We start from the raw sequence: 144,179 nt of genomic DNA on the forward strand, positions 1-144,179 counted from the left end.
CCTCATAGTGAATCATTCTGTTTTAATAACATTTAGAAAAGCAGCCTATAACCTGGTGTGACTGCATGCCAGTAATGATTCATTTATTCTCTTAAGATAATAAAACATTTTAATTATCATATATTATTCCCCCAGGTTATAACAGAGATGTAGTATTCACTGCACAACTGTCTGTAGATTTCTTCCACAAACATTTACAATAGTGAAGGTGAATGTCACAGTGCTTAACAGCACCTTTTTCAGATAGAAATCAATTTTGTGAGAGGCAAAATTCACAACTTCCATTGATTTCAATACAAATTAAATATTCATCTTTTCACAGAATTGCATGTAATAAGTGGGTATGTGACATCTCACAGATGCTCTGTTATTAGTCTTTGAATACTAACACTGAATTGCTCTAAAATACATTTTAAGCATTGACAGCATGAATTTAAAGTTTTCTCTGCAAAAATAAAAGGCCTTCAAACATTCCCTTTTTCTGTAATCCCAGCAGCTGATAGTGTAATTAAATTGATTTATTGATGCACCTCTAATCATACTGATTTTCCTCAGTTTTACTGACCACAGTGGTATGATGTCCTTTGTGCACAGCTCTCTGTCTTTTGATAATTTCTCTTCCTTTTCTCTTAAATATGTGATTGTTAGCATCAATTTTGCTTGCCCTTTCCCATTTGTCTATAGAGTGAGTCACACTTACAGAGGATTTTTCCAACATTCCTCTAGATGCTTATGCCAAGACTGCAAGTAGAGAGGATCCACAAAATAATTTTACTTTCTTCCCTTGAGACAGATACATGAGACACTCTAATCTTCCCTTCTGCAGTAATATATAACTTAAGGCTATATTATATTGTGCATTTTTCCCACTATCCAGTGACATGAATAATTTGTAGCACAATCAGAATGCCATGGCACAAACTTTGAAATGAGTCCATGATGCTTGCCATGCCTATCTAATTAATCTTGGACATCCTCCTATGACTTTAGAATAAATTGCTCAGCTAATGATACCTTTTTATGGGCAAACCTTTATTGTCATTTACAAAGAACTCCATATATTTTTTAAAAAATAAATATCACCCACCTTAATTTTATTTTAAACAATGTGCAAACCTGTAAGCATCCTGACTCACATTGTCTTGATACTCCAGCTACAGATCCTGAAAATGAGCCATTAACATAACAAGTCTGAAAAAATCCACAGTTTTCATCATTTGGCATAGTTGCCAAAGAAGCTAACAAAAAAAAAAAAAGAACTATTTGAATTCCATCCTGCCAGAATGCTAATGGCAATTAGTGCATCTATTAACAGTTGGTTCGTTTCCATGCATTGAGTCTTCCTTGTGTACACAAATATGGATAGATGAACTAACTGGCCCAGAAACTTGGAGAAAACCAAAACAGGTTTTTTAGATCACCTCAGACCAATTTGTTGAGGTGCAATGCTTTGAATTATATTTGGAAACAGTTGAGCATTACTTATATCCAGAGAATTCAAGGGTAAGTCTCCTCTTTTATTCAAGCAATATTATCAGCTATATTTACCTAACCAGTGAAACTCTCTCCTGCTGTTTCCATGCCAGAAAGGAGAACAAAACTGTCCTGTGTTTCAACATTGAGGACTCTTTCACACAGCTATGCAGAGGCCTGTGTCATGTTAAACAATTATCCCCACTCTACCTGTGGGTTATTTGCTTTTGTGAGCCTGCAGATGAAATGTTTGTCTGTTTCAGAATATGGTTCTAAGGTATTAGGAAGATGTGAGGTAAATACCAGTTTTACACATACCCCTGAGACTTTTCTAAGCAAGGTATTTATATTGGACCCACTGGGAGCGGAGCACTGCTGCAACTCAAGCACACTTCTGAAGCATAAAGTCTTTCTTCTAATTGTACCAATTCACTTGATATCAACCAACCTTGATAGAATTACATAACTGGATTTTTGCTAGGTTAGCTACTGATAGAAAAAAGTAACATAAACTCTATTTCTCATCCATTTCCTTCCCTATACTCCCACTTTCTTTCACTCATACATTATAGGTGTATGCCCGTATCATGTAGGTAAAGTAATTTATTATTTTGTACAAACAATACATTCACGTTTACTCTACAGCAGTGTAGGCTCTGAAAACTTTTGTACATCTGTTGTAAAAGCTGCCTGCATGCTTCAGATGGGAAACACAACAGTCTTGTTCCTGTGTTTCTAGAGTCAATCTCCAGTGTCACAGTTTGTTTATAACCCAGACAGGGTCATGCCAGCAGCTAAGGTAACTTTCCACCTAATTCCCCATATGTTGTCACCATCTCTGCTGCTTATGAGGCTGCTTCATTTTTTTGAAAGTGAGCTGCGTTGACTTTCTAATCTGTGTAAACGAGAGAAAAAAAAAGGAGCTGCAGAAGAATTCTATCCCTTGCTCTTTTTACAGATGTATAAATCAAGTCACAAATAGCCAATATCATTTTTATGACATTTTACAGCAGAACCTTCTTACATAAAAAAGCACAAAGCTCTTGCACCAATTAAAAAAAAAGAAAAAAAGAAAAAGCTAGTAATTTTAAGCTGAAAGTAATTTGACACCTAGTGAGAAGCATATTGGACTAAATAGTAAAAACAAGCTCTCAATAGCATATCAACCTTCATGACACTGTGTTTTATTGAAAGTATTTTTTGCTTTATATATTCTGCTTCAATTTTAAAAGTGGATGATTACTATAGAGGAGACACACAAGTTCAGAAGCACTAATGATTCATGCAACTTTCAGTCCATCAGTAGCTATCTTGCTCTATAATGTGCCTTTAAAAAACACTTCTTTTATTTCATTTCATGTAGAAATGGTGAATACTCTCCTGCAGAACACCTACTGACAAAAAAAAGGAATGCGTTGTACCAGACTGCAAAATAATTTGGATCTTCTTGACCACTGAACTAGTATGTCCTGTATGGTAGGAAAGAAATTAATCATTCTGATAATTGTTAAACATAGAATCATAGAACCATGAAATCATAGAATGGTTTGGGTTGGAAGGAACCTTGAAGATCATCTATTTCCAACTCCTCTGCTGTGTGCAGGAACACCTTCTGCTCAACCAGGCTGCTCAGAACTTGTCCAGCCTGGCCTTGAACACTTCCAGGGAAGGGACATCCCCAGCTTCTCTGGGCAGCCTGTTCCAATGCCTTTCCTCACAGCAAAGAATTTCTCCCTAATGGCTTAATCTAATCCTAGTCTCAGTTTGAAGACATTACTTCCTGTTGTATCTTCACAAGCCTTTGTGAACAGTTCCAGATTTCTTATAGTCCTCCTTTAGGTACTGAAAATCTGCAATATGGAAGCACCTGGAAGCCTTCTCTTGTCCAGGTTTAACAATCTCAATTCTCTCAGCCTTTCCTCATGGGAGAGTTTTTCTACCCCTGTGATCATCTTGGTGTCCCTCCTCTGGACTCTCTCCAGCAGCTCCATGTCCTTGCTGTGCTGGCACCCCAGAGCTGGTGCAGCCCTGCAGGTGGGGTCTCAGCAGAGCAGAGCAGAGGGGCAGAATCCCCTCCCTGCCCTGCTGCCCACGCTGCTCTGGATGCAGCCCAGGACACCTTTGGCTCTCTGGGCTGGCAGTGCCCATGGCTGGGTCATGCCCAGCCTCTCACCCAGCAGCACCCCCAAGTCCTGCTGGGCAGGGCTGCTCTGATCTGTCCATCCCCAGCCTGTGCTGGTACTGGGGGCTGCCCTGACCCAGGTGCAGCACCAGCACTCAATCTTGTTAAACCTCATGAGGTCTGCATGTGTCCATTTCTCAAGATCCCTCTGGATGCCTTATTTCTGACAAAGTTATAGTGAGGTCTTAAACAGAGTTGTGTAGTACCTGCTGGTGTGGCTGAGCACTCAGTCATACAGACAGCATTACTGGAGCCAAGAAAACTCCTCCCAGGAATCAGCCCTCACACAGCTGAATGAAGACTCTTTATCTGGCTCAGGGGTATTAGAATTGTTTCTATTTTCTCTTTTGTTTGAGATTGGAATAAGCTGTCTCGTGTTTATTCTAAATCTGTTCCCTGTCTGAGGAGAAATGTCCTTCCAAGAAGATGATGTCATTTATTATTTGCATGTGATTTATTGCATTTATGTCAGGTTATTGTACGATTATCTTGGGAACACTGCAAAATTTCTACACACAGTTACATTTCAGTGGTGTACTGTATCAATAATTAATTAACTAAATGACAACAAGATATATATATTTTCCCTCAAAATATGTGCTCTATTCCACCAGTTTTAAGTCTCTTCATTTTCCTTCAGAAAAAGGAGACGGGCTGGGAGGAGGATAAGAAAACAAAGCATTCAATAACTGATCCTAGAGCAGACTTGTAATCCTGCTTGCCTTCCTGCCTCAAGTCTATTATTCTGGAAGCTCTTTGGAGCTAGAAGTTCTTTTTCTATAACATAATTGATCACTGGTGAAAAAGCAGAGCTGGGATCTGAGTTAGAGACTCTAGAAGCCCCTTTTCCTCTCGCAAGAAAGGCTGCAGTGGGAAAGCTGGAATTCTCTAAACTGAATCTGAAGCCAGAAAGGTTCATCACTCACTTGTGAAATAGCTTTTATGTTCAAGAGGAAATGTAAGAAAAATAAATACAGTTATACTTCTTAAATTAATTCTTTAAACTTTGAAATCATACAGTAAGAGGAAGGTACACTGTGACATTAGCTATTCTATTCTTCAAATTAATAAGGCTAAATAATAAAATTAGATATAAAAATAAGAAAATTAGATGAGGATTGCCCTTGTTTTATTGTTTATTGCCAAGGAAATGCAAATTCCAAGCAAAATTTAAATGCTGTTCTCATCCCATGGAGTCCAAATATATTCAAGTAATAAAGATGATTAATAAAAATGCAAGTCAAAATAAGGATAAATTAAACTGTAAATCATTAAATAGTAATGAAAAACAATAATGAAATCAAATCAAGCCTATTTGCCTAAGTCAGTACTAGCTAAAAATGTATCTGAGTGTGCTCTGCCAAATTCTAATTAAATCACATCGTGTGCTACTCTCTACATTTGTCTTCTCTGTTTACAATGTATCAAGCTATATGGGTTAAAAAGAGAAAAATATAAGCTTGAACTTATAATTTATTAGCCTTCAGTTAGCACTGGAAATGCAATGTTCAGTTAGTGCTTCAGGGGGATTAACAGCAATGAGGATCGATTACTGACAATGTGGTTGTACAAAGAACAAAAATGACTGCCAGCATTTCATAAACTCAGCAATTCCTGTGTACAACTACTAGGCAAGTTTAACAGGGGTGTTTTCTTGCATAAAAATTGCTTTACTTTACATATATAAAGCATTACAATTTTACAAGCTTCTCCATTAGACCTTTGGACTTCAGCTGAGCACTTGGCATGAACAGGATGAATATCTTTTGGTAAATTACAGTATAGCAAAAGGAATGCCTTCTAGTTGCTGAAATGTTTTCTTTCTAGAGTATCAGACATGCACCTACATAATACTGTTATCCCTCTATTTGGCAGAACTTCTGGGTCCATTCTGTTTACAAGCCTCATTCCTGTTTCACTGAAATTAATTTGTGCTAAGGATGACTTTAACAACATAAAGTTATGAAAATTATTTCAGTAATCCTTTTCCTAATTTCCCCCTTCCCCCCATATTCAATATATATAGCTTTTACTATTAAACACTTTTGTATCAAAACTGTGTTAGCAAGTTTACTTTTGCCTTTACCATGGTCCTGTCATGTTCCTGTAAAAAAGGACCTCCTTTTTTACCAAGGTCCTCTATTATGAGTTTCTAGATATACACTACCAGACCCCTTGGAAGCTGAAACTTGAGTCAATATTATGCTAATTTAAAGTTTCTTGTAGTCTGCCCTAATCAGAGTTGTGAATTAGCATGTCAGAGTAACATGCCTGAGCTGTTCTCCTCTCATATCATTTAGATTCTGATACCCAAATATATGACAAAGTTATTTCACTATTTGACAATAATGAATTAACACCTGGACATTGGGTGTGACTCCTTCCCTGTCCTCTGTGCTCCCCTGACTTGGAGCTGTTTCACTTTGTATAAATATTGGATAGTTCAGGGAGGCAAGCCTTCCAAGTCTCATTTCACAGTCAAAGAATTCCTGTGCAATATGGGATGGCATGTTATAGGTACAGCTGAGGATTCCACAAGATATTTCAGTGCCTTGGAGTCCTACCTACAAATTTAGTCATTGCTCCTCCCACTGCTGTCAGAAAGTGTTCTGGGCTTGGATGGAAGTTTTATTGTTGGGGTTTTTTTTGGGGGGGTTGTTTGTTTGTTTGTTTGTGGCTATTTTGGTTTGTTTTGGTTTGTTTTTTCCCAAGGCTGATATGTGTCCAGGTAAAGTTTCTGTTTTTATGAAACATCCCTTTTCAGGAAAGAAAGAAAGAAAAAAAAAAATCTGGATCATCTCTCATAAACATCTTCCTAAAACCCCATTCCTTTTGCAACAGTTCGGTCTTTGTTATCTTCTTGTAGATGCTCTATTCTGAAGCTTCTTATCTCTAAGTGGCTCCATAGAACACAAGTGTCTCCTGTGAGATTGCTGTAACAATGTCTCCTTTCTCTCAGGCTGGCGCTGGGCCAGTCCAGCTTCTTAGTTCAGCAATTCCTGTTCCAGTATAATAAGTAAGATAAGCCGCTATCAGTCTCCTTACAGCAAAGTCTTTGCAAATTCCCTTACTTTGGAAGGACTCCATCTCCTTGCTGTCTCACATAAACTTATAGAGACTAGTTTGGCTAAAAAATATTCCCCAAGCACACATTGCATGGCACACTACACAAAAACACTGCCTGTTTACAAACATTGTAATTAGAGATAATGACAAGAAAAGCCATGTTCCAGAAATGCACATATGCAAGTGTACATTTAACACACTTCATCATTTAGGAATTAATTCTTTCTAAGTTAGTACAAGGGATCTTAAATTCTCTGTCTTTGTATGGACACAAAAATATTGCAGCTCTTTCCTATATAAAGGAGGTCATTCAGATCTGCTGTTACCCTCACCATGCAGCAATAGGTCCTCATGTATCAAAGCCCCACACCTTGAGCAAAATCTACCAGGACAAAGCAGTGGGATGATTTCTTATGCAAGTTCCAGCACACACTATGTCTGTCAGGAAACAGTATCTGATGATGAATATATGTTCATTATAACATAAATACATATAAATAAATAATATAAATACATTAACTCTTATTGACCTGATGGATACAGTCAGATGAAAAAGTTGGTTTTGGCATAGGGGACATGGTTATGGTCTAAAACAGAAGTAGCAAACTCCACAGGGTGGATAAAAGTGTTCGGTAACTGTGAAGCAGAAGGGGATGTTTGGAAGAGGTGAGAAGGTAACTAACCCCTGTGTTTAGAAGAAGTAGAAACAGGTATTTATCACATCTAGATCACTGAAAGATTGATTGTGGGAAAATTACAGTAGGAGGTAAAATCAGTGTCTTGATGGATTCCTTGATTTTAATATCTCCTAGACATATTTTAAAAGTAAGCCTGGACTTCAACCAGACTTCCTCCACTAGAAACTGATTTGTTATGGTGACAATTGTTTGCTTTAGTGAGTGTATCGGGGTGCATAACCAAACCAGGTTTGCCTCCACGTGTTCCATGAAGGTATGTGGTGTACTGAATACCGAGTATGTATTTTCACTGACAGAGGAAATTAATTATGTGAGGAAAAAGGCATGCAAAGGAGACTGGGAATATCATATATTTCCCACAGTCACCTTCTGGTTAACTCCACAGAAGGTGGTGCTAGTGGGAGATTGAGTTCTTCCTCTTTTCATGTATTTCTTTACTCAGTATTCTCTTGTTTGAATTTAAAGTTGTTTAGAGCTCCTACTGTTTGTAGAAACAGCTCTTATTTTGTTAAATTTAAAATAAAAGAAAAAAGACAAGTCTTATTTCCAATTAAAACTTTTGTTCAAAGTAAAGAAATTCTTCTTAAATGCAAGTATATTAAATCTATAGAGTGTATGCCTCAGAAACACGATGTATCACAATCACAGACTTCACTGGAATGATCATTCCAAAGTCCTTGGGTTTAGAACCAAACTTAAAAGAAAGATTCTAATGGAAAAGCAGCGTGTATGATAATTTTTTTCTTTTCCAGCTGTGCTAGTGACAATTCTTCAGTCATTTGAAACAATTTTGCCTGACAGGATTCTCATTTTTGCAAATGTACGGTATGTTTGGGATGAACTCTGCAGGTCTTGTGCCCCTCTCTGCTGAACAGAGCAGGAGGATCCATGCAGCAGGATTATCTTCTTTCTGCAGGTCCACCTTCATGGTCTGGTTTGGCACAGTCAAGGTCTTGACGAAAAATTTAGTGGGAATTAAGATGATTGGAGTGGGGCAAGACAGCAGTGTCCATACAAGATTGTGGCCATCCTTTATAGACTGTGGTGAGTAAAAAACATGAAAAGATAAGACTTAATTGTTACATAAACCAATATCCAAAATGACATTAAGTGAAAAGGAAAAACTGGATAGATGCATAAGACAGTAATACTGGTTTTCATCCATAAATTCTTATAATACTGCATTGAATTTTTTTAATTTATCTTTCCTCACTGCCTTTAACTCTGCCAAATGCTTCCTTTGACTGCACGTTTGCGTTATAAATGTTCTATGGTAAAAGTCAGTTACTTTCTATTTTCACAACTGAGCTTTACCCTGTGATACAGAAAATGGCTAGTTATTTTTGGAACAGACCTGGCTGCTACTGCAAGGGGGAACAGATTAACTTCTGAGATTTTATCCAGTGGAAATCTTTTCACAGGCACAGCTCCAACTAGAGCAAAGATGTGTCAGCCCCTGACTGTCCCCAGTCCTAATCCAAAGCTGAGAGGCTAATTCTGATAGTGGTTCACTGATTTACAGTATCCAAACCAATAGCATGGCAGGAAAAATGCTGCAACTACACTATGCACAGCATCCATAAAAGAGAAACACAATTTGCTATTTAAAGTATGCTCAAACATTTTTATCGGAAGACCATTTTACCAAGAAGCTCCATGGTAGATTACACTACAGCACAATAAATAAGACAATTTGCTCTACATGCATCATAAATGTGATATAAAATATCTTCAAACCTCTTTTTACAAAGACTCACTGATGTAACACAGCTTGGATGGCTGATAATACAGTGCAAAGATGCAGAGTAAAGGTCTGTGAAGCTACGGCCTCAGTATCCCCTGCTTGTCTGGTGTTAGCAACAACCACAAAACCTTAATGAAAGTCATAAGGGCACTTGAAACCCCCATTATTTTAGTAGAAACTTTACTGAGGCATAAATATTAACACAAGTTTATATATATATATATATATATATATATATATATATATATATATATATATATAAAAGACTGTAGAATGTGTGAACAAGGATTTCCCATGAGGATCTTGGTTATCCAGTGTTCTTTTACACAGTCTTGAACAGCAAGTTTGTATTTTAAATTCAAATTTTTGATGCTGTGAATTTATGTGCTTATAGATATATACATTATGGGACAAAAAAAAATGCTTTCCACAGAAGTGTTTGATGTTATTTTATTTGCTAGATCCTCAGGGAAGGCTATTTCAAAACAGTGCTGTTTTCAATAAAACATCAAAGCTTTTACATTCCATCAAAATCACTCTCTTATTGAAAAGCTGTAATAGCTTGGTTAAAGTTTATGCAAATGTGTGTATATACCTTGAAGCACACAAAAAACTCACAAGTATCAGCTTGTAGTCCCAGATGTTATATACTACATTACAAAATCCAAGTCAGAGTCACCTTCTTTATCCTATTATTCTTCATCTGTAAATGTTGCAAACTAAACAAGTTTTCCCATTTTTACAAATCTAAATTTAGGTCTAAATTATTTGAGTGTATTTTTTTCTTCAGTTTTATGATCTAATCTACAGCATTGTCTGCTGGGACAAATCATTTTTCAAAGTCAAAAAGAAGCTAGTGCAGTATTTCTTTTCTAAGACGAATTCTTTTTTTCCAAATAAATGCCAAGGATATATAGTTAAATATGAACATTTTGCAGAGGTGAGGTGTGGTTTGTTTCCATAGGACATTTCTCTAAGTATATAACCTATAAAACATTGATTAAATGTCTATAACTAAACATAGACCAGAAAACTCTACTCATTCAGGTACTTCTTTGCCAGGATGGTAAGTCATGCTGAGTTGAGGTGAACATCTATACCTGATCTAAGTACTTCTTTTATAGATGCTCAAATGAGGAACAAATTACGATTACCATATTCCCATAGCTACACCTCATTAATTGATAAAGACTATAATAATATATTTTATTCTATTTCTCAAATTAGCATATTAATCAGAAGATTTCTCATTTAGTAGAAAATTCATCCACAGCCCACAAGCCCACTCCAGCTGGGCCTCAACTCAGTGAGATGAACCAATAGCCATTTCGTTCTGCTTAAAGGTGAAGTTAAACTTTTTCTATGTGTTATAATCTTACTAACATTTTGTCAGTGACTGTGCATTTATGTTTTAAAAGGTCAGTTCTTAGGATTCTTTTTCAAAATGTTTTTGTGAGACGATTTGGTGTAGTCTTGTAGATCAATCCTGAATTCAAGGGAGGATATTATCAAGATAGTGAATATATTTATTTACATGGAAAATTTAATCCTAATAAGCAGCTGCTTATGCTAGAAATGTCATCTATGGCTTCCTTTCTTCCATCCTGATATGACTGCAATGCTGATCTTCATTTGACAACTAATACATACAGAGTCACCATTTTGTCAAATACCTGGATATACTCAGTAGGGAAATCCCCCTGGAACTTTTACCTGATTTCTGCAAAAACAAGATACTTTTAAACCTGCTATCTCCATCCTGTAAAATTCAGATAGCTGATCTGGGTACCAGCTGTTTCTTTTCAATGAGACTGCCATTTTGGATACAGTTTCCTATAGTTCGATAAAACCACCAAATACTCGCTGCCACGATGGGCCGTTAGAGACCCATCAGTCAGTGATTCATGTCTGCTAGCTATTTTAGAAATCTAAAAATCTAAAATTAAAAAAAAATAGGATTAAAAAATAAATAAAAAGCTTTCCTAATCTGCTTCCAGAAAAAAGAAAAAATTTGGTAAAAAGATGCGCTGAAATTTCATAGAAGTCACATAAAGATGGAGCAAAGGACTGTGACTTGACTAAAACCAATACTGCAATATAGCAAAAAAACCCATTTTTTTACTCAGGAGTGAGATATTTAAGTAGTGGGAGGAGTTGAGAAAAAGTTTATAAATTTCATAAATTGTCCCTAAGCATTTCAGGTTGTGGCAGTACATGTGGCTATAATGTATGTATGTATGTATGTATATATGTAAGCATACAAACTGTTGGTTTCCCCTGTCCCCAGCAGGCCTGATCCAAATAATCACATAATTGTGTCTGGTAACATGCTGCCAGTTCTGTCTACATAGAGCCATTAGAGGACATGAGGGAATCTGATATTTTATATAAGCATTTCTCAAGCTATTTTTATCTCATTTAGTCATCTCAGAGAAATTCAGCTGTTCACATCTCCTGCTTATTAGCTTCAACACAAAGCTGCACTGACACAAATATATGGGTAATGTACCTAAAAAAAAATGTAGCTCAAAGTATTGCCTTTTCCAATTCTCATCTCTTCCATGCACCTCAAGGGAAACACTTGGGAACACTGATGTCCCAAGCTTTGAAAAGATCATTTGAATGAAGCTGGTACCATGCACCTCCTGACACATACTAAAAAGCAGATTACTTCTCCAAACAGCTACCTGCTATTTATTTTTAATCATTAGCAAATAAGGTTTCAAAGGAAGCTTTTCAGTAGGCACAAACCAGTTATGGACATCTTTCATCTTGTTCTTGAAAGAGTAGGTGTTTATCATCCTGACTGCCTTAGAAAAAAAAAAACAAACAGACAAGCAAATAAATAAAAAGTAGAACCCCAAATCTCAGAATTGGAATAAATATATTTAATCAACCTTTCTACTGGACCAGATCCAATCATTTTATAAGGGTTTTTTTGTAGGCAGTAAATTGATTTTAAAACCGCTGCTCTAGAGTGATAGCAAATCAATATTTTAAGAATAGATTTTTATTACATTTGAGCTACATCAAGATAAGAATAGAGATAGTAGTTATAACCTAGTTCTTTCTGAATGGACTAATCTGAGTGACTACCTAATAAAAAATGGTAAATAGAGATTCCAGTTTGCAATAGATTCCATATGTAAATTTTTGTCTTACATAACATGCTCAAACTAAGGAGAAAGAAGATCACAGTTAAAAAAAATATCAGCACAATCTGATGTGGTATCTGTGTGGTATCAATTCATGTGAGGGAACATTTCTCTTTCATTTCTTTACACAGCTATGCAAACCTATCTACAAAACAATATGCTTTCAACAGGGATCTAAAATAGGTAATTTTTTTGTGGCTAAAATTCTTGTGGAATTTAAAGAGCACTTACGTCATGTATGATCTCTTCAGGAGCTAAGATGGGTTTAAATAGTTGTGTTTTGTGAAATCCTATATATTATGTATACAATATATAATCACCGTATTTTAATCTTCACATATATATAAAATAGCAACATCATCCTTGTTCATTTGATGGGATTATTTAATATTGAGAATAAAAAGTCATCAATTACTATGCAGTTCTTTGTTTTTCAAAATAGATTTGACTAAACTCTCAGGTAAATTTGTTTAGTAAAGTAGACTTTACTAAATAAATAATATATAAAATCTTCAAGCAGCTCAGAAGGGATCCAAAAATCCTTATAAAATATTTTTTACTGGAGAAATGATTTAGAACGCTTAGCTGTGAGGCTGTTCAGTTATCTGAAAAGTCACTTTTCCTTCTGATAGCATTAATTGCTTGAGGGCTGTGATAGATAGGGAGAAGTCTGATTGTTAAAATTTAACTGCAAGAGAGCAGGAACATTACATCTGCCAAGGAGCTAATGAGTAGCTGAATGATCAGAAAAGGCAGCACTGACATTCATGCAATAAAACCAGAGGAGATGAAGTCGAATTATGAATCCTTCAGAGTAAATATCTTATTTTCCCCAGTGTATTAGAGCTAGCAATTAAACAACTGGTATTTCCAATATTAGATTTTATCTTTGACCATATGGTACAGCTTACAGAAGTAATTTGGGCAGAACCTGATGTGGGTTTTTTATGTGCTTACTAAGTTTTTTCATGGTACAAGCAGATGCCAACATTAGAAACTTATCACTGGGTACTATTAGAGTAGGTACATTAGCTAGACATTAAAAAAATGAGCCAGTCCATATTTTCCTCAGTGAATAAACATGCAATTCAAACTGCTTTAAATTCATAGGTCTAAACCACTGGCCTTTATATATGATGCTAATAAAGGATATATGTCTGAGCCTGTAGTTTTACCCAAAACTTCTCATACAATCTGAAGAGTGGAAACATGTTGATTATATGATTTGTAGGCAGATGAACAACAGCTCAGGTGGAAAAGCAAGAAGCTGCTTTCAGAGAGAAGGACATTTCAGCCCTGCCTGAGACACACTGCTGTGTAATGCTGGCAGAAGTATGAATGAGTTGTTGCATAGGGTGATGCCAAAAGAGGATCTATAGTTGGATCAGAAAAAAAAAAAAATCACTGAAGTTTGCTTCAAGATAACATGACTTTCACTACCTTATAACTAGCAATTACCAGTTTTTCTGAAAAAGCAAAGCAAAGCAGATGTTGGATGTTGTAGGTTGGAAATGTTTGCAGCACTTCCTTTGGTGCTGCTGCATGCAGTCGTGCTCACTCCCGGTCACAGGGAGATTAACTCGGAATAGCTGATGCAGCCACTGCCTCCTCTGCCTCCCCCAGAGTCCCCCCAAACCTCCAGCAGGTTGCCTGAAGTGCTGATTTCTGTAGCTGCTGATGCTGAGGTTTGATGGACTGTGTTCAGTGAGCAACAGGAGTCGTTCTCTTCTGTTCAGAAAAACTGAGATAGTGCTTTGGCTTTCTGTGCCCCCTAGGAAGGACTTGGGAAAATGCCTGCCTATGTCACTGGCTCCCTTTGCTCACTGAACACAGTCCATCAAACCTCAGCACCAGCAGCTACAGAAATCAACACTTCAGGCAATGACTGTGGGGAAGCAGGGACTGCCTCACTCACAGCACTCCAACCCTTAATGCCACCAGGCTTTCTTCTGTGCTCAGCTCCACTTCTTCTGTGCTGGCTGTGCATCCACCTGCGCTCGGCTGGGAGCAGCACGAGGGAGCAGGCAGCAAGCAGGCACACTGCTGCAGAGCTGGAGGGTGGCAGGAGGGGCTGCCTGCTAATTCCTTACTGCTGGACCAGTGATGAGTGCTGGTTTGCCCCCACGGTTAAGGTGCCAGCTGAGCATCCATAACTGCAGCAGTAATTATTAGTTTTGCAGTAGCATCAAATGTTCAGTTGACATTGTTCTAATGTGAGAGGAAATAACACCTGGGAGGCAAAGATCTTCATTGCATTAACTGGATGCCATTTTGCAATCCCTTGTTATGACAGCTGGCAAAACAGCCCTTTCTTTGGGACATGGTATTAGAGGGTTATATACTAAATTCGGTGTCATTTTGTTATGGTACTTCTAGTGGGTAGATTTAGGATATAAAGGGATAATTGTCGGAGAGAGTTTTAACATACACTGCTCATTTAAAATCTAAATGAAAGATACAATTTTCCATCAAACAAAAAGCATCAACCATAATTTAGAAAATCCTTCCCTTTTATTACAAACTAAATGACCTAATCTGTGTGTAAGCCAAGAAATTTTATAGCTGTTTCTCTTCATGCAGGTCATAAATGTCCTGTTTATATAAGCCGATTATGGAGGTGTTTCTATAAAAATGGCATCAAAATCTTTTAAAAAGACACTGGAAATCTGGAATGTTATACTACAAATCAGTCTTGATTCCCATTAAAAATAAAAAAGTTACATTGGGAAAACCAGAGAAAATTAATAAACTCTGACTCAAAAGTATTAGCCACACAAACTAACATAAAGCAAAAAATTACCCTGTGTCAGCCAACGTGTAAAGATATTCATCTGCATGCCCTTGGCAAATTCAAAGTACTTTAGATTGGCCAGGTTCTTTGTAACTGAAAGCCAAGGTAACTGAAATTACCTGACATTTTCTGTAGGCTAAATAAGGCAGTCCTGCTGAGTCTGAGTTAAGAGCAATGGTTCCTTAGGAGAGTCAGGTAATTCTACAACCTAATTTCTATTTCTAAAATTAGATACTCCTTTTTGGAGTGCACAGAGGATGTGTGTATGCATTTGCAGGTGGATTTTTTTGTTACCTTTTTTGTTTCTCATCTTTAAGTCTGTATTCTTTACTCAGAATACTCAACCCTAAGAGCTGAAAGAATTTAATTTTTTCCAGTTTGCTTTCTCTTTCCAGCTGCATTTGATTACTATCTCCTATGCCAAAAACATTTGTTGCTCCATTGCATCCTCAAACAAAGGTCTTAAGACTTTTTCAGCATCTTATATGGCTGGCTTGCTTCTCAAGAGAACTAGGTTACACATACAAGTTACCAATGACAGGAGCTCTGTGCAAGTGCACAGAATTCGCTGGGATAATTGGGCATAGAAGCCCTTTGTACAAATGAGAACTAGAATTTGCTACAGTCACCCTAGCAACACAGAAATGGTGATTCAGACATGCTATAGTCTTTGTTAATTTCCATGAAGGCAACACTTTCCAAACAACCTCTTTTATATCAACAATTATAAAAGGAGGGTAAACTTCATGTACCAATATTAATTGAAAAACATCTCTAGTCCCCAATTCAGAAGTTTGCATTAGAATAATTAGTGTCAGGTGAATTGAGCTAAAGGAAGAGTGCAGTTTGCCCTAGTCTGAGCAATGAGGTTAATCTAGGCCATCTCCCTTCCAACATCAGCAATTTTGTAATTCTCTTAATCTGATAGTGAAATATCTGCCCTGCCATTAAAGTCCTGAAATGCTTCTGAAAGGTGCCAGCTGACAGCAGTTCTTAAGCAGAGACTCGCAGCTAGGCTTATTAGCGCTTAGTATTTTCTTGTAGCCGTGGTTATCCTAACTAATCAAGCAGCCTGGGCTCTCCAAAACACAGCACTTTTCAACAGTCATAATGAACAAATCCTAGAAAGAACTGCATTGCATTGCAGAAAACATTTTTTTTGCCACTGGAGACAAGCTAACAAAAGAAATGCAGTGGGTTGACCCTCTCTGAGCTCCAGGTGTTCCCCAAAGCTGCTCTATCTCTCCCCTTCCCAGCTGGGCAAGGGAGAGGAAATATAATGAAAGGCTCAGAATTTCTCTTCCTCATAAGTGTAGGGAGAGAACACTCATCAGTTGCTTTCAGAGGTAGAAAAGACTCAACTTGGGGAAATTAGTTTTATTACCAATCAAATCTGAGTAGGATAATGAGAGATAAAATCCAAAATTTAAAACACTTTCCTCCCACCCCTCCCTTCTTCTCAAGCTTTACTTTCTTTTCATGTTCTCTATCTCCTCCTCACCCAGAGGAACAGGAGGACAAGAATGGGGTTTATGGTCAGCTCATCACACATTGTCTCTGCTGCTGCTTCCTCCACAGCGGGAGGACTTCACACTCTTCCTCTTCTCCAGTAGGAGAGGTCATGAAGGTCCCTCCCACAGGAGACAGTTCTCCATGAACTTCTGCAGTTCTTCACATGGACTACAGTGCTTCACAGACTGCTCCAGCTGGGAACCTTTGCTGTGGTTCACTCCTTCAGGAACAGACTGTGAAGTGTGGGTCCCCCAGAGGGTCACAAGTCTTGCCAGCTAAGCTGCTCCAACATGGGCTCCTCTGCATGGGACAACATGGCCTGCCAGGAGCCTGGTAAAGCACAAGGGTCACAGACATCTGCTCCAGTGTGGGGTCCTCCGTGGGCTGCAGGTGGATCTCTGTTCCATCATGGATGTCCATGGGCTGCAGGAGCTACTGGTCCTCTGACCTCAGCTTTCTCAGCATTTGCAGGCAATGTTGAAAGTAGACCCAAACTGAAACAGAAAAATAAAGGCATCATTTTCTTGATTCAGTTCATTCTACAGGGGTTATGCATTCTCCTCCCTTTTTGTTTTCCTGAGTTCCTTTACAACCTTTACAAGTTTGGGCTGGAGGAAATAGGAGAAGAATGGTTTCTAGTGTTATTTCCTGTAGATAAAATTCATATCTAAAATGTGAGACAGATGGAAATGGTGAACTCTAAAACATTGATTGATGAGCTTAAGCATGGAGCAGGTTAGGTGTTTTGGATGGAACCACTGAATTTCATACTAAATAATGTTTTAGGCATATTATTTAATGCGGTATGAAAGTACAACATAATTACCTTGCTATCTATGCCATCACTTGGGAGATGACTGAGCTGAAAGCCCTTTAGAATGGTACAGCTGAGGCTGGATTTCACAATGCAGCTCTGAGGAGCTACAAGGCAGGAGTCACACAAAAATCCTTCCTTGCTGAGCCAAACAGGATCTCACCCTGAGACAGGTGAGCATGGAGATTCTCCCCAGCAATCCCCACATCACCTGCTCAAAGCTGGTTCCCATAAAAGCTTCAGTGAATGGCTGGTACCTCATTTCCTTAAACAGAAGTCAGTAGAAACTTCATGTCTGGGGTTTTGATAATCACTCCAAGGCACTCACAATGCAAAGCCCAAACCAGAAACTTGATCTGAAGTGCAACTCCTTTCAGGGAGGAGATGACCCTAGCTACTGTCATCTTGAACAGTGTATAAAATGAAATATGTTTTCCACTGAAAATAACTGAAGTACTTAAAAATCCCTGCAATGTCTTTTCAAGCTTAATGAGTCTTCACTCTGCACTTACTTTTAACATTTCTTTCCCTTGAAGAACAAAGTTATAAGACAATGGTTTAATGCACTGTACATATTTACATGCAATATCCCTCTAGTATTGTAAGCTATCTTGCTCTACTTCATCTATATTTTTTCAACAGCACAACAATATTCAGAGCCCCTATCTACATATTTCCATCAGTCCATTGTTCATTAAGTCACAAATATGTAAAGTTTTGATCAGCTTTGAAACAAAACCAGGGATATTTTGAGCTAATTTTCCTTCAAGATTGCCATTGACAAACCAGGTGGCTGCACAAACAAGTGAGAAACTCACTTTTGTTTTACCAGTCAATGATATCTTGCCCTGTTCTCATTTTTATTAACTCTAATGGTGGAAAAGACGTAGTATTACTGAATTAAAACACAGGTGGACAATTTAAACACGATGGTAAGCATATCTATAGTGGAATAGATCTTATTTTGTACACCTTAGGAAGAAAATCAATCTGGTGATATTAATTCCACATGCTTACTCCTAAGGGTTTAGGACAGAGTGACCACTGCAGCATGGACTAGACAAATCAGCCACATTTGGACTATTTGTTCAAAGAATAGAAGTAGCTCAGTGCAAACTCATCTATCCTGTTTCTCCAACACATTTTTCAGCTTATATTTATCTATATTCTCTCATGTCTGTATCAATACCAATACTGGTGTTAAACAGTTTAGTTAGTGATAGGTATATGCTCAATCATGTGTTATAGAATAAATAGTAGGGATAAGACTTTTCTAGTTTAAGTGAAATAGTGACTGCAGTGTAGATATAGACAGAGCTGAACTCTTCATCAAGAACCACAAAGGACCGCTGGGGCAGGGGTTTTAACTTGAACAAAGAATGAAAGATTAATTGATGTGCTCTGCTCTAACTCAGTATTTAAGCCCATGTTGTGAAATAATTTTATGCTTCAATTTCCAGGATGGAACAAAGGCCATACAAGTGAACTATGTGCTAACACAGAGCTATGACAAAACATCTGTGGCAAAATGTGGGGCAAGGAAAATTAAACAAGTCCATTTGTGTTATGCCACAGGGAATAAACATTGACACAAGACTGCAGAAAGAGAAAAGGATGTTTGTAACAGTGAAATATAATCGCTTCCCAAAGATGAAATTCTGCTTTTGTTTGCAAAAGTCAGGTGGGATTCCCTTTCATATAAATGAGAACAAACGATTTCTTAATGAGCATTTTGTCTTCATTCCTAATGCATCTCAGGTGAGCCCTGATCTTGCCAAGTACATAATTTGTCACCACAAATCTGCGGATATTCTGATTTCCTTGGGTGATGAGCAGCATTCTGGATGAATGTATTCATATGAATATGCTAGTGTAATACATCATAAGAGTGCCATTGGCACCAATAAGATTTACTATTCAGAGAGCAACGCTGGCCAGCAGATCAGTGGGGAACACTGTATATTTTATTTGTGTTAACTATAAAACTTGACAAGGAAAGAGAATATTTTTCATTAAGAAGGAAAATTAAAGACATATAAAACGAGCTGCAAATTCTACTAAGTTTTGTCAACTTCTGGGAAAAGTTTTGCATTATTTCTGATTTTTAGGAAAGTATACGAGAAGAGGTAAACTATAAAGTGTTATTACAGTAAGAAATGGATATCAATTCATAAAGTATGATGAAGATAGCAACCCATTTTATTTGCAGCAATGATAGAGTGAGATAAATGTGAAAAAGGAATAATACTATAATTTAAAAATAATAGAACCATTTTGTGTTTTGGCATTTAAATATCTTACACTAGGACTATATGTCAGATTTGATGGAATGGATATATCGCTATGAGCAAAGACAATCCACAGGCAAATTAATTTTCCTTTAATGCAGATGGGCACAAGTGCCCTATTATTGAGAGAAAATTTGATGACCTCACTTTAGACTTAATGCGATATTCCAGAAAATTTGGTTAGGTGAAGCCATCCTCATTTTAGAGTGTGGACATTTGTAATGAGCAATTAAATAGTAGTTAAATAGTGATTAAAATAAAGCAGGGGCAAAAGTAAGCCAAAGAATCTTAAAATATTTTTGTAGTGAAAACCTGGAAAAAAAAATTGCAAAGTCCTTTTCCTTGGGTGCAGACACCTAAGCACCTTCATCACACAGTACTATTCAGAAAGCAGGGACCACATAAAACAATCTCTAGTTTTATGTCTACAGTGCCCTCTATCTCCCTACTCTGCTGGCTCCTGCTACTAATTAAAGGTTCTTCTCTGTAACCAAATGAACAGCAATGAAAAAGTGACAAGAAGCACTGCCTGTAAACAGGTGTCATGAATGGAGAAAAACAAGTACAGGAACTGAAATGCTGCTACAGTCTGAGCTGTTAAAGGCTGCATGTTTCACCAGAGGCACTATTTAAGTGTGTATAAAACTGAGTTTCCCCCAAATAATATATTACAGTCGCTGTTAGCTTTCACTTCTTAATTAAAGGTGGGGAGGGTATAACTGATGAGGAAAGTATCACCACCTGCAAAAACCATCTTTCACTTTTCACGTCTGCTAAATCTGTCAGGACACCCTTCTGAAGACATTTCCAGATTTCTGTGTGCTGTATTTCAAGTGTGAGGCCTGTAAGCCCCACATCTCCTGGTAATGCAATGCCATATTCCAGTAAATCTCTGTGCTGCACTAGGCATTCATCAGTAAACACAATGTCTTGGGCCCTTGCTGGCAATTCCTTTAGGGAGCCTGAGCACATGGCACAGAAATCAACTTCAGAACAGAGCAGAGCTTTTGTGTCAAGGGCAATGCAGTACTCACTGGAATGGATTCAAAACAAGACATGTTCTGCACATTTGATAAGGTGTACATTTGGCCTTCTTCTCACTCCAGTTTATGTCAGTAATGTGTATTTAAAAATCTTCCTACAGGCATGGACAAAGATCTGACAGACACAGTCAAGAGCAAAACTTAACACCTGAATAAATTCATCCAAGGTTCATTAATTCTAAAAGCAAAACCAGAATTCCAAGAATGGGAAATATGGATCAAAACCTCCAGTTTTGTAATCTAATTCCACTGCACAAAGGTTTGCTTTCAGACTTGTGTCAGATATTTCACAGAGCTCTGCTTTCTACTGGGAGCACTTATATTGTATGATTTCCTGGCCCTCAGATAAGTTATCTTCTACTTGTTTTAGCAAAGCTGTGATATCCACAGCATGTCAAAAGAAATGAGCAATACATAAGAGGACATGAGAGTATTTCTTTAACAGGTGATTACTTCTTTTGAGTTCTGAAAACATAAGGAATTGAAATATTTTTCTTTTGAAATTTAGAGAATTCATCTTTTAGTACTGCATTAATGCTCTGCTATTTGTTAATTACAAGCTTATAGAAGTGAAGGAAAAACTCATTTATAGACTTACAGCATAAAATGGGAATATAGAAGGGTGAAGGAGAAAATAAAGATCTGTCATTACTAGTATATCTTATACTAACAGTACTAATAGTATAAATAGGCATATATAGAACAGTCTTTGTAAATATTCTCTCACATCTTTGATACTCTGAGAGACAAGCATGTATTTGTAAAGATCTTTCATTTAAAAGGAATATATAAGATCTACCAAACTGCATGCTTAAAGCCCACATACCACACTGTCTGGTGTAACACACAGAGGAGAGCTGGGCCACACAAAAACCCATCAAAGGTGCTTCCACAATAAAGAACATGAAAATGTCATACTTTCCACAAAAGGACCAGCAGTTTTGTCACTATATGTTTTCATCTTCTTGACATATTTTTTACAGTAAATTTGTCTATTAAATAGATGCAGATGGATAAGTTTTCACAAGAACTTAATAATAACATTAAGTTCTTGTGAAAAATTATGAAATCAGATAAGTTTACTGACATCAGGAATGGCTTCTCTGAACCATTTGCTTTAATGTCCTGCCACAGATTTATCTCATAAATTCTCACCCTACTGGAAAAGGCTGGCTTAAAATTTTTCACTGAAATGCATTTTAATAAACATTGTTTCTTTCATTTAGGCCAGAACCTAAAAGAAACTGTGTCTTTTATGAAAAGTCACACAGAAGATTTAGAATTTTATTTCAAATGTAATTTTGGGGGTATTCTTTTTAGACCATGCTATATATTTATTTCTCACATGGACATAATAATTTTTCTGCTGGATTCTTACAAGTATTTTGAAGGTGACTGCTGGTCAGTTCAGCTTTCAAAACCTTTTCTGTAGAACACCATATATCTCCTGTTGTTTACAGAGAAACAGTTTGCCATACAAAAGAAAAAAGCCAGTTAAATATAAGGATGGAAGCCAATCCTACCACACACAGAAAAACAATTCCTAACCCTTCCCTTGCACTGCATGTGGTGAATGGAATAGGAATACACCATGGGATAAACAGCTCGCTCTCATCGATCTGTTGTTAAAAGCTCAATACCTAAACAAATCATTCCAGGAGTAGAAATTCTTAAGTTTGGTTTTATATGAGTTTTGCCTGCATTCCTTAATGTCTGACAAAATGCAAGTTCTTGAAGCTCTCCTGTGACTGGAATGTCCATAGTATCTCTCTCCAAGGGAATGTTTTGTTTCTAGTAGCTCAATTGATCTCACTCTGTGGGGTCCCCAATGGTACAGATCCAATTTGACTCTTCTTCCTCTTCTCAGCAGCCTGTTTTCTTGCAGCTTGGTGGAATTTAGTATCACTGAGCCCTCTACACCTCTGTCCAGACATTTGTTTTAATGTAGCTGGTAGGCTCAGGGAGACATAGAATGACAGATTGGCAGATACCAAGAGGTACAGCGCCATCTCATAGACCTAATTTCCCTTGGAAGTCAAGCCAATGTGGAAAAAATTCAGCTGCACGTTCATAGTAACATTTAATACTAAGAAATTCTAGCCTCTGCTATTGTGACTTTACTTTTCAGACCTATTTCACAGGAGCCATATCTAAAAGGAATGTTTTATATCCTAATTGCTGTAGACAAAGCAACAGTAATTTTTACCTTAATAAAGTTTTAATTATAATCATTTTTATCAAGACTGGGAGTGCTCACATATAAAATACCTTTTTTTTTATATTCCTTTTTATAAAAGCTAACTCACAATTAAATAGAAGTTGTTCTTTTAAGTTTTCTTTTTTATTATTTTTTACCTGCTGTGTGTTACACATATATTGTATGAGGACAGTCTGTTACTTTTAGCTGTCTCCCCACACAGTAGATTTATATCCCATTATGGATATGAGGACTACACTACCTAAACCATATCTAATAGACAGAGGCAGTACAGACCACTCCAGCTGGTTAGCTGTCCCCTTCTCAGAGGATCATTTTCTTGTGACAAGTTGCAGTCATTACTGCATCATATAGAAGATAGGGTTTAACATATTGGTGCTTACCAATTCAACTCAATTTTGGTACAGTAGAAAAATATTTTAACAGTGTGTTACTTCAGTTGAGTGGATAGGATTCATAGACACTAGAGAAAGTTTCTTCAATCATAATGATGAAGCCAGACCTCATAAAATACTCAGGTACCCCGTTAATAGGGCAGATGTTCTCATTTCCCTCTGGGCAGGAAGGATGAGTTAGGGAGGATCAGTTCATGATAACCTGTAAATTCATTTCTGCTGGGGCTGCAGTACTCAGATTTTCAGTTCTCAGTTCTTCACTGAGAAGCAAAATTGCAGTGTCCAAGCACCCTAACCAATGCCTCATAGGGACCAGCCAGACAAGCAGCATGCTGATCGTGGAGAAGACATACCACTGGGAAACAGGGAAAGAAAAGAGCAAGAAAATATCATCAACCCAGCCCTTTCCAGAGATAATACTACTAAATCAGGGCTGTGAGAAAACACTTACCTCTGTTTAGCACCCCAAACTTGCACAGAGACTAGGCAACTAAAAATGTCTTTGGAAGAATTCTGCAATTAAATCTCTCTCATGTTTTTCTGTAAAAAGTCTGGACTGAATAGGAGAGGATAGGTAAGAGTAGCTGGATAGTCAGTACTCCTCCTGAAAACAAGACATCTAAATTCTATGTTTTTCACTAACTGCCAAAATTAAACACATATATTAGATATCTTGACAACACATCTAGGCAAGGCATAAGATGTGGGAAAAGACACATACATTATTGGCAACTTGCATACTTGATTATGTTGTTTTAATTTAGATTATTGTGTTCCAAGATAATTATTATATTCCAAGGTAATTGATCCTTACAATGCTGCAAGGTCTTCAATGGTTAATTTGTGCTCAATGAATACTTAGTTATCTGTAATTGACGGCATGTTAACTTTGTGGGAAGAAAATCCTCTGGATTCTAATAGTCAAGAGTATCATATCTAAAATCAGAAAACATTAGTATATGATCTGGAGTCAAAATGTTAGAATGTTTGGAAGTTAAATAATTAAAAGAATTTTCTCTTTTTTTTAAGAATTGTTGAAAAGTCTTTGGCCTACATGAATTCTTTCCTCATTCCTCATCCATGCTTACAAACTATTTTCTTCCCTGAGGCTCTGTACCTATTCTGGAGAAGTAAAGATTAATGAAACTGTTCACATTTATCATTTGGTCTGGCAAAACTCCAAATGGTGGGTTTGATTTCTAGAACCAAAGTAACTCAAGGTTGTTTAGATGCAAGGATTTGAATCGATCTTTATTAGAAATGAGATTTAATAACAAGATCATTTTCCCTTTTGGACAAGCTCTCTTCACAGTGGCTTTTCCCTGCTGAAATTCAGGATGGATTTGCCTTTGGGTGTGATTTGAAACCCTCTTTCTCTGCAGCTGCATTGTTAGAGCACTTGTTCTATTTTGAAGAAAGAATGTTTCCTGCCTTTCCCATGCCTGCTTGTGAGCTAATGCTCGCAAATTTCAGTTTGACAATATTGAATATCCTGGAGGATCCACTGCATGAGGATCTGAGCATCATTTTTCTTTGCTTTGCTTCATTACATGAAACAAGCAAAGCTTTTTTGATTCAAATTATTAGCTATTAATTATATTCTTTGGAGATATACATTGATACTATTATTGAATAAAACAGCACTAGGATAATTTTTAGAAAATTAAAGCTACTAGAACCAAATTAAGGTGAAAATCATGAAGACTGATGTCTAAGACTGGGTAGATAAAAACATTTGTGGTTCTGTTCTGTTACAGCTATTGCTTCTATTTTCTGCCTTTCAGCAATGCTCTTTCCAAGGGCTTTTCTCACCTAAGTTACAAGCTATTGTAGATACACTGTATTTGGGTCAAATATAGTAAATAGAATTGCATGACCTTGTCTGTTTGCTTTGCAAATACAATAATATGCAAATATATGTTTCGTCTTGATTTTCTTTTATTTTTTTCTCAGAAATAAGATTTCTGTTGCTGAGGAAGATAATTATTACATACATTTTCATGACAGTGAAGCAACATAAAAAAAATCAATTAATTTTTCCTTTACCCTGAAAAAATACTACAGATTCCCAAGCCTCTTTGACAGAGTCCAAAAAATGCCAAACTTCCATGAGGTTTTCCTATCTATGACAATTATTAGGATAAAAAACATTTTGACCTTATACTAAGAAGAGGGTCCCAAAGAGTAGCAATATCTCCTTCCAATGAAGTCTCATGTCTCCTCCACTCTACATTTAATTTTACTTTTTACCTTAATAAATTCTTCTAGTTCTTGATTTTCCACCAATTATTTCTTTCCTTTCAGTCTTCTCATTGTCCTTTCATTTACATCACTGTTTTTCCCCCCTCTAAATTGCCTCCTAAACATTAATTATCTTAAATGTGCCCAGATTCTTATCCTTCTGAGATGTATGAGTCTGGCACAATTCACTCTTCACAAATTCCTCTGTGAGAAGGGCCCCCTGTGGATGAGTCTTTACCGCCAGAATTAAACCAGCAAAGAGGCATCCCAACCTGAAAGAAACCTCCTGTTTTGAGGAAATATTTTTCACTTAGCAGCAGTGGCTAATGGGTACTTGGTTTCTTATTCATTTCCCTCTATCCCAGCTTTTTGAAAGATCAGGCAAGATATAAAAGGCAACAAGGTTCTTGAAACTCTGTATTGCCTGTATTTATTGACACCAGGGACAGATAACATGATGTTTGGAGACCGTCTACTCCACAAATGTGCAGGAAGACACTACTTCTGTAGAATTTCAGTCAAGAGCAGGGGAAAGTCTTCCTGTCTTATCTTCATGGTACTTACCAGTGTATCCACTTAGCATAAAAGGCCAGTAGGGAAGGAGCCGAAGATGACAGCACTTGAGACAATTATGGTAACGTTGGAAAATCAAGCTTTTCAAGAGCAACTTCAAGTATTATTGAAAAAAAAAAAAAACAAACAACATTCTAGCTTTCTGAATATCCCACTTCTATGTCAGTATCATGTGTCTAAGAAAAATTATCTGTATATAGCTACAAAGAGATTACTCTTTGAAACTCTTTCCCACCCCTGAAGTTTTAAACTGAACAGCTTGTCCCTTGGGCCTTGCTTTTACACAGCTCTCTTTGAGTTTAGTGAAAATGTCATTTATGACAAAGCAGTACCTTTCTCTCTGCATTATTTCCTTGGCTTCTGTCTCTTACTGCATGAGATTTGTTTTTTTGTTCTTATCTTCCTATTCTCACCTCTCCTTTTATTTTCATCATTTTGTAGTGTCACACAAATGTAGTATCAATTTATACAGTAAGGGTTCATTATAGGTTTTACTATTTTAATTTTATTTAATTTTAAAACTAATTGTTTTAATAGTGATTAGTAATTATGTAGAACCACTGACAGAATCTACCAATCTATTGTCTCTGTTTAAAAGAAATAGGCAACTGTACTAATTATCAAACAGAAGAGCTGTAATGGTCTTGCAATGTCCCTTTTGTTAGTAAGGATTGAAATGAATGAATATGGTACAAAATTATACTAATGTATCAAATGAAAACACGCAAGGTATGAAGGAAATCACATGAATATAAATTGAAATCTCCTAAGATTTATGAGAATTTAAGCTAGAGACAGAATCAGATCAAAAGCCACAACATTATGAGAAAACAAAAATCCAGTAAGTGAAAAATCACTATTGAAATTCAATAGATATGATGCTGCCACCTGTAAAAATAAAATTTCCAACATAAGGACTGCTTGTCTCCAGCAACATCTGCAAATCACAGACACAGACACACATTGTGTGATGGCTGGACATGTGGCAAGCAGTAAGGTTTAGATTCAGTAAGAAACTTCTTCAAAGTGCTTTGTTTGCACTAAGAGTAAATTAGATGTAAAGGAACAAGATGAATTTATAGCTGCCATGAAAATCCAGAAAAGAGATGTAATTAAAAATAAGGAAAAGCATTAAAACAAGCATAAGAGTTCCTCAGGAAACACAGCCATGTGGTTTGCCACTTATCTACTCTACATCAATAATTTAGCTCATAAACTAAATAATTATCCTATAACATGTTGTTGAAATGCCATCATTGCCCTTCAACAATGAAAGACACTGTATGCTTATGGTGCCTTGTGACCCCAGCCTTATCTGATTAATTATACCTGTCACTACCTGGTTCTAAACATGTCCTATTACCTTCTCTCACTCATAATCCTCCTAATTCCCCAATCCTGACTAGACTCATGGTTATCATACCTCAAATCCCTTTTTGTGTGCCTGAAAAATCTAATTTCTCCCATTCCCTTTACTTCCTTTATCAATTTGGGCAGTAATGAGAAGGCAGGAGGGACAGCCCATTGCCCAGCTCCATCCCACTGCTGTCTTTAAGCACAGTTCTCCTTCCCTTCCTGTTCTAGTCTTGGCCAGGACAGGGTTAATTTTTTACAGAGTGAGGGGAACCTGGCCAGACCCTGATGTTTTTCAATACCATTTTATGTCACTTGCCAGGGGCAGGAGTTAGGGGCTCTCTCATTTCTCATGGAAGGCAGTGATGGGGGAACAAATTACCTGGTGTTTAACCTTCTGTGTAAAGTTTCTTTTTCTTCTACCTTTTGTTGTTAGTATTGTTGCTGTTACTGCCCATTTTATTGTTTCATTGCTGTTTCCAGTAAATTGTGCTTAGCTCAGGATTTTCACCTTTATGTGCCTCCAATTCTCAACTCCATCCCCGAAGCAGGAAAGGGAGAGGAAGGAGGGGGAGTGAGCAAGTAGCATCTGGTTTGGGAGAGTCTCGTTGGGAGAACTAAATTGAGGAGGTACCATTTCTAAACCACAACACTTCCTTTGATCTCTCTTGTAGTTGGAAGCCAATGGTATCATTCTCACCTCTAACCCCTCTTTTGAATGCAAATAGATGCTATCAGTGTGTGAGCAGGTGTTGCTTAATGCTTATGGAAAGCTTTTATATTTTTAGTTCTCCTTGGCAATTGTTTAGGAAGACATGGCTCCAGAGCTGCAGATGATATCTTATTTGGCACACAATCTTCTGTTCTGCACAGCCTGAGATGCATTTTGCCTGGAACTGAGTAGAGGAAACATCCCCAGATGACCACCAGAGACCCCAGGGAGGCCCACGAAGGCACAGTAACAAGAATTGCATGAGGTTGTGCAAGCTAAATGACTGTGTATTAGGTGGATGGCAACTCTGAATTAGGTAGGTGGGTTGATGCAAATTTCAGTGTATACATTCTTTTGCTTTTTACCCCCTAGTGTGCTTGATTTGTTGAAATACTCCACCTTGCACCCTGCACAGAATAGATGTTTCCTCTCTAAACCCAACTCTTTATCTGTGTTTAGAGAATTCCTAAGATCTGGCAACACCACTTGCAAAAAAGTCTCCCCATGTCATCCAGCTACTGAAGCCCCCCGGCAGTATCATCCTTCATCTCACATCAACACTTACGAGCTGGATCATTCAGAGCTAGCAACGGTTGGAGAGCTTCCAGTGAGGATGCTATCTTCAGAAAATATAGCTGTTAAAGTCCAAAAAATATTGGATGTACTCAAACAGTAACTTTTAAAAATGCATATAATGGAGATGAGATGGTTTCTCCCCAAATCTGCAAAACAACCTTTCAGAATATCCCATGTTCTGGGGACATTAAAGAGGCAGGAAGGCATTCCGGAAAGTTCAGGGAACTGATGCAAGTTAGAGCTGCTTGGATTTCCTCTTCTCAGTATAAGTGATGCTCAGCTTCAAACAGAAAAAAAACCCAAAAAATGAAACAACAACAAAAAAAACAACAAACCAAAAGCCCCCAAAATCACAACTTTTCTCTTTATATGGGAACGAAAAGGTGGTTTTGTTATAATTTAGAAATACTTCTCTCTCCAGTTACTAAAATTGAAGACCAGAACTTTGTAGAAGTTTTTGTGGCAAATGTATTTGTCCTGCAGAGAATGCCATAATAATAGTAGAAAGGTGTCAAGTTCTAACATGTCTTTTATCTAGTGTGTCTCAGATTTAGTATCAACAGACTAGAACACTGTTTGTCTACCTTCAGTAGACATTCTAATTTGTTTTCAGAGAAAAAGGTAGCAAAATATCTGTCTTCCAGAGGATAAAACTGAATCCAAGACCTGATTTTCAAAAGACTACATAATTTTTCTGTGGCAAAATCAGTAAAGTAGTACATATCCCCCACACAAGCTGAGCACTACAGCCATTGCTCTATGTAATTTCTGGATGAATTCACTGGAAGAATCTTCTAAATATTTCCTGCACATTTTGCACACCTTAAATGAAGGCTACTGTTTACTACAGCAGCTTCTTACCACTGTCATCTACAAAAAAATAGAAATCAAGAACTTGAATTCTAATAATTAAAGTAGTCAAATAAATCAAGAAAGGTGAAATACAGCCTTAGTAGATGAGACCTTTTTTGAGATGAGGTCTCAAGGTGTGAGATGAGATCTCAAGATGTGCATATCCCTTCTTTCTCTGTCATTCCAATTTAGTAAACCAGAATGCAGATAGCTCAATTTAGTTAAGAAGCCAATAGTTATAATGCAAAATCAAATAAACACACCAAAGGGAAATAAAAAACTCAATCCAAGAAATTACACCTCTCCTTAATTTAACTATTTTGGGTTTTTTTTCCACAGAGCTGCTCATTTGCCAAAAAAGAGAGAAAACCTGAAAAACAGTGGCAAATACTTTTGGCAAATTCTTCATTTAAATTACACAGAGGAAACAAGCACATTCTGGAAAAACAATGGGTTGAATGTAAAGGCCAGCAATATAGGAGACAATCATAACTGGCTTCTCATGGGAGAGGAAACCACAAGTGTTTCCAGAAAGCTCAGGACATTGTTGGCTGATGTCTAGTATTTGAGGAAAAGAATTCTCTTAGGATACAAAATTGTGAGGCTTGGGCAGATCTTCCTCACCAGGTATTTATCCTGGAGCAAGCGGTGGTGTTTCATGGTACTGGTCATCTTCAAGGAAAGGGTACACTTGCTTTGTAATTTCTTCTCAATTTTTGACATTTAGAAAGTATAAAAATAGGTTAGTTTTTTTTAAAAGCTAAGTGGCTTCTTTTTTCTCCTGTGAGCTGAAACTTTACATGTCTGAAATTTATCTGTGCTCTGGTTCTTTCAGAGGATGTGGAGTTTCTTATAAGAATTAGTGCATTGAAGTAAAAAAAAAAAAATGTTTTTTTTTTGGCCTTAAACACTACAAAAGTCTGCCTTCACGTACTTATAAAAAGATATTTCACTTCACATGGGAAATCTTCTACCACTGTCTAATAATAAATCGCCACTCAAATCAGTTTGAGTTACGTATGTTCGCATTAAATCCACATAAGTTAGTCTAAATGAAGTAAGAACAAAAACTGGTACTAAGCTACCTGTGCTTGTGGTGAAGGGTGGGCAATTTTGTGTAGGCAATTTCCCACAGACAGATCAACCACTGTATAGGCATTGCTGCACTTTAATTAGGCAACTTGGCTCTCAGGGAGGGCAGCATTTAGTTGCAACACACATATATGCATGCGCTAGACAAAAAAGTAGATACATTCATTTAACATCTGCAGTGCAGAAAATCTACAAAAAAATACACCACAGCATCCACAAAGGTGCACCAGTGAAGGAATGGTGGCCAGTAAGGCAGAGAAATTACCTTCAGGTGTAATGGGAGATGCTGGAATGACTAAGACCCATCTTCTCCCTTGTTCCCAATAGAAAATACGCTGACAGGTGAAGTTAGTAAGCAAACCTCTTCCTCCACTAGAAATGTATGGTTCTATTGTTGCTGCTTTTTTGACATCACCCAGGCATCCATGCTGTCATCCAGCTGGCTCTGGCAATGTTATTGCGTGGGAGACCCACAAGTCTACTTGCTCAAACACTTTATGTAAAGGTGCAGTAAAGGGAGTGTGTCCACTGAAGGGACATCGAATGTGAGTGTGTGTCACTGAGGCTCACTGCTCCCTCTGCCCACAGCCACGAAAGCAGAGGCACAGGCATCCAGCTGAGCAGTGGATGCACATCTGGAGGAGGCTCCATGGAGGGGTAAGCCCTGAGGGCGTCACTGTCTCATATGGCTTTGTCTACAGATGACACTTTGGGGCAGCTGCTAATGAAGGATGAACTTCTTTAGGGGGAACTTCATGTCAAGGTAAGTGTCATTTTACCAAAATACAAAGTGAAACTTTATACACTCTCACACCAGAGAAGGGGATTAAAATTTAGGGAGTCATTTTGTTCTGTTATAATGCCTTTTTTTGGTCTGCTACAAAGTGTGTGCACCTGTCTGCAAATAGATATTTGACTAATCTGGACAGAGGTGATTCTCTTCAGAGCCTCTTCCTTCTCATTTGCAATCTTGTCTCTAAGGGCTGCTTCTGAAACAAGAACTTATGTCCTGTAGCTCAGTATATCACATTTTTTTGCCAACAACAACAGAACTGAAAATTGCATTTACATCCAACGCTTGCCTGGATCATTTTCTACACAAGAAAGCATTAATCTTCCAGGGAGCTTTTCCATCAAATTAATGGTTGCTTTGAGAATTAAATTCCCCTTATTTTCTTCTAGAAAATCATTAGAGATTAGAGAGATGAGAGAATAAAGTGGACAAGAATCTTGCCTTTCACTTCAGCTAACAGTATGTTAGCACTGTACTTGATCATCAAAGCCCCCTAAAAGAATTTAGAGACAAAAAGCTGGGTTTCACATGAAATCTGAAGCTTTTGTGAAGAACTTGAGTGCTTTTTGATTGTGTTTTGGATCAACTTTTCTTGTATTAGTTCAAAAGTTATTGTTATGATCATCTGCAGAAAATAATGCTAAATTAATTCCATAAAATTTTATGAGTTAAATTATACAACATAGTAATGAAATGCAAATATCCTTGTTCATTAGGCTCATCCATTTCAATCGTACCTGCAGTACATTTCTCAGCGGGAACTGTTAATCATACAGCAGCATGCAGAAAAGAATATATTATATTAATTAAATAGCCACATTATGCAGCTGTGTGCAGAATTATGCCCAGAAAATTCAATGTGGCATACATTACTATTTTTAATAGATCAAGAGAATTTTCTGTTTAAGGAATTTGGGATGAATACACTTTGGTGTGTGCTACAAGTAGCAGATGAAGAACAGTTCAGTGTTTCAATGATACAGTATTCTCTGTTGCAGAAAACACCTGCATGAAATTTCACAAAACCATGATCCTTCAAAGAGGGCACATGAAACAGTCCATGCAGACCCCACTGAAAGACTGAAGCATGTACAAAGATTAGAGGGTTGGACAGACAAAAACTGATGGGCAGAATTGAGCCATCAATTTTTTCAGCCAACCCCTGCTCAAATTGATCCAACACTGAATGCAGTTTATTTGCAAAGGTCACTTGGCTAACTTACCCTTTACCCAGTGCCTTCAAGGACCTTGTGTGCTTTAGAGAGTAAGCTGCTACATGCATATTAAAAAAAACTTGTCATAAAGGCAGTGTGTGGTATGCTCACACTCACAGGAAACAAACACTGGTTATTGAAAGGTGTTTATGAAACTTTCTTCCTCCATCATTACACTATACATATCTTTAATGATGCCTCAAAGCCAGTTCCTTACCAAGATTTTGGACATGTAAGGTTAATGGAGGTTTACTTCTGAAATTAGAGGTAATGTCCCCAAAGACCCTCTTAAGAATGCTGGAATCAATGGCACAATTGAAGTAAAAGGAAGTGCACTTCAACAAACCTACTCACATTAAAATGTCAGTTTTCCTTCATGTATAAAATAGAGCACCTCACACTGTAGATTATGTGACAAAGAGGAAGGACAGGGGAAATTTATATTTTACAATCTTACCTGCTCTCAGGTTACTGACATCTTTGACTTCCCTCTAGAACACCATGATGAAAGGCCTGTTAGCCAACAATATTTGAAGAAAAAAACCACTATTTGCATTTACAGATGATCAAGGATTTCAGATTCCTTGAAGATTTGTGGCAGTGACATCAGAATACCTAGAAAATGAGCATCTAGCCCCGACAGGACATTAAGTTTTAGGCTTTTTTCAGACTCTTTACCTGATCAGTGGACACAGACTCTTCTGGGGCTGAGTAATTCTGTAAGAAAACATGCTGTAGTTCCTGTATTTGGAGGAGATGCTGAAACCTCTCTCTGACAATTCCCAGAGGGCTTTAACCAGTAACTGGTCTCACAAAATGCTGACAGCCTTACAATTCCATCTCCTCCCTCTGTGTTTCAAAACAGCAACACCTGCTGCTCCTCACACTGCACTCTAGGCTGTCTGTGGACATTCAGCATCGTCTGGTTATGCCCCAGAGGTCAGGTCCTCTGGGCTACAGAACTGGTTCTTCTTTATACCTGTTATGTCACCGGGCCATCCTTGCTCTGTGAACGTCAGGCCACGTGTGTCACTTCATTTATATGAGGTCTGTCACTCTGGCACTGGAAGGGTTTATTTTGCACCTAATTTACACTCATTTTTCCCCATTGGATGCAGAGACACACAGCTCCTGTACAGGAAGACACATAGGCATAGGTAAAAAGAAATTAAGTATGGTGTCACTGAGTCCAAGGGAACTGCATCAAGTTATTTTTAAATATATAATAGTTTCCTAAGTTATAATTAACTACATAACCATTAAGTAATTTGTGACCTTTAGAGACTTCCTGAGCAGGAATGGTGTCAGATTGGGTAGATTTTGCTCCATTTTTAAATAAATAACAAGACCAAGATGGTGCCATGTATGATACAGGGCAAAACTTTTTAAATTATTTTGAAGACACGTATTTTGTTGCTTCCTTGTATATCAAATTTACTCCTAAAGTAAATTCTAGTTTTTCACTCTTAATATACATTTTGATATGCAGTGGTTGTACTGCCTTTCACGCTGCAGTGAAGACTGCAGCCAGGATAGCCATGCCCAGTTTTTCCACTGATTTATAACTGAGTTGTAAAGCTTTGTTCTAGTTTCAAAACAAATAGAGCATTTATTTTTGAAAGCAACTGTTTAAAACACAACTTCACATATAAATGTATCAAAACTACATTGTGCCAGTTTGCTGGACTCCCTTTACAGAAAACATGTTTTTAAGAGTCTTTCCTTTCTTGAGCATTGTGTCTAGATTGATAATCATCTAAATTAATCAAGAGCTACTCAGACTTGAGGTCTGGATTCACTTGAATAAGATCGTTGTTCTGAATAATGTTAACTGCTCAACAGTTAGCAGGACAATTAATTCTATAATTCTTTGCATGCTGGCTCAACACATTGGTCCTGACAAGCCATAATGAACTCATGATGGATAGGATATCATTCAGCTCACCACTGCATGACCCATCTAATCTGACACTTGAATTCAATTCTGAATTTTAACAACAGATCCTCTAAATGAAAAGGAGAGGTTTTTTGCACACCAGTAAGTAAAGTAATGTTCTCCTATTTTCCCTAGGTTTGTCTTGACATTTGTCTATGAGGAAAACAAGGTACAGCTAAGGATTATTGCAATCACCTACTCTGAACTTCTACATAAAACTATCCATAGCATTTAGGGATGTTTCCATATCTGTAGTTAGAGCATTTGGCACGTGTTTTTCCCAGACACTGGAGGATAGCTGCTTATCTATTGTAGCAGTCAATCCATTATGATCTCCCTTATCATTTTTACCACAGCACCAAGAGCAAATAGAGCAATCACAGCAGCAGCAGGGATTGCTACAAGAGGGTGAAATTAAACTGCAGAATTCAGATGGGAAGAGAGAAACACACAGCACGATTCCCAGGAGCAGCAGCAATTTTCAGTGGAATAGCTAAGCCCCGCAAAGGACGCAAAGGGTCTGCATCTTCATGACACATAGGTTTCAGAAAACAGAAACTAACATTCTCACTTCTGAGAAAGGGACATTTGTCAAATTTTCAACTGCCTACACAAGATTAAAGCTGACCCTTTTGTTCTTATTTCCATAGTTCATAAATCAAACTCAGACAAGGAACGGATTGTCAGCAATTGAAGCCCTCAGTCATAATAAGTAAACAGATAGATAGATGATGCATAAATACATAAACACACCAAACACAACTACATTTCGCTGCAATTTTATTAAAGCTGTAAACTAGAACAACTGCCTATAATGTAGCCAGATTTATTGTTCACTCTGACATGGTCCCCAATATTGGCATGGTGTAGTGCAGGGAAGTTCTCTCCTAATGACAGAGCTGAAAGCACAGCCACTGATTGTGGTTCTCTTTCCCAGGTTCAATTAAGAAACCACTTTCTTTCTGTTCCTCTTCTTAGGGCTTTCTTCATAATCACCCTTGCAGCAGTGGACACTGAGTGCTAATAAGTCAAACACTTGTCATTTCATGTCAGTGCAAATATTGCCTCTTCACACAGGATTGTATTTTGCTTTTTTTTTTCTCATGAATGCATATCCTTTTGACATGGGAAAGAAAGGGAAAGGGAAAGGGAAAGGGAAAGGGAAAGGGAAAGGGAAAGGGAAAGGGAAAGGGAAAGGGAAAGGGAAAGGGAAAGGGAAAGGGAAAGGGAAAGGGAAAGGGAAAGGGAAAGGGAAAGGGAAAGGGAAAGGGAAAGGGAAAGGGAAAGGGAAAGGGAAAGGGAAAGGGAAAGGGAAAGGGAAAGGGAAAGGGGAAAGGAAAGGGAAAGGGGAAAGGAAAGGGAAAGGGGAAAAGGGAGGAAGAGGAAGGGAGACAGATGCTTAGTCATCACAGAGGGAGATCTTGAATGGAGTTCAAGGATATGTGCTGGCATCTGTGTTGTTCAATATACTACTAAGTAGTCTGGGAGCAGACAATGAAGAGGCAGATTTTCTGAGCTACTAATCTCGAACAGGTTATAGTAGAGCTGAAAAAGTTTCAGTAACAATCATAAGGACAGAATCAAGGACCAACTTCTGCACCAAAAATAACTAAGTAGAATAGGACTCTTTGGAGAGTAAAAGAAAAGAATGAGGGGAATAAGATAAAGTTCTTAAAGATCAGAAGTGTCATAGAGAGGGTGAATAAGGATTGATTTGCCATTAGCTCTCCCAAGAAAAGAAATGGGAATGTGAAATTAAACTATGAAGAAGGCAGTCCAGAACTAAGAAAGTTGTTCTTCATACAGTCACTTTAGCTACAGTACTGCTGGCCACAAGGTGCTGCAGAGGGCAAACATTTACAGGACTTCTAGGAGAGATTAGCAAAGCTCACAAAAGAAATACCCACTATGCTATAAATTAAAGAGAAACTACAGCTGTCTCCACAAGCCCTTGAGCTGCAAATAACTGTATGCTAGGGGAATAATTTTGGGAACCATATTTACCTTATTCTTGCACTCTTCCTCCTACATCTGCTTTTGGTCATTGTCAGAGACAGAATACTGGGTTATATGGATTTGCTAGCATTCAGGAACACACAATCATGGAATGATTATATGAAGGTGCTTTATTAAAGAGCTCTGGGCATCAGGGGTACACATATCCAAATCTGATCCCACTTGGTTTTGAGCTGAACATGTTTTTATACTCTATCGTTATATAACTCACATATTAATTATTAAACTTACATTGTTCTATTGTATACATTGATTTTACCCATGCATGGATTTCTCATGATCCCTCTCAAATCCCTAGCATAGTTTCTCATGATTCTTTATACAATAATTGTATCTAATCACATCTAACAATTATATAATTTATCATAAACTGACTACACAAGTGCAGTTTCACATGATCTTTAGCAAGCACAAGGCCTAACATTTCCCAGGGCCTACTTTTAACACTTTCCCTAGGGCTTGCCAAGCCTAATTTTCCTTCTAACTCCCCTAATTTTCTACGATTTTAAAATCTTTTACTATCGGATTGACCTCCAGGCTGACTCTTCATGGGTCCTCTGCCGTTCTCAGTTCAGCTGGGGTCAGCATATCAGCCCTGTGCAAGGTCATTATGCAGGGTATCCTATCACATCTCCTTCTTTCTGCCCTAAAAAGGCTTCTCAGATTGTAGCTGCCCTTCCATCCTTTTGAATGGTAGAATATATTGGTAACTCCAAAATGCAATAGGTAATTCCAAGAATACTGGCAAAACAAAGAGCCCTAGATTGGCACTCAGGGTTATTTTAATCTCTTCAGTGGGAAGAATGCATTGAAATGCTACGGAATTGCAGCATGGATTAGGTATTTTGCATCTTGTGCTTTTTTATATTCTTACATTAAAAAGGGTTACTTTAACCTGAATGGTTGTTGATATACCTTAAATACAGAACATTGCAAAATACTGAAGTCAGAGAAATGCATTTAATAAATAATGTCTTTTATAAGACAGAAATTTTGCTTTCATACTAGCTGGAAATTTAATATTGAATGGCATTCTGTACTCAAAGTAGGATTTTTCAGCACATACCATTTTCTATGTATACCATACAAAACTCTTTCCCTCCATAAACATTTTCCAAAGGTCAAAATCAGAGTCAGCTGGTGGTCTATTTGTTGAGTACAGTGCAATTATCACAGAAAAGCTTTGGAAGTCAGGGGAAGTAGAATATATTACTTGGGATGTTAAATAGTGAAGAAAAATAAAATATATTAAAGAATTCAAGGAAACAAATCATATTCTGTAGCCTTCACTTATGCACAGTGCAATATTTAAATGTCTATTTTTACTCCAACAATTTACATTTCAGTATACTACTTCAATACTATTTTTAGTTGTTTAGTGATAGACAATGACCATTAAAATAGCAACTGAAAACTGCAAAATCAGATTCTGTACCAATTTGCATTGCCAAACAGATCCTTGGAGATTTCCTCTTTGAAAACCACAACAGATGGGTAAATTGACAGCAAAAACCTGTAACAAACTTTAAGTCTGCATCTAATTTTCCCGTGCCAGACTCAATCCTGAATAATGTAGCTAAGAACCATGTTTACATGGTTAGAACCACACAAATGTGTAGCAGCTCTTATTCATGTCAGGGCAATAGGATATTCTATTAAAAGTACTGTATGTTTCTACTCAATATGCAGCGTGAGCTCCCCTTGGGACTGGAAATCAAAATATAAATAGAATAAATAGGCAGATTTCCAACCAACCAACCACACTAAGTTATGGAGTGAATTCTAAGTCATGTTTTTGAAACACTGATCAGAATTAGTGCTAAATAAATACTACATAACAGATTCAGAATATAGACTTAAAACTATCTCGTTCTGCGCTAGCTCCATCCTGAACTGCTTTTTCATAAATACTGTAATGAAAAGATTGCACAGATGAGCATTCAGTCTTGGGCTGTTATTGGAAAATTCACCCATTTGAAGACCTTGAACAAGAAAGTTGGCAGGATCACAACATAAAGATACAAACACAAACATTCCCCTCAGAATCCAAACTTTGAGTACCTCTAACTCTTTGCTGTGTAACCATTCATTTCTCATGGAAAATAGAAAGTATCATTTTATAAACAACTGTTCACAACATCCATGAGTGTTTGCAATTCAAACAGATGTTAAATTGCTCATAATAAGCCTGACAGTAATGAGACTGCATTTGGAAGTGTCATCATGCCTGTTAAAGTCCAGAAGACACTAAAAGTGGTGCATTACTCTGCTACAACCTACTAACTAACCCAATAGAATCTTTAGCTCAAAAATCAAAAGTGAATGGAATTAATGGTAAAGGCCCAAAGTCACAATCAGTGTCTCATTCATCTGGTGTCTGACAAAACACAAAAGCACACAACAATTAAAACCTGGTGCCATAGAAAGCTCTGGAGAGCTTTGCTGTTGGGATGGAGATCCCTTTTACATCCAAAAGAGATATAAAACATAAGATTCCATGAAATTACCTGGCTCTCTGCCAGAAAGTAAATCTATAGAGCACTTGGTGGCCCTTGCAGATCCAGCTTCTCAACTGCCAAGGATCGTTTACTGTGATTTTTTTTTTTTTTGAGGGGGAAGGTAATCCTAATTTGGAGACTCATAAATAAAATCAAAGCATTTGTAAAGAGCAGAGAAAAATGGAAAACTAACACCTCACAACTACACATATATCTATAGTTTATGTCCTCAATTTTATAGTCAATGCTTTTTAAGATACCTGTTTGCAGTGTTGTTTCCCATCCCCACAGAAAAAATAATCCAAAATTTCAAAATGCAGTACCAGCTGTAGCTAAAGTTTTGTTAACTCCCTGATTTGAGCTCTATTAAAAAATAAGAGACTTGTTCACCTCAGCTGGTAAATTTGCTGTTTGGGACAATTCTCCATAACCCAGGAGACCCAGAATCTCATCTGCTTTCTCATTAAAACATTTTATCTCTGTGTGAGAAAATTAATGGTTAGTTTGTACAAAGTGGACAACATTTGACTGTAATTAAGAGACACTTGCCACCATAATTCTCCACACAATTATCCCTAGCATTAACTACAAACAAATTTTCACACAGTCCCTCAGACATTTAGTGCTCACATTTTGAAGGTATCATTTTTATTTCAATGTACCAAAGAAGTGTAAAAAGCTCACTATTTTTTGTTAAAAAACTGTTTTATTTTCTGGTCAATCCTACTCCAGAGCTGCCATCTGCTAGTTCTTTACCAATTGCAATGTCAGTACTTTCATAGAAGGCAACCACTAATGCTAAACTGCCCCATTAACCGAAACATTCATTCAGCAACTCGATACCTTGCACATTGTGTCAGCCAGAACTTTTTTTGGATTATAAGCTATGTATCTCAAGCCACTATCTCTCAGTGAGCTATCTCATTTTTGTATCATTTGTGTTAAATGCAACCTTGAGAAAAAGAAATCTTCTAAATAGATTTGGAAGAGAAAATTTTATCAAGAACCTCATCTCAGCTATGAGAATGTGAGAAATCAAGCCATGTAAAAGAATGGAAGTAGGGCTGGTAATGAACAGAAGCACACTTTTCCCAACACTGGATATGGTTTTGCCTATTTGTAAATATGTAACAATCTTAATTTATTTTCCTTATCCTACACCCTTAGGATGTTTCACCAGCATTACACAGAAAAAAAAAAAAAATATTAGAAACAGGAAATGAATTCTCCCAAAAGAAGTCTGACACTGTTCACAGAAAGAAAAGCTCTGTGAGACAGCTCTGGCAGCGTGTTAACTTCTATGTAACCAGGCTTTTGTCCTCAGTTTTCAGAAGAGACGAGATTCTCTGCTAGCACTTCAGATGGCAACAGACCTGCTCTAAAACTTGTTGCTGATTCAATTCCTTTACTTTCACATTGTCTATTGCAGTCAAAAAGATAATATTTTCAAGGGTTATGCACAGTGTGTAGAATGTAACTTGTAGAAGATGGCAAACAGATCACAGGTGTTTTAATAGCCTGTGAGTGTAGGCCAGTGTGGAAAACAAAACAGTTCTGCGGGAGAGGCATGCTCTGACCATGGTGCACTGGAAGAACCATTAGTCTTTTAATAGGGCATTGGTTTCTCTATCTCTCCTCTCCAGTGTCATCTGAAGCATTAAGATGTGGCTAGTTAGGTGATTAATATTAGGAGGCATTCTGTCACCCCCAAGGAATAGGAAGCTTCTGGACTTATTAGAAAGGTAGGTAATAAAGTCACCACCATCAAATCTACCCTAGAAACTTAACAAGATTCCTTGATCTACTGACAATGTCACCAGACTGTAACATGACCTAGGAGTGGTCAGGGAAAGAGAAATTTAATATTTCTGCTTCTTATTATTGAAAGTACTAAGACTGAAGCTAGCATCTTAAAGCTTTTATTAAATGAATCATAATAAAAAGGGCCGGCAAAAGGATTTCTGCATATGTAAGTATGCATTCATTCAAATACTTGCCTGCAACTTCCCAGAAAGTTCATAAATCCCTCAAATATTTCTGCATTAAATCACATGCCAGCATGTACAAAGGTTCCATGTTCAGTGAGGAACACTCTGTACATCAGCCTTTAGAGTTAAAGGCAAGAGAAGAATAGTTGTGCTCTTGGCATACAAATATAGTTTGACGAGAAAGAAACAAGAACATTACAAAAAAATCCTCTCAATCAAACTCAGGTCTTTCCTACAGGATGAAATGAATTTTTTCTAAGACTCAATTATGTATTCTTTTTTAATTTTTCCCAGGTCATTACTCTTTATGTCCAAATTACAACTCTTGACAAACGAACTTTGCAGCTAGAGAGAAACATTTATTTCTTCCATAATTAGTTACAGAGTTTTTGCTGCCCATTCCTGTGCAAACACAAATTTAACTGGCTTCCTTCTTTTGCTTCCTATTTCTAATTAGCCAACGCAATATTGCCTTCCCTTTAGAAAATGAGCACTGAACAGTGTTTACTGGAAAAGGTTGGTCCTCCTTCCTGTCCCCAGTGCAGCTAATTAACCTCTTCTTGTCTTGGCCAAGGGTAGAACATACCTCACACTCATATTCTGTTGTCCAGAATCCTGTTAGGAAAGTTGAATTGATACTATAAAGTATCAAGTGTTTAGTGCATCTAGCCATCATGTAAGCTGACTGAATGCCTTTCATCTATACTGATAATGAGGTCATTTGCATCTGAGGCAAACAAAAGCAGGACAGAGAAGAATAGCAAGAAAGACAGGGTTTCTTTTGAAAGAAAGTCATCCTGACAATATCACATGTGATTGTTTGTTATACTTGTGTTATTCTCTTGACATAGCATAGTTTTTCATAACTGCTCAATCCCTTAAAGTATAATTTTAAAGGGTCTGTGCAAGCATTCTCCATTTCCCATTCACAATAGTGAATACAGGAGGTAATTCTGGCCATGATTTGCCTGCACACTTAGCTTTACACACATATATACCTACAAAGACAGTAGAACTACTCCCAAAGGCCAACTCAATCCTCATTGAAAAATGAGAAAATTCCTTCACCCCTACTGACATTGTGCTCTATATGTGAAAAAGTAAACTTATGCTTAGCATTTCTTCAAACTTCAACGGCCAAAAAAATCCCTTTACCTAAATTAAGAATTTAAGAGTAACATTATAGATATCCCTGTAAATATCAGGAATTCCATTCAGCAAACCAGCTACCCAAGATTTTTTCCACAGGTCTTTGGTTCTTAATACTTAAGCATTATCTAACAATGCCAAAAGAGAACCTTTCATTCTGATAATACAAACAGAGAGAATTCGTGGTTTAAGGGCTTTTCTGAGACTTAGAATACCAGAATTCAGAGCTAAGCTCTGCTAATGGCTTTTCTTGTGAACCAGCTTTTCTGACTCCATTGAAACTATTTGTGTGTCTAATTGGAGCTATCCTTATGGCTCAACCACCTCTTTTATGGTCCATACAGATACACTAGGCAATAGTAGACAGCACCCACAGGTGCAACAACAATGGGGATAAGCACCTAGAGGCATTATGAGCTAGTTTTACCTTTCAGAATTTTTCATCTCTACATGAAGACATTTCAGACATGTCAAATCCAAGAATTTTTTCACTTTGAAATTATGGTAAAATGTTTTTTCCAGATCTGTTGCCTTATATATTGGTGTATAATCTGTTGGTGGTTTGTTTTTTTTTTTCATTATATACAGTCCAGGAGAAAATATGTTTATTAATATGAACAACATTTAAAAGAGATAGCATCTTGACTGAGAACCACTGGAAATTTGAATGGTTGATGAGCCTAGTGCTGTATTTTATTTTTCACTGTATACCAAAAAATCTACAGTGACAATCATCCTGTTGGAAAGCTTGACCACCCTTAGTGTTTCCAAAACCACTTTCTACAGCACAGCAAGCACTATCCCTGGCTCAGTTTAAGCCTTTTATCTTTTATCACAAGGTAGGGCACCAAGCCACTGTTGCTTAGCTGATGATCTTCTAAAAGCCGCAGATTGTCTTCTTTAGAACTTCAACTTTTCTAGCATTTTTCATTTGCATATATGTAGTTTATCATAGTCATGTGTGGGAATTTTCACCTTCTATGACTGATTTACATTGTGTCTGATTCATCCTATTGCTCTAATCAATCAGCATTTCACATTCTAATCTCACAAGTGCTTGTCCTGCCCTTGTTTTTTGGGGTTTTGTTTGTTTTGTCTGAAAATTTAATAAGGGCGTTCTCTATTCTGCTGTCCAAACCTTTAATGAAAGCAACAAATAACACCTTGAGAAACTTTGCTTTGCCTCTCTTTTCAGTTTGTGGACAGCAGATAGCTACTTCAATATGGATTTTCAGCCTCTTGCTTACATATTCTACACAAGTTCACTAACCTCTCTGTAGCTCAGTTATGAAAATGCTGGACAAGAGAATCAAATTCTATTCAAAGTCAAGTTATGTGTGCAGTTTGCTTCCTTCTCCACAAAGCATGTCCCTCATTTTGTAAGAAGTTAGGTGGTTTGAAGTTCATGAATTCTAAACAGCAGAAAGACCTTATAAAATTAAATTAAGTTTTTCTAAGGCCTTGGAAATGGCCACTTGTTATAACTGAGAGAAAACTCTTGAAAATACTACCAGATATGTAAACCAAAGAATTATGTGTCCTCCTTACCTTATCTGAGTTAGATGAAGCCATCTGATCTAGATACTTAAAAGAGAACTTCAGCATGGGGACAAACTTTGATGGCTAATCTCAGCAGTTGCCATGAGTGCACCATCGATTTGGAGTTACTAAGCAAAATTTTATCAACAGACAAATGTTGTAGGTGCCTTTGTAATTTAAAAAGTATAGGTATAGACAGTAACAGTTCTACAGTCTTTTCATCACACATTTGATTATGTCTCTTTCCTAATAATCATTGAACTTTAAAATTTGAAGGCACATTGACATATCTAGAGCCATATTTTGCAATAAACTTAGAAGAAACCACCAAGTACAATCACACACTTTAAGATTCACTAGTAACAAAAATATCCTGCCCGTGGACCATTTTTTTTATTGGCAACAATGCTTGGAATTGCTGAAGTTAGTTTGAGTTGTCTTCTTCTGTCCATTGCAATTTGAAACTTTTGACTGCTCCTTTCTTTGTCCACAATGTTTTCACAGTTTATTTCTGAAACAGTCATCACTCAAAGCCAGGAGTCAGAGAGCTGGCTTCACTTTCTGTCACTTAACTGCTCAGTTTTGTACATCACCCTAAACGAGTTCTGCCAGAGCTTCTTACACATCCATTTGTCCCTGAGTGTGTGCAACTGCTCCCTCTTTGTGCATGATTCAAGCAGTCTCTGAGGCTGCCATTGCCCATTTTTCTTTATCCCAAATTGTGTAAACTCAAGTTTTATTTCTTTAGAGGTCATGGAACTGCTCGTCACCTACATCAATCAGTATTATAGGCAGAGAAATACAGTCTGCATTGTACTGTGGATACAATTTTTTGTCATTACCTGTCCCTGCAAAGAACTGCATATGAAAAGATGAAAGCAGAGATTCTGTGCAGGGTCAGACCATGGAAATATGGATGAAGTTTTGAAAAGTCTTGTTCTTAGCCTTGAATAAAAAGGATGAAATTTTAAAAAAATATTCAGTTTTGCGCTTCTATCACGTACAAGGCTAAAAACCTGCCTCCTCAGTTTTGAAAGAGTATGAAACGTGAGAAAAGTTTTTCTATTGAAAGACTCCTCAAAGTAGATTTTTAGAAGTCTGAAATTGTTAGACTTTTCTGCCTAGTAACTGTTCCTTTTCTGCTGAGTAACTGTGTGTTGCTCACACAGAGAACACTTTGTGTGCCCTATCATCCTCACTGTGAGGTGCAAACACTTTGTGACATGCTGCATTTGGATGACCACTTTAATTACTCATTTTAATAACAGACAGGCCGCTACAGTGAATAATAATAAACACCTTCCCATCTGCTGGATTTTAAAGACAAGGCATGTTGTTCCCTCCCAATATCAACTCTACACACCTGCTAATCTCTCCATTTTATTTCTTGTCTTCCGCCAAGCTAAAGAACACAGTAATTCTGTCACTAAATAGACAAGATAGGAGCAATAAGGACAGAACAACACTGCTGACAGTGGTGGTAAGAGAGAACCTATCAAAACATCAACAAGGGATGTGAGGTAAAAGAAGGCTCTAGAAATTCCTACTTGGTTCAAAGCCAACATGGTCATTTTGATTCTTTCTTCTGTCTGGTTTAATATTCAGTTGCACTTCAGCTGGATGTGAGTAATATCCCTCATTATACCAAACTTTCCAGGTACATACAACAAAATAACTTTGTCTCCAAAGGAGGTAGCTCCCTGCAGTTGCTGTCTATGTTTTTGGCAGGAATTCACTGACCTTGACTGTAACCACCTAGTAGCAAATTGATCACTGCCATAGAATTATTAATTCTTTTAAATTCATGTATTGTGGAAGTCTTATGGACTGTCAGGAAGGGATCTAAGTAAATCCATCAAGTTAAACGAGCACTGTTTACTTTGTCTATACTATAAAAATTAAGAGGACTACATATTTAAGAAAAATTGTCTCAAAAGGCCCAAAGTCCAATAATTCATGCATTAGTCAGACCAAGCAGAAGAAAGCCCATTTTAACTTTCACATATTAAAATAGGATGCAAAGTTACAATAAGAAAAAGTAATCATCTCAGTCCTTAACTCAAATCCAATAGTATGCACAAAAAAAGTAAATTTAAAATATTAAAGATTCAGATTTAAGTACAATTGTTTGTAAACCTAGAACTGTGGCTGTTATGAAGTAATGGTCTGGAGTTAGATACATGTAGCAGGATGCTTTTCTCAAAAGGTATGGGACTTAATATGATATTGATTTTTTTGGGAACAACTTTCTCTTCTCTTTCTGAGAAGATTTGTGAGCTCAGTTCTAGTGTTGTATAACAAGAATTCTGTGTCTATTCAAGCCTTTAGCTAAAGAACTATTGAGCAATAAATCAGATGTCAATCCTGATGTACAATATTGATGATTTAGATCTTCCTTCCTTCTTCCTTCAATCCACACAGGTTGTTTTTTCATAGGGTGTGGGGTTTGGGGTTTCTTTATTTCATTGGTTGTTGGGGTTTTTTATTATCCTTGCCCCATCTTCCTAAGCAAAGTAAATGACAAAAATATTTCATACAAATCCTGCAACTTAAATATTGTGCTTATGGAGTGAAGCAAAAAATCACATGAAGTGTTAATGTTGTTTGGCAAGCACAGTTTTCACTGGGCTCAACAGGATATCGTGACAATGAAGCAGTGGCAACACGAATCAGAGTTTAAAAGAATGAGATAATTTTCTATACAAAAGATAGGACATGGAACCTTTCACCTCAGGAAATAAGATTTAGATTTTTGTCCAAACAAATCACAGCCTAATAGCACATCATCTGAAAGTACTTGGACTTTGAGAGTTTGGGTAGCAGAATTGGAAATCACAGACTCAAACTAGAGGAATTCAGGCACTGAAAGAAAACATTTTCTTCTTTTCACTTTTTTCTTTCTTAAGGAAAAAATAAATCATGTTTTTTCACAGGAAGATAGCTTGGGGAAGCTGGATCATCAAACAGTGCAGAGCAAATGAGCAGAGCAAAAAGGAATCCATGAGGACTGGAAATGCCTGTCCGTAGCAGAGAGATGGAGCAGGTCTCTGTGAAAAAGCAAGATAGAGATTAGGTGGAATATTCCCTGTGGCTGTGACTTGTACAGCACTGGGGAAGCTGGGTCATGAGGAAAAAAGAGCTCTTTGCTAATGTTTGTGTGAAGTTGTGCTTGTGGCTAAATTTGCTTCCCTCTTGCCTGCCTCTGACTCTGCCTGCATCTCCAACATGGAGCTATTTCCCAGCCTAAACTACTGCTGCAGGGCGTGCATTTTTTGAGGCAATGAAATCACATCTTTGTCTCTGTATAAGAACCAAAAAGAGAAGTTATATGTGAAGCAAAAAATGAACTAATGAGAAGTTGAAAACTGAGCATCCAGTATTTAAAATAATCTCCTGAGCAGTTTTATTTAACATATTCCTCATACTGGAAGTGATTACTTTCTTCCTGTTTGTGGTCACAACCTTGTCAGTTTGGATGAAGTAAGTACTCGCTTTTTCCTCTATCCCTTTTCTACAATTAGTATCTCACTACATGAGTTTTAAAACCAGACTAAAATATCTTCTTTTCTGCGTAGACTTTGCAGCTGCTGGCTAAGAATCAGACTTCTCAAACTTGCATCTTTTTCCTAATAATTTTTCTTATGAACACATTCTTAATGAATTTCAGATTTCAAGATATTAGGTGGATGGGGGGTTGAAGTAGGCATCAACATTTGTGGGTTTCCAGGACTATTATTACCTTACAGACACTTACAAGTGAAGAAGACTGGGGAATTTCTTCTCTACAGTCATGAATTTCTGCTGAGGTTTCAACATAGCAAATGAAAATAATTGGTTTACTAATGATAGAGAAGTTAAAACAGCCTTGTATTCTTCCACATAAATAATTTTTAGTGCAGAATTATAAATTCAGTAATAAAACTAACACAATATTTTGCATTTTTAAACAGAATTTTAGTCACAAGCAGTATCAGGAAGACTCTAAGTGTCAATATTCTTTCACCTTTCAGCTTTAATGCAAAGCATAACTGACTGCTATGATGTACTAAGCAGCCCAAAGGAGGGGAGGGCCTAGGGCCATTGCTCCTTATTAGCATTTTTGTCAATGCCATCTGATGCATTTCAATGAACTTCTAACCTCTTGCTGTCAAAGAGTTTGGATATATCTGCTCCTCTAACTTTTATGCAAATTCCTGATCAATGCTAGGAATAGATTACACAGGTAAGGGGAATCTAATTTCTAGTACTCTATTGCTATCTTTTCAATACTGTTTTACGTAAGAAAAGGTGAATTATAAGGCTGAATAAATAAAAAACCAAGAGACAGTCCATGTGATTATTTTTTCCCAAAAACTTATGTAATTAAAATCCTAAATAATATTTGGTATTATTTATTAGCTCTGCCAATCTAAATACAATACTTGCTTTTAACTACACTCAAGTCAGAATTCCTGTGTGAGAGAAGATTTAGGTACTTTTTATTAAACATTAGTAGCCCTATCAATGTATACAGATATGCATCAATTGTTAATGATAATTATATTCTTCGACAGCTACAGAAAAAAACTTACAAACAGGTTTGGATTCTCATTATGGAAAAATTATCTTCACAAATCAGAGCTTCCTCTTATGTGATACATGCTCTTTTACTCATCCTGATGGCCCTTCCCTGGGCTGGCTCCAGTTTGCCCATGTTTCTTTTGTACTAGAAGGACCAGAACTTATCCCAGCACTCCAGACAGGGTACAACCAGTGCTGCCTAGACAGCACTAATCACCTTCCTCAGCCTCCTGGGCACATTGTGATGCTGTGCCACGTACATCAGCCAGTAACAGGCAACTCTGCCAAATTAGTTTTTGATGCAGCAATTTTCACCTTCTCCTTGCATAAGCAATATTTCTATTTCTGCACTTCTACAGATAGAAATAAAGTATGTTAGGTCATAAAAAAATGGAATAGCTCAGACAAATCATTTCTTCCATCTCCCACTTTTCTCCTTTAGTCACCAATATTTTTTTAAGCAACTTCTCTGAGATTCCAAGTCTGTAGCTCTCTGCTGAGTGTACAATTTTAAGCACTCAGCTGTTCACAGTTTTTCGGCTCCATGACTATAAAAAGCATATTTAGCTTTGTGAGTCATGTGGAAAGGCTTATCAGCCAAGATGCTTTATTCTTGGGAAGGTGTCTCTAAAATTAAGATTTACCAAATTGCGAACTGAAGGTTCACTTCTATGTTGCTCTAGACATGGTAATGAAATGCTGATTAGACTTTCCTGGGATTTTGAAAGTCTGGCATGTGAGACCTCCAGATAATGTACCCAGTCATGCAACTTCAAACTATTCATGAGTAATTCTATAAAATTCTGAAACTTTTAAGTTATTACCTGTTATTGTTATTTTACTTTAGGAAAACAGATTCTAGAGTATGAGTTAGCTATCGCACAAAGTTTAATCATGTTTTTCATTCTTTTTTTTTTTTTTTCCTCATCTCTTTGCTTATTTGTTTGAGGGACTTCTTATGTTTTGGTAATAATTTCCTTGCAGCAGGATTTAAAACATCTCTCATAGCTTCATAATTTTAGTTTTGAATTAAAGGGTATACTGGAGAAGCCAGAAACAAAAATGCTCAGCAATTGAGATAAAATCATTCAAAAGAGTATTCTGTAGCCATAGTAACCTTTCTTCCACAAATTTGTGCAGGAAAAAACCTAACATACTATACAGTCATGAAAGTGCATCTAATTACGATTTATTCATGTTGCCAGTGATGAGCACTTACACATAAAATGCACTGTACTGATTGTATTTGGGCTTGTTTTTAAAGTGAGAGTCTTATCGACTAATCCTAATACATTAAATATTTTTTTCTAATACAAAGTTTATACCTGTATTAGAATACATAAAATAAATCATATCACATTTATCACAGTACATATCTGTATCCTTGTAATTATTTCCTTGTAAAATGCATAAATTTTTCAGCTTAATTGTTCAGTATTATCAAGTATTAATACAGATACTTTTACTTCTTGCATAATAAATACTGATACTTTTCCTGAGCTTGCTTCTTTCAGAGTTATTCACTTTCAGCAAGGGCTGTAGAGATAGATTTAGCCTTGATTTGAAACATGATCTTATAAAGACTTATCCATATTCTTAATATCATAGACAGATTTATTAAAAAGCTGCATAGGGCATAAATTAACAAAAGATAAGGTACTTTTCCTCCAGGAAAAAATGACAATATGTAGACAAGTCTTCAAATTAAATTCAACTTTTCAGAGAATTCAACATGTTCTGTTAAAAAGGTCATTTGGAAAGGACATTGCATACTGGCAAAACAGCATTGTTTAAATAGCATGAAGAAAGATGGTGCTGCTTAATATATTATTCAAAGCACACAAGTAGTATATTTCATGGCTAAAACTTTCTAACTCATTAATAATAATATGAATTATTATTTTTTAAATTATATTGTTTGTAGGACATCATCACAGCCTAGATAGACACAGTTTAGGACTGATCTTTTCTCATCCCATGTGAACTGAGAAGTTCCAATGAAAAAATATTACAATCTCATAAGAATCAATTATATCTTTTTGAGACAAAGTTTTTCTGAACTTATCAATTGCCAGATTTTTACATTTGCCTTCCGTGTCGATTTAAGAGAAAAGCAATAAAGTTTCCTACAACATGTCCACAAACTCTACCAAAAAATTCCAAAATTGTTACAGTCTTATATGGCTTTTAGAAGGAACAAAATGCTTTGAAAATAAAAATCAGGTAAATCTTTCAAAATGGATCTGTAATTTAAACCCTGTAGGAGTATAAAACATCAAAAATCTCCAAGCATCTCAGAAATACATTATCTTCTCCTAATATGCCTAACAGGTCCTTAGGCCCACCAATTACATTTTGCACTTTAAAAAGTGCAACAGAGAGACTGTTGTGCCGTGACAATTTTCCTCCAAGAGATTGGTTAACCAGTGCTGTATCCAACTGGTTGTCCTTGGGAAAAGAAAAAAGCCTGGCCAGATTCTAGTGCCTGAGCAACTGGTAACATCCAGACTAGCCCCACACCAGAAAACAGAAGGACTGAATAAAAAAAAAGGCATAAGACAGATCTGTTGTGCTGTGAGCTTCAACCAATGACAACAATAAGAGCTTCTCTGCCATGAGCTTTGTGAAGGGTTGTGGTTAATTCACCTTTTCTCTTTTAAGAGTGAAGGGAGAACTTGGAGAGGAAAAAACAGCAAATAAGCAAGAACAGCAAATGGGTCTGAAAACACAGATAGGATTCTGGAGAGAGGCAAAATGGCAACTTTGTGTATAGCTAAGGGAAGAAAGGAAAAACCCATCACTCTGCTAAGATGGAAGATGTGTTGTGCTGAATGGTGTGCCTCCAGAGAAGAGAACCTATGCATAACCAAAACTTTGAAAAAAAATTTAAGAAACTCTGTAACACCAATGTAAGATTAAGAAGAAGGCATTCTTTATTCCCCCAGATGCACCAGGGGATATCTCCTCCAAAATATTGTGCCTTAAGAATTCCTGTTTATATATTGTTTTGAACATACATATTCACTGATTTTCCCAGAATAAACTTACATATAATTAATTTCCTGAAATCATTGACATATTTTCCCTCCCCTTTATGAGTGCATTTTTCTGTCTTGGGGGTCCCTTTGGTAGTCCCTAGTGGTCAGTCTCTCTGATGAAGTGAGTTCAAAGTGAGGCACACGACAAAGAAAATCTAGTATCACAGAAATTTTAACGAAGGAGTTAGGTCAGCAGTTGAAAGAGACTGGATCAACTTCAAAACTAATGATGAAAGCCAGACCATTCTGTGAATCAGGTCATTCAGTATGCTAGAAGACAATTCAGTGTGGGAAAAAAAATAAATAAGGTTTCAGAACACAGAAGTCATCCACCCTTGTGACAGGGATTGGAATAGCTGACGCAATCCAGATTGTGCCAGGTCATATCTATCTGCTTGCTACAGCAATGCATTGCTTTCTTCCATAAAAGGAGTCAGTGAAGGTAACACTTCCCAAAGTAAGCATAAAACTGATGACAGTAGGAATGAATGACACAAGGAGACCAATTAATGCTCAGATCAACAAGAGCTGTAGCTCTTCAGTAGGATTGCAGTACCGTAGATGTTAGGAAACCTCAAGAATGACCTGAAAGCCTACAAAGTGAAAGCCTGCAAAGATATTGCAAAAGCATTTACACCTTCATCAGATTGAGAAACAACCCATTGTTAGACAACAAATGACAGCTAATACCTTTAAACTGCACATTTACAGTCGTTCTGCATGTGCTAAATGCCAAAACAGAGCCCCACAGGAGCAGCACTGGCTCCTAGTCTGATTGTGCACAGGTAGGATGCATGAGGCATAGAGGACTGAAGCACCTGCAGTAAGGTACAAGTAAGCCTTTGGTAATTGAAATGCAGCACTGATGGTCCTTTCTAAGAACTATTAGCTACAACCTTTAACAGGAATTTTCAAGTCTTTGGTCTATTGTCTTCATGGGCCAGCTGTTCAAACCCAATTATTTGTCCATAGAACTTAGAGAATGGCAAAGAAATGCAGTAAATAGGTGAAGATTTCCAATTATTCAACACCTTCCAACTGTTCAGCTTTGTACTCTTTCTATTCTACACAAAAGTCTGTTTTCTATAAGACCATTTCATTCCAAGTCTTTCTTTAGAAGAGGTTTTAAGTAAAAGTGCTTTAGATAGCTGCAGGAAACAAGTACACAGAGCTTTCAGAAGAGGTTCAGAGAAAGCACCAGATGATTTTTTCAGTCAGTAGCTCCTTATTCTAAAGTGTCTGACAAAAAAGCTCACTGTTTATATTGGCTAAATCAAAAGCACGTAAATTTGAACTACATTCTTAACAAAATTTTAATCTGGTGTAGAAATCCTTTAATAAAGGCAGCTTTGAATTTCAACAGAAAGTAACAGAAAACTTCTTGAAAATGAATGATACAAAACACTACAACGTCTTTGAAATAATTGGATACTGTTTATTAGAAACAAAGATTTTTGCATTGGGTCTATTTGAAGAATCAAGGTGCAGTCAAATGAAGTGTTAAATAAGAAATCAACAAAGCAGTTTTGGAACTGTTATTTTGATACAATTAAATTAGGGTGTTTTATGAAGTGCTCTTGATTTAGGAAGATTCTGAGATGATACTTTTTTTCCAAAATTAAAATTTGCCTGATACCAGCATTTTTATATTTCATGTTATACTGCACACAATTATTCTAGCAGGACTTGAATGAAGCTATAAACAGGAAGAATATTGCTACACAATGCAACTGCTACCAACAGTGTCAGTGTGCCCTACAGGATGACTATACCGTTAGTAAAATGGTTTTTAAAAGGCACACATTTTCAAAAAAATTTATTTAAACTATTACCGTTAGTAAAATGGTTTTTAAAAGGCACACATTTTCAAAAAAATTTATTTAAACTATTTTTTCCTAGAATGCTTTCAGAAATCATATTTTGTTGGTTTTTTTCCATGAGAAGTTTAAAACACTTTTATTTGCTCTCTAGAAAGGGACAGACAGCAAGAGCAGCTTCCTGAGAAGTAACCATTCTGTCCTTCACTGAGCTCTGGCTGTAAATGCCACTAGAATTACTCCAGGCTCTCTCAGTAACCACATTACACATTTAATTACACATTACAAGATACTTGGAGCTTCAGAGTAAGAGTGTTAGACCATAAATATCATCTTTGAATATGATAAAGAAAAATATCTTATTTGAATATCATCTTCTGTGCCAAAGGGGATAACGCAGGTGGTATGTAAAAAATTTGAAAGTAAAATTAGAATAATCAGAGACAGTACTGACAGCTTTCTTTCACAGCACTTAAGTGCTGTGTCTAGTGAGAGAAGATTCCCCTGTCTGGCTTTTTTTGCAGTTTTTGAATTTCTGTTATATTATCATAAATAGTATCCATTTTATGAAATCGGCTCTTCATCACTTTTCTGGAGCAGTGACTGCAAAATCAGGCACTTATAACATCCATGTTGAAACAGAGGTAGGATGATAGCTTGCTTTTCATCTGCCTGAATAGCATTACATTCTGTGTCCTCATATTTAAGGGTTATCACTGTCCCTTGATGAGTTGTTTGAACCAGAGGCTGAGTGCATGCTTTCTGAGCACAAATAGAATTAGGGTGTTCTGCCTGACACACTGAGTCTTACTGCACTGTTGAAGTCACCAGTCAAAAATAAATTACTAGAAATAAGGAGACTAGTAAGAAAACAAAAATTTGTCCTGTTCTAAAATAAAAATGAAACTATTTAAAACTCGAGGAAAAAAATATATCATGATAGCAAACAAGACACTGATTCTCTAATCAGATCTAATTCAAGATCACATTCCAGTTTGGCCATGGCACAAGTCTTCTGTGATTTGGATTCAAAGAACTACTGGTCTGAACATCTCTTGTCCTTGCTCCATCCTGATTTGCAAATTGAAATACATGATTATTCTTCAGCAATTCTGCTTTATACACTTAAAAATCCCCATTTTTCTCTTCCATTTTACTGTATGCCAGTGACAACACTTATTTTCATTTCATATCAGAGCAAAAATTCTGTTTGTCCAGCTAGTGTTAAAAAGATTTTAACACCTAATACTTGTTAGAATATCCCAAATAATACATTGCAAACAGTGAAATAAAAAAGTCAAGCTAGTTATTTTACTCCATAGCAGTACTGAGACTTTCACTAAGCGCTTTTTATTAACTTTTTTCTGCATTTACATAAAAATTGGGTTTTCCCTTCTGTTTCCTGATAAATGATAAATGAGGCCTTTGATGTACCAGTATGTACATACCTAATATTGTCATTCCAAGAGGATTTGATTAGAGAAACAGAAATCCCTTTGTACTTGTGCCAGATGTTACAATGCATCAAAGCATTCTGATGCTATAAAACATATACATTACTATGTCAGGTTCTACCATCTTTCCCTACAGCAACACCAGCTCTCTACTGATGGCAAATGAGTACAGCTGAGAGAAAACTGAGGAGACAGTTTATCTCAGGAGGCAGACAGCACATGCATGTTTACCCATATGATGAGCTCTCTCTGTAGCAAAGCTTGAATTTTTGCTTTTTCAGAAGTGTTCAACTTCCTAAAATATAGACTCTGGCCAAACTGACAACAATCACTTTGTAACCTTGTGTTTGTCTTTCACACAAAGGAATGCAAGTTTCCCTCTCTCATTTTTGTTTTTTGTTTTGTTATAACTACAAAACTATTTTAAGTCAGTGCCTGAAGATTCGTGTAAAGGCATATGCTGTATTCCTCACATGTCTAACTGACAGCTACAGCTACTTAAATTTTGAGATTTTAACATATGTTACATCCAAATATTTCAACGTAATCCTAAAGTCCTAAAAGCATATATTGTTAAATCAATTTTGGCACTCAGATATCATGATCACTATTAGAGTTTAAAGGACAGTCTTTACAGGTAGACTAGGGACATTTCAGAAATTTAGAAAAAACCCCAGAAATTCAAGACTAAAAGCTTAATTTGGGGTTGGCAATTATTAAATATGTCTGAATATACATAGTGAATATAGGATACTATTCAAAGATCCTAAACTAGCAACCCATGATGACATGAACTATGGCATGAATTGAAACATGATGACAAGAACTGTTGCTTATTATTTTCCTAAGCCCTAATTGTGCACCTTGATCCACAGGACAACCTATTGCACCACGACAGATCATAGCTCAAGAGCTCCAACTAGAACATCAACCCCAAGGCCTGCCTGATGCAGTGTTTGTACAACACTTAGCATGAAGAGTCCATTGAGCTGGAAAAAATCAGCAGAAGTTATTGCCAAGGACGGACTTGATAATCAGATCTTGAAAAAGAAAAAAAAACCCTAGAAGTTTGTGCTTGTGCTGGAGTAATTCCAGTTACAGGTGAGGACTCTGTTGTGCAGAGTTAAACTGTTATTACATAATTCTTATCACTTACAAATGTAATTGAATGCATGTATGCATTACATGTATGCACACATATATGTGTGCAGTATGAATGTAATTCATATTACATATAAATGTGAAAAGTTAGAGTTCATAGCCCTGAGAGTGTGATCCAGATACAAGCCTTCCTACTGCATGAAACAGTCAGTCCCTATAACATCTTTGGTTTTAGTCATTTGAAGAGGCTGAAGTAATATGGGATCAATTTTCAGGCACTATCTGGAATTATCCTCTGGATAAGAGACATAAATTTACAAAATACAATTTTGATATCCTGTGTTTCCCTACTCTGCAATCAGTGAGTTAAATCTGTAATACTTACTTCATTTAAGAAAGGACCATAACAAAGGTTAGTCTGCAGAACATAGATATAATTTTTAAAGACTTCAAGGAGTTAAAAAAAGAAAAGTCTATTCTTATAGAGCTTTAATGATAACTTCCCTCCAGGCAGTAATTCCCTAAAGACAGTTCTTTTCAACCATACATCTCTGGGCGTAATCTCCCTGGTAAGAGCAATTCCTGAAGGGCATCATATCAAATGTTGGCTGGAAATTCAGAGAGATGGGGGTCATGCCACTATTTTAGATTACGAAAAAAGAAGTCTTTTATCTTTTCAATAAAACATCAGGATTTTCTGGCTTATATAAAACCTTTCTGCATGTTTGCTGCTCCCACTTGAAGCAAAAGTTGCTTCCCTGCAGTTGCCTTATGATTGTTAACTACTCTTTTCTTTGAAGTTGTCTTTTAAGCCCCTACTTGACTAAACCAAGAGATTGCTATGTCACCAATTAAAGTTGGTAGTCATTAGAGAGCTGGCCTTACATGTGGAGTGTTTTCAATACCTTCTAGGACACCATCAATATCCCAGTCTGCTCCTTTGAGTACAAAACCCATGGGAGGACTGCAGCCCTTGTACACAGAATGGATCAGACATTTTTGCTTTGATAATTTACAAGCATAGCCAAGAAGTTTCATGGTTTTTGTCTTGTGACAAATCACAAAAATACAATGAAGTCCTTCAGTGCAGTGGCTCCCCAGAGGCAGCTCACAAAGTACAATATTGTTCAAGAAGGCTTTAACTTTTTTCTTAATGTACAAAAAAGCCTATAGTAGTTAAAATACATAATAGCACAAACAGAAATAATAAAATGAAATCACACTCCTAGATAAGACCTCCTGTGAACAAATAACATTGAGACTTAGCAAGATTCAATAAAAATAAGTTCTATACAGATGAGAGTTAACTCTCCATTGGAGTATCTAGTGGAGATAAGAGATAGTATCCCATCTTCTTAGGATAAAAGTCATACTTGCCTAATAAGAAATGTCCTAACCAGTGAGGAATGCAGGTGAGGAGTTCCCAGAAGGGAATTGATTCATTTCTCCTAAGGTTATCTCACCAAAATCAGAGTTACTTTGTGGTTTGGGGCAGCGAACAATGTTCCTGTCATTACTGCTGTGTACCAGGGGCTATTAACACATAGGATGGGATACAATGACTGAATCTCCATCCCAGCTGAAAAGAAGCCATACAACCTTGTTAAAATATGACTATATTTGAGGTAATATATGCTGTACCTCTGAGGAACACAGTCACATTACCTAGCCTGTACAGCTAGGTCAGGATCCAGTCAGATCAAGGCAGATTAAGAATTTCACATGTTGAACAAAACAGAGATGCTAAAAATATACATCAAAAGCTAAATGACATTAATAGTCAAATCTTATTAACACACAACTGAAAGTCTTTTTTGAGATAAAATATTGGGAGGAAAGGGTTGAAACCCAAAGATTCAGTGAGGGAGGAATTTGCTCAAGCTCAAAATGACCTTGCAGCAGGGAAGGCTGAGAATGTTGGTGTGGGGAAACTCCATTGATTATGCATAGTATTGCTCATCCTCTGCCTGTTTTGAGTAGAATTCCTGTGTAGAGGAACTCTCACAGACAGGTTTGAGCCTTCTGCTGGGAGAGAGAGAGAGATCATAAAAGCACAGCCTTGTGATGAGCTGCACATGATAAAGCCTTTTGGCTTACTGGGTCAGGTAGTGCCCTGCCTGCTGCCGCCCACTAGGATGACCTAAGCCTAACACAGCCTGTGTTCCTGTGTGTGTCTCTTCTCTAGGATGAATTAAGCCTAACACAGCCTGTGTTCCTGTGTGTGTGTCTCTTCTCTAGGATGAATTAAACCTAACACAGCCTGTGTCCTTGTGTCTTTGCCACCTGGTGTTGTTAGGGAGGTAATGAAATAAATCTACTCTGCATTTCAGCTGCTCTTTGGAGGTCTCCCTAGTTACCTGTATGCATTGATTCACCCAAATACCACTACAGCCTTGTATCATTTGATAGCCCAGATGGAGCACTGTAGTTAGCAAGTGTTATCATTGAGGTCAATTGTTCATGTATATAGGAAGAGCAGATTCATTCTAAAAGGATTAAAGCTGTCAACAGCTTCACAAGAGCATAAATGTTTAGCAGTTTCCCCTGTATCCTTGGAGAAAATTACTTCTCAATTGTCTCTTTTATAATATCCTAATATCTCCACATAAAATTCCTTGTTATTTGTGATTTGCCTTTAATATGAGGAAGACTTGCAATGTAGTAGACTCTAGAATGCTTTATTTCAATGCAAAGAGTTTGGCAGCAAAAGGAATTATTTACATATCTCTGTGTCACAGGTTGGAGCATCCTGTTGTCATCAGCACACAGTTATTTGTGCAGCACAAGCACATAGGTGGGACCACCTGATCATGCCAAGTTGTTGTGAAATATAGCCTTAGCCCCCGATGATGGAAGGGAGTGCATTTCCAGAAGCGTTGCTGATAATATCAAACTGAGAGGGAGCAGCCAATATGCTGGAGGGCAGGGCTACCACTCAGAGCCACCTGGGCAGATGAGAACATGGGCTGGCAGGAACCTCATGAAGCTCAATAAAGGCAAAATATTGCATCTGGAATATAATAGTCCCATGCAATGGTACGTCTTGGCTGAAATGACCTGGAGGAACTGGAGAACAAAAACTAAGCACGAGTCAGCACTGCGCCCTCACAGCCACAAAGACAATTGTATCCTGGGCTCTGAGAACAAATCAAGGGATTATTCTTTTCTCTCTGGCATTTATGAGACCAGGTCTCCAAAGATTTTCACATCAAGTGCATCAAATCCAAGAGCATGTGACGAGTGAGGAGAGCCTGAGGGGAGCTGTGTTTATTCATTCTTAAAAATAGGAAGGCTCAAGGGAGATCATATCTCTGTCTACAGCTACCTAGTGGGAAGGTATAGAGAGGATGGAGCCAAATTCTTCTCAGAGATACATTTTGGAAGGAGGAGAGGCAATAGACATGAGATGTGATATTCCAATTTGAATAAAGGAAATAGCTTTTGCTTCGTTGTGTGCTAGGTTATTTTACCAAAGGCATTGTCAAAGATGGTTGGACTAGGGGAACTCTGGAGACCTCAATGAATCTATGACTAATAACAAGCCACCCTTGTCCAAACACTGCTAAAGACATTGTTTTCACTTTACACAACAGTTTGAGACTTCAGCCAAGACCACAGCCTGACTGTCTGCTGAACATAGAGTCCACACTAGAAACTCTTTGCTGTCTAAGAACTGCAATATCGTCCCACTAAAATCAAAGCCCATACAGGCATGACTACAACATATATCAGATTTCCAAACTCTCAGAACACTGAGAAATTGACTCACCTGTTATTTGCCTTTAAATCTCCTATTATCAAAATAATTAGAATTGAAGAAGAATTCTCGTACCACATCAAATAGTTAAACGCATTAGAAACCTGTTTCAAATTATTTCTGTTTTAGATTCAATTGCAATATCTTTTTTAATATCTTAACCTTTTAAAATATAGAAATCTGTGAACTGTAGAATATTATTATTTCATTTTAACAATATTCCACTCTCACTTTGATTGCATGGAAATATGCATTGATAATGATTCCATTTTAGGTGCCTTTAATTGGTAAAAATCAGTATCTCTCCCTCTGGGTGAAAAAAAATATTGAAGTAGCTGATACTGTTATTTCTGTCTCCCTTTAAAACAATACACAAACATATAAAATGGGAGAGAGAGAAAGCAGAAACATAAAAGATACATTTTCTCTTCCGCAAATTGTCGTCATCTCCATACTGCTGGAGAAACTTAGATCCATCACAACCTTTCCATGCTGGGCAAGCCAGACAAAGAAGTTCATCTACTGCCACACTGACTGCAATTGCAAATAGTATTGGAGTCACCTAGACTAGACCTCTCCACAAGCACCTTCTGCCTTCTCCTTTGCCTGTCCAAATACCAGGTTATGAACCTCTGCACTAATTCTCATTACAAAAAAATCTCACTGATTAAGGCCATGACTTTATCTGGGACAATCTGATTACCTACAGCCTGCCTGTAGATACCCAAAACTAATGAGGTAACAACTCCTCTCTTGTTTTGCAGTTTTTCTGCCTTGCTGACCCTGGTCATAGCTAATCCCTTAGTTACTCAGCCTTCTGCTGGGGTTTAGTGTCTCAGAGGGGCTATAGTTATACTCTATAGTTAGATATTTCTTCTGGTGAGGAATTTTGTAGCTCATGCCTCAAAGGTATTCATTCAGTAAGTTTTCCAGAACTTCTACTCTTTGAAGACAAGTTGCCAGTGGAAAGAAAAATATCTGTTAAGATTTGGTAGTGGGATTTGACAATATTGATCCAAGGTTCCTCACCTAAGAATTGGCTTCTGTCATTAGCCAGTGGGAGCAAGACAGTGTCAAGGTCTCCATGCTTTTGCACAAATAGGGCTCATGAAACAGATACTACTCAAAGCAGCAACAGTGCCACTGCTCTCAGCTTAACCAAGCACTGCACATGCCAGTTCAGCATCAGTTACCACCAGAAAAATCCCCTGACGTATGACTTCGAGCCAGTGTGATTTGAGTGCACAGGCTGGATCCTCAGAAATGGCTTGTCATTGTAGAACTTTGTATGTTGTCTGTGCACACACAGACACACTCCCACCGTGCTGCTGACTGATCCCTTAAGCAGGAAAGGGCAGCCATTTCCTTACTTTTCTTGACTGAAAAGGATTAGGCCAACTGTGGCATCCAGGTTCCTCCTCCAATCAGTTCTACATCAGTTTACTGATGGTAGGTAGAAAAGACTGAATGTATTTTCACATTCTGGGTTAGTTACAGGCAAAATACCAAAGCAACACTTTATCAAATCCTAAAACAAACCCTAGAATATATGTATATCTTTTCTGCACTTCAGAGACCATTACCGTAAAATATTCTTATCTAATGCCTCACAATATTTGCTCTAAGAAAATGAATGCATTAATTGTAATAGGTATGCAGTATAACAATGTGTCCTTGACTTTCAAAGTCATTTCTGATGACTTCTATTAAAACAGTTCATATTCTATTTAATATTTTCATTTCATTTTGCTAGCCAAGAAATTAAACTGCCTTCTTCAGAAATATCAATATGATTTAAAGGAAGTTACTTGGGTAAATAAAACCTAATGGCTATTATTAATTTCAAAATTTGCCTTTGCTACTATAGGCTTTACATTTCAAAAAATCAGTAAGAAATTGAAAAAAATTATACCTGAACTTAATAAAATAATTATGGATTTTGAAAACAAACAAACAAACAGTAAATATGCAGTGCATCAGTAGTTTCATTTCTAAGAAGGATGTACAGCAGTACAACACTTCTGAATGGGTATAATGCAACAGCTCTGTCTCTTTGGCTGTCAACAGCCCTGATTTAAAGTGTCCTCTGAAAATTCTTTTAATAGCTATTCATTTATTAAAGTATGACCTTTTCACATTTTAATAACCTGGAAATTGCATTTTTATCCATAGATAAGATGATAGATACCAGTCAAATTCCCCATGCCAGGCACAATGTATAAATGAAAGCTGCTCCAATTACCTAATTTTATATTGGGGTCATTATTGCTTCATCTTTTAAAATATCTAACAGATTGTAGCCAAAATCTATTTGACGAGAAAATGTTGATAAATCTCCACTGCATTATCAGAATTGAATTTTCAGGCTTGCTAAAGATGATAAGTATGGGGTTTTTTTTAACCCAGTTTGTGTCCATTTTAAAAAATGAAGCAAAGCATCCAGTAAGAACTGCAGAAAGAAAAAGAAACGTAAAGCAGAGTCACACTTCATGATTTACACACCCTATTCAGCACAGGTATGGCAAAGGTCCCAGAACACTGTGTGCATTTCTCAAGGCCAAAACAGAGCTAACCATTATAAGGCGAGGAAATAAATTTTTCCTCATGTGATCATTTACCCACCCTTGAAGGTCAGATGATGGAAGCACTATTTACATGAATCTAAAATATAAAATACTTTTAATTGTGATCAGTAATTGCTTGATCATATGGCTGACCACTATAACTCTGCATTTTACTCTCATTCTGGCTTTAACAACGTGGGCTTTATCTATATTTATTTATTTTTTTTTTACTTTTCATTATATAGCACATTTTGCAGGAGGCCTTGGAGATGATATTTCTGTGGCAGAACTATTATTTGTTTGAATCCACAAGAACGCTCACTGACATTTTGGCTATCTCCTGTCCATTGTTAAAATTGTCTAAAATTGTGTGTTAAAATTATTGGTGAGGTATGGGGTAAGAAAAGCTTAAGAATTCTGATTTTTTTTTTATACAAGCACATTAGAGTTTTAGACGAGCATCGTATTTACACAGAATTTCTATTAAAATAAATGGCAAAGTGCCCACAGGCTTCAGGTGGAGTAAGGATAGGCCAGCACTGAGGGTTTTCATTAATTCTTCCTTCAAGCACAAGACCCAGTGCACATCTGTTGAATAAGTGCCAATCTGAGATATATTTTGCCTTAGCATATATTCAAGAATGATCAGAACTGGTCATACCATGTGAATTTGAAGACAAAATCCTCTGAACGGCAAGTTAGATTTATAAACCAAATACTTGTTCTCCTTGTGCTTACAAACCTAGCTGACTTCACACACATAGGCAAAGCCTACGACTGAGGGTGTTTGTCTTGAGTTTTTAACCTCAGGGTTTGATGGTTTTTGAGTGGTTTTTGTTTGTTTTATTTTACAAGCCAGAAGGCAGAAATAACATTTGATGCGTCCTATTTCCTTGAAAGATGGAATTTGCCCCTTCCATGGATTTGTCTTATTGTATCTGATCACTACAATTATTCTTTGAAAGTGGCAGGACTCAAAAAAGTACCTAGAAGGAAATGAAAAAGTAATAAAATCTGAAAGGCTCGTATTGTGTTAAATGGCACAATATAAAGCTCCCTACAGGGACAACAAATGGTGCCATGTTTGTCCATTAGATACAAATGTCATTACATGATATGCTCAATATCTTTATGTCAGTAAAATAGAAAAACCTATTTTTTGAAATACCTTGGGAAAAAAAAAGTGATGGGCAGTAATTTCTTTTTTTATTTCTTTTTTTACCATCTAAAAATTAGTAAACAGGTGTACTAATTGTCCCTCCCAAACACATTTGTGGGAGAGCCTTTAGCCTAGCCCATTTTCACTTGGAGAGTTTAACACAGATTCTTTTTTTCCTCACACTCAGCAGTCATGTTAGAATACCTTTGTAACATTATTTGGCAAGTAATATTGCTGAAACCGAGAAATATAGGACTAGTAAAGAAAATACTTTATAGGAGTATTTATCTTCGTTTCTGTAAGTGTAAACAGAGACTTCCATTTAAAAACCAGAAGTTTTGGTAATTATATGTATTATATAAAAAAAATGTAAAAATGTATCATTGTTGATTTGGAAAATACAGCTGGAAGATTTCAATATGTAAGAAGACTAAGTAAACAAATCAAAATTCTTTTGAAGATGCCTAAGCTTTCAGGCAACAATATTGTTGAAGAATTGGTTTCAAGATGTTGCATGAGAAAAAATACATTCTCCTTTTAAAAATTTTTGAATGCATTTGCACATTTCTTATCAAATAATGTATTAGTGAAATCTATACATATGTCTAAAACACATTAGTCAACTTTTTTTAATAACTGGAGTTCTGAAACTGAATCACACTGCATCTTTTCTCAGTAAGGCTTCTTGGGAAAACAGAACTTTCCCTTAGGCTTTGAAAAACAAATTTCCTAGGCTTAGAAACAGCCTCTCATGCATTGTGGCATACAGATAAACACAAGACACACAACACTTAAAAACTCAATATTTTGGTGACATTTGGTGTATTTTTCAGTGCTATAAAAGACAACCTGGTGCCAGAGATGCTATATACTAACCAGATACAGCAATGCTTCCTAAAATTTCCCATGCAAACTTCCTATTATTTATAGTTTCCCTTTATTCTGTGTAGTGATTTAATAGCTACATCACGATATTTGTTTAGAATAAATCACAGAATAGTTTAAAACTATTCATTTTAAGAATAAAACTTTTTCATAGAATAAAATACTTTTAAATCACCCAGAGGAGGAACAGAAAAGTTTTAGTATTCTCAGTCTCCGCCAAATTTGTTTTCTGCTTTTGTGGCTTTCTTTAATGTGAGTGTACAGTAATGATGACGGTGGGTGTAATTAGAAATGAAATTGTGAGCTCTCAAACATCCCCAGAAGAATCAAAACCTATAAAAGAACCTGGTTTTTTGCTGTGTTTGATTGTTTTATATGTACTGTTTTATCCATCTCCAATGTATGCCCTTAGTATGAAGATTCCAGTCTTCTAAGAAAGTGTACATTTGGGATGGCTATCAGTTACATCTATAAAGAGAGTAAAGAAATTAAGTGCTCTGTATACCTTCAGGCCAATATTTTTTAAAGACTTGTCTCTATTCCATGAATGTAACATAGTCTGGTTTTCTGTGCTTGTGCTATCTAGGTAAAGAAAAATTTAAGTCTGGAGTTAAATCCAACTCTTTTATAAGGGAGCTCATAAACATAATAGGAATCTTCATAGCAGGAGTTGTGATCTTGAAAATTATAATATTATTCTCTCCTCAGCATTGTTAAAAACTTTGAAGAGTTTAAGATACAAGAAAATGCATTTCTGGCATTCCTTTTTTAATGCTGGCAAAGTCTAGTTAAAAACGTTGAACCATCTTTTAAGAGAATCCAAAGGCCAAGATGTCACTAAATGTTCTGGTTTTTCTTTCAAAGAATAATGTTTAGAGCCTTCAAAAAAAAAAATCAAAGATTTATTGCATAATTCATTGAATCTGTACGAGGCATTAGAAACAGAAAAATGAAAATTAGATTGATTCATAAAAGCAAATCTGCATGAATTTTGTTACTCTGAGTGGAATAAGGCTTGCTAGCTGTATGCAGTGAATACAGTTCAAGAAATAAATTATAAAAGTAGCAACTCGGATGAAAATGTGGGAGAAATCGTGGTTGCAGTTATGTTCTAAAAACAACTTACAGAAGCAGGCACTTGAACACAGTCTTTTTAAAAAAGTGGTAATTACAAAACTGAATCTACATTATTGCCTCTTTCAGTAGGATAATCTTGGCTGGCTAAAATAAGTAGTTGCAGCACTGCCAGCACATCCAGAAGCTGTGAGAAGTACACAGGGTCAACACCCCGTGGCAGTTAAGGTCAACCCGCCTTTCACTCACCTTGTAACAAGCGCCTCACTTGGAGTCTTAAAACCCTTTCCTCATACCAGGGTTCAGCCTCCCTTCTGCTCCCAGGTCCCAGTGAAGACCAGCAGCTAGGCCAATGTCCATCTGAGGGTTTGCACATCAAGGTGCTCTGCTGATCACAAAGTGGCTGCCTTGCCCCAAAAGACTTCTCCCACCACATCTTCTTGTGGGGCTTTTCAACTGCGCAATTCAACATGGCAAGAGTTTTGTGATCCCTTCTGGAGGATACTTTACTCCTCCCACCAATGAACCATGGTCTCTGCATACACCTCTGCTTACAGAGTATGGGCAAACATTTATTTAGAAAAGAAAAATGTTGCAGTAAAAATGTTGCATCCAACTCCTAGAGAGAAAGGAGCACCCAAGATTCATAGGGGTCCCTGATGAAAAAAGAATGGAAAAAGCCTAATGGGTCCCCCAAAAAAACCCTCAAAAAACTATACTCAAAATGGGAAATAAATACTCTCATGGGGCTTTGGGGGCTTTTGATTTTGCTTTTCACTTTTTTAAATTGCTGCAGGCTGCACTTCTAAGCAGAAATTCAGAAGGACACAGAATTACTGAGTTTAGAAGCAATCTTTGGAGATCATCTTGCTCAATTCCATAATCATCTAGAACAAGTTGCTCTCCAGGAATGTTGGCTCCAGAGCCTCTCTGGGCAACCTGTTCAAGTGTTAGTTTTACAGTAAAAATGGTTGTTTCTTCTGTTTAAAGGGAATTTCCTCCATTGTTTTTTTCCTCTTTACCTCTCTCTTCTCCTTTAACTGGATACCACTGAGGAGACTCTGGCTCTAGTTATTTTACTTTCCTCCTTCAGATATTTATATAAGTTTATAAGATCCCTTCTGAGTTCTGTAGACTAAACAATCCCAGCTCTCTCCTCATATGTCAGTCTCCACTCAAATGTCAGATGCTCCAATCTCTTAGTCATCAGGTCAGAAATAATCAAAACAGAAGCAGCTGACATAAGAGAAGAGCAGGGATCCCTGTAATACTGCCACCCACATCACATAACACAACAGCTTTGTTTTGTTCCTCAGTGTCAGCTTTGAAGACAACAAACACAGAGTGCCACCATGGGATTAGTAGTTTTTTTGAGTGGCCTTATTATGAATGAACAGTCAGACAAATTTAGAAACTTCACAGCTGTTAGGGTTCCTGCCCTGAACTAAAATATATATCTTAGAAGAATTCATTAAGTGACAGGCAATCAGAGTAGGAAACCAACGATGCAAGAGTGAACATGAGCTAAGAGAATGTGGAGAGAGGGGCCTTATGTTCTATAGGAGAGAGGCACAGTCAGTAAATGGCTGTGAAAAGATGATCTTTGCAATAACTTTCTAAATGGATGGGAGAGGACTAGACCACATTTGTCAAGCCTCAAAAGAGAGCAACACTCAGAACACAAATATTTTTGGACAAGGGTTTTAGGATAGTGAATATAAAAGTTGAAATACCTCTTTATTTCAGATGTAAAAGGCTGATATGTCAGATGGGCAAGTGGACCAAGAAAGAAGACACTCTCAAATAATGCATCTCCATGACTGTTACTATTATTAATAGGGAGTGAGAAATCAGAGAATGGAGAGGGTTTAAGGAAGACATTTAAGAGTTCTGGTTTAGGTATTCTGGGTTTATGGCTGGACACCTACAAGAGATCCCTGTCTCACAATCAGCCCAGTTTTCAGTTTAATTTGGATGACACTGAATAAGTCCAGAGTTGAGTGGTAGATCTGTGCAAATATTCAATATAGAGACTGGCACTAAAATTTGCAAAACATTTAACAGGAAATGGAAGCTGTTGCCTACAGTCCTTAGGTAACCATAATTTTGGTAAAAGTTTTACCTGATTTAAGACGTCAGGGTTGATATCTTTTTTATTTTATGTTTCCATAAATATACTTCATGTCAAATCCAGCACTGCCCTGCAATTTTTATTGAATTTTTTACCTCTGCAAAATGGACATGAAACAGTGATTTTGGCAAATACTTCACAAGGTATAAATTTAAAAAAAACATGTAGAAAGTATCATGAAATCAAAACAGTAGCTTTCTACATCCATTTTGCGGAGGTATAAATTACGAATGTAATCTGCTGCTGAATTGAACCAAGAACTAGAACTTATATATAAAAACAAGCATTTTCCTGTTCATCTTTCCTGCTCTAATAGGTTATGAAAAGAAAGGCAGTGTCCAAGAACCTTTCTGACTTTTAGATAAGTATTATATGTGAATAGGAAGGGCCGCAAACAACTAATGGGCAGGGCAGAGAACAAGCCAGGGAGGAGATGGGGTGAGAGGATGAGGAGGAGTAGGAGAGGGAAAAGCAAATGCCTGTTTAACCAGTAAGTACTTTAAAGGTTTATCCCACTAATACACGTGTGGTGTGGGTGGCAGAGCAGTGAATGGAAATGTGAGCTTCTACATTACTGAGCGGATATATTTGCAAATATCCTAGAAAGAGGTAACAAACCTCCAGAAAATATAGATCTTTACCTCCATAGCTCCGAAACTTAGTATGTTCTGCCCAATAAAGGAGTTTCTCATGTATATGAAATACAGAAACATCTTCCATGGACAAGTAGTTAAATAAAGAAATCAAAATATCTATTTACAAAAAAAATTGTGGTTCAAGGAAAGGCCTAAAAGATGGCTCATGAACCCTGTATGTATCTTCTCTGAACACATAACATAACCTGCACTGACACTCCACACAAGCCAATCCAAGATTCTTCCTGTTCAAGTGTTGCTAAGCAACATCATTACCCAGCAGCGAGGATGTGGTATGAAGAACTGCCTGGCTTTATAATCATTTGTCATCTAATCTATAAATGCTTTTCTAAAAAATAGACTAGAATTTCACAGACTTTAGTGGCTGCTAGCTGGTTTTGGGGTTGTGCTTTAGAAAAAAACTATCAGATATAATTTGGATGCTCTGTCTGCCAGACTGCCTCCATCTTACACAATTTGGTATAAAACTGTCTTCTGTTTATCTTTGCATAGTAAAATCTTTCATTATCTTCCCTTAAAATCATATGTTTTACAATGAATTCTTCATTTTGTTGAACTCTTTGTCTGCTTTGTAGGAGGAATGCCTGATAGCAAGTAAATGTTTTCAAATTAACTTCCACTAACATAGCACTTCATACATTTCAGTTGATGTCACACAGAAGTTGTGAGGATTCTAAGACACATCAGCACATGAAGAATCTGTTCATCCCGAACAAACAAACTGCCTTGCCAAGCTCTGTAACCTATTATATGCCAATTATTTCCCAAGAGTTGAAGTATGTTTGCTTTACTGAAGTGCATAGCTTTTAAGAAAATTAAAATTCCTAAAACAATTTGCATAAGGAAAATCAGATTTGCAGCCAGGGGTACTTTTACTGGATTAGTGTAGAAAGGAACAGAAGGAGCTGGACTTCATCATCTCAGTTCCAGGCAGTCCTGCATGCAAATAGATTCTCACACCTCGTGTTGCATGTGCTGTGAATCTGGACCATTCTATACAGGCTTACTCACATGGCAAACTGACAAGCAATGTGCTCAGAATAGACTGCCACTGCTTACTGTGAGGGCAGGTCAAAATCAGCCAGTCCATCTCAAAAGTTCACTCTATTCCAGATGTACAGCATGTACTCTCAACACTTTTGTTCTGCAGGTGAGCAGCAGCTGCCAGATGTATTTCTGGCATTAGGAGCACTGAACAGAGCTATTGTCCTTGTTCTGATCACTTGGTTTATGTCTACTTGCTGTGCCTGTGCTGCAGTTTGACATGCAATAGGTTCCTGCAGAGACAGAAGACACTTGCCTGTCTTTTTTTCTGGAGACCTCTGGCTGTATAACTGCTTCAAATATGTATTTATGTGTGAATATATGTTTATATAGATTATTATCAACATCTCAGCCCTTTTCCCGAGGTAATATTTTGCATTTAAATAACTATTTTAATTTCTTGCTTTTGGATATTTAAAGCTATCATCCATAAAGAGACCACATATACTGAAACCAGAGCTACCATTTTTTCTTACCTGAGATTAAAGACAATGTAGCACCACAATGTAAGTGATATCATTCTATGGCTTCTGCTTGGAGCCCTTCTATCAGACTATGAGGATGTCTTTCTATAGGTAAACCTTGCTTTTCATGATCCAAGGATGTGTGATGTGCAGGTGGATCCATATATATCCATTCTACAAGCCATATGTATCTCTTGTTTATCCTTGTCTCATATTGATAGAAGCAAATTCAGGTATGTCAGGTATCTCAACATTTTGTGCCAATCAGTGACTTGGAATTTCAGGACCATCAAGTTTCAATAAATAGGTAAATCAGAGTTTGTCCTCCCACCACCCAAGATTCAGGATCTTCCAGACGCAGCAGTTGTAAGCTGTCAGGTTCTCTCTTCTTCCCAGTAGTAGTCACTGTGTTATGTGTTCTGCAGCTCTGGGGTTTGAAAGTACCCTTCTTCTCCCTAGTATCTGTGTCCTGGAAGGCAGTGTTGTACCAGCCCCTGCTCTCAACACAATCCCCACAACAACTTCATCCAGAGGGCTGCCGTGCAGTGTTTGGCAGCTGAATGGCACAACTTGGCCACCCTGACAAATCAAACTCTTCTCTTGCAACCATTTTTTATGGGGTTTAAAGTCTGATAGGTAAAAGCACAGTCCTGAAAAAAAAAACAAAACTAAAACAAACAAAACAAACAAAACAAAAAGCCCACACAAATTCAGCTTACTCAGAAAACACAAAGTAAAACGCATTACTTCTATGGACCTACAGAATATATTGCAAATTACACTGCATGACCAACAAAAGAAGAAAAATGTGTAGAACAACTGGCTATTTTATTACCATATGCCTTAATGCTCTATTACACTATAAAATATGTGAAATAACTGAACCAGATGTTACAGGTCTGTGTGCAGATGAAAACAATATACTGGTAACATTTCTGTAGTAATACAGGAATGGTGCCAGACTACTCTGTCAGCAGTCAACCTTACTGCCTTTCACATCTCTCCACTTACTGATCTCACACTGAGTCTTGTTCCTGAGAAATCAGATTCTCATTCTTGGGGGCTTACATGTTGCTGTAACTTTTGATCCATGCTGCAAGGGTTTCAGGCTTGTGGAATTCTGTACTCTGCAGACCAGCACTTGTTTTCTATGCACAGATTGCCTTGTTATGCAAAGCTTTCAAAGTTAATAGATGCATCAGTTCAATGTCTGCAAGTGCTATGCCAACAAAGAGTTGACATCATATAAAAAGTTTAAAAAGTTTATTATGCAAAAGAGTTTGTCTACAACTCCTGTCCTGGTTGCAGAGAAGGTGGTAGAGTTTATTGTTCTTTGTGTGACTGAGTCATTTATTCTCCAGCAAGCACATCATCACTGGGACTGAAGGTTTCAGCAGGAAAATACAGGGTGCCAGACTATGAGTGAGTCATCATGCCTCGCTCTCTCCACTGAAGGGACTGCCACCATCACTTTTCCTCCAGTGTGACTACAGACCTGTGGTGCTGAAGGGACAGCTCTGAGACACGGCCGAGCCTGGAAAGGCTGGGGTGGCACGGGGTCAGCGCTGGAATGGGAGCATTTCAGAGGCAGAAGTAGCAGCTCACATAATTGCACGGGTCTGAGCTCAGTGAATTGGCTGCACAATGCCTACTCAGAGCACCTCGCTTACAGGGGCTCCTTTGTTTTCCATTGTTTTCATGCTGGGAACAGGGAAATGTTAGCTGTGGGAGATCCCCCATCATACTGCCTTTGTTTCACAAATACCACATGGGCAATGCAAGGAAACAGTCACCATACTGCCTTTTTTCCCCAGATACAATGTGACACAGGGCATGGGAATAGTCACCATATTGCCTTTGGGGAAACCACATGGATGAATCCTACAGGGAGCATCCACCATCTTGGTTTCATTCTCAGTGGAGAATACCTTTTTGTGGTTAAAACACCTTCTCCAGTTTTGTATATTTCTGATAATAATGCTGCTGTTGTTACTCTGTGTGTCTTGCTTTGGGCTTTCAGTAAATTGTTACTTCAAGTTCTAATATTGCCCCTTTTTATTTTCTCCTTCGCTTACCAAAAGTGTCAGGGAAAGGGAAGAGGCTTATTTGGAGTTTAATCCCCTGCTGATCTTAAAACCAGCACATCTACAGAATTAAAATATGACTCAAGACATCCATGATTCAGTAGAAATTCCATCAGCTATAACTGTTAGGGAAAGATCATATATCACCAGCATGCTAAATTTTTCATTATCATATGTGCTGAATAATGCCAAGCTTCTTAGAGACAAACAAAAATCCTTTCTCCCAAGGGTGGACCCAAGAGATATTCAAATTCTGATGGAGGTACCACTTCAGAAATCATCAATAGTAAGCCAGTTTCCCAAGGGGAAAGAACCTTGTGCAATGCTCATTTTGAAAAGGCCCTGCTCCAGAAAACACTTTGTCACATTTGTTCTAGGGTTCCTCCTTCCTCACCGTGATTTTTTATCCCCTTCTCCCACTTTACATGTCTGGCAGCATGTTATCACACCCGGAGAACAGCTCAGCTCTGCAAGCAGACCCACACAGGAATTCTCAGCTGCCCTTTTATTTGGACATGCCTGGAAGGACCCTACAGTTTTTACAAGAGTCAGGAATAAATATGGCAGCAAAAATACTATTCTGAGTCTTGTGCAGGTGGCACCTGAGGATTCTTGAAGAGGATTTATGAACACATTTTCCAATGCATCCCTCTTTATGCTAAGAAGACACACAGGTGGAGGTGCCACAGACCAGGCCAGCACGGTGTCTTGGCACATCTTCAGAGTCAGCAGAACCTGTTCTTAAACATGAATTAACACAGAGAAGTTCTTACCTCATGCTTCCCAAAGTTGCATGATCACTTAGATCAGAGTACAGCTGGATTTAGTGGTGTTTTGTAGAGGTATGTAGAACACTGTCTGGCAGAGCAAGGTATGGGAAAGCTCCCCAGATCCTCTTAAAAAAACAAGCTAGTCATGAGAACACTCCTGCCTGCTATCCATAAACCTCCTGTTGCATTGCTCATACAACTGGTCCAAATGCCCCCAATCACAAGTCAAATTTACAGCTTTGTCTGCCATTTCCTCACAGCCTAGGTCTTCACACTTCAGTGTGTTACACTGTGTGTGTGGTGTGAAATGTTTCTCAGATTACAAGATAGAACTCTGTAGTCCAGAATGAAGCTGCTCCCATCAGGATGGTGGCAAAAATACAGTCACTTTCATAAGCAGAGTCACAAAATCACAGACAACATCCTGATCATTTTAAGGCCCACAGAACAAGTTCCTGTGCTGCAAACAGAACTGGCAGGAATAACTGAATGTCACTGCCTGCTGGGAAGCCAGGAAAAGCTTTTTATCATGACACATGATGGAGAATGTGAGATTATGTCTTCTCAGTCTCTCTAGCCCACTCTCATTCTAGTTGTGAAGAAAAGGGAACCCTTGGGAAAGGATTTTCTTGGAGATGGGAGACACTATTTTTGGTTTTGCAGCTTTGAGAACTGTCTCAAGTAGCATCAATCAACTACAGAAAACTTAGCAACAAATTGAAAATCACTAATGGAACACTGCAGTTGATCCTCACTATTAGTAGCCAAGAATCATGCATAATGTAGCAGCTACTGCTAATTGCACAGGTACCAGATTATTTAAATACATACATTTTGCAGATATTTAAAATGCATGGCAGGACAGTATAATAAAGTGAATAGTTATCAACACTCTCTAAAGTGAATATGAGACACTGCAGATTATTTTTGGAAATGCATCAAAGCAATTCAGAATGCTATTATATCCATTCTGTTTTAAGCATGTATTATATAGTATGCCATTTTTAATGGATGAAATAGAGAATCTTTAAAGAGTGATATATAGCCCAGAAGAAGTATGATGCAAAAAGATCAGAGGAAAAAAAGGGTTTTCTCCTTTTATTTTTTCTCCTTCAGTTTACTGTCTCTGCTTTTGACAGTGCTGTAGGTGTTCAGATTAATTATTTTCTCTTCTGTAGCTAGTCAGCCTGTCAGTTCCCATTCTTGTTTCAAAGGTCATAGCAGCAAAGGAAGGTGGGGGAAAGGAAGCAAATTGAATAGGGCAAGCCCAAAATCTGACAGAACTCTTGAAGGCAATAATGAATTTACATGTTAGATTCATTTCTATTGGCAAAGACCCTATAAGTGTCAAAAAATATAAAGGAAGGTATTTTTCACTTATTTTGACTTGCCATAATAATATCACCGCATATAAATGAGTGGCAGAAACTAATTATTTTTTCAAACCCTGTACTAATGAGGAATGGATCAAGGTGTCAGTGAGTTAGTCAAATTATGGAATGAATTAGATCTCACCCTTTATGTTGCATCAAATTCTACCTGATTTAATAATGCTTTTGAAATTCTTGTCTTGCTTTGCAACCAAACAGATTTCTTGGGCATTAGGCTTTTATTTAATGAGAAGACCCTTATGACATTAATAGGAGTACATCCAAATAAAAACATGGTCTCTTGGTTGAGACCTCACTATGGGTGAACAGATTGTCTCAATTGTCTCATCTAAACACAAAAAGAAAAGTTGTTTCAAATAGAACATTGACTAAAATCATTGATATTTGAGCACTTCAGGCTACTTTCAAGCATCCTTTTAAGAACTTCATTCCCATTTATAACTCTAAAGAGACCAAGCCTTAGATGGTTCACAGATGTTCATTCTTTAAATTATTGAACACTTCTATTACATACTCAGGAGTTCCTATTGAGACAAAGTAAAAAATAAAAATCCATTTTTTTAATATTATGCATGTGTTGGATGGAAATGTAATGTTGGCTACATGTTTGAGTGGTTATAATATGATGATTAGTGAAGTGCTGTGCATAAGCATGTTACTCTACTATATTAATTCAGAACCTTATTCCTTTAAATGAACAAGATTATTTGCAGTAAAGGCACTGCTGCAAAATTAACACTGACCTAACCATCATAGCACTAACTACAGATAAATAAAGCAAAAAGGGGGACAGGTGACTTCTCAAGAAGAAATAGGCAACCAGAGTATTAGTCAAGAGTAACTAAATGGACAAAGGCTCATTGTAATCCCTAGAAAAGATAAGAATGGAAAAGAAACTGTAGCATGATAAACCAAAACAAATAAGTGAAACAGGAATAATAGGCAATGAACTTCTAAAACAAAAAAAAAAAAAAGGCAAAAAATACAATTTTCCACAAAGCACGTTTTTCACAAAAAATGTAGCAATTTCTGAATGCATTAGAACAAGGCAGCTGCTCCTTGGAGCTTCACACTGAATGAAAGAATGTAGCACATTTCATTGAGTCAATGAAACTCAATGAAATGAGTGCTGGTTTGGGCTGGGATAGAATTCATTTTATCCCTAGTAGCTGGTATACAGCTACATATTGGATCTGTGCTGAAAGTAGTGTTGATAATACAGAGATATTTAGCTACTCCTGAGCAGTGTTTACACAGAATGAAACCCTTTGCTCCTTCTCACACCACCCCGTCAATGAGCAGGTTTGGGGTGTCCAAGAAGTTGGAGGGAATCCAGATGGAGCAGCTGACCCCAACTGTCCAGAGGGGTATTCCATACAATAAGGTTTCATGTTCAGCGTATAAAACTGGGAAGAGAAGAAGGAGGAAGAAGGGGTGTTCAGAGTTCTGCAGTTTGTCTTCCCAAGTAACCACAACATGGGATGAAACACTGCTTTCCTGGGGATGGCTGAACACTTGCCTGCCCATAGGAGGTGGTGAATGAATTCCTTGTTTTTCTATGCTTGTCTGTGCGGCTTTTGCTTTACCTGTTTAGTTGTCTTTATCTCAACCCATGAGTTCTCTCATTTTTGTACTTCTGATTTACTCTCCCATCCCACCAGGGGAAACTGGGCAAGCATCAGTATTGGACTTATTGACTGAGGTTAAAACACTACAATTAGCTTTGAAAAACAGAATTTTCTCTTTAACATGGAAAAGCAGCAGTAAGCCTGTCACTTTATATCAGTTTAAGGTTTCTTTCTAAATGCTGCCAGGTACTATGGTTTTGCTGCTGAGGTGCATTTAAATAAGTAAAATGATATTCTATACCTTTATGGTAGCCTCCTGGTCCTTCTAGCATATTAGCCTTTTTGCTGAAAATCTGAGTGATTTAGATTCATCTGCTAGAGCTGAAAAAAACACCGCGAGCATTGAAAATTCTCATTCTTTAAATTCATTTTTTTTCCCTGATCCCCAGAAGACAGCCAACCTAACATTGCTTTAGCGTGACCCAAGCTGCAAAGGGCTTAGTTAGCATAATTAAAGTGTTTGCTGAAGTACTATCTATTGAGATTTAGGAGCACACTTTCTTTCTAAAACACAGATCCACCTCATGCTAGGGTAAATGAATGCAGTTACCCTAATTAAAACTAACAGTTACCTTAAACTAACAGTTAATCTTACTTTATGGCAGCTGAGGGCTTAATCTTTGAATTTAGAATTACACTTCCAAATGGGTGATATTTTCCAAGTATATTGTAATAACTCAATATTTCTTTCTCTGACCTTCTGTTAATTTCCATAGTCAAGCTTCCTTTTGTGACTCAAAGTAGTTAAAGGAAAGGATTGTCACTGAAGACTTAAAGCAGCAGAGAAAATTGAGCCAGAAATGTCACATGGAGGTGGTACTGGAAGACAGGCTTCCATCAAAGCTGCAAACAGCTCCTTCCTGCTTAAATGAACAGCCTTACCTTTATATTAGTTATTTAATGCTTGGCACAACAGTAGGTCAGCTGACATATCATCATTAACTTAAAAGTTATGTCCTCTTAAAGAAGGAAATTGCATGTTGTCAGACAACACAAGAAAACAATTTCATAGCAAGTCACATATGATCAATGACTGTGTTGTTTGTGCTAGCTCATGCACTCCCACTGACACATGCCCTCCTAAACAGAAGGCAATGCTCCGAAGACAGTACAGTACAAGTAACAGTGAAGTTGGGGCAGAATTGCCAGTCTTTCATTGTCTCTCTTAAGGGGTAGTTAGACACCAGGTATAGAACTATGACGTGAGCAAATAATCATTCTTCCTTCAGCCACAGAAATCCTAACGTGGCTGGCCATCTCCAGGCAAGTATGAAACACTGATAGATCCGCTGCAAAATATATTGTTCTTGGAAGATGGATGTTTTCAGAGTTTATCAACTTTATTTCTCAGGTACTCTGTGAGCCTAATTTCTGTAAATTCATTCCTTTTAAAAGTGAGAGGAAAATGGTTAGCACTAGCCAGTTTAACAGTACTTTAGCTGGTCTGGACAGTCATGTAACAATGCAACAATGTTGACTGTAAATCTGCTGAAACAGACGTGATCAACAGTTTCCAGAAACTTGTTGACATAATTTCTAAACTGAAGTACTTTGTGCAGTTTTGCAATTACATGAAACTGAGAGGTCGGATATTATCTAGTTTGGTTTGTGTAAAGAAATAAAGGAAATTAATTGTTTAGTGTCCCTTACTGTGCTATTTTCAGCCAGGACTTTAGTGTCATCCGGTACCACCTCACATCATTGCCGGGGACATGGGAAAGGGAATCTCTCTGGCTTCTGGTTGAAAAAACCAAATGTCAGGATTGTCCACCACTGTTCACCATCTTGGAGTCCTTAGTGAGCATTTCACATGCAAATCACCTTCTCTTTTGTATACTTTTGCTATTAGTATTATTCTCTATTCTTATCTCATTGCTGTTTCCAGTAAATTGTTATTTTCTCAAGCCATGATCTTTGCCTTTTGTGCCTCCAGTTCTGCTTTCTGGCCACCCTCACAGGGTAGGGAAAGGAGCAGAATGGAGGTGGAGAAATGGGAGCAAGCAAGCAGCAGTGTGGTTTGGAGTCTTGGTGGGAGAACTAAATTGAGGCAATAACTTGTGAAATTTCACTTAGGTACCCTGAGTTTTTAATCTACCAAAGTAAAAGAAGGCCTCAGAGCCAACTGATCCTCAAAGATAAAGAATCAAGAAAGGCCACTACCCCCATTAACAGAGGTTGCAGCCTTAGGGATAAGAGAAGAAACAGCCCATCCAGAGACTACAAAGAAAACCAGTGGAGATCAACACCCCACATGCTAATATTGCAGTTGGACCAATTCCTCCACGAATGAGTGGGAAGCTTAGAATGTAAGGGTATAGTTGCCCAGGGATCCCTCTTCAGAGTCATATCCACCAAGCTGTTCCTACCACTGTGTCACCCAAATAAATTATCTTATTGTACTTAAAGACAGAGATTTTGCTACAGGTTACTTAGGGTAGAAAAGCATCCTTAACAGTTTGCTTCTTTTAAATATGAACAGGCCTAGTGCAATCATAGACTTGGCATACCTGAAGAACAAAAATGGCTTAAATTTAAACTGAAAAGCAATTTGAATAGCACTAGGTTTGTTTGCTCAAACTAATTCAGACAAATCCTCTTACGTTTTATTCCCTATCTAGTTTATAAGAGACATTAGAGACAGGATATAATTTATGATGATGCCCCATAACTGCAAAGAGAGTATAAAAGCTGCTTGTTTAAGAGAGTCAGTCTGGAAGTCCTGAACAGCTAAAACCTTTGTACTTGAGCAGCTTAAAAGCATTGCCACAAGCCTACAGGATCACAGAGCAAAGGAAAGCAATTGCATAGGAGAGTGTTGAGAAGTGACGCTGCTAATTCTTTTTTATCTAGGTTATCGTTTTCTTCCTCTCTTGCTTTTTCCTGCTTCCTTTACTCTTTCTATCCCTTCTCCTCCCTTCCTCTCTCACTACTGATTTCATGCTCTATTTGCAAGCTTATTCTGTTTCAGCCAACCACTTAGTGTCCATCTGTGTCAAAAGGAGCAAATGAAAATGTAAACAGCCCAGTCCACATTCAGTGGCAGCACATCTTTGCTGCCAGTGGTCTGGAGAGTCTCAATCCAGTTTTGTATTGACAGATCATCTATTAATTCACACTATTTAAGAGTTCCTTGATTCCAGTACCACAGCACCACAATCACTACATTCCCTATCCCAAGGCAGCAATTAGCCCCATGTTTTGACCACTAAACAAATCAAGGGAGAAAAATAAAGCTGTAGGGCCAGAGTGACCAATCCCACATATCAGTGAGAGTGGTAATACTGAGCAGCAGATGCAGCCAATAAACACTGTTCACTCAAACTGAAATTCATTCTTGTGATATAGCCAATCAATAATGAATAGCAAACAAATTAATGAGATCCACAGTCTGTTTACAAAGCACAAACAAAAAGACTGAAACTGATCATATTAATTATTTGTAGCTAGGAGTTTCACTACATTTGGCACTGAATGATTTAAAAAGAGCTTACTATAAATGCATAAATCTCTGCTGCCCCAAGCCTGAAGGAAGTTCAACAAGTCCTGAACTACATCTTAAGCAGGTGTCTGAACCACTGACTTATCCAATATTCAGGGTTGTGTATCTCCAGTTAGTGTTTGTTATGGGAGAAATGTCAAAAGTTTCAACTGAAAGAAGGAAAAAATAAATCACGTGAAACAAGAACCTCTTTTCAATCAATTTTGTAATTACTTTTAAATTTTTATATAGGGCATTGAGATCTGTGGATAAAATATCCTGAGTAAGAATGAGGTTTGATTATTGATGCCTCCTGATGGAAGAAATGTCTTTTATTAGGATTTTTTTATGGTGAGTGGAATGACTGGGCTCATATTCAGACTATAAATTCTGGGTATTTCAACATAAGAGTGTTAAATTTAAAAAAAATGTTAATATGAATATAGCATTCCTTCTCCAAGTCTTACTACTTCCACTTTAATTATATTTAATTATATTTATATTTAAAAATATTTAGGAACCTAGTAAGATTTAGTGATCACACAAAGAGATTCCCAAGTACAGGTGCAGTACCAATGGCTCAGTTGTCATAAAACAAAAGGGTAGTGATTTCACTGATACATGTTGTGGTTAGAGTTAGGTGTGGAGAACTAAATAAAGTACCCTTTCCTGTAGAGAACAGTGATTTCTGATACCAGGGACACCATTAAATAACATTTTGAGATAGCATTAACAATTTTGTTTTTCTCCAAGTTGCACATATAAAGTGCTTACCTGTATCCTTCCTAATATTCTTCCATGCTGGCCCAGGTGATGTAGACGTAGCAGCAAGCATGTTTGATTTCTGAGATCTGTTAGAAGCACTTTGTGCTGGTTAAGATCCAGAGATGCTGTTTATCAACCAGAGATGAGCCATCCTCACGTCATACAGTGTGGACACTCACTTCTCCCACTCCTCTGACTCGCTCCTAGTTCACTGAGGGAAAAGAAGTATTACAGCTGCTTGAGTTGACTCATAGAAAAGTCAAGGAGGGCATCACAAAACCTCCTTCAATTACAGGTGCGTTACGTCACTCAAAAATTACTGGTAGCTGAGCTGCAAGAGCTGGAGCAAGTTAGCCTAAACAGCAGTGAAAGGTGGAAACAGATCCTAAAAATCCACAGATCTTGCGGAGTTTTTCATCTTTCCTTCACAGTGCAGCTGTAGTACTCCTGGACCTAGATCAGCTGTCTCTAGTGACTATTTAATGCAGTCAGTACATGCTGGAAGAAGCTATATAGGGAGGTGGCATCTGCTTGAGATATGGCCACATTGTCCTCACAGGAATCCCATTGTCCCAGTCATAACAGGTCAGCACAGTCTGAGGGCTCAAAGTTTGTAGACTGATGTTTTGAAAACAGCACCCAGATGAAAGAAATTAAACATCATCCTAAATCTACAGACATAAAGTACTATGTAGCAAGTTACACCTTCAGAAAACACCCAGTGCCTTTATTTGGAAGGGTAAAATATAGGGGAAAGAGGAATTCAATATGAAGTTAAGCCTATACTTGAAAATATTGAGATGGTGACTGAAAAGTTGAGGCTTGTTATAAGTTATCCAGAACTGGCTAAACTGTGATCTGTCTGGTTCATTTGCCATGTCTCGTTTAATTGCATTACTGCACTAGAAGACTGGGAATTTTGCTGGCTATATAGGAGAGGTGCCAAGTGAATTTGTTAATCTAAATAATAATTTGGAAGCTATTATTCTTAGGTAAAATAATAGGAATAATAATAGGAATAATAATAGGAATAATAGGAATAATAGGAATAATAGGAATAATAATAATAATAATAATAATAATAATAATAATAATAATAATAATAATAATAATAGGTAGATATGTTCAATCAACTGTAGCTCTAGAAGTGTTCTTTGCAGCTTTTTTGGTAAGATTTCACATCCAAAATTTTTTATTTACCCACAATTATTCTAGGGCTTATATTTTATATTGCCCCTTTTCCCTGTCAACATAAACCTATTAAAAGTATTTCAGAATAGCTTCTATCTGTGCTAGTGATAGTCTGTCAACTTCCAGCTTGAGGTGCACTATGAATCAAAAGCATACAGAAAAGAAAAAAGATAAAGAAGAGCAAACACCATAGGCAGAGTGGTAAATCTGTCCGTTTTTATGGAAAGATAGATATTAATTTCATTTAAGCACTAAGATGAATCAAATAGAGCTATCATTCATTGCAGTGTTGGGAAACTCAGAATTCTTAGATCAGCCATTTTCATGGAAGCGCGCTGCATGCTTTTTATGTATTTGTATTTAAGTTTCCACAATCAGTCAGGCAAACTAAAATGCTAAGTGAAAGCCTCAAACAAGATCAAGTCTAGTGAAAATATTGTGTTTTCAATGAGCTTTGAATCCCAAATACAAGGTAAATCACCTATTTTGACTCATTTTCTCTAGTTTGATCCACATGTTTATGCATCAAAACCACAGTATATGACAGTAGGCTGGGAAACGTTGTCTGTCATTATAAAACAAATCCTGTCTGTCTAAGTGAACAATGGAGGTTAAACTGGTCTTCTGTGCAAACAAAAATTGTTAGTGATTTTGGCTATCTTCACTATGGTTATATGATACCAGTCACTGGGTATCTCAATTACATACATCTAATCACTAGATTAGATGTGATACATAATCTAAACATGATGATCTGAAAATCTGAAAATCAAAGAATCTTAAGATAATATCTCAATCTTAAGATGCTTAAAGTCAACAATCACTTTTGTAAACATTGCAATGTGGTCTATGTTCCAGGGAAAGCTTACTAAAAGGAGAATCTCATGTTTAAATTATTCATTCAGTGAGTGTGTGATTCTAGATACCACAATAACGACATATTTTCAGGAGCATTAGCATGCTAACGAATCCTGTCCATCACTGTTTGTGAAACGCTAATGCATTCTTAATATCTGATAAACCAGAACCTTAGGGTGCAAAGTTCTATTAACATGCAAATGCATCTTGTCTCTGCTTGCTTTAGAATTAGATAGAGTTTAGCCAATACAAGGCCATTTTTCATTTTGTTAAAGCCATTAGCTCTGGGAAAAATGATAGAGATGCCGTCTGCCAATCAGCTAAGAGGTAAATACAACAAAAATACTGCCTATAAAGCAGTACAGGGAAAAGTCAAACTACCATAGGACCTTACTGTCTTTAGAAGCCCCAAGAACTATTTGTATTTAGCATGTGCATCCAGAAATTTGGCATCTGGCTCTGTGTTCCATGGCCCAAAAAATCTCAGTTCTTCTGAGCACCTTAAAACTCCTAAGTGATTAACTTAAAAAGGAGTAACGATGTATCTCTGTTCTAAACTCAGGACTTTCCTTAGCAAATTTTACTCCACCCACAGAATTTGCCTTGAATACAATATCTTAGCCCTCCTCAAATTTTCTGCAAGATATAAAGGACTGTTTCCTTCCACTCATTTGAAGGTGAGTTACTCCCTGAAATGAGTGAAGCTACAAGATCAGTTCTATTTAAAATCAGGCCATTGATGAAGACTGCAGTTGCACAGACCATATTTTCTAGTATTTTACAGGGAAAAAAGGAGTGTCAGCACCTTGCTCCATACACATAAGTGGGAAGTCAAAGGAGGAACAAGATACAATGTCTGCACCAATTTATGGATTTGGCTTTGTGAAGGGAAATAGGACAACAGCAACACTGTTCACCTGCTGCCATGTTAATTAAGGGTCATGATACCCTCTGAGTGGTCTTGATGAGCACTGAAAAGCTGTCTGATTTTGGCAGCACATACAGCAAAGATGTCAAAATTTATGGGCTAATGTGGCCTTATCTTATATTATCTCTTATCTTCCTGATAAGAGAAATTGTCCTTTCATATACATCCCCTGAGCAAAGAGAGAGATTGATACACAGCAAGAATTAGAGAAGGATCAGTCCCTGGTGCTGGAGCTGCACAAGATAGCAAGGCTTTTTACACAGCCTTGCTTATTCTATGAATCCATTCAAAGAGCCAGCTGCAATCCAGTTTTGGACTTTTTAAGGAGTGCCTTGATGAAAATGTTTTGTATATTAAGTAATGTTTATAATATTCTCTTCTCATGCAACACATTTTCCTTGTGCCAGTCTTTAAAAGAAAACACTGGGGAATGTTTTGGTGGCTTGAGTTATGAATCAGTATAGAGCAAAAAGTAGAAGGATGCTCTCAGTAAAACCTGAATAAAAGCAAAATTCCTTTTCATTTCTGTTTGTAATCCTCTTGTGGACAGTTTCCCAAGAGCAGTTGAGTATTGCCAGTACTTTTGCCATTCAAATTTTCATGGCTTCAAAACTTAAAATTCATAAATACTTCCCAAACAGATATTTTGCACTTTTTATTTGCAGAAATTTTTACCTTTCACAGAACTGTTACGTTACCTAAGTCATCAGATAAAAGAAACACACATACATTTTCTGTCTTTGTTCACTTACAGTGTTCAAAAAATGACCAATAATTTAAAAATTCACAGATTGGATAAAATTAACAAACCAGTGAACTTTGTGATAGGCTAGTGGATAATTCATAAACAGAAAAGGTGACATTGATATCAATTATTCATTGGAAATTATTTGCTTAACTGTACAGCAGTCAAATTTCTACTCAGCTTCAGAAAGAAACCATTATGCATTCATTCTTGTTTGCATCCTAATTAGTTTTTAAACCTAGCTTAGAGATGCAATATGGCACTACATCATTTAGCTTGGTGTAACTTATTAGACATGTGAAACACAATTGGATATGTTGAGATCATGACAGATGTTGCAATAGTATTATCTCAGTATATATCAAGATACCAGATAAAGAGAGAAGTGGTAATTTACAGGATACAGGAGGAAGAAATAACTGCCTCCTTTTAAACAGAAAATAGATTCTAACATTTATGATCCAACCACTGAACCTTACAAAATGGCTGGACAGGGTAATACATATTCTCAGGTCTGCATTTGTTTCCTTCACAGATAAGCAATGAGCACAGGCTCAAGCACACCTGAGCTGTGTTATTAGACTGAATAGCCAATTAAAGTTAGAGTGCAGGGGAAAATATTCAAGTTATTTTATCATTAGAAAGCCTCGAAGCTTATAGATGCATATCTTGCATATTCAAGGGACAGACACAGAATGGGAGAGTCAATAGCAACAAACAGTGTGACAAAGTATAACAGAGTATATATATTGTTTGTAAAGTAGCACATATTCCTAGCCACCTGTCATACTGCACACCTGACCTGCCATACACAGGTTTCCTACAACTGCTCATTCTTACTGTCCTATCATAAGCTTTAAAGACCTGGTACTTGTCCAGAGAATCCTAACCCCCTAATTTGTGATGATGTGGGAGACCCAAGTGAAAGAAAAATACGAATGTTTTGTAGGTGAAGAGCAAAGCTTGAAAACAAACATTTTTTAAAAGCTCAAATAAAAACAGGAAAATATTTTTTAAAACCCGGCATATTGTTTTAAATATCACATTAATGTATTTTAAACCAAATTCTTGACCCATGATGGCTCAGATCCAGAAATGCCAGTAGGTTCTAAAGTGTAGCTCTGGTGTTCTGAGATGATGCTACAGCCCTGTCTCATCTCACTGAGATACCTGTCTTCCACACATACTACACAGTTATACTTCCTAAGGGCTCCAAGACAGGCATGGATACTGTGCTGAATCATGTATGTAAGTAAAATTACAGCAACTTTTTTCAATGGATGACAGGAAAAATATAGTCCATGAAGCATATGCAAGATCAAGTCCTTCAGTCATCCAAATGCAGGACCCAGCCAAGGTCAGCAATAAATCTTCTCCTGCCCCTGGCCTTGGATTTCCTTCCACATAAACCAAGGCAGAAGGAGAGGATGATGCACACATATATCTCGCCCCAGCTCAGAATCAAGATGCAGCAGGGGTATCAGCCTGGACAAGGGAAGTGAAGACTTATTCAGAAACTCACAGTTTGGAAATATCTTACTGAACCAATAGAATCTTAAGGCTTAATGCAGTGTTGAAATCCATGGTGAGGAATCTAAAGTTTGTCGTTCCCTGTGTGATAGCTGACTGCATTCATACATTGGTTGTACATTTTGATAGAGACATATGCATATGCAAAAAATCTAAAATGAAGATAACTTTTTTGTGTGTTCTTCATATCCTACACTATCTCTGTATTTCATATGAGCCCCACAACAATATTAATATTCTTGCCTGTGAAATGATACTGCATGGTTCTAAATTATTGCTGGTTTTCTATGCTTACTCCATTCTAATGTTAAAAATCTCTCATTTAGATGGGATTTTGTCATTTTCTTGTTTGTCTGGTTCTTAGTATGCAAATTTTTTTTCACTAACAATTAAATTGCAGAACATTTTGTATTTTCAATGAAGATTTAAACCCTCATTACCTTATTTTTTATCAAAACACTAATTTCAAATAAATTAAGGTACTTTGCTCATTGATTCATTATGGTATTAATTTCTTTTTGTATTCTGCACACATCCTGAAGAAAGATTAACAAGCATGTATCATGCATACACTAGGGTGGAGGGAGACCATTTCTCTTTCAAATTAGTGTACTGAAATATTAATATAAACAAAGCAGGAACAGTTGTAAGACATTTTCAGTAAGGTATTATAATGTCTGAGTGACAAGGAATGATTTTACAATGCATGCAGAGTATAAGATACTCAAAGTCCAGAGAAATGGACTGAAAGTCCTTCTTACATCAACAATACATTTATTTGCCTTTTAACTCCAATTTTGTGATATAGTTTCATTCAATTATCCAGTATTCTTACATTGTTTATGATAAAAGGTGAAAATCTCTGCATTTTCAAATACTCTTCTTTTAAAATACATTAAATTGCTGCCGGCATGGTTTCTGTTTCATTCCTCTAGTACTCTTTTGAGGTGTTGATGACACTATTGTAAGATATGACAGTCTAAACTTGAGTATTTCCTAACTTTTCTTCCAGTAACCAGAGTAAGGAGGTTGTTTTGTTAGAGGACACATGAAGCAGAATATTTTTATCAGTTCACTTGTTTCAGATCCAGTCTTTGAAAAGAAAACTCATAAAAGCAGGGCTGAAGAAGTCAAGCCAGAAATTAAATGCCCTTTCATCTCCCAAGAACTTAATAAAACTGAATACAACCTAGGCAAGCTTTGTAGATAAGGTAATACCTTCTTCCAGATTAATTGGACCTTTTAGGTTTGATCCTGTCAACTGTTGGGAATTTTAGGAAAAAAAATAACTGAACTAGAAGATTGCTGGAAAAGTTTCATTTTTCTAATGGTTATAGAGTTTGACAATTGTGTGGTTTATATATTATAATATACTTTAACTGTGGGTTCATACTGACACTTTGATCAGATTCCCAGATGCTTTTGAGTTTCTGATCTGAAATTCTATTCTATACTTTAAAAAAATGTCATTTCCAGGAAAGGATTAAATTTAAGCACCATGTTTCAGGCTAAAATAATTCAAGTTTTGGTAAAGAAACCTAAACATCCTCTTTCTTTGACAGCTTAACTTTTATAATAATACTGTAATAACACATCCTCTCTGAAGTTTAATTCTTTTAACTCAGGATGCGAAAAAGAAACACCAGACACATTTTCACTTTCATCTGATAAAGGCTTCTATTTTCTCTCCTGTTCTAACACTCAGCTGGGGTGGTGTTCTTTCCTATTTCAAGTATTACAGTGTTTGTTTCCATCACTGTTAACAGAACCATGAGAACAATGCTACACAGCTCACTGGTGTCAGAGGATGCAGGGGATATGCTTTCTATAACAGCCAAAAGGGGAGCATTTATAGCTACATATGTGTCTGAAGTGGATCATAACTTTACATCAGAGAGGGAAAACACTGTCAGCATGTCCAAAACTAAAATTTTCATGGACTTCAGTGTACAATAAACTAGAGTAAGGTATTTCACATATTCTCAGAACTAAATAGTCCCTTTTATTTTTAGCTTCTCAGGTTCAAAGTCTTTCCAATGAAAAGCCTAACAGTTGTTTTCTCTTTTGGCTCTAGAAAGAAAGAGTGAATTACACCCTGAACCTGTTTAAATTACAGTGTAATTTCTTGTCAAACTTAACTTTCTACCATTTTAAGATGTATTGCTGGCATGCAGAATTCATAGGGAGAAATCTGGACAAGTTTTCTCAATGGAAGAACAATGCTAAGGAATGCAAGAAAAGTTCCAGCTAATATAATAATTTTGCTTATTCTTTTATCTCCCACTAATATTTATATCTTCTTTAGTCTATCTCCTCAAGAAATACTTCACACACAGCCCGCAGCCTTTGTCCTCACTGAAGTGATAATGACATACAGTTACTAATTTGATATCATTTACTTGTTGAAGTTCATTCAGTGTATCTTGATTTCTATCAACAGTGGTAGGCACTAGATTTATATGATCAGAGAGAAGAAAGAAGACATTTCATATAAACTACTGTAATAGCTGAAAATTGAGATAACCAGAAATTGGACTATCTCAAAATCCTGAGCAATGTTCTTCATTCCTATGGCTGTGGCTAACACGGAGGAAGAAGTGGCTTTCAGATCTGAAGACAGGGAGCTAAGAAAAGCAAAAATTGTCATGACTGACAAAAAAAATCAGGATAAAAATAGACAACTGCTGAAGAGAAGTATGTTCTTGCTTTTCAGAGTATTTTAAAACCTCAAGAAATGACAGAACTCTTCACTGCTGCAGAAACTTTGTCCGTGTTTGAGGACCATAATGATAGTCCGTGTGTGAATTATGAATTTTTTACAATAAAAGTTAACTTTTATAATTGATTTTTTACAGTACCCAAAAAAAAAATTGCCTCCTTCTATAAACTACTACAAAAGCAATGAGAGAATTCTTCATAATAAAATACATGTTTATTTTTTTCCAGGTGAAGTATTTTCCAAGAAAATATATTAACTCTAGTGCCTTTTCAAGTTTATCAAACAGAGTAACTGCCATAGAACTAACAATGTAGCTCCACGTAGATCATTCACGCATAATTTATGTTATTTATTCCTTTAAAAGGGAATGGTTTTGCCTAAAAAATATAAATAAAATTGAAGAACCGATTTTTCAAAGTTTTTTCCTTTCACTTATTTCTACAGTATATATCTCTATACAAAACAAGAAATGATCCAATGTTATCAGGTGAACAGATGTGGTAGCATATGAAAGGACCAACTGCCAACTCAATTGGAAAAATTATGATAAAGCAAAAAATTATTTGAAAATATGTTTGTCTGTATTATGTTCTCACTTCAAGGGACTGAAAGGAAGGAGGGAATAGGAAACTGCTTGAATGATTTCCTACTCTTTAGCTTTCAATGCAATACTCCTTTCTATAAGAAGACAACTGTGCAAGGCTATAGATATCATATACCTGACTTTAAGTGGATCTTTGTCATGGTTTTGCATGATATAAGGCAGCAGGGTATAAATGGAATTACTAGGAGACACATGAAAAGCAATATTTAACAACTCTCAAACCAGAAAGACTCAAGTGCATCTGTACTTTCTGGGTTTAGAAAAATCAAATAATTGTTAATTGTTAAGTTGTTGGATGAAACTAAGTATGCATTTAGAAGATGACATCCAAAAGGATGCATCTGGAAAAGTCAAGGGCTGCAGTTAAGGACAACAGTAAAAAACTGAAGAAATATAGGGAAAAGCAACATACAATTAAGTATTCTGCAGAACAAGGTCTGGATTATGACTTCATGTTGGGATGCACAAACAAGTATTCTGTCATTATGTTGCAAAAAATAATCTTTCCACCCTTCAGGCTCCAGAAAGAGAATTGTGTTTAATTGTTACCACTGCCCCCAAGAAAGATGTGAAAGTCTAGACAGAGCCCAGAAGAGTTCAAGGAGATAATGATCACATTAGGAGACTTATACTGTTTGGAAAGAAATTATAGGATAACTTTTATAGTTTAGAAAAGGAAAAGTTAAAAGAAAATATAGTATGTAAAACATGCATGCAGATACTTTTCAAATTCAGGGAGAGAACCCTATTTATATGTTCTAAATTATCAACAAGGAAAAAAGTTTGAGCAAATTCAATTAAGATAATCTTTATAGAGATAAGAATATAAAAAATATGCTAGAATAGATTGCATGGGGGAAACTGTGCAATCACTATAATTAAAGCCGTTTTAAAGTCTTTAGACTACCTTTAGCTGCATGCTTGCACAGTCTTACCTAAACCAGCCTCATTTGCAGAAAAAAAAATTGCACCTGCTCCATCAGTAAAGGTAAACACTGATGTATGCCAAGGGGAAAATAAAGCACATGACTAGGAAGGGTGTGTGAGCTGAACAACTATCTCCTGACAGTTTAGTTTAATGATAAGTGATTTCACATCACTGGGAGATATGAAACCATGTGTGCGTTCACATGGTAGTTCATGGATTAAATGGATTGTGTGCTTCTCCAACTGCTAAGGATTACAGCAAGAAAAGGCCACTGTGGGGAATTCAGCAATGTACGTTAGTGAGAAGAATATTTCTGCGTTTTTTCCTGAGGTGACCCTTACGTAAAAGTTTAACAGGTTTGAAATCATAGTTGTTCTCAGTAAGGAGATAGTTCTAGAGAAGCAAGTTTTTTCTAAAGTCCATCCAATAGAATCTTTTTAAGCCAGAAGTAAAATCACAGGCAAATCATAGTCCATTAATTGGCTTGGTAGATTTCAAAAATTTGAGCTGTCCAACCATTTCTTCCTTCTTCCTCAAAAAAAGCCCTAAGTTTGGGATCTCTGCCACTCATTTCCTTCTCCATTTCCTTGTTTGGTCTTCCAACTGTACAACACATTGAATCACCTAAATTTGGGGGAGGCTGCTTGCACAATATGACATTGAGATTGTAATTTGATACGCTGGATTTAGCCACAAAAACCAAGGCAAGACATGGTTCCAGAAATTGAGTGCGAGGACTGTGAGCTGAATGCTAGAATTATTAGGAGAAATAACAAAATATGCTTCACAGAAACAGTCAGATCAATTAATTGTAGAAGTCCCTCCTAGTCTCTCTCTACTAAATTTTTGAGCAGCTGTTGCACTCAAAACCTCAGCTGTTATATCCCACAAGCAAAATCATAATTAGTCAAAACCATTTTTCTGCTTTATTTCTTTGTACAGAACATTGTCTTCACTGTTGTTGACTTTTCTATGGGATATGCCAAATGATTTTCTGGGCCATTGACTTCCCATTGCACAGGCCAGAGTGCTGTTGTCTGGTTGTCTAATACCTCATGCAAATCTCCTGTTCCATTTTTTCTTTTACTGACCATCATACTTTAGTGTTGTGAAACATCAAAAGGGTCCCCTAGTTTGGAAAGCAACATGGCAGAAGCAACGTGGCAAGAAGCAGTAAAAATTGCATACTATAAACCAAAGATCTACCTCTACACATACAGAAATAATTTACTTGATTCTTTATCCCTTTACCTTTGTAGTGTAGAATCATAGAAAGGTTTGAGCTGGAAAGGACCTTTAAAGGCCAAACCCCTGCCGTTACCAGGGACATGTCCAGCTAGGTCAGGCTCAGAGACCCATCCAACCTCACCTTGATTGTTTCAAGGAATGGGGCATCCACCACCTCTCTGGGCAACCTTTGACAGTGTTTGATGACCTTCAAAAAAGTTCTTCCTTATATCTAGTCTGAATCTGTAAACTCTGATGAATTAATTTCGTAAAAAAAAAAAAACCAACTTGGGACAATTTGGCTAATTAAATTAAAATTACATCTTCAATAGAAAATATTGTGGAATCTTCTCAGTTTGAGAAATCAGGGTAAATTTGTAGTTGCTAGAAATGCAGCTCAGTCTTCACCTTCTTACTATGCCATTTACTAGGAATAAGCAATGCTAATCAATTTTCCGTTGCCTGAAAAATTTCCTAGACTTTGAAAATCATTGTTATTATAGCAGAAATTTTCCTTTGCAGGAACAAATCATAGACAGTGAAAGTTAGAAGATGATGACAGCTTGATTGTAGATTGTGTTTCATAACTACCTCTACTCCGCCAAAAGACCATATATCTGCAGTTATTTTAAAATCCTGAAAGAACTCCTGTAAGTCCATTCTGAGGACTGACTCTTTTGCTACCTTCTGAAAGTGAAAGCATGTGAAATGCAGGGGAAAAAAGCATAAAAAAGATGAGAAGATAAGCTCCAAATAGAACACTCAAAATCAATATAAGAGTAGTTCAGAAGCTGAGAACATGTAGAAGCACCATCACATACAAAGAGATACTAATGTAAAAGGAGTTTATAAATGAGGACTTTAGATATAGTCAAAAATTACAATAGATGTAATCAGGATTACAAATCTAGATTTCCAAACAGACTTAAAAGCTTGAAGTTTTCCATCAAAAGCAGAAGCAGAGAAAGGTCATCTGACAGTAACTTTCCTAAAGAAAATTTGAGATATGTTCCCCTGAGACAGGGGTGATAAATTTAAAAAGCATTGTGGATTTTGCAACAGTATACAAAAGCTAATCTAACGGTCATCTGTCTTGGACTGTAGCAACAGAGTGAAAATGAATAGAAAATCTGTGACTCATTGTGAGGAATAGAGGTGCTTTTTTCTGAAGTGACAACTCACAGGAACACAGATGAATAACACATGAAACAGTTAATGCAGCAAGGCCATGGACATCTCACTACAAACAGTAAACATGGATAGACAACACAACACTTGAGAAAACATAAATAGACACTCCAGTCTGAAAGGCCAGAGTTCATCCTTAAGAATATTTCTGAAGGGCATGATCTGAGCTCAGATCTTAGAATACAAATGGTCTCATCATTAAGCACAGCTGAGGGAGGAGACATTTTCAAACCTGAGCTTTAATAGGAATAGCAGCTAGTCGTATGGGCTTCTCTAGCTCTCTTTTCAACTACTAAGATGAAGTAAAAACCAGATAGTGAATGAATGTGTCATAGCAGCCAATTCTGAAATAATTCATAATTTTTCAATTATGAAAAAAACTATTCATAGCTAAAGACAGAACATACCTTTCCTCCTCTGGCCTGGTGTCTTTCTACATGAGATTTTACTATCTAAAGGCTCCAGGCTTGGTCTAGCCAGAGTTCATCAAATCGTTGAAAGTTCAATTAAAAAAAAAGGAAACACAAACCTCCACAAAGTCACTAATCTTTCTGTAAAAACACCTTAGCATGGCAGGAAAAGGACATTTAAACAATATAAATTACATTTTAGTGGATGAATGAAGTTAATATTATTGCTTGTTTTCCTTTCTTTAAACAGAAGTTGCCTATGGAGCTATTGAGAGCATTTTTATTGTACATATGAATACAACCGGAGGTCTGTGCTTAAAATATTTTTCCTTTTTTATGGTAACTGCTCTTGAACCAAGAACTAAGAAAGACAATTATTTAGCACTAAATGGAACAATTGTTATTTAATGTTATTTTAATGTTGAAAAAGAGAATGTTGAGAGTAAAATAAATGGATTCTAGCACACACAATTCTGATGACCTCTATACTTTTGATTCTGGAAAAATAGCATATGATATTTTAGATAATGTGACAGTTTCTCATTCATCTGATTTGCTTTAGTTGTTGTTGTTTCAGGGCTCTTTACTAGAGACAGTGTTTTGTTAATGGTGGAAATATGCTTATAATTATTAGCAGTATTGATCCAGTAGGTCAAAGATTTTCACATAGCTGAAAGAATAATAAAGGTCTATATAAGCTCAGACAAGCTGTTATCCTCATGACTGCTCTTCAAAGTAAGTATATCCCATAGAGGCTGCAGGCTTTGCTACACACATAAATTTTAATGAACCCTCTCGTACTCATACTGGTTAGTGTTTGGTAATAAAAATCTGTATACAGCAGGGACTGTTCACAAGGGGAAAGTGAGGTTAAAGGAAGGAGTTAGACACCCATATGTTAATCCTGCACGGGCAAATCAACTTTTAGGAGAAATCTGAAAGAAAAAGGGAAGCCTTCCTGCCTTTCATCAAAGGCTAGACATCAGCCAGGCTAAAGACAGATCTACCAAACCTCTTTCAGGTTCATGAAACAAAGGCATGCTAGTAAACAACACCTCCCATGGTAGCTCTGGTTATGGCTCTGTTCCAGAGTAATCACAATAGGAAGTATATTAATATTTTCTTTCTATGGATAGAGAAGTTGTATTATATCTCAGAGGACAGGAAAAAGCACATTTCCTCTAAAAAATTTTAATAATTTGCTAATAAACACTTCAGAGTCATCATCAAGAGAAATACCACCACATTTGACTTTCTTTTCTTGCTGAAAGATGTTTGTAACAACTGAAACCAACCTCTTCTGTTTAATTCATGAAATAGCTTAAACAGCATCTGCCATCTGGACCAAAATTAGATCCCTATGGAAATGGCCTATTATAATCTTAAATCACTATTTCTGTGCTATTTAATGAGAATGTTGCCATAGTTCTTGCCTGTAGTAACATTATTGGAATCTTTAGAGCGGGTACAAAGACAATTTAAAAGTTTCTAAAGGATAATCCCTATATAAGCAAGGCAAGATATGACCAGGACACTGTCATTTTTTATGTCAGCAAAGTTTTAAAGGTTAGAATTTCATTTACAGTCGAAGAAATCAAATTGCATTTTCACCAGCTGCAAAGCTTTTACTACAGGAATTTCCATTGTTGAAGTCCTCAATTCAAAGTAGATTGTATTAGAGATGCCTGCTCATTGTGTTTTTTCTTATTTTTTTTCACTCTAATTTTGACTTTGCAGTAGAGCTGATGTAAGCTAGTATCAGACACTGGCCTCTTTGTCTCACCAATGTCTGTGTTCTCCATTCAGCATTCATTTTCTCACAGTAAAATAGCTCAGATGAAGCCAGTGTTTCAAACTACAGCCCATGACCTGCCCTTGCTCAGAGGAGTATCTGAACTTACAGGACAGAAGGTTTACTAATAAATGTTTGTACAAAAGGACCTTATGTCTGTATTGCCAGCGACAAACAAAAATAATACGGCTGTATATAAACACAGGTGTAAACAAAGCAGGAAAATAAACCATCCTTACTTCTACATTCAAATGGATTGTACTATACACATGCAGTATTTACAGATGAATTACTGTAAATATCCTTATTACATGCCTCTACCTATTGTTTCCTTCACTAGAATATAGAAATATGAAACAATCCAATGAGTTCTGAAATTAATAATTCAGAGAAAGAAAGAGAACAAATCTTTCATAAATGCTTGTTCATTCCACTTAACACTCAATCCAGCAAAAGTTATTTTGAGAGCAGCTTCCTCCCCTTTCTGTGCACTGCCAGTTTCACTGGGTGGTGCATGAAAGGAGCAGAACCCAGGGTAAACACACCCCATCCTTCCCAGGCACAACTAACAACGTGAGGAGAGGTGGTTTAGTGGGACAACAGCAAAGATTGTGTTGTTTATGTTAGTGAGCAATATTGCCCATGTCACTTACTGTTACAGCAGTGTGAAAACTTATCTTTACCATAGGAAATAAGATTTTTAGCCTAGGATAGGGCCAGCATGTCTAAAATGTCTCCCAAAGTGCCTCAGGAAAAAGATTAGGTATTTAAAAGGATTTAATAACATAGATCATGTGGAGAGTTTGAAAACCCTTGCCAGTCTTTTCTGTAAAAGATGAAAATATCTGGGACAAATACAAAGTCAGAGGATCTGACACAGAAGAAACGTGGTGGAACAAGTTGCAGAGACCTGCAAAAAGGGCTGAAAGCATCCTTTTGTCAAATTGCATGTGAATAAGAAAAAATGTACAAGACTTACTAAAGAGAATTTGAAAAGAGACTGGGCCTGGGTAGTCAGAAATACTTTGTTTATGCACCAGCTCATAAAAGATAGGAATAATTCAGATGCAAATGGGTTTTGACCTTGCAATGGAGTTCCGAAAGTATCAGAGAGCGATTAGATGGCTGGTGTAGAAATAGTGTGGCAGAGAGGAAGGAACGAATGATTGAATGTAAGATAACATAAACCACATATTTTCATTAATGCCTTGTTTCATAACACAGTGACCCTCTTCCCAAAGTCCAAGGCAGTTTTGTCTCTGGACTAAGTGCTGTCTTATTTTTTCTCTTAAATTCATGCCTGATATTCAAAAGGATCTAAGTTATATGATACCTTTCCACCACCTTTTCAGTGATTGATGGAGTTTTCTCTAAAACATTACAGAACTATATACTTAGGCTAAAATAAAAAAGAGCTATTTTCTATCTTAATAGCCTACTTGCTAAGATTCTTTTAGACAATGCAGCGTCCTGTCCCTTTCCTATAGAAACTGGACATCAAATGACAAGACAGAAAAACTTAATTTAATATTTAAATTTGATCATTTTAATGCAACAAAAAATAAGTGACTATGAAGAAACCACATTGGACTGTGAAACAGCAGGAAAAAAGGCATATCAGGATTTGAGTTTTTCCTCTTTGCTGACCATATACAGAGAGGATTGATGTGGAGCTATGTTCAGCCTCTGGGTCTTCAGCAAGGCTCATCCAAAGGCCTTAAAATAGAAAGCAGTTTGACTGTCTGTAGGATATAAACATTGAATTCTCAGTATGACATACTTAATTTCAGTATTATGCCTAATACTTCGATATTTTTCACATTAAGTTTTCTTCCCCTAGAATAAATTGTTCTTTTGGGATTAGGTGAAATCTCAATGAAGGTATAGGTAAAACAGCCAGTTTTCACTTACCACAGCTATCAGCAGAAGTTGAACTCCTTTTTGGAGGTTAGTAGGAACAAGTGACTACAACAGGAACAGGTTGTATGGAAGCACAGGTATCTGTGGTGCAGGTTACAAATGCTGGCACACAGGTGTTTGTTGGTGTCTGTGGCAAGAGAATCTATGATGTGACCATGAAGAAAGACATCAGAGGTTTTTGGCCACTCTGCTGAAAGACAAAAGGCTTAGAGCTGGAAGTAAAAGAGCTAACTAGAGGTGCATTCATGCTTGACCATGGAAATCACAGGCATTATGAGGGCAATTACCTTGGAGCAGGAGAACCTGCTGATTCATTATTTCTGTGTAAAAGAAAACAAAGAAAACACACTCAAGACTCCATATGGCTGCTGATTTCTCTTAGGTGTAAGAATATATAGAATATGAAGCAAGGAAGCACAAAAAAATTATGTACATCCAGCACCTGCAATCAAAGCAATGATGGAAAATAGAAGCAGGTACAAGAAAGAATCAAAAGGCAAAACAAAGAGAAAACCTTTCTGCTTCCCACACTCCACAGTTTTTCCATTTCTTACCCCTTTCTTGTCCTGGGTTGCAGTATATTCTATCACCATCCTCATGTACTGTTGAAACCAGGTGAAGCAGTGCTCCCTGCCTCCCCCCCCCCCCCCCGGGCTACCTTCTGTTAATGGGCCCATCAATGCCCTGCCCCATGACTCATAGATAACTTCCCCCTGTATTGTCCCCTGTTAATGGGCCCACCACTGCCTTGCTGCATGACTCAGAGATAACTTCCTCCTGGACTGTTTTCTGTTAATGGCTCATCAAGGCCTTATCTCATGACTCACCATCCCATTGTGAGATGCTCCTCCCCGAGGGAGGAGCCAAGCATTCCATACTGGATATAAGCTGAGAATTCGAACACCACAGGAGCCCTTACCTACGGGACTTCCAGAGGACAGGAGCTACTGCTGGACTTTCAGCTGAAGACCAGACCCCCTTTCTTCCAGAAGATCACGCTTCAACAAGACCACCTCATCTGGACGACTACCATCACCCTAACAGGGTTCCAGGCTGTATTCTGACTCTGTCAGTGTTTTTGATATTATTGCATTTATTCTTTTTATCATTTTCCTATTAAATTATAATTCTGACTTGCGATCTCTCACTGGTTTGATTTCAAACTAGTACATTTCTAATCACATATTCCCCCCACTTTAAGCAGGAAGCTACTTCAGTTATTAAAATGCAGCTTTGGAAAGAGAAATTAAAAGAAGAACCATCTGTGTCAAATGCAGAGAATGCAGGAAGTCCTTTTCCAAGAACACAAATATGTTTACTTTCTCGCAAAAATAGTGTGCTTTAATTTAAAAATAGGGAAAAGCATTGTGGAAGTCACTTTTCCAACTATGGCAAGGCATAAAGATCTAACTTTTAAAAAAGTGTACATATACATTAAGTTTTCTATACATAAATTGTGTAATATGTGTAATATGCAATCCTCATTTTGGTGGGTAAACAATACTTTGTTTTAAGTCTTCTTATCACAAAAGTACATGATAAGGAGGTATTAACTAAAAATAAATACTCCAGAAGGAATATAAAATATATCAGATTATTGATAATAGTTTCCATGTTTTACAATTCTCATTCATTTTTTTAAACAATTTTTTTCTTGATACATCAGCTTAATCAACTGTTGCCATATTTTTACTAATCTGTTAAGTTTATTTAACACTTGTAAGGTTTTCAAAATGAATGAGTTAAAAGCATATCTATGCTAACAGCTAATTGAAGCTTTTTAAGAATTTTAGCAACCTGAATTTGTTTGCCTTAGTATTCTGTATAATTTATTTAGTACATCAGAAAATAAAAGGGATTAAGGTTCCACCATGAATATCAATAATTTAAAATCACAGCTGTGTTATTGTCAATGAATAGTCTGAGATCTGTATATAGGAGATATCTTCTTCAAAGTGAGATGAAGAGACGTTAAATCTTTCATTAACATATTTTTCTACTATCTCTTTTTCAGTAATTTTGGCCAAATTACAAAATATGCAATCCTATTCTATGCACTTTAACAAGCTTCCGTCTAAAATTTTCCATTCCAAAAAAACCAACCACAAGCCTTGTACTATTCCAGCTCATACTGAAATTATTAATGCATTCTTTTTCTCTGTCCATTTCCAGAATCATCCTTGAAAACCAGAGTGTTTGAGACCTACATTTCATTTGTAAGTGAACTTTATGGTAATTTTTCTTCGGTGAATTCATGACTCTACATCTCTGCATGTCATTGTGTTTAATTCCATTAATTATTAACAGAAAGATTGAAGGAAATTTCTACTTCTCAGGCTTTTTTCTTCAGAAACCAATAAAGAATTCAAGGACCTTTTTTGAGGACTACAGAAATCTTTGGGAAAGCACTTTTAAAAGCAATAATATTTTTAAGATAAAGGCAGACAGGGAAAATCAATTTCTAAAATGGTAATATTTCCCTTATGGAAAGAATCCAAAATTAGTAAGCTGCTGTAGCTTCAGAAAATAGGTTAAAAATATTTTCAGGCTTTTCACTCCTTGCATTTATTAATCCCTATGAAGTCAGTGCATTTGTACTGAGACTTCAACAGAACCTGAAGTGTTTGATTTATGTTGAATAAGTATTTTATTTGTTGAAAATGGATCCATTAAAATTTTCTCCTTTTATTGCTTAAGGAATTTCTTCTCCCCCAGTTTATAACAGCCAAGACAAAAATAAAACCACCATGAATATGCTGCCAGTGACAGTAAGTACAGAAACAAGAGAACTGACACTGATTATTTTCTCACTCTGCCACCAGGCCTGCTTATGATACAAACAGTGGTGTATGGACATCAGTAGAATAACCACAGAGGGGTGAATAAGGTGTTGCATATGTTTGGTTAGAAAAGTTCTCTGTGCCATAATCTGAAATTCTGTTGTTGAAGTCAGTCCACCAAACAACTCCAATAGTAGTCCAGTCCTCCTTTTTTTTTTCTTTAATGTAGTTCTTATATAGAATGACTCCCTGCTTTGGAGAAACTCATATTTCACTCCAGTAACATCCTTTATGCAGTATATATATTTTTGCCTCATTATTTTATATCAACCAACTTAAGATGAGGTTAAACCCCTTCATTGAAACTCCAGCTATGACACTTGACTGGTCATAGATTATATATGTAACAAAACTGACAAAATTACAAGGCAAAATTATTTCCATTTGTATTTTTAAAAAAGCAAATACACCTTTAAGATGTATTTTGCTCCCAAGCATATTGCTTCTTAACATATTGGAACAACATGGACCTTGAGTTCATCTCATAGCCCAGGCTTGGATTAAGCCAATTTGTTTGATTTAACAAGCTGAAGTCAACTACAGAAAAAACTCCTGGCCTTTAACTATAGTCTGTAGAGCTTATGTTTTATTTATAGTCCTTTTAGTTTCTAGAGGCTACAATGGCAGATTTAATTAATTCAAATGCACCTAACAGTAACATAATGACAGATTGTGTCTGAAGAAACCTGGATGATCAGTCAGAAATCTTTAAACTGTTGCCTTAGGTCTGTTCAGTCAAAGAGATGACACCACAACATTAATGCCTTGAGGGAGAGCATTCAACAACCAAGAGGGGAAAAAGGGAAGCAGCAGCCCAGCTTTGTCACTTTGAAGGGTTTAGTTGTAGATGAGATGTATAGAAAAGTACACTGTCAGAGTACACACTCTGACTTCTGTGCAGAATGGACCTGAATTAATACTCACCATAATTTTCAGTATTTAGTATTGCTGGCATAATATTTATAACAAATATCACTGCAATAAAGACAGCTTAGACAACTTAATTTCTGGAACAGACTCTTTCCAGAGACTCAATTCATCTTCTTTTAGGAGACATTTGATATATTCCAAGCTTGGGATACAGTAAGGTCACTCCAGAATTTAGATAGGATCTTCTGTCTCTTCCATTTTGCTCTAATACTTGTGGTTATCAGTGTCATATAGGGAAGAAAAAAAAAAAAAAAGGCATTGATTATCCAGGAAATTATTCCAAAAAGCAGACAAAGCGGAACAGAAATCATCAGCATTCACAATAATATTCCTTAAATGTTTGTCAGGAAAGACAAATTCTCTTCACAAGAAAAATGTGGACAGTAATACTTTTCCATAAGGAAGATCATAAACTTCCCTGAAACCTCAAGAGACAGAACTAACCTAATGTTCACCTTCTGCAATGAGTTTGGAAGTGACAACCCTATTAGCAACCTAATTAGCAATCCGTTTTACATGGCTAAATTAATTTTCATGGCTTAATTATAAGACCTTTATGAACCTAAAACTTTCAGATGCTCCATTTTCAGTAAAAAATGGTACCTTAAAATTCATCGTAGTGAACTACTAATTTAACTTTCCCCAGTGAGTGATGTTTAAAAATATATTAATTATTATATTACCATACTCCTTTTAAATAATAAAATACCAGCCACATGCATTCTTCACTGCTTTTATATTGAAGTGCAAATACAACTGTATTTTAATGCAACTATACAATTAAATTTTTGCAAGTACACATTACATCTGCTTTTAAAAATATACGACTGGACTGTCAGGATATTACTTTCAATAGTGCAAGCATCATTCATTCAGGGCAGTCTCATGAGGGATACATCCAGCTAAAAAGAAATGTAGGCAAGTCAGAGTAGACCTGTAAAGCCTAACAGTTGGTAATAAGGATTTAATGTCCACACTGTACTTATTCCAGCAGTGGTGGGGTTTGCTTTTAAACTTTGGGATAACTCCACCTTGGCCTGACTGAATGGCAATTTGCATCTCGAGCTGCACCTGGACCACACCTTCCAGAGTAGATTTATCCAAAAGAAAGCCAAGAAGGATAATTAAAGGATCAACTGGAACTGCTTCAAAATTAAAACAAAAGCATAAATCAGGAATGACCAGATTCACCTCAAACCAAGCTCTTGATCATAAACTGGACGCACCCTTGAGATCAAAATATTGACCTTTTTGTCCAGAGATTTTTTGCTGAAATCTGATAATAAAATGTAAATTTCACACTTGTTACTGCTGATACCAGAATCTCTGAAACCTCTGAGGACACCAACTTCTCTGTAGAATCAAATAATCAAGCCATTCTTATCCATAACCTTTGATCTGGAAAAGAAAAGGATTTTCCTTCAAATGAAGGGGGAAAAAACCAACAGACAGACCCCTCAACCTCTTATAGGTTCTTAAAGGAATGAGTCGTAATAGACTCCTTTTCAAGACAGAAATTCCAACAGTATGGGAGCACAAAACAGCCACTGAAATTGCCTCTTGCATATCACTGTCATCTTCTGAAGAAAAGTTATCTCTGTGATGGTCTTTCCTAATTCACTAACTGAACTGAGACCTCCATGTTTTGCAATGGAGAATTTAGATAAAGTATAGGTCATATTGTCTTGAAGAAGGAAGCAAGAAGATGCACTGAAATAGCAGTGACAAAAAGTGCACAAAATGAAAAAAGGCACAAGAAAATGCAAAGAATAGACCATAGACTGCCCAGGTCAATTAACCCAGAGGGTCAAAAAGAAAGATAGATTTGGCCTTGGTCCACTTCCTTCCTCAGTACTCCAGACTAAGCCAACAAGAAGAGCCCATAAACTTTCCATTTGTTTCACTACCATCTTGCAACCAGACCCTCTTCCTCTGACCATCTCCCAGAGTCAAAACAGACAGCTCTATCTACAGCCTCCTCTGGGCTGTGTGCTCCTTCACTGGGAGGCCAACTAGGCTCCTCCAAGAGAGCTCATATCAAAGCTGAGGGACTACTTCATTCTTACAGTACAACCACGATCAATTTGATAAACACCTCTGTATAGTTCTTCACTAGACCCTAATGCCCTAAAGTTTTGGACAACTTGGGGAGATGTCTACTTCAAATGTCCTTCAGTATTTCCTTTCCTTTGACCACTCTTGGCAAGACTGCCAACACAGTTCGGAAGACTCAGGCAGGTGAGAGACATTGTTTCTTTACATTTGCCTAGGAATATATCCAAGAATGATATCAGTCCTTAGTCTTAAAGGAAATACATGAATGTAAGATCCCCTGTTCTCAACTCAAAGAACAGCCTGATGTTGGGTGAAGAATACTCCTTTAGGACAATCAGCTGTGTTATGACTCAGTCTCACCAGGGCAGAGTAAGGTGCGCTCTCCTAGCTAAGCCCAGGCATTCAGTCATGGAATGGAAAAATTCACAGACGGCTGCATGTTTGCATATTCCATTGTTCATCCCCAACAGCAACCTACAGCTGTTCACTCTTTGACCCAGACAGCATTCTTCTTCCCCACTCAGAGCCTCCATCTCCATTTAGAGAGCTTGTTTTACTGTCATTAGAAGAAAAGCTTTCTTCTGCCTTCTTTTTCTAAGCTGAAAAATGGCCACTTGTTTGCAGGTACACAGAGAAAAAACTTGCTTTCAAATTTCAGTTGATGATTCCATGAAATCAGCAAAAGATTTTGAAGATTTCAAAATCTGCTGCCTCTGAACTACATGTAAGAAAAATCTGATTTTGTCATCTTAGTCCTCAGAAGTTGTGTTTTGGAAAAAGGAGCAATGTAATACAAGTCTTCTTTCACACTAGAAAAATTTTACTTTTCCTCGTCTCAGTCAGCTTCCTCAGTTAGAAATCTGTTAAACATGAAGTTGCACATACATACGTTTCAATATTAATGTTTGTCTTGTGGTTTTTCACCTCCTAATTTATAACTTAGAGAAAGTTAGAATTTTGTATAGTATTTTGCAGTTTCTTATTAAGTAGTAATAATGTTTCAATCAACAGTTTTACATTTCTTAACAGCAAACAAAAAAACCTCAAAAGTTTAATATTCCTGAAAGATAGCTCTGGCATTTCAGAGTGCTAATTCTACATTTTAGTAAACTATAATTATTCCCACAGCCTTAAAAATCTTGACCTTTTCAAGTGGATCTAGGTTTTCTGATTGAGTGACCTCTAGATTTCTCTCTCACTGGTTTAAGAAAAATGACAGAGGTCACTCAGATGCAAGTGCATCTTGATGAGCCTGAAAGGCAGAGTTAAGAGCTGGATTTAAGCTCTGTCCTAACCAAGGTTTCCCCCTTTATTGTGAATAACATGAAAACAGTTTTAATAGAGACCATTAAAAATGCAGAAATGTTGATAGAAAAATTAACTTTGACATAATTTTGTAGCCCTGTTATTTTCAATCCTGTTGTAAAAATCTGAGAATATTACAGCTGCTATGGATACATGGCTGTGGCAATGATGTGTTTCTTTCCTGATGAACAAGCAATATAAATATATCTGTTATTTACAAGTGTGTTGCTTCATCTATCAAGGCTGCACAGAACAGACTGCACTAAGTAGGTAAGTGAAGCATGGCAGAGAGTGGTAAAAATGAAAAATTACTCCCACTTCAGCTATGCTAATTCTGAGCCCTGTTTACAATGTTTACAACCCCTTTTAAGGTGATGTCTCCAAGAATAGAGCTTTAATGAAAATTGCATCAAAATATTCAAGTTAAAATATTCCTTTTCAGTTTATTTCACTCAAATAAAAGGAATTCAAAAGCTCAACTCAAAAAAAAAAATAAACAGAAAAAAAATAAAAGCTCAAAGGATTTTAAATGCCCAACTCAATAACATAAAGTACTAATTTGTCTGAGAGGAAAAGGTCTGCATGATTACAAAGCCATATTTCTGGGGCACCACTTGTATAATGAGAATGGCTCCTTGAAGTCACGACTACAAGTGAAAATCATTTGATAATTACCCAATAATGGGATGCAATAGGTTTCAGTATTTCCTTGCATTTAGCTCCTTCACTAATTCCTTAGCAATTTAAAGCAGAAGGCTGATTGATATGCTTTTAAAAATTGCCTGGAGAAGCTTAGACATCTTCTTTTACAATTAGTCTAGCATCTTTCATGCCAGGGGTTGGCAGAATGGATAACCCCAGGCTTTCCCCAGGTATACTTGTGGGATAATTGTCAATAGGTGGAAGCAGCTGCCATCTTAAACACCTTTGATTTAACTAAGGAAGTAGAGACAAAGATTTGTGCCAAAAGAAATCCTTCCATGACAGTAAAATATGATGTTGTGTCCTCACAGTTTATGTGAGGGGATAAAGTTTATGGGGGATATAAGAAAGGTATTAAAAACTAGGCTTCACAGCAAGGCTTCACTGCAAGCACTGCTCCTGTGGTTGCACTAGATAGATGGCTACAGAAACAGATTACTTCTTGGTCTTTCGTGGGTTTTCCCTTCACCAGGAAGACCTGTGTCTGCCCTCACCCTCTTGGGATTGATGAATGGTGCCAGCTTCATGGAGGGAGGAAGAACAGATCTAAAGGGCCCAGCATGGTCCCCTTCTGCCAAAGGCCAGGACAAAATTAGAGCTGAAGGGCCTCTGTACATCTACTGTAATGCAACACACTCAGAAATGGAACAATACCTTTACATGGAAGCTCAGTATCAACCCTATTTTCCCATGGCAGTAATGACAAATATTTGCCCCTTTTTATGAGAGAGACTGAGAAAAACTTCCTTCAGACCTGGTGACAAGGAAACACTGAGGTACATAATCTGCTCCTACCCTTTGGTCCAAGAGAGGACGTGAAGCTGAGGAAGTGATTTCCGTGGGTACACCTGTTTTGTGATGAGAAAGGAGTAGGTGGATTTCTGACAAAACTATTGAGAAAGGAGATGCTATATTTTTTATCTACAGGTACATACTCAGCTCCTGCAATTTTCTCTAACTTTATGATTCTGTCCCATTTGTGCTAACAATATTTCATTACTATAATTTAGTAAAACTTTTCTGACTTGTAAGGAAATACTTGTGGACTTCACCAACTTTTCCACACCTACCACAAGGCTCAAGTTTATTACATTACTTTCTTGTGCAATCCAGAGCTCTTGAATTTAGGCAGGTTTTCCAAACCCAGAGATGGGTGACAGTAGATTCAATGTAGAAGATTTAAAGGGGGAACAGATCCTTGGAGGAGGAGGAGAATATATTACATCCCTTTTAGTGTTTGTTTTATTCATACTCATTTTTAAGGTACAATATATTTTTTATTGTTTCCTTTAAATTGGGGGAGGAAGCAGACTTTACAGACAGCAAAGCTTTGTGGAGTAATCCAAATTCCATTGCAATTTGGGGTGTGACATGTAGCATATTTCTCAAATCATACAGAATATCTTTCGAAGATACCGAAATTTTTACTATTCTGCACAAGTTCACACACCTAGGAATTAGGCCCCATGCCTTTAACATTCCTGGGTTTTCTTCTTAAATCAGTCCCTAGAATTCAGTACATACTGCCAAAATTTTGTATTTTCCATCCAGAACACAGAAAGTGGCAAGAAGTTAAGAAGTTATTTCTATTATTGTCATATTGATTTAAAATCAATTATATGAGAAAAAAATTATAACAAAATCTGTGTATATGGTTCCCTTTTCTAATGCAGTCACTATAAATGAAGTCTATGTGAGTAACTCCAGAGAGATTCTTACCTTGACCTGGTTTCAGATGAAAAGTGACCTTTTCTTTAAGCTTATCACTGTTCTTTTTCTATTGTTGGCTTTGGTCTTTCTATCTAAACCAGATCTGTGGAGGACATCTAGACAAAATCAGCAGTGTTTGTTATCCTTGCATTGATGACTTCTCTGGACAATATTTCAAAAGAGAAAAAGTACTCAAGGTTGTTGCCTAACAGTTCTTAGGTATCAATAAACATTTCACAGAATCTTGAATATCTCCTTCACTATGCAAGTATTTAAATTCCATCTAATATTCATTTTGTATTCAGCAGAGGATCCCAGTGACAAATAATAACAATTCCACAGGACAAAAAAATTAACAAACAGGCATGCAGAAACAGAATTGAATGACTTGTTTTGAAGGTATTTGATATAGATTATATATTTCACACCAGTGCAATCTATAATTATTTGCAAAATCTATTAAGTTTAGTAAATTTAGTGGATTTGTTATTACAAATAAAGTTCCTTTTGGAATATTTGGATTATCTGAATCAATAAAGCTTATTAGAAATGGGCAACCCACTCTGCCTCATAATTTTTAGACTCTGCCATTACAAATTTTGCTTCAACTGCATAAAAAACTAAGATTAAATTATATCTTATTTCATTGTTTGCTTTATACATAATTAAGACATGAAGCATATTTTGGTAGTTGTGGTCATGAAAGCATTGGTATGCAGTCAAATATTCTCATTCTTCAGACACATCACATGCTTCAATAAGCCCACCTGTACAGACAATGCCTTAAAAGGTGTCCATACACCATGTCAGCACCATGTCTCAGTGAGCTGGCATAACATCTTGTCACCCTCACTTTTCTTGGCTTTGCAGACTGACAACATCAGTTGAGTTGGACCTGGGATGAGGCAACATGCACGAAGGTCACAAATGACACACCTCATCTGTCTAAGTGAATTAAAAAGCTTCAAACATGCATCTGGTTGTTATGGTAACCATGCACAAATTAACAAATCCTTTTAATGTACTTTTAACGTGATATTTATGTTGTTTTTGCCTGAGACACCCTCCAAGAGCAGTTATACATAGTTTCTTTCACATAATCTTAATTGAAGACAATAAAACATAAAAAACATATTTTCAAAACACAATAAAAACAATTTAAACCATAATTTAAAATTATGTTCAGTTTGTTATATCAAAAACTGACAAGGATTTATGGCATAAAGCCCAAATTTCTCCAGCCAGTGTTTTTTCTAGCAAAAACATTTTTGCATGACTAATTTAAACATATTCCATTATTGAATTCAAAATCTGAAACTGTTTTAGCTAAATAATAAAGGTGATAATTTTCTGATTCAAATTGCATCATACCAGTGATGATGCAGTTGTTATCAGAATCACACAATACATAAAAATGAATTAATTGCTGGACCAAAATTTGCGGATAGCTAAGAACCAATAACTACAACATGACCTAAATTTCTTTAAAAAAGACAGATCTCCATTCCAATGCAAACCATGTTCTTAAATAGAGCTAATTTTCTAATTTAAACAATAATATAATTTGAAGACCATTATTTTGAAGGAGAAGAATCAAGCAAAGATATGACTAGGTGCAAGAGGATGCAAAAGAGTAATATTCAATGAAGATAGGAGATTAAAAATATTTTAAATTATATATATATTGATATATCAAATGAAAAAGTAGTAAAATATTTAGGGAAGTTAATCTCTGGGAAAATTCATAGGCAGTAAAGATAAAGCAAGTGAGAATGAAAGCTTTTAAAGTATACTTAGAGTAAAATATATTGTAATAATGATATAGTCTCATCGTTGGATTTTGATATTCACTCTAAAGTCGAAAATTGTTTCTTAGCTTTATGATATGCGTTTAAAAAGAAAGCAGAATGAAGTATTCCAAAGGAGATCCTGGATGTACAGACTGGGGAATGAGAGGCTGGAGAGCAGCACCACAGAAAGGGACCAGGGGGTCCCGGTTGATGGCAAGCTGAATCTGAGCCAGCAGTGCCCTGGCAGCCAGGAGGGCCAACCTGTCCTGGGGGGCATCAGGCACAGCATGGCCAGCCAGGCAAGGGAGGGGATTGTCCTGTGCTCTCTGCACTGGGGCAGCCTCAGCTCGAGTGCTGGGGGAGTTTTGGGTGCTACAATATAAGGATATAAAGCTATTGGAGAATGTCCAGAGGAGAGCAGTGAAGATGGTGAAGGAGCTGGAGGGGAAGCCGTATGAGGAGTGGCTGAGCTCACTCAGTTATGTTCAGCCTGGAGGAGACTGAGGGGAGACCTCACTGCAGTCACAACTTCCTTGTGAGGAGGAGTGGTGGACACTGATCTCTGTGGTGGTCAGTGACAGGACCCAAGGAAATGGCATAAAGTTGTGTCATGGGAGGTTTAGGTTAGATATTAGGAAGAGATTCTTCATCCAGAGTGTGGTGGGACACTGGAAAAGGCTCCCCAGGGAAGGGGTCACAGCACCTCACAGAGTGCAAGAAGCATTTGGACAATACTCACAGGCACCTAGTGTGACTCTTGGGGTGTCCAGTGCAGAGCCACGAGCGGGACTTCAAAGATCCTTGTGGGTCCCTTTAAACTCAGAATATTCTGTCTTTCTGTGAAGTGATTTAAAGTTTGATTTAAGGTGCACTAGTAATAGGAAATGTCAAATAACCCTGTGAAGTTTAGACACTTTTAAAATTGAGCCCTTGGTAATTTACACTTCAAAACTTCTGGATGAGCATATTTCTGGTTTCAGAATTGCAGGAACTTTCAAGAAGCCTGAAAGGATGCCAGTGCTCTGCTGATATTCAACAAGAGTAATGGCAGGTAATTATAGGCTAGGTAGCCTGCCAATAAACTTAGGGAAATTAAATAAATAAATAAACAAACAAACAAATAAATAAATAAATGTGTTGATATAGAATTCAATTAATAAATACAGAATAATAATTTATGACAGAAAAAATAATTTTACAAAATATAGGTCTCATCAAATAGATTAATAAATTTAGTATGAGACTACAAGAAGGAAAAAGATAACTGGATAGATACAGTGGTCTGAAAAGATATTTGAATCCCCATTAAGTATCGCTGATCTTGTTTAAGAATTAGCACTACAAAAGATCAGTCTGTTCTACATGACAGAAACTGAGAACTGTTCAATAGTTATGTATCAGAAAACAGCTGCTTTTGTCCTTTGTCTTATAACTCAATATGTTGGTAGCATTCTTCAGGGTTTGTTTTCATGCTTGATGTTATTCAAAAGAATAATTAAGATTCAAATGTAGATATACAACTACTTATAATAAAGGCATGGCTACCTCCACTAATTAACAATAGCATCAATGCCATCAAGCTTGCTTCTTATTTGAGCACTCGCAAAACTGCCAAAAAAAAAAATGCAAAAATGCATTTACAAGTATAGGAAACATTTATGTCAGAGTCTCATAAATAACATGAATAGTGGTCAGCAAAGTTCCTTAGAAATTAGAAAATGAGACAGAAATAAATTGTCAGTTCTCATTAGCTATAAATGAAATTTCACAGGGATCTTTACTGAGCCCATTTCCTCTCTTATATATGCATAAAAAAATCTGGAAAAGATGAAGCCTCCTGTGAGGCAGTGTGCTGATGAAATGTATAATCCAGCCTATAAAAGGTGAGGGCCAGCTGCCAAGACCTCACAGTAACAAACATGAGGCCCAAGGAAATGTAATGTATATATACATAAGGCAAGGTACCAAAGCAGTCAAACCAAAAATATCAAACAAACAGGAGCTTTCAACATCAGCAATACGATCTTTTTTTAATTCTCTCACCTTAAAAATCTTTTTTCTATGCAGAAAGCTTTGATTCCAAAATTTTCAAAATTCAAGCTGAGACAAGAAAAAAAATCTTGAAAACTTTCAGCCAGAAGGCTTATTCTGTGCTAGAAATACAAACTGGAAATGGGGAATGTATTGGGAAGTGCTGAACAATATGAAGAGAAGTTTTCTGGCATTACCTCTGCTCTGTTGAATGTTAGTGGTATCTTGCCCCTCATCCCAGTATTTCTTGGAGATTGTCTTCCTCTACAGTCTCAGAGTGCCCAAACAGTTCAACAGTGTGAGGTGAGCTCTAATTTTTCCACCAACCTCATTCATTTTATTGCATCTTTTAACAGCTGTATAAAGAATGTTCATTCAAACTTTTTAGTAGTTTTCTATGATTACCACTCACATTCAGACCTGTTGCTCTGAAGATAGATTATCTTTCTTTCTTTTAAAACCTAGCATAGTCATATGAAGTGACAAACATCGCCATTTTGAACTACATTTACTATGTCCCGAATCTCCTAGTCAAAAAACTAAATTAAATTTCCTTCATAATAGATACAAGTCAGAAGGATTTACCAAAAAAATGAAGCAGTAAGCTGATGGTGGGTATTTTATTGAACAGGTAGGAGGTACCCATGGTTCTGGAAAAACTGATAATTTACTAATGTTGATAGAAAAAAATTGAACTCATGGATTAGAATGTAAGGCACAATACCAGGTCTACTAAAAGAAAAGAGTAACTGCAAATGCTTTGGATACTAAATTGAGAAAGACAATTTGCAATATAACATGAGTCACCTTGGACAGAATATTAAAACAACTGCAAAAGCTACAGCGTGAAGCAAAGCTATCGAATGGCTGTCACCTGAAAAATAATGTTTGGCAAGAGCTACCGTGAACAGCATATTAAACCTGAGCTGGCACTGTAAAATGCTAAAACAAAAGACAAGCACAGTTTCATAGAAAACATGGAGAAGGCAAACTATTCTTTCAATATGAGCACATGAATACTAGAAAAATTGTCAATACATTAAACCCAGACCAGTTTCTTACCCCACTATCACAGAGGTTGGGCCATAAAAACTTGTCACACAAGCAAGTTGAAGATGCTGGCGCAGATATTAACAAGACTTCTGATCAGAAATCTGTGCAAAGACTGCAGCTGACAAACCAATGAGGTCATCAGCACAGGCCCAAAGGGTAGAAACAGCTCCAGTCAGACATCTCAGTATGCTAAGCTTATAGATGAGGAGCAGCCACAGCAGAAACAAGTGAGAGGAAGTGAATGCTGAAATCTAAACTCTGATATGAATAGTCATGTAGCTACAAAATAAATTTGGTTAAGACTAACCTGGATTTTTCTACTTCACTTTGCACTGCTTTGCATGAGCTCAACCTTCTGAAGTTGTCAGCCAGCTGAGAAAATATTTCAGGGACACATGGAAGGACAGATGCAAATGGAAAGAAATACTATTTTCCCCTACTGAGCAGGGAACCCTAGCTTAATTCCGCCTTCCCAACTTCTCACTGCCTGTTAAACTAAAATGAAAATTCTGAGGAAAAACAACAAAAATTACTCCACCAGCAATTCATAAGTCTAAAGCCCTTTCTCCATAAAAAAACTAGAATTGTTCTAGAGAAGCTAAGAGAGAGTTAGTATTGATTTCATCACCATGTACTTAGGGAAAAGAATGGCTCTGGGGGTTTTCTCCCTGTAGATAGCCACAGCAGAAAGGTGACAGGAGGAAAAGGAGACCTGTCTTGAGATTCTTAATGGTTGGAAAAAAAAAATTACAGATGAATGAAGAACTAAAGATTTTGTGAAAAGTTTAGGTTAACTCCTGACTGTAGTACTGTAATGCTGTAAATACTGAAGCATTAGAAACTGAGAAGTTTCATAAAATCAGGCCTTTAGTCCACTTCCTTTCCCCACTTACCACAGTAAGCTGCACCAGTTTTCCCAGTAAAAATTAATTCTAATTAACATCCCATGGTACAACTCAAGGCAGAGGTGGTAGAGAGCAGAAATTATTGAACAGAGCAAGTGTTAGATAGCACTTGATAGTGATATATAAGTGATAGACAACAACACTTCTACAGCTCTGTAGTTCTCTTTTCATGTATCTCCCACAGACCCTGCTCTATGCAGGCACCTCTCTGTACGAATAGCTCTTGCTAATTTAATTTTTATCTCCAAAAAAGTAATGTGGGATGAATACATCAAATACAACCTGGCTTTGGCTCTGTGTTTCAAAAATGAAAACATCAATTATAATAAGATACTTTATACTTCAAAAAGGTGTCATAGCACCTTTTTTTATGGAGATCAGGCATATTTGGTGTTAACAAAGCCTGTTTGGTGAGGAATTGTGTTGAAAGGTGCTAGGCAATTTCAGCTCTTCCTGTCTTCAATGCTGTAAGAGACCTCAGCACTCACAAGGAAATTCTTGGTACTTCACAAGGATTGGGACAGAGTGAGAACATAGGAGATAGTTTGCTTTCTAATATTTTAGGTCTGATTCATCCAGACTTGACATTTACAGCCTTATTAAAATATGAACAACTTCAAGAGTAATTAAAAGAGAACCAGTCTAAAAGAGCTATTTATATCAAAGAGAAAAGAAATAACTTTGTGTTGACTGTCTAAAAAAGCGTGACAAAGCCTAATTACATTTATTCAAAACCTAGCCCAAATAAAATGTCAAGATGATGGCTCTCTTTCAAATTTAGAGCTGCATAAGGAACATACAGAGAAACAGACTGTAATAGATATAACCAAATCCAAGGCTGTATCAAATGAAAAGCTGTTACAAAAAAAAAAAAAAAAAAAAGAAGAACCATTTTTATAAAAGTAACATCATGACAAATCAGAGGAAAATAAACATCATCTTCTTGCTTTTAAGAGGACACTATTTCAGTATCTATCACACTGACTAAAGAGGAGTACAGGGACATGAGGAGTGAGGGATGAAGCAATGGGGAGAATTTCTAAGAAATTACTAACCTTCTTAAACAGCATGGATTTAAATGGCAGCAGAAGCACATTAACCTAGGTTCTCAGTCAAATTCAGCTGTTCAGGTTCACTGTCAAGATCCCCTGCAGAACCAAGCTCAAGCTGTTAACTGAAGCAAAAAGCCAAATTGCTGTCTCTTCCCTGAAGTAAAGATGTATTGCCCAAATGATTTCCACTACTGGAGCAAAGAAAAGCAAGGGCAAATGAATGAAAAAAGCATATCTGAAAGTGTTCAGAACAGAAATCCTGAGTGAAGAAAGAGTGATAGCTATAGAAAAAAGAAAAAATTAAGAACAATTCCTTAACTGGTTTCAAGTCTCTCTTACATACACCTTCTCCTTGCTTACCCTCCTACCAGCTAATTTCATCTTTGAATCCATTTCTGCCTGTCCTTATTTTTCTCTCCCCTCCCTTCTCCATCGGCAACTGGGTTCAATTTCACAGTTCATAACACTGGCAGTCTCCAAATTCTTTGTGGTTTACCCTTTAGAGGCTCTCAACCATTTTATGTGCCACAGATGAACACAGTACCTCCTCAGGGATTAATCCTGCTCTCCTTCAGCTGAGAATTCTCCCCATGCAGAAGTCATATTGCCTGTTTACCCACAGAAAGATTGCAACACCAACAAAAATAACTCCAGTTTCATCATTAAGACATGCTCTAATTAGGACTGAAAGTAAATCAAAAGTTATTAGTATGAAGCTGCTTCTTTCTACATACTCTAGATGAGTCATCAAAAACATAAAAGCATGTTGAATACCAGTATTCAGATAGCATCTCTGCAACATCACATAGTACAGGGAAGTTTCATTAAAACAAGGAACTTGAGATCTCTGTCCAATTCTAATTACGAGCTCACACTTAGTTCTGTAACTGCCAGATGTCAAGTCAGAGCTGCCAAAGTGAAGCAGAACAGATGGCATAGACCCATTTAAGGCTCTGAGTTTTGAGAATGGATTTGGGGGATTGCATAGAGGGATTTTTCTTGTGCCAAATAAAGGACTGGGGGATTTTTCAGCATCTATAGGAAAAAATAATTTCAGGACAAATAAAAGACAATCCCAAGTCTCAAGCAAAATTAGCAGATACTTAAACTCCAATAAATTTTTTTTGTCTAGTGGGAATTTTTATAATAAATCCTCCTTTCTGAATAATTTTATGGTTTTAATATTAAAAAAAAATTATAAAACCTCAAGTTATTCCATAAAGTCTTCACTCCTACAAAAAGAAAAACCATATAATGAAGTGCTTTAATACTGAAAATTAATCTTGGCTCTGAGTGCAGCAGAGAAATGCCAGACTGAAAATTAAAGAAGTTGAATAAAAAAAAATAATTTTCTTTTCCCAGTGCCTTTGGTAGTATTCACATGGAAATCTTACACCTGGTCTTCTATTAGAAGCTTAAAGGACTTTCATCGTGGGAAAAGTGGCAAAATAGAACTGTTTACCGCTGACTCAAGTCCAAAGGAGAAGAAGTTTTAGATATTTGCCCTCTGAAATCACCAAACTTCTTTGCTTGGAAACAAAATCCAAAGTGATACTGAGGATCAGCTTCTTCTGTTTTAGTGGGAGCTGCAGATGACAAACACATCTTAAGGCTGTGTTGTACATGACTGCTGAAGATCCCTTTCTAATTCCGAAGTGACAAGGATTAAGGATGGCTTTTGACAAACAAACAACTTCAGTCCAAGAAACTGCTGTACTGGGTTTGGATGGCAAGGTTCTGGTGGGGGGTGGGAAGGTGATAGGGGTGGTTTCCATGAGAAGCTGCTGGAAGCTTCCTCCATGCCCAGCAGAGCCAACTCCAGCCGGCTCCAAAACAGAACCTCCATTGGCCAAGGCCAAGCCCATCAGCAAAGGGAGTAAACCATCTGTGATAACTTATTTACGAAGGAAAAAAAGGTACTGTGCAGAAGCAATTGTGGCCAGAGAAGAGACTATGTGAGAGAAACAACTCTGCAGACACCAAAGTCAGTGAAGATGGAGCACATGGAGCTGGAGCTGAGATTCCACCGCAAACTGTGATGAAGACCATGGGAAGGCAGGCTGACAGGCTGCCCCTCTGCTGCCCTTGGAGATCTGTGAGGTGCAGAGATCCACCTGCAGCCTGTGGAAGACACCCATGCTGAAGCAGATGGATGTCCAAAAGAAGGCTCTGACCCTGTGGGAGCAGTCTCCTGGCAGGACCTTTGGACCTGTGGAGAAAGGAGCTCACACTGGAACAGGTGCGCTGGCAGGACTTGTAATCCTGCTGAGCCCCATGTTGAAGCAGTTTGTGAAGATAAGTGGCCCATGGGAAGGATTCATTTTGGAGAATTTTGTGGAGGACTGTATCTCATGGGATTGATCCCATTTTTGAGCAGGGGAAGGACTTCTTTCCCTGAGGAGGAAGAAAAAGCAGAAAAACCATGTGATGAACTGACCGCAACCCCCATTCTCATTCCCCTGCACCACTGAAGAACAACAGGGGAAAGGAAGCAGAGAATCACAAAAAAAAAGTTAACCCTGGAAGGAGGGAGAGATGAGAGAAAAGTGGGTTCAAGATTAGTTTTACTTCTCCTTATGCAGCCTGATTTTGATTGGTAAAAAATTCAATTAATTTCCTCAAGCTGAGTATGATTTACTCATGACAATTCGTGATCTTTCCCTGTACTTATCTCAGTTCATGAGCCTTTCATTGTATTTTCTCTTCCCTGTCCATCTGAGGAGGGTGGTGGCTTTGCTGGGTGCCTGGCATCCAGCTGGGGTCAACCCACCACCAGTGTGAGAGTAGGAGGCCAATTGTGTGCCAGTGTAGTGCTGTTCTGGACAGTGTCTGCTCAAAGCAGGGTAGCCGACAAGATCATACCATTTTCCCTAAACAGACTGAGTTCTCTGTTCGAGACTTGCTTCCCTTGAGACCCTTTTTATCTCTTCATGTCTGTATCATTGCTATACTGCAGTACTTAACCCCTCAGCCATCTTCCCAGAGCAGTGCTTGGAAATGGCTGTTTTCCCTTATGAGTCTGTGCAACATCAAGTGCTCAATGTTGCAAACTGAACAGCAAGGCAGAGGCAGATGACAAGAAACATACTCCTAAGTGTATTGAGGAATAGGTCAGGAAGCTCATATAACATGCTGTGAAAGGATTTAGAGGAAGGATGCACTAACATACTGAAAATAAAACCCTAGGCCTAGTTTTCTTCTGCTCAGCTTTCAGTGTTTTACTTGGAAACCTGGCAGCCTTATATCCTATTACTATATTTTGCAACCATTAAATCCCTCTGTATAATCCAGTGCAACTCAGAAAACAAGAAATCATAGAAAGGAAATCCCTCTTCTCAAGAGGGTTTGATTTTAATCCCTTCTTGCGAAGGTATATAATGCACCACTCACATTCTAGGCAAATTTTTCAACTCTTGCATTTACATTCTCTCTTTCTTTAACAGAACAATTAAAAATCTTCAAACATCCCTTCCATTTTTATTCCCCAGCCTCAGTCTAATTGTGAGAGAAGGGAACAAGCTCTAGACTGGGAATACAAAATAATGTGTTGGATTACAAGAAAGAAGTGGAGAATTATGCAATAGAAATACAAAAAGAGAAATTATTATTATCATCATCATTGTTATTATTGCCTTTAACAGGGAAATAAGGAAATGAGTCAGGCTGAGGAGCTTCTCAAGCAATCAGCTTCCACTGATGTTTCTCTTCTGTAATTAGTGAAACAGATATAAGACCTAGGTTCACTGAGTTTAAGACTTAGGTTCACTAATTTATATCCTCTTCATTATTTTAGACCGTACAGAATTTATCCCTAAAATTGAAAAGTTTTCCTTTAAAAATGGGGATAGGGAAATCAGGGAGGGTGTTTAATGATGATATATCAAGGTTTTGAAACACAGAGATAAAAATGAAAATACAACCTCTGGGGAAAAAAGATGAAGGTAGAAGAAGAGGGGAATAAATGAACTAAATTAGCCAGCTCTAAAGTGAGATTTTTTTTGCCAAGTAGCCAACTTGTCTGGCATTGTATTTACTAAACTATCAGGCTACAAAGGCTATCACACACTTATCAGCTATATACATCTCAATAACAAAATCCTTTCTTCCTGAGATTTTCAAACAACCCTTTAAATTTTCCTTTCTTCTTCAACATCTGAAAGTGATTATTTTTAAACAAGTGAAGCAGCTCTAAAAATATGTTTATCTCTGCAAAATACTGTTTATAAATATGTGGAGATTTCAGAGGAATAACCAGTGAAATATCCTTAGACCTGAAACTCAACATCAGTTTTCAACGTGTGCATAATGAAGGAACTGAATATACCAGCCAGACACCTAGAGGGGAAAAAATAAGGGAAGTTGCAAAGAAATTCAGGAGGAAAGTATTCTTCATTAAGATCTGAAGACAATTCCTCCCCACCCCGCTCCCGCTTTTTTTACTGTCTTACCAATAAATGTAGTTCCAGGAGAAGAGTTATTTGACTCATGCTCCTTCTCACACCATAAGGCCATTAAGTCTTTTTCTCAGGTGCTCAACTTCTTCCGCACCGTGGGCCAGATGTGCCAGGTTTCTGCACTTTAGAGAGCCACCTGCACCAATACCACATCAGCATAAAAAGAACTAAGTCAGTAAAAGGAAAGCCAGATGCTCTGCACTAGGCTCATGAACTGTTTCTCTCACTTCTGGTAAGACTCATTTGCTCCATGTCTTTTGCCATCTGGCACAACCTAACTGTACCTTACTGTCTCATTTTCCTCTCTTCTCTCCAAGTCTCATTTACAAATCTACTTTGCTCTTTGCCTTTCCCTTCTGCAGTTTCTCACCGAATCTTTCAAATATTTGAATCTGCAGAGCATTCTATAATGGAGTGGAGTTGTTGAAGGAAGGGTGAACAGTATCCAGCAGACTGTTCCCTTAGAGCACATAGGATCCGTTCTTAACTCTTGTTTTTAATCTGAGTTCCTCTCAAAGTGGTGCATTTACACACTGTTCTCATTCTCAGAGCATACTTCTAATGTCCCAGACTAGTTCTAGACTGAATCTCACAAGAGTCAGCTTGAACATCTCATCTGCCTTGACCATAACGCAGTTATCGGTAAACAACCAAAAAACCTATTTCCTTCTTAAAACCTTTCAGATCTACAGAAGATTTGGACATAATCAGACTCAACTACAGCAAAGGGAAAAAAATGTCTCAAGTCAATTCATGTAATTTTGTAATAACCAATCAGCATGAAGTTTCTGTTTGTAGAAGATTTTTTTTTTTTCCTAAATAAAGTACATTGAGGTCACTGGTAGTTTTTGCCCAGTTTTTGCACTGATGAGCTGTCTCGAAGATACTGAAAATATTCCTGATCCATAAATATTAATCCCTGCACATGAATAACTGCATCCACGGTAACATTCCTCTATTTCTAAAGTAATCTTTATATTCAAGTGTTTCTAAAATCGTAGCCAAAACCAGGAGCAACTAGATCCATAAATGGGAAAAGCAGTAAATAACTTAAGATTTTACAGATTCCAAAACAGTCAATAAAGTTTCACCAAAACAGATGTTCACTGAAGACTAGGATGAATACAGCAAGATAATGCAAGGTATTTTAATAAAATCTGCCATTTGTTTTCCTGGTCTCTCACCCGGTTGATGCTTCTGCTGCCAGAATAGTAAAACTGTGGAAAGTCCTATTTAACACAAAAATTCCAGTTTGCATCAAGAAAAATATTATATATTGGTTTGTCATGTTATATGACTCCCATAACTGAATCTCATGGTACTTTTTCTTTTTCAGTCAAATTACATTTTTTCATGACATCAATAATCAATTATTCTAATTTTGTCAAAAATACGGTAGGAATGATTCAATGACAGAAAAAAATCATACAGAAGTGAAAGTATTTTAAAAATGTATAAAAAATCTTGAAGAGTAATATTAAGAAATAAACACTTTGATTTTCTAAACTCTAATAAATTTGAAATTAATATTTTCCCTTTAAATTCTATCAAACAGATTCAGGTCTTCCTGAATGAAGCTAGAAGTTGTTGTTCACTTTAAATTATGACACAGAGGCACTTTCTGCTGAAAACAAATGTGACCTTTTTCAGTTTTACTGATTGCCTTTGAAGAGAAATAAAATGTCACTGCGTCTCATGAAATTTGCTGGTAACTCATGTGAATCAGAAAGATATTTCTTTCCCTCAGTAGGAGACTGAGGTCCATGCAACCTGTGGTAGAAAAGAAAAAAAAAAGTTTGTTTTAGTTATACAACAAAGTTGTTTGGTTGCTGGATAAAAAAAAAAAAAGTCAAGAGCTGGTTTTGAGTGCTTTTCAAAAACACCAAAAAATGAATGCCTCTCAAAACACTCAACAAAAACCCTCAGAAAACAGCTTTACAACTTTCAATCAGCTTCTACAAGTAACAGACTCCTTAGTGCAGGGATGTTCTAACCCATATCTGCCCAAGATTCAGCTTGTTATTCCAGCATCTCCTGTTGAGGACTCTTTGACTCCTACTTGTTAAAACCTAGCATGAAGCAGACAGGAGCAAAGCAGAAATCAGCATCTCAAGACTGGTTTTAACCAGGAAACTCAATTAGATTCATATATTTTAAAGCCCATTTCATTCTTTGTTGTGTTTGCAATGAAAATTTCTGACACCACTGTATTCTTCATGCAGATTTTACTCTGTGAAAAGATTCACACAAAACAAATAACAAATGCCAGTAGTGCAATCAAGTGACTCTTCTTGGACCTTATTGCTTCATTATTTCCTCTAGGTACTCCAAGAAATAAAAGGTCAAGGTATCAGTAGCCTCCTGCAACACCAAGATGGAATTAAAGTGAAAAAGCAGAACCATGATCTTAAAGGCATGATCCGTAAAACTGATAAAAAAACCACATCTCCCTTTCTTTCCTCAAAAAAAGATTTATTCAACTGTCTTGTCTTATTACAGGGAAATTGCAAAACTACAACATTCAATTTACTTAAAGTTTTCATCTTGATTCCATTTTTCAAAGCTGAAAATCTTCTGTTTCCACTTTGAATGGTTTTTTTCCCACCAAACAGTGGAGTGTATTTTATTCTGTTTGGTGAAGTATATTCAGCAGTTCCATTCTACTACATTTACATTACTGTTAGAGTTTAAAAATTTTATAGTTAAAAAAATAAGGTAAAGAGGAAATGTGATGATTCTAGAATTTTTTTCTATTCAATTTAGTGAGGAAGGGAAAAAAGCCACCAAAATTTATTTAAAATTACATATAAAGCCTGTTTTTCCCCTTCACAAGGAGTTTCAAAGAGGAAGACACAAGCTCTGTTTAGCGAATACGATCAGCTCTGAGCAGAAGGTTTAGATCCCCTCTCTGGAGTATGTTGAGCAAATATTTCTCTCTATCACCCATGATCCAACAGAGAGAGTCTTCCTTGGTGAAGTTTCAACTTTAAATTTTCCAGCTAGAGGGTGCCCAAAGAGGTGAATTGGTTTTTCAACTTCTGTTCTTCAGCAATCTTTCTGTTCCTCTGCTGATCTATGTCAACACAGTACCACATGAAAAATGCTGGAGAAATCCAGCCTTGCCCTAAAACAGCCCACGTGTCTAATGGCAGAGCACACACATGCAGAGATGGTCACAAGAGTCCAATTGCATCAGCATTCCCTTTTGCAGCACACCACATTTCATTACAAACTTCTCTTGTTCAGCTTGGGAGCACAGTCTCCCCATGTACAGAAACATTATAACATTATAATAAACATTATTAGTAGCCCTAAGACTTTCCTGTGAAGTCCCTATTGCTGCATGTGGATTTTGGCATGGGAAATGTACAGCAGCCATGCTGAGCCCATACCTGAAATCTAATTCCTTGCACCTCACTTTGCATAAGCTCAACTGACTGTTTGACATGATAAATGTGATGTGGTAAACATTTCTTAAAGGTTTGTAGGACCAAGGACACCGAACTACAACTGGCTGACTAATCCTTTGACACTTAGCCTCTCTTGTATGAGGGTTTATTGAAAAATTTCAGTGTTGCAAAGAAAAATGAAAGGGTTTTGCCAATCCTGTATTTCTGATTTTTTTCAGAGCTTTGCGTTAAATGTTAAGTGCAGTTCCTATCATAAAAACATGTGCACCACACTGCTTTATATTACAAGTAAAAGTTCTGTTTTCCAATGTAAATTCCATCTGCTCTAGAAAGGCGGGCAATGGGCACACCAGCAAATTATTCTTGACAGATTATGATCCAGACCGGTCCTAACTGCATCCTATACTTACAGATTTGTGAGCCTTTCTGGAGAATGAACAATAAAATAAGTAGCATAAATCTTAAACTAGTGGTTTACCTACATTGCACACTAGCATGTAGCTCAAGTTCTCCAAACAAGCTCCAAATAAGCTAGTTTGGTCAGTATCAGATACAGCCTAAGCATCTTGAATCTGAGTAAATTAGCCCCCAGGAGCTTTGTGTTTCCATTTAGCATGAGCATAAGTACATAGATTTACCTCTAGTTTAACACCTGTGCTTACAGTCTGTGCCTGTTTTTTCTAAAAAATACAATAAATTTTAGTTGTAGGCTTTGTATTTCTTTAAGATCATGCATATAGCCAAAATAACAAACAAAAGACATTTTAAACCCATCAGACGTTTCACCACTGTTGAAGGTCACATTACCAATGACTAAGAGATAGGAAAAAACATCATAAAATTATGTGTGGTCACGTTACTTCTCTATTGACTTTGATTTGTTTGCAAGAATGATTTATGAAACTGTTAGGAGCTGCATAAATTAACCAAACTATCCCATTATAGCTTTCATAGTGCTAACTAGATATCACTAGTGGTAACAACACAGTTAATGAACAAATATGTCACCAGACAATATTAACTCAACCCAATCACTTGTTCCTAAGCATTTTTAGTTCAGAAACAACATAACTGGAAATACATTGGCTGGTGTCTTTGTGTTCACCCTTTTCTTCAGATAAATATCTGTGCAAATATTCTATTTTTCCTGTTAGTCTATCAAATCATTCAGTATCAAAAGCTTTTATCATCCTATCAATTATATTTCTTATGATAAAATTTTCTTTTATAGTGGAAATGCTTTTGTTCTCTGTAATTTAGATGACCCGTCTCTAAACATCTGCAATGGGAAGGATAATGCAACTAAATTAGTGGCAGCTGTAACCCTTAGCATAGCAAAGATTATCACAGCTATCTGTCAGAATTTCAACCCCTTTTTATCTAATTGTTTGTTCTTCTTGCAATTGTCCCTTCAGCATAACAATTAAATACTGCATTCTCCTAGGCATTCTCCTCTGCTCAAGAGTTGATTGTGCTCAATGCTTTAGCTGGGGAAGAAAAGAAGGGGATAAACCTTGAGAAAGATGTTGTTTTCACTTATTCACAGAGGAATTCACAGCTGGGTTATACTACTTTTGCTCCTATGACAAAAGAGTGAGCAGCATTATACCTTGTTATTGCATTTCAAAACAGTCTGAGCATGTCAAAAGTCATGTCTCAAGCAGCTGGACAGAAAGGACAATAGAAAGGTCAAAAGTCTTTTACAAAACAGTAAAAGTCAATCATTCTTGGACACAAAGTCAATTGCCCTTGGGCAACATAAGGGAAACCTAAAAAGACTGCTTGGTTTGTTATTCCTTTTCATTGAGCTCTGCTACTGCAGGACTGCAGAGTTATGTTCAAAAGGAAATAAAATGTATTAAAAGAACCTCCAACAACAGAACAACAAAACCACCAACTTCTTATTGACAGTAACTTTAAATTACATTTAAACCCACAACAAGATAAAAGAAAAAGGTGAAAAAAAAACCCTCCTGCTACAAAACAACACTGATACTTTATTTTACTTTCATAGAATCACAGAATCATTTCATTTGGAAAACACCTTTAAAATCATTGAATCCACCTGCTAACATAGCACTGCCAAGTCCACCACTAAACCATGTCCCCAGGGGCCACATCTACATGTCTTTTAAATACCTCAAGGACTAGTGACTCAATCACTTTCCTGTGCAGCAGTTCCAACTCTTGACAACATTTCTGTGAAGAAATTTTTTTCTAATATCCAATCCAAACCTCCCCCAGTGCAACTTGAGCCCATTTCCTCTCTAGTTCTCTTTCCTAACCATTTTCACCGAGTTTGTATTCTCAGAGTCATGAATCATAACTCAGCTAATATTGACACCTGTATCTTTGTTTGAAAACAGTGCAAAAATTCTGATATCAGGGTTCCTTTAAGAAATTCAGAAACTTCTTATTCTTCCTAAACCCTGAGTCAGATGCAGTAATGTAATAGATGTCAATATTTGTTTCAGTATTACCCAGAGATAAACATCTCTGCTGAAGCTGTGCATTTTGACATGCCCTTCAGATTTTTCATTCAAACCAGGCAAGCAGAGAGATATAATTATGGTAGATAATTTTGTCTTTAAAAAACCCAGCTAACTTTTAAAAGTAGGAGTGTCATGGAACAAGTTGGAGATCATTAGAAACATGATCCTATTAGAACAACAACAATACAGGTGTCTCTAACTGCTTCCTGCTGTTACAAGTGGAAGGTGAAAGTGTGATAACCAGAACACGAGTATTGGTTGTGTTTGAGTGTTTGCAGATACCGCAACTTCCAGAACCTTTTAAGAAATGGGCTTCTCTTTCAGCTTCCCCTTATTTTACACATCTTTAGATCTGTAAAATCTAAATCAGAAAAATTGTGAAAGAAGAACTTTCAATAGCTTTCATATCCTGCCCCTTCATCACCTTCTGGTGCTGCTGTTCAAGTCTGCCAATCCTTGGGCACACTGTGTGTGATATATATCAGTCTTGAAAATTTGATCCTTCTCATCAAAGCAAGTAATAATGGGCTAATTGACCTACTACTCCCACTGGCTTCTTTGTTCACTGAAGCTGTATATATATTCTGCCATGTCTAAACTGAAAGCTGAATTTACGTTTTATTGCCGTTTGTTGTTTGTCTAAGTTGATGAAAACAAAATAAATTGCTCAGTCAGTAAAAATCGTGCAGAATTTTAAAAAAAACTTCTCTGTGATTTGTAGTACAACTTATTTAATAACTCTGGAGCTCTATTAACAGCTAGGAAATCCAGGATTTATGCTTTGTTTACAATATTTATCTCTTATCTAATGTGAGTCAGAACTCATTAAACATTAACCATTCATTAAATGACATCTTTACTGTAAAATGACTTTTTTCTCCCAGAAAAACAAACAAATAAAAACAAAACAAAACAATCTGTCTATATATTGCTGTGATTAGCCAGGTGTTAATATGTGATATGGAAAATGTTCAACAGTGTTTTCCTTTGTGTTGTTAAAACAGAAACCCTCCAAACTAACTCACCAGAGAGGAGGATGTCATAAATATGAGGCTTGAGTTCAGAGCATCCAAGACAGAGGTCTCTTTGCTCACACATGAGAAGCCAAACACATCTATACAAGGAATAGAGCCAAGATGTAAGAAGTTCCCCCCAGAAAGCCATCTCCATTTAGTCAGCTAGGCTGGGCTTTGCACACATGGACAAAGATGTAACCAGATTGTATTGATCTAGGCACCTACAACACAACACTGCTAGCAGCTTGTGACTCACCACATCTCCTGAGTCACAACTCAAAGTCCCAGAAGTGTAGATACAATAGAAGTAATGAGAAATAATTATTCGGCAAAAAAATTCAGTTGCAGGAAGAGTTACGGTATTTCTATGCCATCCAAGCATCCCCTCAGCACCAAGACTACCCAGAAGGTCAGACAGAAATCTTCAGTGCATGTGAAGATGCAGCCTTTGTCTTACAGTGCTCCCTCAGAGCATCACAGAGAGCAGTCAGTAAGACAAAGACACAAGTCTTGGGAGGCCTGGTGTATATTGTACCAAATCCCAGACAGTGTCATTCATCCACACCTGCAGGTGCCAAAAAGTCTTTGTTAAAGTGTGAAGCTAAAGGTTTTGCCAGAAACTGAATTGAGACAGGACAGTTTTCTGTAAACTTGTGATGGTGGCAACTTTGTAGAGGAGAGCTACATGACAGGCTGTGCAGTGACTTGTCTCAAGGAAAAATGGAAATATTATGGCTATGGGGCACTGAGGCTCAGAATGGTACATTCTCCCAAGACTGTGTCCCAATAAAAGTTCATTTTCATTCACTGGAAGAAATATGTCCACAGAATACATCTTCCACAGAATATATCTTGTAGAAATAAGATCTGCCTGTTCATCCACACTGTCCACTGCCTACTCTCTCCGGCGGTTCACCTGTCACTGAGAGTTTTTCTTTTCTCCTTGTTGACAGAAAAAAAATCTTCACTATTACTTCATCTGTCTCAGCAGGCCTCTGGTGACTCTGGTCTTGTCTCCTTTCTCTCAGCCTTGGAAAACTATATCATACCTTCAGCTATTTGGCATTTGAGAGGTTGATGTATCATTTCTCCTCTTAATAATCAGAATATTGTATTTTATCTAAACAAACTGGACAATTTCTTTGAACACCTGACTTTGCCAGCATCTGCAATAAGAACTTTCTAGTTTGCACACTCAGTCAGGTGAGGTAACTGTCATGCTGAGCTTAGGGCATGTTGGACAGCTGCTCTCTTAAACTCTATTTCACATTAATATGTCTGTAACCACAGCTTTGTCTGTAGCGACAGCCTTAAAGAGTACATGGCCAAGATAAGTATTGATGGTGTTATCAGGAGTGACACAGGTGCTGAAGAGAGGCAAACAAATAATTAATTACATGCAGGCCCATTAATACTAGAGGACATACCCCTAACCTGTGTCCTCAGTCAGCAAAGTGAAGAAAGCGCCTGCTCACAAAATCCAAACGAATAAATGCAACAGACTGGGCATCTGTGGCAGGCTAAGACCAGGAATAACAAGTTTAAAAATTTTATATGGTACTCCCAAGTAAATAAGCACAGCTGATGTCAGCTGCTATGACTCGCTGAAATGCTCCTCCCCTGACATTCTGGAGAAGATAGACAGCTTCCATGGTAGGAAAGCAAAAGCACCTTGGTGTTCAATAGTTAGAGCCAACTCAACTACTTCAGGAGTCTAAGAATCTGTTTCTTTTACACACTCAGAGGCCCCCGTTCAATAAATGTTGCTTTTCAGTGAGTGTCCAGCACACTAAATGCTAACAGTGTTAGTGTCTTGTTAAGGAAGCTGTGCAATTTTCCTATCTGGAGTTTCCTTATTGTTGGAGCACACGATATTAAAAAGGAGAGGGCGGGTGGACTTGTACTGATTAATTGAATTAATTTCCGGTTTAATTAGAATACATTATGTACTACATATTTTATTGCAGAACTACAGAATGACATGCCCTCAACAAACACATTTCTATTATAAGATTTCCTTCAATTAGCGCCAGCACAGAGAGCTTCTGAACGCAATGTACGGCCAGACAGGACTCGCTGGGAGGAAGAGAGGGAGAAAGCCAGCATGAAAGGCACCGTGCCTGGCACACTATGGGTGATCCAGTGTGCCTCTGGCTTCAGGAAGAAAACCAGACAATGGGTGGTTGATCATTGTAGGACTGACTTACAGCAGAAGCCAGTACTGTGCTGCTTACTGGTCCCTCTGCCAGCCTGCTGGCAGCCTTGTGGGGAGCATGGACAAGACATCAGGGTGCTGGCTGCCTCCTGACTACCAGATAATCTGAACCTAAAATCATGACCTCACCCACAGGCCTTGTCTTTATTTTGAGTACCAGCAATGCCAAGGTAAAATAGTCACTACAGCCTTGTGCTAAAACTATACCAATTCCTCATCACCAGATTTTGAACAGTTCATTGTTCCACCTCCCCCAAAACACCAGATGCCAAATTTTACTGCAAGGTGGTTTCACATTCATGATTTCTGACATAGCACATATGTATTGAATGCATGACTCTATTCTACCATCCACATTAGCAGCATTATCATCCTCACCACATCATGATGTCTGAATTCTGGAGAACTGCTTCCCCCTCCCATTTCTCTGTCCTCTAGGGATCATTTTTATTGTTGTTGAATTGGTTGGATGCAGGCAAGAAAACAAGACTGAGAAGAAAACTGTGGTAATTGTACAGATTGCTAGAACTTGAAAGCAGGAAAGAACTGATCATTGCTGCCCAGCATTTAACCATAGGAACAAATGCTCTGTAATTGCAGAGCAGTTACAGGCACACAGGTAACAGACCAGGTGGTCTGAGCAACGTGGGAGGACAAATGGAGACCTGCCAAAGCAGCATGCAACACAGGCAAATGTAAGCATGCAATAATAAATAACAAAATGGACTTAACTGCTAGTTCCAAGCAACAGAGTATGGCATCTCTAATGAGTGAATTTCCCAGTGAAGGTAAGACCTTTTATACTCATAAAGATTCAGTAGAGGATAAGTTCTACTGTGTAGCAAAGCCCTTAGACTAGAGGTACCATGGCAAAGGCAAAGAACTGTGAATCTCACCCTGAAATTTTTGTGGAGAGATTCTACAATCTACTGATATTTAACATATATTCTTTTCTAAATTTAGAGATGTTAAAGAAGTATCTTCCATATACCCTAATATGACAGCTGGGCAGGTGTATAGATGAGTCATAGAAACATTATTTCAAAATTTTGAATTCCCATTTAATTACGACAAGCTTGACCATCCAGAGCCTCACATACTGTAACTGTGTAGATGGGTATTCAGCTGAAATGCTACCCAATTCTACTGGATACTCTTCCCACAGACATGCAAATTACTGTATAAGCAGTAGACAGGAAAGAATCAGGGCCCTGTGTACTTGAGTGCCTGTATTGGGGAACATTCAGAACTGTTTCTGCTTTCACAAAATATTTGGGATTTTATTTCCTTTCAAGATGCATTCTGTGAGATTTCAAAATCTGACTGTAATTACTGATGTAAGGGCAATAAAATTTGGAAGAGTTGATGCCAGTCTTTCTTTCACCTAAGCTGTTAAAGAAGCAGTAATTAACACCATGTTGGCACACTTAAATCACAAAAGCACATCCTGTAAGAACAGCAAAACTTTTACTTCCTCCCCTTAAATCATCCCTTGCATGGCTTACTGTTGAAAGGCAGACTGCCCAGAACAGAGGACCAACAGAGTAACTGCTTAGACAACAGGAACAGATGTAAGAACAGTATGCAAATTTGCACAAGGACCTCTTCTTCAGTAAGTGGGACAAATTAAATTCAGCTGGCGATTATGTAGCTAGCAGATCATATTTGATACTTATTATTACATAATGGAAGATAGGAGAAAATAACTCTGAGACATAGAAAGCATTAGATCTGAAAGGTAATCCAGAAGGTGGGTGGGTTGCAAACCAGAGCTCTGCACTAGCAGCAGGATATAACATTTCTCTGCTCTTTTTTCTCTTCTTTTTCTTCTTCAATATCCTTAACTGTTTACTTCAACTTGTATTTCTGACCCAAGGCATCTCCCTTGAGCTTGCAAAAAGTAAATTGCCAGGTAGGCAAAAGGGACAGTCAGATTTAACTAAACATTTCCTTTATGAAGCAAACCACCTGAGGTTTTGCTTAACATTGTCTCTCATACACAGAACAGCTATTCCATGTAGACCCCATCAGAGAGAGAACAGCTGTCTTCTGTAAAACCAGAGAAGCTTCCTCCGGTGTCTGCTCATTGCCAGCTACCCCATGGTTGCTGCTTTTTGACTGTCACTCAAAGCTCTACCTTTCTAGTATTCACTTTTGGTTCCATTTCAACTCAAAGGGCCATAGCTACCCTGCAGACTACCATATGGTGTAGGGATCTGAGCAAGCTTGAAATGAAAAAGCCTGAGTATGAGAGTCTGCCCAGACACAGGCACATGATTCTCAGCAGATGATAATTTATCCCACTTCCAAGAAAAGTAAATTACCCATGGTAAGCCTTGTGTTGCTGCAGCAAGATTTCTACCAATACCCAAGTTACCTCATTTAAAGCTAGGGTAGGAATCTAGAAACAATACTGAAAATTGTACAGTCTCAAACTCAGATGCATTTCCTTGGATGGATTATATATCACCAGTATCTATTGCCACAGGAAAACAAAAAGGCAGAAGAAAGCTTCCATCATTAAGTACTGAAATCCTTAACAACTCTTTGGCATATTCAAGCCATGTCACTCCAATAACTCATGCAATGAATTGCAGTTTTGCTGTTGAGGTGTTAAACACAAAGCAGCATCTGTTAAACACCAAAACCACAAGCAGGTTTCAATTCTGCTGTCCTCTTGGGGAAGAAAAGTATTGAGAGCACTTAATGAATTTACTTTGTCTTTAAAGATTGAACTCTCCTTCTAAAGTCTGCCCACCTCAACGTGATAATTAAACAATAAAAGGACTCTCACCAATCATTTTTTTTCAATCATGCAGCCTTACGATGCTACATTCAGTGACTGAGGGAGATTATTTTATGCAGCTACATACATACACATGCACACATATCTCTTTATCACTTACACAAATATATGTATTTATAAAATGAATGAGAGATAGTTGTATCCATAAAGACCAATTGCCACAGAAGTCAGTGGCAAATGCTGAAAACGGCACAAAGCCAGCTGTACTGATAAGTGAACAACTAGCTGCATATTCATGCCAGAATTCAAGAATATCTTGCTATAAAGGTATTCTATAAAACCCATTTTGGATTTTTAAAGACAAAAACTTATCTTGTCACTTTGCTGAGATCTTGCAAGTTCTACTATGCATTATAAAGGACATGTTCTCAAACACAAATCACCCACATTGTCAGCTGAAAGATATTTTTCAGAGTAAGATAGTGTCATCCTCACTAAAGAAAATACCAGTGACTTCAAAGTTCTGGGGACATTATAAGTGTAAAGTATTATGCAAGGTACTGTAATGTTTGCAGTATATGCAGAAGTTCTTCAGAAACTGCTTGGGATTTTCAAAGTGGTTACAGTTTTCTCAAATCTGCTCTCTCCAAATGAAAATAATTATACCACTCACTTTATTAATAAAATAAGTAAAGGCTTAGACCTCTTGAAAAATATTTTTGAGCTTTTCCTGAAAAGAGAAAGTACAATAATTTTGACATTTGTTGCTGTCAATGCAGACTTTCAGAATATCCCAACCATTTAATTATATCATAGATAGAAATACTTTGAAAAACAGATTCCTGTTTTTGATATTCTGGTATGGTAAGACAAACATAGGCCTCACAAATGTTGCGTCTCCAGTGTTTTGGTGATTTCAATAATCAGGTAAGAGTTAACCAAGGAGTTGCATCAGCTTGAGTTGCTTTAGGAGAACTAGAGCCAAAAGGCCACTAGTGGCTGTAATGCAGCAAATTGAAGCTATGTGTTCTTTTGATGCTTTTCTACAGCTTCTTCTTCAAGAAGATTACAAGCATGAGGAAAAACTTCTGAACAGAAAATCTTCAGCAGAAACTTTAAACAGAACTTGGAAACAGTAAAAAAGCCACAGCATGGAAAAAAAGAGATTCTGCAGAGAAGCAGATTGTAACTGGGAAGCAAGGACCTCCTTAAGCTTGCAAAAAATAGCCAAATTTAGATACGGCTGTGTGCATCTAAGGATTTGTTGTTTTAATCTTTTTGCTTGCAAAACTCCTCTAGAAAATGAATCACATGCTGCTCTGTGCAAGCAGTTCCCTGTGACTGTACATGGTAGTTTGTGATAGCTCTGGATTTGGAGCTATCATTCTGACTGGTCAAAAGCAGGTTGTGCAGCTCAGGAAAATAAGGAGTCAGCCATAGGAACCCATCAGGCATAAGGGGTATACCTAGACCTGATGTTAAGAGGACATACTCAGAGGAGAGAGAAAAGGCAGCTTTACCTGATCTGCTTTACTGCTTTACTAAAAGACATACCCATGAACACCATGGGGAACTTTATGGGCAGCAAAGGTTAATTAAATTTCTTTTTCCTATCAGACCACTGCTTATGAGAGTTCCCTTCCACAAAGTAAATCCCTCTTTTGCCCTTAAATGAGGGATCATATTTCTAGTCAGCCATGAGAGTAGATTTTCTTGCTGTCTGTTCTTCTTAGGCAATGGTCTGCAGGTACAGAAAGCTCCAACAGCATCATTCTTTGCCTCTGTTTTGAAAACACCAATATCCAGATCAAGTATAAACACAGAGAGACCAGAAATAAAGGCAATGATTGCACAAGTGGCACTTCCCTGGTGGAAGCTTCCATCACATTACACCAAGAACTCCTTCCTTCATACATAGCCAGCTGCTGCAGGTGGAACAAAAAATTGTGTAGGATTGGAGAGCTGTGGTCTCTTAGTCATCTTAAATTTAAAGTATTTATCATCACTATCTGGAACTAAGTGAGGTGCAAGGCAACAAAGAACACTGAACCATTTCCACTCTTATCTCTCTTTCTGTCAATCACGAGCTCGGATTAAGTAACATGACAAATCCAAATATCTTGTTACAGGCAAAAGTTGTGAGTGTTCATTGCTAGGAATGAGGTGAGTTTTAGTATCTGTTCAAGATCTGGACAAGATCTTATCTGTACAGTAATCTCTGGAATATCTGAGAAAGGAATTCAGTCCAGAATTTTAACACACCTAATGCAATGCAGACAAATCTAACAGATATTATGTCTTACTGCTATAGCCATGCAACTGACTTCCCAAAACTTGGGAAGAACTAATACATAGCTAGTAATGACACAAACAAGAAAGATGTCTGTAGCACAAAGATGTCTGTAGCCCAAAGGACTAATTAAGGTCTTGTCTGATTAATAAGAGAATTCTATGAATATAGGTAATGTACAAATAAAAATTTTAAAGATAAGATATATACTAATAGTATGAATGCTTCTAGTGCATAATACTACATACAAAAGGCAAAATATCATTGTTTGCTACAAAGAAGCAACGTCCTGGATTGGTGCTGCTGCAGCCTGCTGCTGCTACGTGGCCACCACTGTATCAGTTGTGACTTTTACTGTCTTCCATGCTCCCTTGAGAGGAGGACAGCTAGCAACTGGAGTCCATGCTGGGCACTGGAACACGAGAGTCAGCAAGAGAAAAATCCCAGCAGGAGCCACCTGCAAAAAGGAACACTTCATGCTGGGGTGTGGTCAGCGTGACTCACAAGCCACCTCTCCTGTCAGCTGCACTGCTTGGTTGGAGAGAATAAAAACAGACCAGCAGCTTAAAGAATCCCACCGTGGGGAGACAGGAGCGAATACTCTGCAGCTTTTCAAATGCAGGTCTGTTCCTATAATAGCAGCTGGACTGAGACAAAGAGGATCTGCCAGTGCACAACAACTTATAACTTTTGCATTTTGTGCAAATCCTTTGGGGTTTCTTAAACTAGTCTAATATCAACCTGGATATTCTTCATATAGAAATATGGAAAACTTAAAGGAGAGGATGAACAGAATGTAGTTATTTAAATGAATATATACATAAGGAAAAAAAAAACAAAAACCCAATGGTATTGCCTGATATCCTTTTTCTTAGATTAAAAAATAATGTGTAAACCTGTGTAACAACAGTTTAATCTTAGCCTGGAAGGATAGTGCCCTCTGGTGATAAAAATGCCCAAATATTTGAAAGTATTAAGTGGATTTTTTAGTTATGACCTTTCTAATCAGCTGCATTAGACTATTCAATTACCAAAGCTTTGATTTTGAAATACATTTAATTAAGAATCTTTCATCTGTAGCAAATGGATCTGATTCTGTGTGATTGAAAAAATCTAACAAATTAACATTTTCTTACCTAATACAAATAGCTGCTGACTGATTCTGCTGCTCTGCAATTCTCAGTATTCATTAAGGTTCACAAAAAATGTATGGACACAGAGGTACATATTTTCTGGTTTTGGCTTTTAAGGAGAAACAGAGGTTTAACACTCAGTCATTGAACTGCTCCAGTTCCCTGTAAGTTCATCTAGTAAACTACAGGAAAGAAAATAAGGATATGTTCATTTTTTTCCCTAGTTACAAAAAAACAATTCTACATCTGTAATATGTTCCACTAAATACCTCACTAATTCATTCAGATACAAGTAAATATGTAAATTTGAGTAAAAAATAATAGCAAATATTCACAAATAGAGGAATCTTGTATATTTCTGACCAAGGTCAATTGATGCAACATTCTACTCACCCATGACAAAGGAGTTCAGTGCCAAAAGGAAGAAAACATTAAGGACCTCAATTGCTCCCTGTAGGGATTCCTGCAGTTACCTGCCATTCCTTATGTTGCTATGTCTTACTTTCAAATTATAGCAATATTACAAATGGGTGTGCTAAATGAGATACGTTTAATATCTTTGCTAGGTTGCAGGGTTGGGGTTGAAGTTGAGAAGAGTCCTGCTTAATCCTGATTCCCTACTATCCTTTTCTACCAAGATGAGAAGATTTCTGTGGCCAGGTTTGTTTTACTAGCAATCACTGTACTTACAAATATTGGTAAAACATATGTAACCTTCTCATAAAGCTGAAAAATGAAACATCAGAAAAAGAAAGAACACACACAAGGGGAAAGAAGCTAATGAAATTCTTCTTACTGAGTTGGTATCTTCAATCTATAAAGTATATTGGAGGGGGAGACAAATTTGTCATATTGAGGCTCCCGGATCCTAGTGCCATGGGAGCACCTGCTAGGAAGGCTAGTAAGAAAAATGCCATTTGAAGTCTTTATGCTAAGAAGCAGCAGAAGTTAAGACTAAATTATGTGAATGCTGATGTGAACCTGCCTGTGCTCAAAAAGAGGGAAGCTGACTGATGGAGAAATCCTGTAGTCTCTGCCAGACACATTTCTAATTACTAGCTGTGTCTCATACTGAGTATTTCCAGGCATTCAGGCTGAAATTCCTTAGAGATTATTTTTTTAATGTTTTTCCATAGCTGTGTGCCCAGAACAAGAACTCTCCTTGAGGAAGAGATTAAAGTAAGCTAATTCTGCCTTGGAAAAGGGTGGAAGCATGACAGTGAATAACAGGAAGGCCCTGGAGAGCTGAACCATGCTGCCATGGCAAGTGAAGGAGGTATTATCCACCTTCCCACACACCACACCAACAGCAGCAGCTGCCCTTAAACTGCTCGAGGACTTCACATTCCCTGCACCAGCAGTTTTTGCTCCACTATGTGATCAAGTGACCCAGGCAATTCCCTGTGTCTAAACTGTATTAGTATTTCCAGTTCTGTAGTGGCATGTGTCAATGGAACAATGCAATAAATTGTGAAGAATGTCCCTGAAGCCAGAATACATTTGAGGTTTTAAGTAGCTCCCCTCACAACAACATTTGAGAAATAAAAGGCAGCAGCCAATGACCACTGAAGTGAAAGAAGGTTCAGCCTCATTTCCTTTTTCAATACAAGCTTACCCAAATATTTGAGCAGATGTATCTGCTCTATTGCCTTTTTAAGAGCTCTATATTTTATCACTGGTTTAGTTCTGAGAATTTGAAGATAGGAAAATTAAGAAAGCAAATTTTATCTAAATCTATGGTAGGGAACAAGTTTAAAGTAGCATTCATGTTCTACTTACGGTTTATACAAAATTAAATCCTTATTATATAGTTATATGATTTTCTGTACATTGCCTTTCAAAATTTAAGCAGTGATTATGTGGTGGAAGTGCACATGGAATGCAGCTTAGAAGTTAAAAATAAGTTGCAAATAGAAATGTTTATATTATCCCCAGAGCAGAAAGTTATTTAAGTAAAATCTGCTTCCATTTAATCAGTACTTCTTAAAAGTGATCTTTGTGAAGCAAGACCCAGTTCCACAAATTAAAACTGTCTTAGTTGTATGCCCTTTTTTTCTGACAAAAAATAATTGGGTAAGTTGATTATGATGTTGAGAAGTCAGGAACATAATGTTAAAAGCTTTAACCAGGCATTTAAATTTTCCATGAGCATTTGAAACTACCAAAATTTGTCAATGTTAAAAAGATCAAGTATTATTTGTTTTTATTTATTATTATTAATTCTCATTGAAATAACAGCACATGCAGGAAAGAAAAGTATTTGAAATTAAAATCAAATTGGCAGGATCATATACACCTAAGCACCAGAGCTACCATAAAGCTTTTTATGTTGTCTACCAGTCATTTTGCTCTAGAGACAGTTGCTACAAACATGGCACTTCTGAAGATTAGACATTTGCTTGCATATACAGGTCTTCATTGGTCTTCATTTTGGAGCAGTTTGGGTCTATGAAGCAGCAGCCATTGCCAGAATCAAGCTAGCTACTCCTAGGAAAAATAACCATCTTCCCTTCCTCCCCCATTTCCAGCATCAGAAACAAAGCAAGTTCTGTGTGGCTCATATCCTTCCTCCTCTTCCCACACCAAGAGTATGGGTTAGATCAGGCATCAGCCTTCAGCTTTGATACATAGTGCTATAAAGTCTTCCACTGACCTTGTTATTCCTACTGTCCAGCTTCCATTTCCAGTTTCCAGTTAGTCATTGGCCCTGATATATCCTAAACAGTTATCCTAAAGTTAACAGTGAAAAGCTACCAACTTAAAAAGAACAACTCCCCAAAACTAAGACTCAAGAGTACGAAAGAGAACAAGGCTCATATTCCTTGATCTCACAATGTAGACAACACTTTAAGTAGCATCATTGCATGTTTTATGAAGAAATTCTCTTAAATGAGGCTTTTAAGGGGAGAAAGAGTGCTATCAGTAAAAAGATGAGGGTGCCAATAAAGGGTGCTTATAGAGACAAGTTTCTTTCTATGTGATCTAAGCTTCCGCAAAATTAGGAATAAAGAGCAGAGGAGTACCACAATTGAAGTAGTCCAAGTTTGCTCTGAAAGTGATATATCATTGGCAGGGCTGTTCAAAATTATTGCTTTACTTTTTACATCATTATCATCATTATTTGTGGTGGAATCACCATCCCTGGAAGTATTTAAAAAAGCTTGTGTTTGGGGCACTTGCAGACATGGTTTAGTGGTGAACGTGGTAGTTCTGAGTTAATGGTTGGGCAAAACGATCTCAGACTTTTTTTCCAAACCTAGCAATTCAATGGTTATTATTCGACCCAATATAACATTTGAATACATTGCAATTCTTTGGGAATCCAGACACACAGAAATAATGAGGAGAGTTGCCTATGATTTCAACTATCAGAAGAAAAATCAGATACTGGAAGATTTGCTAAAGTACTAAGCTTCTGATTGACAAGCTAAAATAAAATGAAAAGGAGTTTCACATGAATGGGTCAATTATCAGCTAAAACATGGAACTTCTAAAATAGATGAGGGGGGAAAAAAGATAATAACAGGTTAAAATGCTCACAAGACTGCATTATATGCTGTGTTCTTACATATTTTATCATCAATCTCTGCTCCTACAAGATGTATGGATGAAGGACACATTGGTTTTTTTCCTCCCATCAAAATCCACTTACAGAGAAGCTCCATTGCTTTTCATATTTGGTACCCTATTTAATATTCTTACTTAAACCCTTATGGATTTACCCTGTCAATCATATTGAGGATTTCAACAATACAAGACACATTCACTTGGACATGAATGAGATTCCTGAAAAAACTGAAGGCTACAAATTATCACAGAAATACAGTCTACCTGATGTGTTAGTTTAAAAATTGCTACGAACTGCTGCGTAGCATAACTCAATAGCAAAGGAGATCAAGGAAGAACTTCCTTCTTTAAAAGTTTTGTTGATTTGGAGGCGGAGGATGGGGAAGGAACAGCAGTCAAATTCCAGACTGCTCTGGTGTAGTCTCCAAGGCTGTCATAAGATACTAATAATAATTCTAGAAGTTCAAGAAGTTTTGAAATGCTTACAAGCTCTACTTTTGAAAGCTTAGCTGATGCCTCAAATTTTAGCACCTGTCAGCTCAAGAACATCAGAGCAGAAGGTGGCACTGGTGTAATAGTGGAGAGGAGTGTGAGCCTCTGGAATGTCACAGAGGAGAACCAAGTGAACAAGGTTTCTTTCCCAAATAGGAACTGAACATGCAAAGAGGACACCAAGACATTTGTACTGAAATAAAAATAGTGAATAAGTTGCGTCTCCACATGAAGGAAACATAACTGACTGTGACTAATTTTTAGGTGCTTTCTGAATATTTTGTTAATTTGTGTGTGGTTTGTTTGAATTTACAAGTTTTGTTTGCTTTGGTCTTTAAGGAGGATGAGTGTTGCAGGAAGCAGCACTGAAAATTCTCCAGACTGGTCCAAGAGGAAGACACTAAGCTGCATGGCCCAGAAGGAAAACATAACACAGGATGGAAGATAGAAACAAAGGAATTATAATAGATAAAATTGTCAGGATGATCAACAGCTCAGGACAGATATAGACAGCACCATGTGGGAGCAGCAAAAGGGTGAAAAAGGGGAAAGGAGGGGGAAAAATGTATTTTTAATTATAACTAATTACTAATGCAATTAAAATTTTTCTCCAAAGATGGTAAAGTTCTTCAACATCTCTTGGATGAAACTGCTTCCTTGGGTCTGCTAGACTGGTTGTCTAGCAGATTCACTTTAAAGTGAATCTAGCAGATTCGCTTTAGCCCTCTGAATCAATTTTCAAAACTTTATAATCCATCACAATAATTGTTAAAAGACTTTCAGATAGCAAGCATTAAGTTAGTGTGTTTCATCTGTGGATTACCACCAACAATCTGTCCACTGTCTTACTCCCTTGCATTGCACCCAGACAAATGTATTTTACCTGGATCAGAGTTACTACACATCACCATAGTCATTCCAGTCTGGAGGTTTTTCATGCCATGGTTAAGTAACCATTCTTGAGGTTAAGGATATAACCATTTGTTGAGGTTTTATTAAATTTCACTTTGTTTTGTTTACCTTGCATCAACATTAAGTTGCTTATACCTATGCTGGTTTTTAAATACCATTGGAGGTATTATACTGGATAATTTTACTTAGTTTAGCTAGAGTGCTGTGCAGTTTGCATGTACTACTACAACAATTGCTACAACAGTAGTCAACATTTATTTTAATTCTACTGTTTAAGGAACATCACATAGGCAAAACTAACTAACACTTCTTTTACGGAAATATGTGAACTTTTTCTCAAATACAGCAGAAAATATTAAATATTCTTAAAGGCTAAATCTGTGCCAAGCAATTTTGCATAAACTATTATTATGAATAATTTAAATTTAAAAATAATATTTAATTATTTCTGACAGTGAAACAGCAAGAAACTTATGCCAGCCTGGTTTTCTTCCCTGAGACTGTTTTATAATAGGCTACCAATATTTACAAATTCTCTTGTCATAAAAAATAGCATATGAGCACTGATTTAATTGCTAAGAGACAGTATGTTCACATATGCTCTGGACCAAAACTGAGCTGTTTTTCAACAAGAGACTATCACCATCAGTTTTCCGTAGCATAAGCACACACAAAATGCCAAAGTCTACTCTTCTTAATATAAGGCTGGTGGAAAGTTTTAAGATTATTTGTTACTTTGCACTGCAACTTTCACTAATCCAAAGAAATCTTATGTTTTTAGGCAAACACTTACTTCTCTTTATGGCACTTACTGAGAGTATATGTATAGAACTAGCTTAGAAAAAGAGTACTTTTATTAAAAAAAAACCAAAACATGTTATATTCTTGCAAATATCAAAACTCTCCCTGTAGAAATGAATCTCAGTGGCCATGAAGAAAGACACATATTGCCAAGAAAACTTCAGAAAGGGTCTCTGTGCATGGAGATGTACCAAGTCATTGCTCATCTCCTGCATCCATAGCTGCTCAGCAGATGCCTAGCAGGAGGCACTAGGCTACTATTCTTCAGCTGTAGTAAGCACATGCAGAGAGGAGCTGCAACTGATAAAAAGTCAAAAAGCACTTTTTAGACCTAGCCACACTAGTTCTTCCTAGAGACATGTATCTGCTTATTTCAAACCTTCCCCTCCCTCTTGCTATCTTCTGTGCAGTTTCCTTCCTTATGTCTTGTACGCCACCCTTTCCTCATTGCCCCTCAGTCTTTGGCATAGCAGATCACTTACACACCTTGTGAGTAACCTCAGGGTTTATTGTTGTTTTTAATTGAGCAAATAACTCTCCCTCCCTATTCAGGAAATTAACTTGATGCTTTATGTCACAGCCTTCCTCTTGCTCTCTCATATCAGGATGCTCTGACCTCAGCAGCAGTATCTAGCTATGTCCAGCATCCAGGGGAACCAAGGAAATAAGGTACATTTTCCAGGCTTAGCAGCAGCTATTCCTTGTCTCAGTGACAGCAAAGATACCTGCTGTATTTGCCAAATCCTGATTCAAAAAATCCAGACAGCTGAAACTGTCAGAAGTATTAGAGAGCAGATAAATACTCTTTCCTCCCTCCTGATCCAAAAAGACATTTTCAACCCCTTCCCAGCAGCCTAGATTTATAAAAAGAGAAAGCAGTATGATCCAGCGGTTTGGGTACCCTTTTCTCTGGCAAGAGGTGTTTCCCCATCTTTTCTCTAAAGTAAGAAGAGAGACCAGCTGTATAGCCCGAGCCATCTGCACTTCTGGCCTGGGTGCAACAGTTCCAAGCTGAAGGAGGTTCAAGGTTCTTTTTTCTCACCCACATACTTTCCTAAAACGCAAATTTCCCCGTTTTGGATTTGGACTCAGAGAATAGGGGCCTAATGTAAATTTGGGGCTGTAAGCCCAAAAGTTAAAACTTCATTAGCATACAGCTGAACTTTTCAGGAAGCATTTGGTTGATGCACACAGAAAGTACATGCAGATATAGGCTTTGCATACATTTTAAGGAATTTCTGCTCTGTCCTTATAGGATAAAGAACACAAGAACACAGACAATTAGGAAATACAGTATCTGGCTGAAATATCCACACACACCCTCTGTTTGCCTTAACCTGGAAGACACAATTTTATCTGTGTCAGCAGTGTTTAGAAAAAAAATCTGTCTATCATTGGATCTATAAAATAGGAGAGGGTGGAGTTTGGAGGGTCTTTTTAACATTTTCCTTCATTTTCTTTCAATTCATTAAGTGGAGACTAACTGAATCACCAAAAGCCATCCCTCGCTCCTAGGAGCAAGGGTCTAAGAATGCAGTAAATTTACTGATATCATTTTGGTTCTCAAGCCAGACACTTTAACATTGTGTTTAATAGAATTTGAGAATTCTTTCTAATGTTGATTTTCACAATTTTTCATAGCTATTAATTTCTGGAGTCCTGTGGAAAATCTTTATGAGATTTTCAAAACTATGCAAAAATTCTGTGTTTCTGTTGTTTATTGAAATATACTGTTGGATAGCCCTTATATTCAACAGTGGATGATTATTGTTTCTGGATTTTCAAAACATTCTGGATTTTTTATCCCTTCCATGTGTCTGTCCTCTCTCTTCCACACTGAAGACCTCCATGTTTCTCACGAGAAGAGGGGACTCAAATCATATGATGAAACAGACACAATTTTAGAAATAGACATGATGGTAACCTCAGATTTTCTGTTTGCTTCTTTCCTACTGTTCCCTAGTATTTCATAGTACAAAAAACAATGATGACAAGATCTTTACTGGGTAGTAATAGATAGCTGAAAACTCCACATCCATGCACAGAAAGTGACAAAAGCTGAGATTTTTGAGTCACTTTAATCTGATTGCTTTTAAAATCTAGTGTCATTGTTAAGTTTTACCACATCTTTACTCAGCTCTCAGGATTATGTATGAGTAGAATGAAATTACTATGTACATGCACTGATATTTCCTACACTCTACTTCCATTCTCTACACTGTTAAAAATGTCCCTGTTTCTCCCTTTTCCTCCCTCTTTGTCAATTTTGTTCTTCAAAGCTATTAAATATTCTAAAGACACCATAGGACAAAAGGGAAAATTTTCCCATGGATTAAGAGTTCATAAAAAAACAGGCACAGAAGGACTGGAATAAATGGGTGGAGCATTTTCCTACAAATAGCTGGATATCATCTGAGTAGTGGGCTTTCAGCACTTTGCTTTCTTGGTTCTAGCCCTTGCCTCAAAAGCATGCCCAAACACTTTAAGCCACCAAAATCTGCTGTGTTTCCTTTCTTTTTTTTGTGAACCCTCTTCTGCTAATTTGTCTGATTTTTGTACCCTTTGCTGATGAGCTGATGGTATATTTCTACTTCTTTTTCTCTTTTACCCCCAGCCCCCAAAAATGCAGAGAACTCATTTCCTTTGTGTTTCCATTACCAGTCACAATGGAATAAATTATCAATACTAAATTATCTCTATTGTCTTGCCTGATGAGTACACACTTGAACCATTGCTAGAGGAAGCATATTCGTAGTACAGCAGTTCTCATAGCAACTGCTATATGAAAACAACATTCACAGGAGTAGAGTTCCCTTTTACATTTTAAAAATTGTTTATTTCTACCTAACACTATTATGTCATTCTCTAACATTGACATTTTAGGAATCAATGAAGAATAATAAGTAATTTGGGTATCTGTTCAACTCACAATTGAAAATCCTAAAACAGACACTGAAAGAAAGTTGTCTTCTGTGGCACACCAACAATCGAATTTCTGCTTCAAAGCTAAGAGGAGTATAACAAAAGGATTATTTGTAGCAGTCAGCAATATTAAACCAGAACATATCAAAACATATAAAAGTCTCAGAAAACCTTGAAGCTGTTTGTTAATAATACCATTTCCACAGTTTGGAACAGAATAACTACATTTTACTGCCAATATTTTTCTTATATTTGCAATTCATGGGGCTCTAAATGCCTTAACTGACACCACACATTTCTATCCTTGTGTGTTTTTTCCCATCTGGGTATTTCAGAGATAGTAACTTCTGGAAAAACTTGCCTCAGGGTTTCCAGCTGAAGGTCCCATTTTCAATGCTGATAAACTTCCTGAACTCTATGAGCATGGACTAAAATTTCCTGTGCCAAAAGTGTGCCTTGGAACATAAGGAAAAACTTCTTAACTGGGTGAATGAGCACACACTGAAACAGACTGCCCAAAGAGGAGGTGAATCTTCTTCACTGAAGATATTCAAGAGCTGTTTGGAATACACAACCCTGTGCCATGTGGTCTAGGATAACCCTGCTTGAGCAGAGAGGTTGACCTAGATGATCCCCTGTGGTCTCTCCCAACCTTACCCCTTCTGTGGTTCTGTGATTTAATTTTGTGATTTTCCATTATGCACCTAGCTTTTTGGGAAAGTGCAAAAAAACCAAAAAAAAACCAACAACAGCAAAAACTCTACAGAATAACTAGTGTTTCACAATTAAGTTTTCATTAATGCCATTAATGCTATGCTCTTCAAGTCACACATTGCTGTGTTTGCCCAATCTGACTAGTACCATGTAGGCACACAACAATAAACCAGTATTAACAAACACACATCCACGTGTTTTCTCTCCCATATGATAAAATAGGACTGTCAGTTGCTATGATAAAAAGTCTTTTTCCTTATTATATTAATATTTTCATGTGTGCCTCATTATTTCTTCATGTTGATTACTCAGTGGAAGAGTTGGATTCTATTTAAGGCTATGGAAAAGGTCACGGACAAAAGGGAACTCAAGTCTCTGTTTGCCATTTTAAAAGAAAACTACCACACTTGTGTTAATATTTGCTTTCACTTACAGCAGGTATACTTAGGCTATCTGAATAGCAAATCGTGGTGGGCAGTGTGAATGAAAAAGTACTGAAGTGAAGTTATTGATCTCAGGAGAAAGATGTAGACATGTAACAACTGATTCTTTTTCAACAGAAATATTCTTGTTATGGTTAAAAGCTGCTCAGCTACCCAAACTTATCAGCTACCCACTGCTGAGAGGAGAAATGGCATTATTTGTATTTGATATTCAGAGAAGTAAAATAAGTAATCAGAACATGCAAGTTAAAAGAAAAGGCTATTGAAAGAATTTAAATTTGAATAATTGAATAATTGAAACTGAATGCAAAGTAGAAGTTACTACAAACAAAATATTTCTTTCAATAAAAATAAAGTTACAGGACATGAATGACTTCTGGGTTTGGTTAGCTGGTCAATTACTTTTGGTGGGGGGAACGAAAACATTGTGAAAAGAATTGTGGTTGCAATTCCAGTCTTAATTCACCAGACAGACAGTCATTTTTAAATGCAAATATTACCACTGCTTCCAAAGAATGGTGTCAAACCAGGTTTTCTAAGAGATAATAAAGGTCAGGACTTGAGGTTTGCTGCCTGGATCCAATAATAAGATTACAAAAACAGTATATTTTATATTGTAAAAAATTATTTGTTCAGAGGCAATATTTCATAACTTGCAGAAAGTGTTTGATTGCTACTTGTGAGAGTTTGCACAGACTGTACAAAGGGTTCCATCAGGTCAGGATCTTCCAAAACAGGCCCTGACAGATAGAAGAAATACTTACTTTGCCTGCTCTGCCTTGATATCTGCCTTGGTTGTCAGAAGTAACCAATGCAATATATCCATTCCAGCATGATATTATCTCTTTCCTCAAAATCATTCATCCTTTTGCCATCTTGCCCATCTTGTAAGTGGGAGCAGAGAAATTAAGCACAGGAAGGTCAAGACTGTCTTTGGTTCCAATTAGGAGAAAGGCTATAAGCAAAAGGGAAAGTGCACTGAAGGAATATGGAAATGACTATACTAAAAATGCAATTATGCTCCAGGTAGAAGAAAAATGGCAGGAAACGGCATCTTGGAAGTTGATACAGGATGGCGCTTCCTCCCACACAGCTTTGGAACCAATATGCTAATGCTGTATATTTGACAGTAGTCTGCTCCAGCTTCTGCATCTGTGACAGCCAAGGCATGAAACAGCATTTAAAATAGCATTTGGTTATTATTTTAAAGTAGTATCTAAGTTCATAGCTGCTATGGTATTAAAATATGACTCAGATAATCACTGGTTACTGTTCAATCCAAGATTGCAGTTAAACTGGAGTTACTTATATGAAAATGGAATCCTAACACATATTAAATTCTGCCTTCAGACATGTTGTCTAAACACAGACGTCCTGGAAACAATGCTTCATATGTGTCAACGCATCAGGAATGCTAAGAAAGCTTGTTGTGTCTGAAGATTACAAGGGATGGTCTCTTGATGGGATTAATGTAGGTGTTATATTGCATTTTCAACCTAGATTAACTTCCTTTTGCTTTTATAAGCTTTCAAATATCTATAAATGACAGCTTGATTCAGCTATGCACTGCAGATTGATTTACTCAGTCTAATTACTTCTTTTCTTATGTTATATGACAGCTTTACTCACAAGTTCAATTTTACTGGATGACTGATCTAAAAATATACCTGCATCATCTCCAGTCCATTTTACACACTGGAAAAGATAAACAACATAATTCACTTTCACCAAGGTATTGTCTTTAAGAAAACTGTACAATTCAGTCCACAGAATTAAAAAATTAAGTTGTGCTAAGTGATTAAAAAGTGCATAGATGGTTTTGGACTTTGCAGAGATTAAGAACATAGAAGGCAGTTAACAAAAGATTCAGACCGGAACTACCAACGTGGGAACAACATGACATGGGGTGGCAGAGGAAAATTAAGAGTTCAGGATTGTGTCAGAGGCTGATTCTAGGGGTTCATTTGGCAAGAAGACAATAGTTCCTTTGTATTAATCCCCAGTGCCTCTGAGTTCACCTGGAACAGGGAACATTTTCCATAACACGTCCAGAATGCATTCTATTTCCTTTCCCATGGCCTCTCCCAGAAGCACATCATCAAAATGTACCCTACCCATTCAGCAGAGCACTCTGGGGAGCAGGGCATGAATGAAGAGAAAGTATCCATACCCAAAGAGAGCAAATAAAGTGGCAGTCACTATGTCCTCTCCAAGAGGAACTAGAAAAAAAACAAGTTTTACTTTCTCCATTCCTGATAACTTTTGAATTGACTACTTTCACAAGGCATCCTTTTCACTATACTCATATCCATATAGGCGAAACATGCAGGCTAAAGCCACAGAAAGGGAGAAGGGGCACATGGGGAGAAACATCTTCATATATTTGTCAACACCTTATCTTAGTGGACCAATATAACAATGAAAGAGT

At 37.1% G+C, this 144,179-nt stretch overlaps 2 long non-coding RNA genes across 4 annotated transcripts; one reads left to right on the top strand and one right to left on the bottom strand.

Moving 5' to 3' along the window:
• Positions 1-16,473: 16,473 nt before the first annotated feature.
• On the bottom strand, positions 16,474-95,958 carry LOC147652641 (uncharacterized). The gene is made up of 2 exons (XR_015288598.1): positions 95,763-95,958; positions 16,474-17,115 (listed from the first exon to the last, which is right to left on the bottom strand). It is a non-coding gene; the product is annotated as an uncharacterized LOC147652641 (long non-coding RNA).
• LOC111929622 (uncharacterized) lies at positions 46,598-99,795 on the top strand. Of its 3 annotated transcripts, none has more exons than XR_015288596.1 (3): positions 46,598-47,391; positions 55,656-55,881; positions 97,944-99,795. It is a non-coding gene; the product is annotated as an uncharacterized LOC111929622 (long non-coding RNA). The 3 variants fall into 3 exon arrangements; XR_015288595.1 differs by lacking the exon at positions 97,944-99,795 and adding an exon at positions 58,620-64,440 and having other exon boundaries at positions 46,619-47,391; XR_015288594.1 differs by lacking the exon at positions 97,944-99,795 and adding an exon at positions 58,141-59,684 and having other exon boundaries at positions 46,619-47,391; positions 55,656-58,090.
• Positions 99,796-144,179: the final 44,384 nt, after the last annotated feature.

The sequence above is a fragment of the Cyanistes caeruleus genome, chromosome 6 (genome assembly GCF_971803275.1).
Source record: "Cyanistes caeruleus chromosome 6, bCyaCae1.hap1.1, whole genome shotgun sequence".
NCBI lineage: Eukaryota > Metazoa > Chordata > Aves > Passeriformes > Paridae > Cyanistes > Cyanistes caeruleus.